We start from the raw sequence: 121,896 nt of genomic DNA, 5'->3' as shown, positions 1-121,896 counted from the left end.
AGAAATCGTCACATCACTGTGAGATTCTGTACTGTACAGATTCAGAATATAGCTACTTGAATGCACCTTATTTTTTGTGTGTAAGTTGTGCTACTGAAACTGAACATCCTCCAATCAAGGCTGAAAGTTACATTGCAATTCATACAATGAGCATCAGAACAGGTGTGTAATTGCAGGTGTGTGATATATAGCATGTTATGTAGACAGCACTAGAATTGCATTGTATGTAGTCATAGTACATATGTATAGCATAGTATAGTATATAGGTATAGTTTCATTATATAGACATTTTTGTTCTTGCTTAATGTAAATCACTCTGGATTAAGAGCGTCTGCTAAAATATGCCTAAATTGTATATATATACAGTATATATACAATTTAGGCATATTTTAGCAGAGGACAGGCATATATATATATAGTTAGTTAGTTTGTTTGAGGGGCGCTAGCCCCTTCTATGCCCAGCTTTCCGGGTTTGTGTGAACACAAACATTGGCTGATGATTGGTCATAGCGATGATTTGATTGGCTAAGCAAAGTACATATTGAAGATAAAAGTGAGGGCAGAAAAGTGAAGACGCCAAAAGTCATTGGCCGGAATGACTTTTGTGATGATTTGATTGGCTGAGCACGGAATGTGATGTATGGTGATAAGAGTGTCCCTCACTTCACACGAGTGTGATTTTTTTTTACTGTTGGCTGATGTTAAAATATAATTTGACCAGGCTAATACAACATTTTTTGGGAAGCTGTAAGCACATGCAGACTGCACCGGCTCCTCTGATTACAGCAAATTATCTTCACATCCATCCTTGTCCAACCTGTTACATGAGTGTTGTGTTGTCTATTATGGGCTGGCTGTATCTTACATAAAAGGTCCAATTATTGAAGTGGTGTGTGTGTGTGTGTGTGTGTGTGTGTGTGTGTGTGTGTGTGTGTGTGTGTGTGTGTGTGTGTGTGTGTGTGTGTGTGTGTGTGTGTGTGTGTGTGTGTGTGCATTCACTTGCAACATAACATTGATATATATCAAAATTCATCACATCACTATACTGTTCTAATGAACATCCTACAATCAAGGCTCAGTTACATTGCAGTTCATACAATGAGCATCAGAAAAGGTGAAACAATTCTTTTTTATTACTGTGGATGATTGTAGGCTATATATATACACACCGGTATTTATTTTTTAAGAATCAGAAAAGCACCACTTGGAGACAGCCTTCTTCTCAATCTTCAAAATGGAAAACCAAAAAAAGCAATAATATTCAACAGTAACAATAAACATAATAAGATGTAGCCTCCTTTATCGGGCTGCTTCTGATTCACTTACTGTAACTAGAATCACATAATATAAAACAGGCACACTTAGATTAACATTGTACAATGCGCTCGTTTCCGCTTTGTGAATCAAACATAAAACATAATGCACGTAATAACCTTAGAGTATATACTCCAAGGTAATAACCTGGAAATATTCATCAACATTTTAACACCACAAAGTAGTCAGTCATTAATATTGACTTGCAGTAATTAGACCCTTTTTACAAATGCCAACATTGATTCACTGTCTTTCAGACTAACACGTGTGTGAGTGTTTGTGTTCATGCGTCTAGTTACTAAAAGACCCATTTGCCAAGGGAACAAGTATGTAGTATGTACTGAGTCTAACTCTGAACTTGATCTCCAAAGTCATAATGGAGCATTGTCTACATAGATGTTGTCTCCACCGCAAGGGGGCTCCGTTATGTACAGTTCACTTACTGTGGGAGCAGCTCCATCCTCAAGCAGGACAGCTGCAATGTCCCCATGGCTGGAGCTTGACTTGTGGGACGAGCTAGGGGAGTTGGTGGCACTGATCTGCACCACGGTGGTATCCTGCAGCGTGTGCTCGCTTGTCTCCATTTCGAAGGTGGCCGCCCCCAACCGCATCAGCCCCCAGCTCTGTCCATCCTTAGCCGTGCCCCTGGCCATGTGTGCCCGGGGCCTTCGGCTGAACACGCAACACGTCGTGAAGAAGGCTATGGCTATGAGTAGGAGCATCGGACCAATGATGATCAACGGATTGCCAGAGGGGATGAAAGTGCCAAAGGCAAAGGCTCCCACCAGGGTGATGTTGATGCCTGCCAGCATGATGCAAAGCCCACAGGCACAGCATAGAGCTGGTGAGGGCAGGCTCTGAGGCTGCAGGACATGATGTTTCCTGCTGGGAGCCTTTGTAGTTCTACCATCCTTGTCAGTGACCATGTCTGAAAGATGGCTCTGTTCGATACAGAGACTGATGTAGGCTGGTCAACTAGTCTCCCATTACAAGTAAAGATGAGCAACTGAGAGAAAAACAGAATAGTAACTTCATGAATTTCTTTTAAGCTTTCATGTTTGTTAAGTTGTGCAGCTAACTGTGGTCTATCGAATTTGTCATTGCAGTTGCATTCAATGAAACACTTCCAAGTTTATTTCCTGTCAGCCAAGTATTCACAAACACTGCAACAGGAAATAATCTCGGACCCATTTGTAGGACAATGTTGAAAAGGTCTATTGCTTTTTCCTAAGTTCCTATGCAAACATTTAGGTTAATATATATTTTTTTCTTTTCTTCTGTGTAGACTAAATGTCCTAAAGTACACAAATCACAAACCCACATGACTTCACAAACATACCCAGTTATATATATATTTTTACTTACACCAGATGAGCTTCATATTGTTGTTTGGTGTGTTGCCGTGTACTGTGTAGTCCTTAGTTTCAGTTGGATCGATCCGTAGACTTCAGTTAACAGCCAGCTCAAAATGCACTACACAGTCAGGAACAGCACTGCTTCAAGCAGGTGAGACAATCAGACAAAGACCAGAGAGTACTGCTGCTCGGCTCCGCACTCACAGGCTCCACTAGTGCAGATATTCAACTTGATATATCGCTAGAGGGTGCTCTTTGCATCCCCATGTGGCTGTCTGGTGTGGCCAACCTTGATCCAAAGTTGATACATTAGATACTGGTATTAATTCAGTTAATCCAGTCATACTGTATGGGTGCTGTGGCTGAACGAAATTAATTGGTCCCCCTTTGAAAACATCACTGGTAATATTTCAGAGAATTTTGAATATTATGAGAGAATTATATTGTGTTGGAGCTTCTACGAAATGTGAGTGAGTATGCCATTTAGTCATAACTGCATGCTAATTGCTGTTTCAACCAATGTCATTAAAGACCAGACAGGCACTTTGATGATTCATAACAGTAGTGAGGGGGCTTTAATATAGCCAGACAGTGACTGTTCTCTAATGTGTCCACTCCACTCTCACTCCATTCCTGCCTTGCTTGTGTGAATCCCCTTTGTTGCTATAGGGATGGAGTGACCATGGCAACTGGGTGAAATCGGGGATGACTTGTTGACATTATCAGGCAACAAAGTTAATAGGATGAGGGAAATAAATGCTTACATCAGTGACACCATTAAAATATATATCCTCAAGGTGTAAGGCAGTCAAGCTGGCTCCAATAAAGTTACATAAATTCATAGCTCATGGTCATTCACAATGTGGTGGACATCAAAGAGTCTTGACATGTATCATCAATTATTTCATTTGCAAATTCAAAACCATTCACATAATAAAACCATCATACATGTTTTAGTATAAAAACAAATCCCTTTGACTCCAGAGTAGAATTGCCCTACCTTAAGCCTAATTTTCACTTTGTCATACCACTGTGTTGCCTGTTGAATAACGAATAACTGTTTGGCAAGTGACAGACATATTTCAAAGTGTTATAAATTAGGCTTTCGGCTCTAGAATATAAACTATATGCAGAAACCTTTAACATATATTTAAAAGCAACATATACTTGATCACATACAATCTAAAACATGTCAAAGTAAATGCCTAAAATAATTCTGACAAGTAATACACATCAAAACAAGACACACTAAACGCATGCAAATCTATCTGGATGGTTTTAAATTTGTACAAAATGTGCAAAGATGGTGTGCAATTGAGGAATCTGAGGTAATTATGGTAATGAGGATAACATGTTATAAATATCAAGAGGTTGAGTTCATATTTCTTGACCCATATTATTCACAGTATTGCTATATCTTTGCAAAGTAAATGGGTAACACAGTTCAAAGAAATAACAACAAGTCATCCATAACAAATCAGGATCAGATTGCAATAAAGATGTGAAGGCTAGACATTTCTAGTAAGTACTAAATAATTTGATCAAATCCTGAACTTCTCAAACTCACATTGCATTCATCCACTTTCCTCATTCCAGTACTTTTCAAGACCAAGGTTCTACATACAGTACACACTTTAGGAGAAATGCATGGTAATGCAACTAAAAATCAAAACATTAAGAACATGGAAGAGCTAGTTTCAGATTAAGGGAAAATCTAAGTCTGTGCAGAAGTAATGGACATTGACATCCCCCCCCCCCCCCCCCCAACCAGCATAGCCTATTTTCAGCCCCTGTGCACCAACTCAAATCAAATAAAGCTAAAGCTAGGCTAAAAAAATAAATAGAAAACACGTAAAAAAGAATCTCAAGTACCTAGAAAGCTTTGCCAACTATCCATTCAACACCGTTTAAAAACAGTTTTTCCCCCTCAGTAAACAGTAACCGCTACATAATGTAAGCTTAGTCAAATTTCTCATATTGATAATACGCTATTTGCCATCAAAACGGGATTATGCTGTCCTGTAATGGGCCATGTCCACAGTGTTTTGAGTGGAGGCACAATTCGGATATCATGTGCAGAGCAATTAAACGTACAGAGCATATTTTTCTGCCCACAACGATTCGAACTTAACAAAGTGACATTGATGAGCAGGGCTCCTCTCCAAAAGTTAAATTTTCTATTTGAAAGGTCCAGGACGCTCTTCCAAATAACGCTGGATGTTCGGCACTGGGAAGAGGAGTTCTCCAGCATATTTAATAGAAATAGAAATGCATGGCAGAAAGGTGTTGGCAGGTCAAAATAGAAGGACAAGGGCCAAAACGCACTGTTCCATTACAGTGCAATGCAAATGAATAATTATGAAAAAAATGCAGTATCCATCTTTTGTAACACTTATAAACTGGCAAAAAAGAAAAATCACAAAAAAGTGCTGAACTAAACTATACAGCTTAGTAGCCACAGATAAAATGTTCCCTTTGTTCGTGCTCATGCTCAATCACTCTGATGAGATTACTGGCAATAATACATTGGAAACAATGGAATCAAACAGGAGTTAGGCAGATGACTGGTGCATTTAGTCATCATTTCCAATACTGTGTGGCTAATCCTGATATGGATTAAAAATGTAAAATATATAAAATTTTAATAAATAGAAACTCACATTAGTCACTGCAGGGGTCAACCAGACCCCTGCAGTGTGTGTGTGCCTGGACTCCTTGACACAGTTCCACACCAACTTGCATCACCCTTTAGAGAAGAGGACATGCAGGAACTTGAAATCAATATAACTAGAAACAAGGGGGTTTACACACAAGCTGTTCGCAGGAGTACAGCTGGGGTTTCTCATGGTCCTGTATCGGGGTTTTTCACAATTATGCACTGTGTGTTATCAGGTTGCGAGGTCCTCTGAAGCGGGCATGAAGTCTGTGGTGCGCAGAGCGTTGGACTGTGCCCGCCTGCGTGCCAGTCTGGAATTGGATGGAGGGGAGAGCCTCATGGAGCATACGATGACCTCGACATCCCCCTGCTCCTTTTCCTGCTCCTCGTCATGCTGGGATAGCTGGCGGTTAAAGGCGATGGCATCAGCAGCAAACTGGGTCAGATCTTTGGTGCTGCTGTTCCTGTTAATTAGAGAGCAGGGAGAAGACAATTTGTGAGACAGTGGACAAAATGTTCGTTGTAAATACTCCTTCCTTCCTAGCCATTGTCATTTGCTATCCCTGTGATAGAACCCATATTTGTTCAAACAAATGTGTAAGTATGCACACACATGACCACCATGGATTTGTGATGTGCAATTGTGCATAGCTCTATTGTGCATACTGTAGCTCTATTGAGTTCTTAAAATTCTCGACGAACCCAACCCTAAAATATATGCCAATTAGTCGGGCCGGGCTGAGCCTTGTATGTATATTGATTTTTTTATATAATACTTTCGGTTCCGTTTGTGTATTTACATATTATGAAGTTGATGCTGACCGGTGTTTCACTGTTACAGAAACCTACCAGAGTCTAAAATGTATGCCAATTAGTCGGGCCAGGCCCAATTAGAGCCTAGTTAGGGCCGGGCCTTAATTTTCAGGCCTGTTGAGAACTTTTATACATATCTTATTATTATTTGTGGTGCCCTATAAAAGGAACTCTGTAAGGAATCTGTGTTTTATAAACATGTATGGTTATCAAAGTACATAAACATTGTTTACCTTTGTAGAAAATGAGGAGTTGGAAGACCTCTTTCTGGAGCATTCTGTGGAATTTAAATCAACAAGTGTCAATGGAAATCAGGTCTTTTGAAACAGTTCGTAACTATCACAAAATAAAACTTGCAATGGAAAACAAAAAAGGGAGGTACAGCACTGATACTGTGTATGCAAAAACAATGTAACAGGTTGAATGCCGACAATTTACGGCCGTCTTTCAGGCTAGACTGCCTATGTTTAAAGATACCTTTGAACAGCCACTGCACCGACCGCTGAGTTGCTGGTCATGAAAATCCACTTTAAAACGGTGTAATCGCTTGTTGTAGTGTTGAAAGATATTCCAAAGTGCCGATCACAACAACAGACCGGACGGAGCAGCCTTCCCATTGTAAACAATAGGGACAAAATTTCCCATAACCCTTTGCACGCCGGAGCGACGGACCTTTTTGCGATGACGTCGTCAAAACGAGTCTCATATCCAATTCTGTCCGGTGCATTGCACTTAAAAAACTGATTAAAAACGTGGATTAAACAATGAAAACATAACTCGGGCAACTCGCGAATCGCAGGTAAAGTGTTCTACAATTAATTAACTCGAGCAACTCGTGAATAATTAACTCTAGCAACTCGTGAATAAGTGTTAAGTACAAACATACAGTACATACATTCTCAAACAGTGGAAATGACACATACCCCCTGCACCCAAGGGTGCATCAAGACCTGAGCAGCACTGAGACGTAAAGTGGCATCACGGACCAATAGCTTGGATATGAGGTCCTTCGCCCAGTCCGAGATGTGGGCCCAGTCCTTCTCCGGAAACTCATACTTTCCCAACTGGATACTTTCAAACAAGTGGCTCTGTAAAGAAACAATATAGTGTTCAGATATCAGTTCAGATAACTTGAGATTGGCATTTCAATCATATAGATTCATAAAATAAAATAATTGACACATAAGTTGATAATGAAAAGAATCATTAGTTGCAGCCCAACTATAGAAGGCAATAAAATATGCGTTGACAGGAGGCTCTAATCTCTGAGCCGTAAACAGGGGTGTACTCGAGCGAGGTGGACTGCTGCTCCACTAGTTGTATGAGCTGAAAGCGTGCCTGCACATGTCATGAATGCATATGACAACACTAAAGTATCTCCATTATGCAAGTAAATAGAATTAAATAGGATATATATTGTGGGTTAATAAATAGGCCTACATATTTAAGCGGTTATCAATCGGCGTTCACTCGCATGTGCGTGTATGGGCTTGCGTGTGCACGTGACGTAGCAACACATTAATCAAACAAGATTTATATGAGTCCCGCCTGTATTAGACGCCGCCCGATTTATACATTATATTGGGATATACAATTTCATTTTAATGTGATGGCGTGACTGACATACTTCTACAAATTCTCATTCTACCTTACATCTTACATTCTGCAAATCTGTAGGCATTTTTGGACTCCGTCCGTCCGTGAACAGCTAATCTCCGGCACCGTTAAACATCACACAAATTGGTACAGTCTCTCTAGAGCAGGGGTGTCGAACTCAACTTGGGGCGAGGGCCGCATTGGTCAAAAGGTCACTTGATGGGGGCCACAACCAGTTGCGCACGCATGCTCGATGTCTCAGTCAGTCATTGCTATAATATCTATCTATCTATCTATCTATGTATGCTCAGACCCAGCCAGCCAGCAAGCCACACACACACACAGTGCTCAGACCCAGCCAGCCACACACATAGCTCCGTAAGGGCACCACTCAAAAAATCTTCAAAAAACTGGAGATTAATCAATACAGATACAACTTATAAGAATGTATATTATGCACATGCCATGGTCACATAACCATTATATGTTGAGTGCATGCTTTTATTTTTATTTTATTTTTTATGTTCTGTTTATTAATTTTTTGTTTTTTTACAAATATAGAAGTAAATTGAGAAATAAAAATATGTTGAGTGCATGCTTTGATGGTTACAGTTTTATAATCAGTTTTGATGAGTAAACCTTTGTGGAGATCTTCTCAGTTCTCATTGTATGCTAGTTACTGCCATTCAGGATGGAAAATGAAATCCATTTGGATTTGGGGAGAAGTAGTTTCATAAGGGGCTGGTATGAAGTAAAGAACATGTATTTTCATAAGGGGCTGGTATGAAGTACTTGATATAAAGAGAACATGTTCAGTTCACTAGTCTACAGTCTACACTCTACATTCATTTCATCTGATTGTCTGTCTGGCAGGCACTTAACAAGCGATTGTTAACTGTGTCTGTTAGAGAGAGGGGCAGAGAAGAGTGGCATTCAACGAAACAGGTCTTTCAGATCTCTCAGACTCCATCCTGATTGGCTAAGATTGGCTTCCAAAGTTCGCAGGAGTGCTCAGATTAAAACAAAATGCTGCAAATCATGAACACATTGTGTGATTTCCGTGAAATTGTGCACGCACAGTCCCACTAGGCCGAGGAAGAAATGCCACGTGAACATTTTCAACTCAGCCTCATGGTGGCGCTATAACTGGCCGAAAAGTGTTTTTTACCTCTAACCGATCTGTGGATAACTTTGTATGCCAAAGATTTGTGTCCCTAGAGGCCAAGGAAAAACCTTTGCCTGGAATTTTTCACATCTGCTCTTTATAGCGCCACCAGGAGGCCGAGATATGTAAAACACATTTTCTAATATTACTCCTTCAGATTTTATCCAAATTTCACACAAATCGGTACACATGCTCTCCATAGTCATGTGATCAAGACGGGTGTGTTTGATTTCTCATAATCAACCCTCATTGGCTACGATTGGCTTCTAACCTTTCCAGGAGTAGCCCGCTTTGTACAAATCACCACAACTACCCAACACAGCGTACGCTTGCGGTGAAACTGTGCATGCATATTCCCACTAGGCTGAGGAAGAAATGCCACTTGACAGTTTTCAAATCAGCCTAATGGTGGCGCTACAACAGGCCAAGCCACGACACACTAAACATTTTGCCAAACATCACACGCGCACTCCTATCCTCCTGGTGGAGACCTGTGCCCAGAAGGGCACTTTTTCTAGTTTACTTTAATATTACTTGTTTACCCAAGTAGATGGGCAATAGCATACCTGGCAGGTCCTGCAGGTCTCTCCGCGGTCCCATCCGCAGTCTGTGCCACAGTGACCTGTGAAGGGTGGACTGCCGCTCAGCAGAATATACAGGATGACCCCCATACTCCACAGGTCACAGCGTTTGTCATAAAATGACGCCTCATCGGTGAACACTTCCACCACCTCTGGAGCCATGTACTCTGCTGAACCACACTGAGATGAGAGGGCAAAACTAAATTAAACCACACAGTACCGTTGCCATACTAACAAAGCTGGTCAAGAATCACAGTTTAATTACATAGCCTAATTTATTAGGCCACTAACAGAGAAACATTGGACAATGTACATTCATGCACACAACTGTAGCATGGAATTAGCTGCAGACTTTAAGAGTAACACTTCCTATGTTTCTTTTAAATCTTCTATAAACCTTTTCATGTCAAGGACCCCCAAATTGATATATATATATATATATATATTTGAACATTACAAAATAAAAAAATAGAATAGAAGAATTCAAGTCTCCATGGGGTGAGTAATCAGTAGAAAATAAGTAATTTTTGGAGTGAACTATGGAGCAGAGTCTAGGTCTAGACTGTCTAAATAACTGGTTTGAAATACAGTTTCCTTGTCAAGCCTGGCATTTTATTTTCATTTTGTAATAGTTGTAAGTAGGCATTTATATTGTTTTGTACTACATAAAAATCATTCAAAATACAATTAATACACATCCTTTATCTTATAAAACACTGACGGGAAATTGAGACTACAGAACTGATTTATTGTAAAGGTACCATAGACTGTAAAAAATATGGACAAAGCGTTCGCCGGGTCTAACATGGACGTAAAATGAAGCCTGTTATTCCTGCACTGTAAGTCGCCATCTTTCTAGATCCGTTTGGTACCAGCTGGCCATTGGCTGGCTCCGTTTTGGACCAGCTGGCCATTGGCTGCCCAGACAACGAGGCGGGACTTCCCCCCTTCTTCTCCGTTGGTTTTTATTTTGACTCGAGTGGGAGGGGAATCCCGATCATAGACTGTAACGGTAGCCACGCCCCTCAGAACATACGCGATGGGTTTTTTTCTTTATGGTCATTTTTTTAATTAATGGGACCATAATTTTCCAAAAAGAATATTATGACATTAGAAATGAGACTTTAAACTAGTGACTGGAAGAAGAAAGTATTCATGACCATGTTTATTAAGGTAATACAGTCTAGGTGAAGTTGGGCCAAAATACATGGGCCTCTATGGAGCTATGGGGCTTTTTGGGTCCAGTCCAGCGCCACAACAGGCCATTATATGAACTACCGATTTCAAATGAGGCTTCACGAAATATCTGGCTGACTGCCCCCCTGAAAGGTACACAGTGCAACACAAGCGGTCTGCACAAGTGGTCTGCTTCCAAGTTGTTCTATGCGTGGAGCTGCTATGTTGAGATCATGGTTTTGGTACATTACCGGTGTGGTGAGCTCTGGAGTCGTTATGGGCGTATATGCACTGCTCAGCTTCACCCCACTTCCCAAGTCAAAATCACAGATCTTTACTGGGGACACCTGTGTAGGAGGATGTGAAGAGCACAATCACTATAAACTGATAAATTACTCATTTCCTGCAGATTCGTTTTTGTGCTATAATAACTACTTTAGCCACAATAATAAACTTCATTAACCATTTAACCAATTTTGACCTGAGATCAGATTCTAAAAATGTCTTCTACATCCTGACAGTTTTCTGAAAAAGCTATGTTTCTATGTCAGCGGTTCTTTGATTTTTCAAAAATAGCAGACCTACAAGCTCGTAGCGCGCCACAGAGGCGCGCTATGAGCTTGTAGATCTGCTATTTTTCAATAGCTAAAGCATAACATAATGCTAACACCAAAAGGGGTTCCTGCCTAGAATGGGTTAAGCCTAAACCCATCCTACAACGAAAATAGCTGATCTACAAACTCGCAGCAAATTACATCACAACCCGGTCTGAGCTTGTAGATCTGTTATTTTATAGAGCTGTATAAATTAAGCATTTATACTTATGTATTTTCACCTATAACAACATGCCCAAAACAGAGACCAGAGTTAATGTGGTTAATAACAATTACAAACACAATGGTCATATTCTTACCCGATCAGTGTATTCACAAAGGATATTCTCAGGTTTGAGGTCTCTGTGGGCAATGCCTGTTGAAAAGCACAATTCACAATGAGGAATTTTAAATCCACAAATGTTTGCAGGTCTGTCTCACAGGTGTAGAATATAAAATAAGCAACATACCTTTGTTATGGAGGAAGTCAAGAGCCTGGGCGATGTCTCTGACCACCTTGCTAGCCTCCAGCTCAGTAAAGTGCTTTTGATTTTGGATATGCGTTAGAATGGAGCCTGAGAGCCAAAGATCATTTTTAGAGAAAAATAAAAAGACACTAATGAGAGCATTCACATATTATTCACATATTCATATTCACATAATATTATTTATTTTGATAATGTATATTTATTTAACACATTATGAGCCGTACCTCCACACAATTTCTCAAACACCAAGTAAAAGCATGTGTCATCTTCAAAAAACTGGATCAGCTCCAAAATGTTCCTGGATTTGGGACATTTAGTATGAATTACAATGTGCTTTTCATAAACGAGGGACATTTACTATCAATTGCAATGAGCCGTTTGTGGAATATCACTGTTCATCCTCAGGCGATGAAGTCAAGAACACACCTGTTTCCTTGACATTGATAAAGTGTCTCAACTTCTCGGAAGACCCTGCCACGACTGTGGCCTGCACTCTTCTCTATGATCTATGCAAATAGAAATGTAGGTATTACAATTCATGCATTTAGCATACACTTTCCAAAACAGCTTTTAACCCTTTAGCAGTAAGGGGAAATACAGTGGACACATTGTCCATGAGATGGTTTGATCAAAGCCTTGAACTTCCACTGTTTTTTGAGTGGTGCAACCACTCCTACAACCAGGAATGTCCGTGTACCTGTGTGTGTTTGTGTACCTGTATAAGTGAGCACGAGTATGTGACTTAATAATAGCAGTAGGGGGCACCAGAAACAGTGAGAGGGGTAGTGCTGTGTCTCTAATGAGAGAGAGTGAGAGTGAGTGAGTGAGTGAGTGAGTGAGAGAGAGAGAGAGAGAGAGAGGGGGGGGGGGGGGGGGGGGGGAATTGCACCACTCAGTTCACACGTGTGATTTTTTATTTATCCTTCGCCAAATCATTGATAACTTTATTTGGGAGAACAGCGCATATTAATGAACACTGCACATACAATGCTGTGTAAATACAAGAATGCTAGTTCATCCGTACTCCAGAATTATTAAGCACACAAAGCTCATGTTAGCACTGTTCATAATATGTATTATTATGTAGCCCAATGTAAACTTATGAAGAAAAGCAATTCTCCCACTACACACTAGTACACAGCAAGACTGAAGAAATGCTTTTTAATTAACATTTTAAGATGGAGGCTCAAACTCACATTAGCACATCGCTACTGCTTCGTTCCTAAAAGTATCTTGCCATCATAAAGGTCCCAAAATGTGGTTAATTAAAAACTTACCAACCACAGACTAGATTTACCAGGATTGATTTGGTAATTTGAAATGGTAACTTTCAATGATTTGATTTGGTAATTTGAAATTCCCCACTGTGATTTTAAGATCTTTAATCTTTAAGTGCTTGAATAAATAAATCGGCATTGACATTTTTATGAATCCAAGTAAATATACAAAAGCTAAACTGATATTGCAACTTCTACTTGCCTTTACAGCATACTCTTTGCCATTCTGGAGGCTTATGCATCCTTGGACTTTGGCGTATGCACCCTGACCCAGCATCTCATCCGTCAGCTTGTATAGGTCTGGGGGGAGGGGGGGGGAATTACATCGCATAAGAATGCAGCAGGTGTCTTACATCATGCAAGCATGAGCAGATTATTCCATTTAGCTACGTTCCTAATCTGATCATTTGTGAGTTGTTACCATCAAAGGTGCCTGTAAAGCTGTCCGTCGCTCTTGTTCTCTTCTTCTTTCTTCTCTTTGCCGCATCTGGGATGTTCAGAGGCTGACTTTTCTCCATCTCTGTATCAAATAGAAAGCCCAGTGTGAACATGCATGCAAAATAAGTGAGTGTTAAAGATACATTTTGCAGAATTTTAACTTGAATGACATTGTTCTGATGTGTGTCATCGGCCCTACATAAGCCTGATGATGTGAAATGACTAATTTGATCAATGTCATTTTGTGACGTCAAAATGTTGCTGAGAAATACACAGAAAACAGGGTGTTTTGCCATATAGTATACCATTATCAATGCTCTCCTCAAAAACGAATGATTTGTGAAGTCTCCCTTTAACAAATCCACACATCATAATTTCATAAATAAACAACACCTGGCAAAAAAATACATTGATAACAGACGACTGCCCAAGGCTGACAGTACCTGCTTGGCCTTGAGAGAGCTGCTGTCTCTCCTCTTTGGCCGTGCCATTCTGCTGGATCCCCTCACAGCTCTCACCCACTTGGCCCACAGCCAGGGTGCTACTCTGTAACAGTGACGAAAAGGCAGAGCGAGGGACGGAGGGAAGGAAAGTACGAGAGGGGCCAGATATATCATGTGGCGTGTTTGGAAAGGGAGAGAACGGACGAGAGAGAGAGAAAGAACAAAGTTAAAATATCAGTGTAAAAGAAATCAAGTCAAAGCTTAGAGCTACCACTGAGTATAAGTTATAACAACTCTTAAATATTTGAAACTTTATTCTCATACATTGTTTTTAGCTTATTCTTATCTTTCTACCGTCTTAACTCTTTAAAAAATATTTTAACTGTATCCAAATGTCCTTTCATAATGAGTTTCCTTTTCAGTTTGTCCTAATCCTCTTAATGTTTTGTGTAAAGCACATTGAATTGCCTCATTTAATTGTGCAACTGTAAACAAATTACACCGATAAAAAATGCCCCACTGACCCATATAATTGTCCCACAGTTACTTTACTTTCCCTATGGCAACCTGCCAAAAACAGCAGTGTGGTACGAAATAAATACTTAAACTGACGCAGGCCTTATCTGACCTTGGCTATTCCCAACAGCAGAAATAAACACTGATAGTGCATGACTCATACAGATAAGCAACATCCGCATTTCAATGAAGATAAACTTGGTTACTGGCACCAGCGGCTACTCTACGTCATGATATTATCTGACACAACAGACAAGAGGAAAGTTTACAGGAAGTCACACATCTACTGCACAAAACCACAATGTTTAACAGTGTACAAACATTGAGACTACCTGGAGAGAGTGCTGGAAGGCTTGCAACTCGGCCATAGTCCTCACCATACCTGCGAACTGAAATTCCCACATTCAGTCATTGAAGTGTATATGTGGCTAATGTGGGCAGGGCAATGCTATGTGCGCTATACATCAGCACAGTGACAGAAAAGAATTTGAGCAATGAGACTCTACTAGGTGTAACAGCCACTTTTCAAGTTTCCACATGTAGTAATCATTACTTTACACACATTTGCTCTCACAAAGTGTGCACTTTACAAGTTAGTATTGTACTTTTTAAATGTTGACATTTGATCACTTTTGTACATTTTGTATTCTGTAGTCATTTATTTTATTGTGAACTATGAATTTTAAAATTAATATTTCACATCCTTGTATTTATTCTATTAATAATCTGTGGTGTAGGGTAATACGGAGTGGGGAGCAATGAAGGTTATGTAAATTAGATCCCCTGGAAAATTTCCTTTTTCACAGTCTAGTGTTGGCAGGGGTATCGTAATGTAACATCAGCTAAACGAATTCCACAAAGCTGCTTGAGTAAGGACTAACTCCATCTCTATTCTCTTCATCATTTTGGTTTCAGCTAGTGTTGCCAATTATCAGAAAATTCAAATAACCCAGGCTGTGTGTCCCTTTTTTAAAAACATAAATCTAACTGTACATACGTATGTAGAGCTTACCACTTCAACTGCAGCATCCATATTCTGGGGGGGGGGGGGACATTAGCCAACAATAGACTATCTAGTAAGTATCTACATGCTCACAACACCTTTTGAGCATCACCCAGTCACAGTGACAGTGTGACACACATTCATACACTGATGGCGGACGAAACTGTGGTGTGCAAGGAACCAACCTACACATTGGGAGCAATTAGGGGTTCAGAGGAGTCTTGCTCAAGGACACTTCGACACCAACTCGGGGAGCCCGGGATCGAACTGGGAACCTTGCAGTTCCCATCCGGCAGATCTACCGGCCAATCTACCCCTGAGCCACTGCCGTCTCTTTTTTATTATTTTGTTTGGGTTTGTGTACATATTTGAAATATGTAGGCACTGATTGAGGCAGTCTTACTTGTGAAACAGTTGTTTGCACATTGTATCATTGTTTGTATTCAGTTAATTGTACCCGTTTATCGTGAGTATGTCTGTCTGTTTAAAAAGGAGAAAAAAGGAACATAGGATTAGGGAAGCACTTCATAAGTGTTTGAACAATAAAAAAGGTATTTAAAGTACAGTACAGAAACAACTCAGATCCAGCTTTGGATTGAACTGAACTGAACTTTGAAAGATGAGTGTCATGTCCCTCGTCATCAAATCACTATAATGGCAAAACTAGCTCCAGCTGTGGTGGTGGTGAATCTGGTGATTAAATGATTCCAGTTTGAAATTCGAATTCAAGAAAAAATAAAGAAAACAGAAAAAGAAGAATGAAAGAAATATGAAAGAACCAAATGGACTTTTTACAGGTCTGAAACTCGGTAGTGTACAGATGTAACCAAATGGGGCCGTTAATTGTACAATCCAAGTTAAACTAACGTTTTGCTGTGCATCAGCAACAGCTCTGTGGAAGTCATTCATTCCTGAAGTTCAGTATGCTGTAGTCAGCACATCACATACCGTTTAGCTTCGCTAGAAAACAACACAGTACAACGTTTTCGGACAGATAACGTTGCTGACCCTGTGTGTTTATCGGTGATAACAATCAATCAAAGCCAACTGAGAGACCAATCTGTTATAGTGTCAGCAGGTCAGCACACCGCTAGCACAAACGTTAAGCTTGTATGCTAGCAAAACGAGGCTATCTTCTGTTAATCCGTCGCCAGCAATTCTGCCGTACACGTCTTTTTACGTCCATTTTAACTTCATCACAAGAAAAGGGCTAAAATAAACAAATACACTATATGATTAGCAAACGTCACTATATATGCTAGCCAGAATAATATCCATACACCCATATCAATGAATGGCTAACATAAACGCTTCAAGCTATTACAACGTTAATAAAGTTATTGCCCACTGAGTTTATCTATGCGGTTATTATTATTACTGGGCATTAAAAGATAATGAAGTCGTCTAACCTTGAATGTGTGTCCAAACTGGCCAAAATCCTCCGTCATTAAAGCCATCTGGTGGAGCAGCAGCTGATGAAAGGAACCATGAATAACAACAAAACTGAGAGGAGTCAGGAGGGAAAGTACATAAACACACCAATGCCACGCCCACCCGCTACACGCTCACCACTGCCATTGGCTAAAATGTCTCTTTCATCATACTATTTTGTCGCACGCGCGCCGAAAATAGCAGATGTACAAGCTCACAACACGTCGTGAACGCGACGCGTTGTGAGCTTGTACATCCGCTATTTTCGAGCTACAGACAAAAAAAACCTCAACGTCATGAGACTAGGCTCTCCACCACGCCCCCACTCTCCACACAAGGGGAATGTTTTTGACATGACCATGATAGATGATACCCATTATTAAATATTAATTAATTGACGCCAGCTAAAACATGTAATACAAACTCACCAAACCATATAGCACTGGTTCTCAACTTTTTTTTTAATTTCAAGAACCACCAATGTTTATCTCTGGTACGGTTACGGCACAATCACTGTAAAAATGACTGAGTTTGCCACCAAATAGACCCATTTGTTTCCATTTTGTGCACTCTGAATTACAGCCCAGAACCAGAAGGGTCCAAGTGGATTCTAATAATACTACTAACTTCCCCTGGGGCCTGGGGGTCTCTATGGACCCCTTTGAGTACCACTGACATGATTCACCAGACAAAATAGGCGGAACATCTGTGGTCCCTAGCTGTCTTAGTCTACTTTTAGTTTGTTCTGGAATGAGCTGGCTACAGCTGGCAGTCTCTTTCTTGCCTTGGAAGTTGGAACTGTCTCTTGATACTACCGTAGATAATAGGCTTACGGCCTAAAACATAAGCAGTTCTGTTTTCAAAAAAATAAAAAAATCATAACTATATCTTGTTGATATCTTGTCTTCAGTACTACTGTGAGGCAGTGTGGGAACTACAAGGTAATTTTTTAAGGCACCTCAAGGTGTATTATGACATTCTAGATTTTTATGCCTGAATTTCGGTCTATCAAAAGAACGTACTAAAACAAAGGTATCATGGAACAACAAAACAAAATAAGGCTCAATATAAAAAAGGAAGAAAAAAAACAAAAAAGACATGCACAATAAGACAAATCATCAATGTAAAAAAGTATGGTTAAAGTGTATGGTTAATACACAATAAAATGCTGAACATTATTATCAAAGCATCACACAATGATGCAAGACTCTAAAGCAGTGGTTCTCAACCAGTGGTCCCCAGCTAAATGATTAAAGAGTTTGTAACCAAATGGACCCTTATACATCGTTGACTCTTGAGCCTTACGGGTCCATTTGGTTTAATTTTACTCTCAAGAGTTACATTATTGTTAAACATCTGCATTAATTAATGTACAGTCTACACAAGAATTTATATTTTGATCAACGTTTGCCAACAGCATGGAATTGTGGACAACATCTTATCCAACGATAACAAAATATTCTTTAGTTTGGGGTCCGCAAGGCTACATCTCATCAAATGGTGGTCCGTGGCTCAAATGCAGAATAAATAATGGGCCTTGATATGAAAAGGTTTGAAAACCACTGCTCTAAAAAATATCTTAAGGGCCCACAGTCGGTCTGAACATGGCTGAAACTTCTGAAAGTAACACACGTGTGTTAAGATGAACATTTTGTAGCCACAGCAAACTTGTAAAAGCACCATCACGGGATTCACGGCTCAAATCCTTTAAATGTCCATTGCTTTGAGCAATTGGTGTCGAAGCTGATGATTTGTCAAGAGGCTCAGGGAATGTAGAAAAGTATAAACTCCATTGTCTAAGTGGTTCAGTTTAATTACATATCTTCTCTGTCATCGCTTTCTGTAGGAAATGAAGACAGAACAAAACAACAAAAACAAATCCAGTTAGTAGTGATTATAATGAAATTCTCCAACTTTGTTTTCAATGACGATGACAAGTAGCCACTTATTTGGTTATCATGAGAAATATAATTGAAGCTGTTCCCACAACTAAAAATAAGATTCTTGGATACCCAAAGTAGGAAAGCAAAATGTCATGTCGTGTTGTTGTGTCTACAAACAAGAGTTATCTTTCCCCAGACTATAGACGTAATATCCCATTAGGGTTCATTTTGCTTAGGGAATTGCATAACCTGTGGCTCATAATGATGATAGCCGAGGCTTTTTATTGACGCTTGAACCATTATCCAGCTGCGCCAACGTAGAAACACATTGGTTGTCAACGTGGGGTCCGGAGACCAGTGTTAATTTCGTCGACTAATACTATGACAAAAAATGTTCGTCGACTACCTTTTATCACTGACGAAAACTAAATGGAAAATAAGCTGATGTAAGACTAAATATATTGACAATTTTGTCAACAAATAAAAAGTAAAAAACTGAAACTAAAATATTAGGAAGGGACTAGTGGACAAGAGATCCAGTATACGTCATTTTACACTTGGTTTGCTTGTAGATCTGCTATTTTCAGCAAGTGTAAAATCAGTCATTACGATGGCATCAAGGCCAGCCAAAATAAATTTTAGTCAAATAAATCAACTGTAGATTTATTTGACTAAAATCTTAGCTAAATGATTGATAGGAACCAAATGGATGCTTATGGTTCTGTAACTAAAATAAATGTCCAGATTGGAGTCCCAGAAGACTGGTCTAGACATGTCAATTCAATTGAAATGTAATTAAAAAGTTTGTGAATCACTGCAATTACAGCCAGGCGCATTTTAGACCCTTTTAAGGGTTTGATGAGGTCAGATCGACGAGATTACTGGCCAGCTCCATATATGCAGATCTATGATCCAGTCTTCACCATATGGTTATCCAGGGTATAGGATGAGATCAGTGTCGTGATCTTCATATATGGAGATGGCCATACTTGGTGGCATGACGTGTCACAAGGCATGACCATATATGGAGGCGTTAAGGGTCTGTATTTAATATTTTTATTAAGTTAAGGGTCTCCATGATGTCACATGATGTCACGACTCAGATCCATATATGGAGATCTAAGGCTCTCCATTATGTCACGAGATGTCATGTGGATTGGCAACCATATACTGTATGGAGGTGTAACGGACGGACGCAACCATATATGGAGCTGTGACGGACGGACGCGAGATGCAGGATTTCATAGTAAATGCGACCTTCAGTCGCAACAATAATTCTGGAGTTTTGTTGAGCCGAAAGGATTATTAACCCATTAAAAGCGTAAAAGCATCTCCCCGTTTACATACGTACACATTTACACTCAAAGTAGCACAATGGAAAGCGTTGAGTTGGATGTATCCTTTTGACAGATCAATCAATCAATCAATTAATCAATCAATTAATCAAAGAAAGGTCTCACCAGGGGCTCCAGTTCGGAGTTCTCAATGAGGCTGAACTCGGAGATGAAGAAGTAGTAGTGCTTGTAACAGGTGTTGATGTGGGCTTCGGCTCCCATACTGCAGATGGAGTCAAAGTGATGGATGTACACATGGACGAAGACCCGGAAGAGACGGCTGAGGATCTTCTTGCACACTTGCTGGAAGTTCTTGGGGAAAGGAACACCTGTACAGCAGGGCAAAGGAAGGAAGGACTTGTCAGCAGTGGTTATTGTGAACAGTACATACTTGAGTACTGTACTTTAGTAGTAGTTAGTTGTATTTTCTGTACATAGACAAATACTGTACTTCTTTTACATTCTGTAACATATTTACACTTTGGGAGGAAATGTACAAATTTCAATTGATAGACAATGTGGGCCTACTTTATAATTTGTGCTTTTGAATATCTATATTTCTAAAGCATCTATTTTTGAATACAGTATTTTAACTTAGTACTTTAACTTGTACAAATTTGACAGAGCAACTTTCACTTTGAGTTGAGTGATATTTGATCAGGTGTATCTATACTTTGACTCAAGTACTTGAGATTGGAGTTGAGTGCTTTGTGGGTTCACCACTGGATCTGAGGCATAACCACAATGCCATTAAGGGCCATAATTACAATTCAAGTTATGAATATTTCATGCGATACGTCTTCTATCACACTTGCAGCACCAGTTGGCAAATGGCAATCAGTGCCCGATACAGAATCTGACTTGTGTGAATACAGTGTAGCTTATTGCATCACTCATAATACACACTATGTAATGTACAGAGATGGCATGATGTGAATAATACATTCTCTATAATAAAGGCTGTCATTTCCAGCGATACAATCGGCTCATTCATCCATTCAAACACTAAATGTCTCCCTACTTGTAATTAACCTTCATTTGAACTGCTGCTGCTTCACTTTGAGGCAGAATAGGACACACTTATTACGTATGTCAATATCGTATAACACATACTGTAGTACAGTACTGTACTGTACTGTACTGTACTCACAATGTAAAATACTCAATGTTAATTGAACTCTAATGTTCAAGTTAACTTCAGAGTTAACACTTTCTTTTGTACTGTGCATCAAATGTGCTAAATTTTTAAGGGATTCACACACACCTACTCTAGTGGGGAAGATGTCCTCATTGTTGATCAGTGACTCTATCCAGTCCATCATTAGGTTCATGTACTTGAGGGCAGGCAGTTTAGTGGGTTTCCTGTAGTCATCCCCATCCTGCCACCTGTACTCGTACCGCAGACCCCCGGACATGATGGGGCAGGTGCGCTCTGTGCAGAACTCGCTTACCGTGCCATAGATAAGGTTAATGCGGTTGAAGAAGTCCACCACATGCACAGCGATCCAGTCATTAATATTCTCGCCCTCTGGCAGCTGAACCACTTTCCTCAGGTCCAGACCGGACTTAAGCGAGGCCTGGGCCTTCTTGTACAATTCAAAGCGTTGGGTGCCGGGCTCGAACCTCTTCCGAGGCCTGAACGTTTTGTCTTTGCTGAAGACTTGTCCAAGACAGAGAGCCATTGACCTAATTGTGGCCCAGGAGATGAGGAGTATGTTTAGTTAAGAGTTTTGAGAACAGGCACGATTCCTGAGAAGGGTTCAAACCAGATCCAGCATTGAAGTCAGTTCACATGGGGTTGAATCTTTAAAAGGGGTCAGATTACAGAGAGCTCTTATTTTAAATTGCTGCATCCGTCTCTGTGGAAAAAACAAAACAAGGTCAGGTCAGGAGAGGTCACATGATTGTTTCTCTCTTATCAATTCATGGCTTTATCATGGCCAGCAGTAACGGATCAGGCTTCATGGATATAAAATGGCTGAATCATAGTTGCAATGCATAAACAACATTGTCAGATTGTATACATAGGGAAAGCTTGCCTGATTTGATAAGCAAAGGCTGTTGATATCTTGGACCATATCAGCCATTTTGACATGTGAGTCCTTTGTCACTCTTCCTTTGATAGGATTTCATTCCTCAAAACTGTTTTTTAAACATATTTATTTAGATCTATATCTTCTTATTGAAGTCTGATCAATATACACAGAACCTGGGTCCATTGACCCATATGAACTAATTTCACTGATTACTTTCTGTAAATAGCTTTTAAGTAGCTTGCTCTGCCATGCTCTGTAAAACCAAAGTCCCCTTGACCATCACAAGACTCTCAATTGCTGCACCTGGAGCTGGAAATAGCCAGTGTGATTTAATAGTCAAATCAGATCAGCAGAGATATTCAATTGTAATTGAGTTTGCTGCATCTCACTGTAAACAAAAACGTATCTAGTAGAAATATTTAAACGGGGTGAAAATGACATTTCTTTGTTAAAATAAGTGTTAATTAGCTCTAGTGTGTTTGTTCAGCAACTCTTATCTTCAGGTCTTTAGTAAACATTTTCAGGTCGGGATACCATTTTATGCAGTTAGGAGATAAACGTCATACAGGACAGGATATACAGGATAAACTAATTCAATTGGAACTGATGAAACAAAAAAATGAGCAGACATATTTGGAACTGGAACACTATAAAATTGATTGACTGATAAATCATTTTGCGGGGTTCATCCTCCTGATTTGACAGAATTACAAGTACTATCATGATCTGAAAATGTTTTTTCTGTTCTCTATAGAGCTGGAGAGATGGGAAGACCCCTGCTACTGAACAAATACTAATATAGCAGCAAATATTAATACCTGTACTATTGGAATATAGAGCTTTAACTTTTTTAACCAAAAATGTTTATTATTATTATTATTATAATACAAAAAACATTTCACTCAACCCCTTCAAGTGATTAAGTGGCCATATCATGTTATACTACAGTAGGTCCACTCAGACATGAAACATAACCAAGTTATATAATTCGGATCTATGAATTTACTAGGGATGAATCCCTTCTCAATGACATTTTGACATGAATCAAATATTAACAGTGGCCAAGAAGTTCTGAAATCAAACGTCTTGATTATCGTGAAGGTGAAATAAATTTATATTAGTACCTGAACAGTAGGCCTAATTGAACATATTTAAATGAGATCAAGAGATGTTCCTTGAAATTCACATTTGCCAAACTATGATAAATAGTGGGGCTGTATAATGGCAGGCGATACAATAGTTTGATACACTCTCATGTTAGTGATAGTGGTTTTGATGTGACAAATACAACTGTGTATCCGCATTTGTGACCTGTGTCCTGTTTCAAACAGCTGGACTGTACACTTCCTGTTTTGTTAAGGTTACAGACATTCAAATCACCACGAGTTTAGTGTATGTGCATTCTGTGGTTTAGGTTGGATTGAGTTGAGCATTTAGATAGGCCTACTGTAGACAGAATTTGATGTGTAATGGATATACTCCCTGTCAAAACGTTTCATAGTCAGCAAGATACCGGGGTTGTGGCTCTTTCAGAGCGGGGACTCTGGGGGGAGGGGAGGGGAGAAAAAAAAGGGGGGAAAAAAAGTTGTATAATATTTTCATGTGTGAAAATTAATAAAAATAAAAATAAAATAAAAAACGTTTCATAGTCTGCTGGAATATTCACCAGGATCTCTCACCAGTGGGGGAGCATGAGTAGCCTATGTGGTCACGAGACAGCTACAAATACGAGTGTATAGAAAGAGGGAATGAATAACACGTTCCGTTTCCACTCACCCTTGTGTAGTAAACTGAGGGTGTTCCATGGGGTTCCCAGCTAAATGATTGATCATTAGGAACAAAATGGACCACTGCAGATCTATAACTCTGACAGTGTTCATATGGAACAATATGGGCCCATTTTGTACACTCTCATAGCTAACTTAACACCCCGAATTTGACTGTGTACACTGTACACTTTGATTAATTATTGAAGACCCACAGATTACTGATCATGGAAGCTAGTTACTTTCACTTTGACTACTTGGCATGCATGCCTCAACAGCCCCAGACTGAAGCATGTCTGAGCACGTAGGAGGAGAGTTGGCAGTGGCACTTGGCAGCCCCTCTTTGCATACTTTCAATACTTCCCATAGAATTTGGTCATATCATGACACTAGAACACAACGATGGTGCTTTCAAGATCCTACACAAAAATGTGAGACAGAGTGAGAGAAGAAGAATAAGAAGGAGAGAGCGAGAGAGACAGAGGAGAAAGAGGGAGTGGGTGAGAGACAGAGAGTGAGACAGACAGACAGACAGACAGACAGACAAACAGACAGACAGACAGACAGACAGACAGACAGACAGAGTAAGAGAATAAAGACGCTTGCACAGCAAACACAGTGTGCAGATCCCAAAATGTGCAACAAAGGAAGAGTCTGAGAAAGTAAAAAGAGACTACAGAATGGGTGGAAAAGAAAATCTCTCCACTGTACCTGGCTGGAATCCCAGAGCGGGGGGCTCGGAATGTGGTGAGGGATTGTGAGGAAAGCCAGCGAGAATTCCGTTGTGAGACCCCTTGACTTTAAACTCCCTGCTCTGTCCCTTTCCAGTTCCTCAGTTGGATTACGCTGACTCCTTCCCCCGGCCACTAACAGCGACAGAGAGGCTCCAACAGTCCAACTTCTCTCAGCACAACACAGCAGAGACCAGAAAAAAGTGGAAAAGGGAGGGGGGGGGGGGGGAGGGGGGCGTGTGTGTGTGTGTGTGTGTGTGTGTGTATAGAGAAAGAAGTTGTTTGGCTTCTCTTCCTTTGGATGATGTCACATCCTTACTTTGTCTGCTTAGGCCCCTGTTGTCTATCTATCCCTGTGTGTGTGTGTGTGTGTGTGTGTGTGTGTGTGTGTGTGTGTGTGTGTGTGTGTGTGTGTGTGTGTGTGTGTGTGTGTGTGTGTGTGTGTGTGTGTGTGTGTGTGTGTGTGTGTGTGTGTGTGTGTGTGTGTGTGTGTCTTTATGTGGGTGTGTGTATGAAGGACCTATAAATCGACAGGGGAGGTTCCAGAAATATATAGGGGTGGGAGCAAGGCCTTTACAGACCCCTCTCTCCCTCCTCTCCTCTCTCTCTCTCTCTCTCTCTCTCTCTGCCCTCCCACCATGCTGATCCTTCCTTTCTTCTACTGTAGTTGTTCTTCCCCCTTTCTTCTTATCCTGTATACTATAGTCTGGAAGAGGAACCAGCCCTACTTGCACCACAAAACCCTGTCCCTCTGGGCGAAAGCCCTAAGCAAACAACCCAAATGCTGAGTACCAGTTTAATTCTGAGAGTGCAACGGTCTAATTTTTACACTCTCAGAGTTAAACCGATGCTCAGGATTTCGCAGTGTTCTTATACCACACAGCAGGACAGAATGAGCACTCTCTCTACCCACAACCATTTCTGGTTGTTTGGCAGTCCCTGTCTCCTCCCTCCATATGAATATACAAAAACATATCATTTAAATTCCATTGTCTTTGTAAAAGATATTGCTATAAAGGAAAAACTGTGGTACATGCCACAAGAACAAAACTAAACAATAATACATGAAAATCCTTACAATAATCTATCTAAACTTGACAAGTTAAGTAGTGGTTGTTCATCGGGCACTGTGGTGCCCACACAGAATCACAGAATAATGTTCTACTTGTTTAGCTACTTTATCAAGTTGCTAAATGCATTGCATGCCATCCAGATGGAGGATGTCTGTGTCTGTCCTCTGCTGTGTAATGACAATATAGGTACTGGTAGGCTGTAATAAGCAGTGGTGGAAAAAGTACCCACACATATTTTTTTACTCACACAAGGAAAAGTATCAATATTGCTATGAACAAATACTCTGTTACAAGTTAATGTCCAGTAATCAAAGTTTACTGGAGTAAAAGTACAAAAGTATTGTCCGTGGAGAACAGGCTTTCCCCCAAGGAGCCGTCACTGCACTTCAGTATCCCTCAACAGACAAGGAAACACACACACACACACACACACACACACACACACACACACACACACACACACACACACACACACACACACACACACACACACACACACACACACACACACACACACACACAAATGCACACACACTGTCACTGACAGATGAACTCAGAATTATATAGTATGTGCTGTTCCAGCGCATGCAGAATGACATGATGCAATATACTGTAGCACACAGGAGTTATGGAGGATTCCAAATAGGGCTGAAGTGGTTAATGTATGTTTTGTGATAATAATCCAAATATATAAAGTAACTACGGGTTTCAAATAATTGTAGTGGAGTGAAGTACAATATTTATCTCTGAGATGTAGTGGAGTATATAAGAATAGAAAATTTGAAAGTAAAAATAAAATAAAAACTCAAACTTGTACTTAAGTACAGTACTTAAGTTACTTAAATAGTTACTTAAGCAACAGGCTTACTGTGTGTGTGTGTGTTTGTGTGTGTGTGTGTGTGTGTGTGTGTGTGTGTGTGTGTGTGTGTGTGTGTGTGTGTGTGTGTGTGTGTGTGTGTGTGTGTGTGTGTGTGTGTGTGTGTGTGTGTGTTTTGAGGCTATGAATCCCTCCGGTACTGCAGTGGAGGCTGATACACTGCATGCTGCCTGCAGGCCTGCAGGAAGAGATAAACACATGCAGGGCAGGCTCAGAGTGAAAGCAGACGCCTCACGTTCACATTATGTTCTTCATGCTGCGGGGCTGCGTTATCTGAGTATGTTAATAGGATTTCAGAGAAGTCTAGCAGATCTGCAGGACATCGTCAATAATATAATTATCTTTGATGGAATGATGCATTGGCTACATGTTTACCAATACACAGGATGAGATGAGCTGTGAATATACTGTAGCTTTCAAAATTTTAAAAGTCAGCTATTTCTCACTTGGCTGACTTGAGCAGTTAATGAAATTGATTACATAAATGTAAATAATATTTTCACCTGTAATTTAATCATATTAAAAAGTGTATCATTGTGATTCAGATAATAATTATAAGAATTAAGCCAACGATCCTGACTTGCAATGATCAAATATATCCACTTGGTGTCACCATAATTATGTATTTTACTGTACAGTAGCCTACATAAACTTTACACTATGGTATCTGAACATTTTTGTCCATAGTTGCAGAATACATGCTGTTACCTGCTTAAAAATCCACTACATTAATTAAGTAGCCGACTTATACAGACATAATGATGTCAACCATTTTTGGCTTGTCACACGAATGTCACCTGTCACTCTCTAGTAGTCTCTACTCTCATAAATATTTCAGTTTTCACTTCTGACGCACGTGTGTGTGTGTGTGTGTGTGTGTGTGTGTGTGTGTGTGTGTGTGTGTGTGTGTGTGTGTGTGTGTGTGTGTGTGTGTGTGTGTGTGTGTGTGTGTGTGTACTATATGAGGGTTCATCTAGATTCTAGATCTAGAACAATGCACTAACCCTAGTTGTTCTTTGCAGCAAGGATATCAGTTCTAGTCTCTAAGCCTGAGAAACAAATGTTCACATGTATGCATGCTGCACCCCACACCCAGCACAACCAACCAGCCTTCTCTCTCTCTCTCTCTCTCTCTCTCTCTCTCGCTCGCGCGCGCTCACTCTCTCCTTTATCTCCATGAAAGTGGGTGAGCAATGCATGTGAGTGAAGGCCTCAATGTTGAAATCAGTGTCTTTTGCACTAGAACCTGGTCATAGTGATATGACCACTGTGTGGTAAACGTTACTCCAGCCTAACACAGGAGCTTTCTAGACAGGTCAACAGGGTTACATTTATCACCAAGCAAACAGACACTTGATAGCCTATCTTGTGCTTCAACTTTTACACCTCAGGTAAAAGAGTGTTAATGGAAAGTGCACATCTATGCTTCATTGGTACACATCTTTTTGTACGATTTTCCCTTTGCCCAAATACATAGGCCTATTTTTGTCCGTCATACAAGCTGACTAGCTGAGGGATTTGTATACTGATTGTGCAGGGTTGTAGCCTATGATGTATCAAGTACTCATGCTTTATTTAATATATAGCCCAAGATATATAGCCCAAGTACATCTGTTAACTTATTATGAAGAATAGACATATGGATCTGAGCTGTTGCATGGTTGCGAACGTGTCTGTCTGTCTGTCGGTGTGTCTGTGTGTCTGTCTGTCCCGCTGTGACACCACCCGCCTGCCACCAGAGGGCGCAGCTGTAGCACACACACACACACACACACACACACACACACACACACACACACACACACACACACACACACACACACACACACACACACACACACACACACACACACACACACACACACACACACACACACACACACACACACAAACAACCACACACACACACACACACACACACACACACACACACACACACACACACACACACACACACACAGTAGAAAACTTAAAATAATTACTAACTGAAAAGAAAAAAAAAGTACGTAATTTATTCTAATTGTTATTGCAATTTACGAGCTGCGTTCGCTTCCCGCATTTGCACGTCTTACTTGTTCATGTACTGTAGTTTAACTTTACAGTACAATAAGTTACATCTACAATGTAGGCTACACCTATACAGGTAGGTAGGTACAATATAGGCCCATATCTCTTCTAGGGATCCTTTTACTATAATGTATCTTAAAAGCCAGCACAGAACAGCTCTGGGAATTGCGTCAATGAATCCTATACTGCCTATTAGTGCCAAGGTGTACTGGCAAGCTGTTAAAGCTGGAACCTGGAATTAATTTGAATAAATACAACCTATTTTAACCTAATGTGTATCAGTGTATGGTATATTAATACAATAACTAGCACATCTGCAATAGTTGGAGATGGATTGGTCTCCCCGTGCTCTTCCATTGAGAAATGTGTAGACGGCTGATGTTGGATAGTACAAATAAGACAAGTGCTGCTTGAAGCTCAGACATGCAATAAATTATGCTAAAATTATCCATATATCATATGCATTCATTTATTTAAATAAATTATAATAACGTCCATCAATCGATCAATGAAACCCCAAGGCGAATACATGAGACTGAAAGAAATACCTGTAGTTCTGAAACATATGACGAGCGTCGACATGTCATGTGAAGTTGTGAACCATAGTAGGCTACCTACTCACCCTATACTGTAGTGTTTGCACTTCAGTGCTTTGCACAAGGACAGGTGTCAGTGTGCCAGAGGGAGCCAGACTGTCCCCCTCCAGTTGATCACGTTGGCGTCAGGCGAGCATGCCATGGTGCAGACGGTAGGCTCAGCAAAGAAGACTCCACCTTTTCTAGTTTCATCAAATAAAAGGGCTGAACCAGGAACACACTTCTTCAACCCCCGAGAGAGAGAAAGAGAGAGAGGAGGAGATTCGATTCACCATCCGGAGTTATATCCATCCCACACATAACTGTTCTTCTACTTTTACGATTCAACCGCCGCTGGCTCCAGTGATTGGTGACTCGGTGAGTAATTATGTTGTTAAAACAATAGAAGGACTAGACTACTGGTTCTTTATTTTATCGGCATTTTATTTGTCAATTATTTTTTTAGCATAATGAGGGACTTGGCAGGTGCGCGATTTGACATTTAGTGGAATTGGAATATGTGATGATGGCGAACTCGACAATAACAGGATGAAAATGTTATTGCGTTTGGTGTAGAATAAATAAATACCGGTACATAAACATTCACACAAATAGTGTAGGCTATAGTTTATTTGTGCAGCAAAAGTTTGGCTTTTGGGACCCCTTTTCAACAGTATTGAAGCCTAATTATTTTCTATTCTCTTGTCGAGTTGACTTTTTACTCAGACTCGATATGGGCCTATACTACATCTCGATCGAAGGCTAACGTGTAGTCTACGTACCACTGCTGTCCGCCCCTCCCTCATGAATGAATAAAATAAAATAATGTAACAACCATATAATGACTCTCTCTGCGAACAACAACGTTTGACGTAAGTACGACGTAATACTATACACAGAACAGTACATTAATAACGGAAGGGGCCCAGCCAGCTACTTTTTTATTTAGGCTAAGTGTGATGTACTTGTAGATAATAGTGTTAAGAGGAACGTGAATTGAGATCATGAGTAGAGATTATTGGTGTGCGTAGGTAGCCTACCACGTGCTATGTTCCAAGTCAAGATGATAACCTTGGAGACAAGACTATATACATTTGCAAATAGTTTCGCCCTTGTTTGCTGATAACTGTGATGGCTATCACATATTTCAAACAGGATCTACTATAAAGAGAACAGTTAGATCACAATTGTTCCTAATGGTGATCAGTTTGATTGATTGATTGAAATATTTATTAACAGTTTGTAGAATTACAGTACATTTCAAGCACAAACTCAATACAAAGACTGTTAACTGTGAGTGGACGACCCAATTAAGCATTACACTTGTTTACAACAGGGTCCACATTGTTCAATTCATCAAAACATTTAGAGACATACAAATATACACTTCTATGTAGTTAAAGAACAGAACAGGAATTCATCATATAGGAAGCAAAAAGGGAAAATATACATATACAGTGAGGGGAAGGGGGGGGGGATTCAGATTTTACAGAGGCCAGTTTCGAATTGCAGCCATCCATATAGGTGGCAGGTGCCCTTTGACGGTTTTGAAGGAGTCAAGGGAACTGCATGGTGTGCACTGCATATTATCGACTATATAGACAAGGCTACATCCTTAATTTCTAACTCAACTCCAACTGCCCTTTGTCAGTCAATAATATGAAAAATGGATTTAATGTCACAATTCTCAGGTATCTAATGGCAACTGCATGGTCTTAGCTGCCATTGTATTGTTCATGAGTCAATTGCATAAGACCATAATGACATGTCAACAATTATTGTAACTTGGAAACTATAGTTTGCAATTTGACACTTACATGAGCTTTAAGGTGATTGCCATATTCTCATGGTAGGCCTAATGCTTTGCAAACATTACAGTGGGCGAGTGACTTTTATTGGTTATTGCCAGATCATCAGTTCAAGTCTATTGAATTTCAAGGATATGCACTCAGTTTCAAGGCCAGAAAAACGATGTTAGCCAACAGAAACATATGGGTCTTTGCTTTCTATTCCTACTAACTTGCATTCATTCAGGGATGTTTTTGCTGAGCACACAATTTGGAAGTAACACACCCTGGCTTACAATCGGACACGTAACGGTTCACACTACAGTACAGGACTACAGGTGTAGCCTACCCATCATTAGGGCAAAAACGTTTTAACAGAATAGATGTAATTGTGTTCTTGTGAATTTTGGAAGTTTGATACTTTTATCAGGCTTGCTTTACTAGCATTGGAAAATTATGGGTACAGTTTCAGCTATTAAAACGCAAAACGTAGGCCTACAGAAAAAGATTTGATGACTGAAGCAATGTAATCTTCAGTCATCTTCAACCGCTTAGCTGTAGTCAGATCGTGGGGGCAACAGCTCCACCAGAGAGTGCAGACTCCATCTGGTCCTTGGTCTTCCCGGGGGTCTCCTTCCAGTGGGATGTGCATCGAGAACCTCTGTTCGAGAGGCATCCTAACCAGATGCACAAACCACCTAAGCTGGCTCCTTTCCAAGTGAAGAAGCACCGACTCTACTCCGAGTCTCTCTCACGTGACTGAACTTCTCACCCTATCTCTAAGGGAGATGCCAGCCACTCGTCTGAGATAACTCATTTCGGCCGCATGTATCCGCAACCTTATTCTTTAGTTTAGGTCATAACCCACACTTCATGACCATAGCCTATCCATAGATGAGAGTAGGAACGAAGATTGCTCCGTAGACAGAGAGCTTTTCCTTCTAGCTCAGCTCTCTTTTCGTCACAATGCAGGAGACTCCTGCAGGATCCAGGGGTGTTGACAGCCCTGGTTGGTCCCTAACTAGATTTCCTCAAGTCTAGGGATTCTAGGTCACAAGGCCAATCCATTTTGTATTGGGCTTCCCCAAATCACAATGCCAGTGTTTCCCTTTGAAGCAAGTTGACTGTCTCTAGAAAATTGTAAGAACAGAGGTCAGACAAGCACACTGACCTCCTTGTAGCCTAACCTTCTCTAGCTATGCTATGCTGTATTATAAAATGATTTGCTTTCTTTGTGGTTTGTGCTGCCTTGAATTTCAAAAGCCTGTTTGAGACAGACAACTGCAAGTGACAACTTGAAATTACGGAAACTAAGTGACCAAGTTAAATGACCGTCAAACATTTGTGTGAAAAATATTTGAATATTTGAAACATGAGCATCAAGTATTATTATTATATAAAAGTGTACAGTATTTGTTAAAATGTTGTTTTTATGTGGACATGCCCACCAGTTCATTAAGTATGACTAGTTTGCCTGGTGGGTATCAGGTGATCCACCTGAACTGAAGCCACACCCACAGCTGTTGTTGTATGATAAAGGGGGAGGGGTTAGGGGAAGGGATGATAATATTGTGATGTCACTCTATCACTGTTTTTTTCATTGGCACGTTTGACTGTCAATGATTCAGTATCCAGGAAGAAACCCTAAATACAAAGGGAAGACATCATTGCACGTACAGTAACAACCACACCAAGGGGTCTTATGAAGTACTGTCACCTCATAAACACATGAACATCTGGAAAAAATACAATACTAATAATATATACCTTTTTTATGATGATGATGGTTCCAGGCTAAAAATAATAATATAAATATTTCAGAAATCTCTATGGGAAAAATCAATAGGCTTTTTATTTGTGCAACCACAAAATGACCACCACTTCTATTCCCTATTCAAGATTACGATAGCTTTGGCAATTGGCCCATACCAAAAGATGTTGTCATGCTCATACTTTCATTTACATACTTTCCATACACATGTGAGAATGGAATGAAGTGGTCATTCCATTCACAGCATGCTTACACATGCATGTTGCAAAATCCCAGCTTCAGGCAGGATTACTTTACTACTTCAAAATACCACTTGTTTTTAGGTCAATTGGGGAAAAGCTGTTTAGACTAGAGCAGGGGTGTCAAAGCATGTTTTATTTATTTACGTTATTCATTTAATTATTTATTATACGATTTTTGGAGGTCCTTGGCACGAAAAAGTTTGAGAACTACTGGTGTAGAGAAGAGAATGTGTAGAGAGACAGGAAACCAAGGAAACCCTCACACTGCTACGTGCTGATAGTAAACCACACAAGTCAGCTCACACACTGCTGCTATGTGCAAAAGCAAGCCCTACAGCGAATAACACAGCCCAGCACAAGCGTCTACTACACCTATCACAGTTCAGCTCATGTAGAGGCACAACATGACTGCAGGGAAATTAATACGTTAAGTTGTGTGGGCTTTGGGGTTTGGACCATCATTATTCTCTCTTTGAAGCAGATTCACTGGCAAATTTGTCTTTCCAAATTGTTTTATGACCAAGGGCTGAAACAACAAACAGCTAAATTCAGTAACATATTTGCTTAGTGCATAGGTTCTTGTTCCTATTTCAGTTTAAGAAAACAGTTCCTCTTTCCACTCTGATGTTGGCTGCATGTCCTTTGCTGACCTTTGCCAGACATTACCATATTCACTATAGCATAGCACTCATTGTGTTTTATTATTAAATACTATTGTAAAGTGTGAAATGGAATACTATTTCTACTTTAAGAGTATGAATAATTCATATTTTTGTTCTTTTGTTTGATTAGCATTTTTATATGACAGATCAACTGTATGCACACGCCCATGTCGCTCAGACACGCCTATCCATCGTGGTAGGTTTCTCTTTCTTTTTTCCTGTCAAGGGTTTTTTTCTTGGAGTTTTTCCCCTTGAGCTTGGCGTAGTCGTAGACTGTTTGACAGACTGTCTATGGTATGCCAAGGTAAAATTCTTTCCATTGTTATATGTGAGCCCTTTGAGACTACCTTAACTGATTAAAGGCTAAATGGAATATTCTGCTGAACTTGCTGCTATGACACCTGGTTTTCTTATCTTATCTTATCACTGTGGTTGTAATTATAGTTTGGAGAAGGAGAAGTAGTCTGCACACTGTTTCGTAGCGCCCACAGGATATTTATTTAATAATATGGATGGAATATGAGGCGTTTCGACCCCCTTATGGGTCTTCTCCTTCTCCTGTACGCACCTTTTTGTTCAGCACCTGAACGTTTTTTAGAGATGTGCGTACTTTCCTTTGGATTCCGTTGCTAATTATAGTTTGAAATTGAGAGCAAAAAGCCTTGAGACCTATGGCCTAATTTATTAATCTGTGCGATCAATGTCAGCCACAAGTGGACAGTATCAAAATCAGTCTTAATTTGGGGTGGAGCCATGTGAATGGGTGGGCACTAGACTACTGGAGTGCCACCATAGTGCGACCCCCTCCACCATCACCAGATGATTGTGCACCTGTCGGTTTTACCTTCCCATGTCCAAGGTCCTCCACATATTTACAATGGAAAGTTCCAGAAATCTGAGGACTCTGTAGAGAGGTGGGGGAGGGGGATAGATGGTTGTGTGTCTAGAGAATGAAAAGAGTGTCAAATGTGCAGTGAGCATTTTGCTTTGTCTAGTGATTTCCAGGTAAGGGGGTTGGTTGTACTACACCTCCCCTACCAGCCCCACCCCCCTCCTTAACCCAGCTCAAACAGTACACACTTTGAGGAAAGGTGAAATAAACAGTGAGTTTTTGAAGCTTGTTTATCTATATTCCAACGTCGAAAATGGGGAATATTATCTTCTTTAATAATTACCACTAATGTGGTTTGCTTGCTCAGGTTTGGTTTCATAAATGTTTTTCTCATTCCTCATAATTCAGCCTATACCGAAATGTAATTTAATATTTTGGCGTAATCTCTCAGCGGTGTGGACGTGAAAATGGCCTGAAGCCATGTAAATTGTCTTTTCAAAGTAGTGACATAGACGTTCGCTCATGCTATAATTCTGTCATAGATCACTGACTTGACACTAACAGGCTGAAGGAGGATGCCAGGTAAGGTTATTTTGGATAATGGTGACTATGGTATGTAAACCCTCCCCAGATGATGCCGTCGCAAAATCACTTGCAATAAGATTGGCATGTTTATCGATGTGGAATGAGGAGGGATTGCTTGGAATGCGGAGGGATTGTGTCGGTGAATGTACTCTATCTCAGCTGTCATCTAGACACAGTTAAACTTAACAGAGACTTCGTAACATGCATGAATGCAAACACAATTTATTACAATGATTCACAAGAATGTTCAGTGTAACATGATAAACACGTTGTTGCGGCCGCGGCGGGTCCTATCGCAGATTCTGCCTGATAGAAGGGAGGGGGCTCTGGAGCCTGCCCGTCTGTAGATGAATGAAACCTAGTGGTATCATGCTGCGTGGACGCTATTGGGGAGGTGATGGGTGACCTGAACGGAGAAGCACTATTATTGAGACAGGGTAATAGAAGGGAGAGGAGTGGTAGGGCTGGGAAACTATATCGATGTGATGTGAGAATATTTGTCACTTAAAAACAGCAAAAATGGGCAATCTATGAGCTCACAACGAGTCATATCATTTTCTTTTTTCTTTCTTTCACCTTTATATATTCAGGGAAGTCAATTGAGAGCCAGCTCTCTTTTACAATGACGCCCTGATTACAGTAAACAATATAACATACAATTCAAACACAAATACATTACAAGATAATAAACAATTCACATTTAAGTACAGCTACATGTCAGAGCATTCCTTGCAAGACTTTTAAATCGATCAAGTGAAATCAAGTTCTTCAGTTTTAAAACTGATTGTAGACAGTTCCACATGTGAGGTAACCTGACTCCGCCAGATTGCGGCAGTACTGAGTTCACTGAGTTCCTCCTGCCTGCATCTGGGATCTCTCAGGCAGAAACGATGAACCCGGAAGCAGCGTGACAAAAATCTGATATCGGATCTAGCATACAACATTGTTGGATGCTAGATGTAAACAAAGGGTTTGTTTACATCTTGCCCCATTTCCAATGGAAGTCACATGGTTTGACACAACATTTTTGTTGTATGGCTTTCGGCTGTGTTTCGACTGCCTCCCTCCCCCTCATACAACAAAAATGTTGTGTCAAACCATGTGACTCCCATTGGAAATGCATTGCGAGCTTGCATCACTAAACAAGTGATGCATCAGCTATACATCAATCTGTTGTGAAGGTGTGAGTCAGGCCCTATACATCTAGCATACAACAATGTTGCATGGTAGATGTAAGCAGGTTTTAAGTGTCATGGCCGCCCCAATGCATTTCCAATGGAATGACACTTACATCTTGCATGCAAAATTGTTGTATAGGTGTAATTAGTGTCTGTTTTGTTTTTGTTTGTTTGTTTTTGTTTCACAAATTGGGCATCCAGGTAATATTCTCCTTCAATCGCTCATTGGTATTTTTGGTGACAGTCTCAGTATGGGTTAATGGGTTTCTTGGAAAATGAGTAGATTTCACTGGGTCATGTGTAAACTGTAAACAATCCTTGCCACACCACTCAGTCCTCACTTTTGCTCAAGGCTTTTTTGAGCGGTGTTCCCGCTCGGCGCTCTATTACGCAGCTATGTGTGTCCGTATGTATGTATGTCAGAGCACGAAAAGCTGCAACACGGTAACTGTCACTTCTCGATCATTTTGGGCACAGGGAGTCTCGCCCCCCCCCCCCCCCCCCCCCCCCCCTGGGCGCGTTCCTGGGGGTCTGGATGTTGCGGGACCCCCACACGGTAACTCTGTCATTTCTCAACCGTTTTGGACACGGGTGGCTCGCCGGAACCGGGCCCCCGACCCCCCAGTTGCACTGGGGGGTAGTTTCCATGGCATGTGATGGGGCATGACAGTTGTTTCCCTGAATGACGTGTGTGTGTGTGTGTGTGTGTGTGTGTGTGTGTGTGTGTGTGTGTGTGTGTGTGTGTGTGTGTGTGTGTGTGTGTGTGTGTGTGTGTGTGTGTGTGTGTGTGTGTGTGTGTGTGTGTGTGTGTGCGTGTGTGTGTGTTTGTGTGCGTTCGTGCGCAACTTACCCCTCCTCTTATTCAAAACAATCCCCACTACCCAGCTTCTGCACCAGAGTGACAAATACAACCATAGAGTATTAAAAGGATATAGACTGAACCGGAGCGATAGCCCCGCCCCCGCTATTCATTTCAGTGGAAGTTGCTCAGTGGCGTTTTGAAGCACCGGAAGAACGGTCTACTTCCACATTTGTTCGATTTGGACACCAACATTTGGTGCCGAAGTGCAAACGAGCACACAATGTTAAACCCCAGCTGCACAGGGTTTCCTCGTCATAACTCCACGGGCCCGCCTGCAGTCCCCGCTCTTACCAGGGCTGAGCGCCTCAATGTTGGAGAGCCTCACTGGGGGCTTGGGTACAACCAGCCGTGTCACAATACTGTAGATTGCAACAATGAATTGGCCATTTAAATGAACACAAAAATAACACTAATTAATTTGGTCAGCACCTATGTGTGGCCTATCTTGAAGAGATATTTAGGAGAAATTACAATCTGAAATTTAGCCAACTATATTTTGTATAATGGATCTTTGGCCATAATGGGTTAGATGGGTTCACCAAGGAGAATGCATTTGTTTTCGTCATGTCTTGTCATGACGAAAACATGTCAGAGCACACGGGACAAGTGAGTCAAGTGTACATTCTGGTAGTAAAATTCATTGAGCTAAAATATTGTTCATCATCGTGGATGTCTGTAGTAATTCTAATCAAATAGACTTGTAGGATAGCCGTTCTCCCTCTCTAGTAATCCTCAATGTTACAGTTAGACTTATCTATCTTCAATGTTTGTTCTTCTTTGAATAGCTGGGTGTGGAGACGAGTAACTGATTTCCATTTTAGGCAAAGAGGGAAGTCTACTTGCACATTGAGTACAACGGGGAACAATTTTAGTGTTATGGTATGAGTCACAGTTGTAGTAATAGTCTGTCATCACATTTGCCAGCCAGCCTTGAATATGGTGATTTGTTATTACAGTGCTTGCCAACATAACTCAAACTGTTTAATTCCCTTAAGTTGTTCTAGTTAATAGTAATTAGTATTTGTCTTCTGAATACTGTAAGCACACTTTGTTATATTTTGTCAGGTTGTGGTATCTATCTTATTCTTATTCGTAATAATCCCATGAAACCTAATGGTCGTCATTTCGTCAATCACAGTCTATTTGTATGTGATCATGATCAGGACACTGCACTTGGTGCCGAAACAAATGCAAGACAATAAAACATCTGTTTTGTCTGAACCTGTTTAACCCTTTTAGACCCGAGGGCGATTAAGAAAAAAATAATAATAATAAGGGAAAAAAACGCCTAGCAAATTACTTTTTCCCATGGAGATTTTGAAAAAAAAATTTGGGAATCTCTATGGGAAAAATTAATGGAGTCTGGAATGATGGAACCAGAAAATCGCCGCCACTGCTATGCCCTACACATAGCAACATCTAAAATGACACAGGTTGTTTTTATTTCCCGTTTCTTTTAAGTGTTAAAGAAATATTTTGTTATGTCTTCACACTTTGACATGGGTCTACTCTTAACACTTTAGTTCGGTCATGACACTGATGATTTTTTTTATGTTTGAGAGAAACGGATGCAGCTTTTGCTTTCTGGGTGGTGGTTGGAAGGGAGCTGGTTCCAGCATAACAATGCCCCCTTCATAATAACAGAGTCGCCACTGATTTCTCGCCCTCTGCCTGTGAATAATATTATCAGCCTGCCCCAAGAGAAACCCACAGGGCAATACCATGGCCGTGTGTGTCTGTTGGTGAGGTAGTTTCTGAGTATTTGAATGGGGGAGGGTAAGTAGGTGGCTGGTAGTAGTAGGCTATCATCTTTCCATTTGGGAGGAGATTTCACATTGTGGGTTGAAATAAAGGCTATAGCTCTCTTACTTGGATCACACTTTTGCATGCATGCACTCGTGGGTGCGTGATTATTACACACAACTCCTCTTGCGCTCTCTCTCTCGCTCAACCTCTTTCCCCTTGAATACTCTCTCTCTCTCTCTCTCTCTCTCTCTCTCTCTCTCTCTCTCTCTTTCTCTCTCTCTCTCTCTCTCTCTCTCTCTCTCTGAGGTACTTATTCATCCAGTGTATGAGTCAGGGAGGGTGGGGTCTTGGAGGGCTTCAGTACCAGTCACACTTTTTCAGTTTTCTCTCACTCTTATCCTCTCTTGTCTCTCTCTCTGTCTCTTTCTCTCTTGTTTCTGCTGCTCCTCTTGCTGCTACTGTTGTGCCGGCCTCTCTGCCCTGTAGTTTAGAGAGAGCCTTGTCCTGCTTGCTGTGAAACAGGAGTACAGTACACACTGGCACCGGTCTGTGAACAAACCCAGTCCCAGCAAGGTAAGGCAGTGAATGTAGGCTGGAGGCCAACCTAAAGAAACTAACTCTTGTCTCAGTTGGGTCCTACTGTACTTGTTGAGCTTGAAACATTTTACTGGTGAAGGTTTGGTTATTTCAAGTCGTCTCCCCGAGGGGGAAGGTTTCTTTCTTTTTATGAGGACTGGTGCTTCATGGACAGAATCCTGGGTTGTGTTGTGAAAGTATTCTCCCGGCACTCCTTTGTAAACAGATGCCTTACTGTGTGCTTGACTAATGCGCTCCGGGGCTGCTGCTCTCTCCCAGTGGATGTATTATTAATTTCTTCTGTCATCTCTCTCTTGCAGTTTGTTCTAGAGCCTGACCGATATATTAGTTTAGCCGATATATCTGCAATTATTTTAGTATCGGCATATGTCTGACGTGTCCTGATTTTTAACCACATTCAACCTTCTACAAGTTCACAAGGCGTAGCGATGTGACACGTTGTGAACTAGATCGGCTCTTTTTGACAATGATTGAATAGGCTTGGTCAAATGAAATGAAATAAGTGATCTAGGACATTCCAAAATCGGAATTGGCATCAGACCAAAAAATGTGGCATCGGTTGGGCTCTAGATTGTTCATCATTAACTCTGACCTTGTGAGTGCATGGAGCTCCCTTTTTCCATTATTGTGATTCATTGACAGGGCTCTCCTTCCTAGCCAATGTACTAGAAGTTGTAAACCAGCTACTCTGTTGTCATGGTTTCCTTGAGGCGTGGTGCAAAATGGTGGTCAAAAGATTAAAAATATCATCTGTTACAGTAGTGTACACAGTAAAAAAAAAAAAAAGATCACACCTGTGTGAACTGAGTGTGCAGGCTACTCAACTACACGGCTGACTGGCTGTAGTTATAGTTATAGAGCTTTAGGCTACTCAACAATGCCACTTTAGGTCACTTTAGGAACACTCAGACATACACACACGGCCATTGGAGCAGTTAGGCAGAATAGGCACCTCTCAAAAATAGTCTAATGCACAGCAACACAATAGATAGAAGAACAGTAATACTTTTCCACATGTTTCAGATAATTGTCCTCCATGACTTGGTGTAGCGTCTGCAGGAGTTGGATACATACCAAACCCCTGAACCTTCATGTAATTTCATTAGAAACATGCTATAGGAAACATATTAGTTGCATGTGGCTGAAGTTATGTACAGCCATAGTTCTTCATAGTGTGCCATGGAATTATAGAGAGCTGCACAGTGACTCTTTTGACTCTTGTCACAACAGTGCGAGGTTCCTTCCTTGTGCTCCAGTCGTAATAGTGCTGACTTTGCAAGTGACTTTGTAATGACAACAACCTCTCAAGGACATTATTATGCTACTACTCAGAAGTTACACTTCAGGAGCAGTTTGGTGATGTCACATGTTTGTGTTCTCAGGAGTAATGTGCAGGAAGACATTAACCACTTTCAACCTTGTATCCCTATTTTGGACAAACTTTCCATAATTTCAAAGACTATAAACAATAACAGCCCTAAGGGCGGTGTAGATACTTTTTTATTCAACTTATTCTGCCTCACCATGCTACTTTAGCATTAGAGTAGCTTAGCATCTCTAGCGAAGCAATCCCAATGATTGAATGGGCTTTATTTCATGTTCTTCCGCGGTGCCTTCCGGAGGTGGAAGTATGCTGTTTCCTCTCGTGGGGTAGGCTTGTCTTTGTCACAAGACTATCCTGCTGACCTGCACACTTTCTGTCACACTCACACTGTTGTAACGGTGGGTAGTTTTAGGAAACTGAGCTTGCATTGCTTTACAATTTCATCCATATTTGAACACGAACAATTATCTTTTGCGTTTTGGTGTAGAGCACATAAGCTTTCTACAATAACCTAGGTGTATGCAAAGAAGATTTTAAACTGGTAATGGAAACAACTGATGAGGTACTCAAAAACTGGCCATGACAATATTCCCTCCAAATTTCTCAGAGACTCAGCCGTCTCCATACAGTAGCTCCAATCATCACCCACATAATAAACCTCTCCATCAAACAGGGACAGGTCCCTCAAGACTTCAAACTGGCCAAAGTAACCCCCTGCACAAGAAAGGCAGCAAATTAGACCCCGGCAACTACTGCCCTATTTCTATTCTTAGCTCCATCTCGAAAGTGATGGAAAGAATTGTCTATGAACAGGTTGAAAAGTATCTTGCCAATAAAAAACTAATTTACGAATTCCAATCTGGCTTAAGAACATCCCACTCCACTGACACATGCCTCCTCTATTTGAGCGACCACATCAAACTCAAGGTGGATGCTGGCAAATACTGTGGTATGGTCATGAAGGACCTCCAAAAGGTTTTTGACTCCGGCGTAAACCAAATAATAATGATCAATAAGCTGAAAGCACTTGGTTTTGATAGCACATCAGTGAGCTGGATACAATCCTACCTGGAGGGGAGAGAACAGATGGTGGAGGTGTTACGGAACACTGCCGCCCCCCAGGAAGCATACTAGGGACTTTACTGTTTCTAATATATGTAAACGACATGACATCAGCTTGTGACTGCAACTTGTTCTGGTTCGTGGATAACTCGGCACTGCATGCTGGTCTCAGACAGGAATAAACTGCAGGTTGAAAAGGCCCTCAGCTCTGAACTCGGTAGAATCTGCACCTGGCTAATCTAAATACTACCTTAATGTCAATGAAGTCCACACTCACAAAACCAGAGGGAGTTCAACAAACCACGTGCAACCCAGATTCGCCACAAACAAGGGATTCACAGCCATTAAGATACTGTGAATCTCTTGACTCCTTCAAAACCGCTCTCAAAGAGCACCTACGGATGGCTGCAATTCGAAACTGGCCCCCGTAATAAAAATCTGAGTTCCCTCTCAACCCATGTACATGTTATTCCCTTTTTTAACTTTCTTTATATGATGATTTCCTGTTTTTTCATATACCGTAAGTGTATATTTGTATGTCTTATGATTAATTGAAAATGGTGGACACCACAACCTACCTCAAACCCTAACCTAACCATAACCGCAAGCACGGGAGCAGCGCATGTTCGAGCGGTTCCCGCATGTCGGACTAATTCTCTGTCTCAATGGTCTCATGGTCATGTCTCAAGGATGACACAAATTTGACCTAATGGTCAAGATTCAATTTATCCCTCGAGAAAGCAGCCTGGCTCTATTAGTTCAATGGGGGGGGGAAATCAGCACTTAAGCAGGAAACTAGGTTCAAGTCTGGGGTAAAAAAGGAAAGTCAATACTGCTGCTTTAACTACAGTATTTGAGTAAATGTACATAGTTACTTTCCACCACTGGTTTGTTAGGGAAATTAACTATTTCAAACTAATGCTCATCCACACCTGCAGATGCAACCAAAGGACAATATAATGAACTCTGCCCTATATTACCAGTAGGAAGCTATGATGCAAATGTGCTTTTTAAATTGATAGGAGTAGGCGTGGACTGTGGTAGATATTTACACACAGTGTAATGCTTGCCTAAGTAAACGGAATCTAAAGGATTACAGTTTGACGTTTGGGTGACGTTTGTAAGGTTGTCTTGTGGGTGAGATCTAATCTACTATTGTCTGTCTGTACTTGTATGCTGACTGCCTTGAGAGATCTTTTTATGTTAAATATATTGGAGAGGTTCCCTAAATGTCCTGATTGTCGCAGGATGATTTGATTGTTTTAAACTCTTTTCGACTCAATATATGAAATTGTCAAAGTAGAGTTGAAGAAATGAAATACTGAACCATGTTGACATTTTCACCCTTTTATGAAAGAACAGGTGCCACATTATACAGTACCACGTTCCTTTCCTATTATTTGTCATAGAATAGAGCACAGTCTTTATGTCTGTACAATTACTGCCAGTATTAAAACCCTGCTGCCATATCAGGTTTCCCCAAGGTCCCTAGGAAACAAGTGCCGTTTAACAGCATCTGATGATCATGATAATAAATAGACCTTCAGCATTATTTGTAGAAATGTCAACATCCCTCTGGCAAGAGCATATTCGCAATGTTATTTCTCTATAATGACTACATACTAGGCGTAGCTTTGCATTGCCTTGTTTGTAGAAAACACTCCTTTTTTACCATTTTCGCAACAGCCTCCCATCCTTACCTCTGCTCTCCTAGTCCTACATCACATTCCTCTACATGATATTATTAGCTTTTAATCGTGTTGACTTAGGGTGGGTTGTTCTTCAGTTCTAGGGCAAACTCCAGGATTGCATATTGTACGGGATAATGCCTGATCCCCTCTTGCTCCATAGTGTGGGGAGAGGCGACCACACCCTCTACTCTACCTCGTATAATGTTTTGGTTACTGGTTACACTCTGAACAGTTGATATTTGATATGGTGAGGCTTTTGTCAAGCCTGAAAATGCCCAAATCCTGAAAACCATAGCAGTGTTCATGTGTACTGCAATGTCGTTACATACAGTATTAGTCCTAGACAGAAAGTAACATTTCAGACTACCGTATATTTAATTTTGAACCCATTAATTTCCCGCTGTGGATTAATAATGTTTTATCTATGCTATCTTATAAAGGTTGAAGCATTTAATTCACAAAGTTATAAAAAAGTAACTTGGAACGAGTGCAACTGCACAACAACAAATGTGTCAACATTGTCACTATTGTCATTATTAAGGATTGTACAGTCTTAGCAGGTGCCTGGTGGCTTGGCCAGTTAGTGCACAGACGGTAGACCCCATAGTCTTTGTGAGTCCAGACTGAGGCCTCTGTTGTGTCTCGACTTTCGCATGGCTCCCTTTCCTCTGACCTTGGTTTCCTGTCTCTCTACTACACTCTACTACTAGTTAAAACAATAATAATCTGGCTCCGTAGCTTTTGTTTACTGTATAAACGCACAACTTCTATTTCTTGTTCGGTCAGGTATGCTCTCTGTTGGGGCTGTTTGTGTGTTGCTGCGGGTCTTGAGTGGGAGCCAGCCACCCGTGCTTGGCAGTCCCAAACGGAGGCTGCAGACTGCAGAGCACTGGCTGTCATCTGTGGAACAAGGGATGCCCAGCCTGTTTCACTGTAGCACCTCCCCCTCCGGTATCAGGCCATGTCTGACGAGTGTCTGTAGCAGAGGCAAAGCCTCCTGGGATATCTGTTGGGACTGGAGTCAGTGCGCTTTGGGCTGGGGATGAGCTGCCCTGCCCCTGTCTGTCCCCTACCCATTGCAGTCCTTTATTACCTGTAATTACATTGCACTGCTGCTGAATCAGGCAACAGCAGAAAACATAGGCTACCTCCTTGAAGACATTCATTGGTCCTGGTGAAGACACCAGCTGCCAATTGAAGATATGCCATTATTTGGTTTCAAAGGAATCTGATTGATTACAGTTATAACTTTTGAGTTAATTTAAAATTACGTCAGTGCCCTCTGCCCTGAGATTGGTTTAGTGTGTGTGTTTTGGTGAATGTTCCCAAAACGGCTCTATGCACACAGAAATACACGTCCTACCCTACGTCCAGGCCCCTTCCCTACTTTACAGGTGTTACCGATGATACCAATTAAGGCTCTGTTCCATTTAGTGTACAGTGATTCTCAAACATTTTAATTTCAAGGACCCCCGGCCATAACTCTGAGAGTGTACAAATGGAACCGAATCGGCCCTTACGGGTTCATTTGGTTCCATTTGTACACTCTCAGAGTTACACACCCGTATGGAGCCATTTGGAACTCAGACACTTTGAGACCCACTGGTGTAGCAGTGTTTCCAGTGAGGCAACCTGCACAATAGCAGCACCCTGACTCTGTTTTACCAGAGTGGATCAATAGAGTATGCACAGGCATGATTTTCCCATCAGGACACGCCCCCCTCATCTAGACTGAGTGGCAAAACATTGAGCAGCATGGAGTGTTGGAAATCCCTCAATCGTCCTGCGTACCACCTGTTTCTAAATGTCACATAATGCAGGAGGCAGCAAAATGTTGTGTTATTGAAAACAAGCACTTCCAAACTCTAAACGTTAGAAAAATAATCAAATGCAGGACATTTCTTGACAGAAAGTAGCTCATAACGTTTCTATGGTGGATTTTTATTAAACAAAAACTTTGCAGATAGAAAGAGGATAATTCAAGCTTTTCGTACAGCTGCAATGTTGGTGAGTTTAACATTGTTTAATGCAATTTTCTTTTTGGATGAATGGGCTGGCAAGGCCAGAAAGTAGTTTTTTGCCACTCAGTGGGCGTTCCCACATAACTTCAAGGTATGATGATGTGCATACCTTCATTAGTATAATTGCTGAGACCTGTCAAGGAAGTAGGGAAGGGGCCCGCCCGGCCCGGAAGTAGGAAGAGTTGTTCTGTGTGCATAGAGCCTATTGCTTTGCCAAAGCATGTACTGTAGGTTTTCCCCTGCGCTGTAGGGAGAAATAATGTGAAACATTTACTGATGTCATTTTTTAACCTGGCTTCACTATTTTGGGCATGTCATTATAGGTGAAAAGTTTCCACGCTCACAAATTGCCACGTGCTGTGAGATTATACAGTATATAGGCTATTTATTTTCACTATTCCTCATATGATGAAGTTTATAAGGCTGGTTCAAATTGGCAGGGAAATATGTTTCAAGACTAAATAAAGCAGTGATTGCACCTTTGCGAGATAAACCCTAGGCCAGGAGTTTTCAACAGGTGGTCCACTGGACCACTGGTGGTCATTAGTTGAAGGTATTGCATGTGGTCCCTGACCATGCATTTAGTAATGTAGCAAAGTGAAGATTTTGTATTTTCTTGTGCGTCAATGTTAAGCAATTCCACAGAAAGGGGAGTTAGGGCCGATTCATACTCCTATTTTAGAGCCGAATAAAAGTCGGTTCGGCGCTGTAGAGCCTACAATTTGACGTCATTTGAGGTTCGGGGGGCGGGTACCATCCTAAAGTCGGCTCTTCGGTGCAACTGAAAATTTCTGACGAGCCGAAATCATTTCGGCACTACAGCGCCGAAACAGCGGTAAAATAGGAGTATGAATCGGCCCTTAGAATCTCAAGAAGGCTAAAGTGTACCAGCTTGTCTGATTGAGTCATCATGTGTCTGCTCTATCAGTATCAGTTAACCTGAGTTTAATGGAAGGTTGGATAAAATAAATGGAATAAGGGTAACCGTGGGATAGGAATAGATCAGTGCATCTCAAAAAAAATAAAATATATAATAATAATAATCTTTTGCTCTGGACCACTCTCATTTTCATATAATGCCAGGGCTTGGTATAATTTGTTGCACATAGTATCATGCAATGAATGAAATCGAGCCTTTAACAGCCATGATTTCAATCTTTTTATTAGCTATTAATTAAAATATTTTCTTACATTTGATAGACTTTTGAAATACTGTATTATTTAAACATATTTGAATACATTTTACAAAGGAAATGTATTTATATTTTAAAACATTTTCCCATGGACCATCTACAGGCCTATTAAGCCATGAACCACTAGTAGTCCGTGGACCATCAGTTGAGGACCAGTGGTATGTATAGACATGGGATGCATTGCATAGCAAGTGTTACGAAAGCACTAATCTTACAATTTAGGCATTTAGCAGACGCTCTTAATCTAGAGTGATTTACAGTAAGCAAGAACAACATGGTACTACATCAAATACATAAAAATAGTCGGTGGGTTGGCAGAAGAAGAACTGCAGTTCTGATTGCAATGGGTGCATTCCATAGTTTTGGAGCCAGAAGGGAGAAGAGTTTGGGACGTGTGGAGTGTTGTCCTAGCGTTTTTGTGAATGTTCTTCAAGCTTCCCTGCGTTGGCTGATCTGAGCGAGCGGGAGGGTTTATAATAGGGTCCGATCAGACTTTGAAGATATGGAGGTGCCATAGCTTTGGTTGCTTTGAAGGCCAGAATCTGAGTTTTGTACCGGGAGCCAATGGAGGGAGCGGAGAAGGGGGAAGACATGTGAGAATTTTGTCTGGTTGAAGACCAAGCGAGCATCCTGGATCAATTGGAGAGGCTTATGTGCCATATCCCATCCCAACACAACAGTGGTCCCCAGGTTGATTCTTAGTCAGGGTGGTGGTCCACAATCAGTTGAAAGAAAACCCCTGTCCTAGGCTATGGAATTCTCTCTTGGCCTGTGTGGACATCTTCAAAAGACTGTTAAAGACAGTTCGTTTTTTAACATAGCTCCTTGTGATTACAGTCTGTCAATGTCTGTGAAAGGTGCTCTACAATTTATTTTTACTTAATTACTTACATTTGAACCTTTGCTTTGTTCTTCCATAGATTATTGGGTGGCCAAACTAGGTCAAAATGCTGCAGGAGATGGGCTCACAAGTCATGGAGATCTATGACTTTGTCGTGTCGGGAATCGGTAGGTACCGTATTACTATATACATCTACTTCACTAAAAATGCTTATTTGTCTCTGAGCAATATAATGTTGTCTCTCTAAATTTAGACCCACGGTTGAAGCCCTATCCACTGATGGAGAAGCCGGGTCCCATGTCTGCAATATTGCTGTTCTACCTGTTCTTTGTACTGTACCTTGGGCCTCGCTTCATGGCAAATCGCAAGCCCTTCCAGCTGAAGGAAGCCATGATATTCTACAATTTCTTTCTTGTGGGATTGTCAATATTCATTGTCTATGAGGTAGGAAACCACCCCCTTATATTTAACAAAATATAAGACCTTTAGAGTAGACAATATGATGTACTTTTATCCTTGACTTTCCTATCGCTGATTCTTTTGTTATTTAGTTCCTGATGTCTGGCTGGCTTACAACATATACATGGAGATGTGATCCTGTTGATACCTCTGATAGCCCAGAAGCTCTACGAGTAAGTCTTTTTCCTCATTACTACAGATCAACTCCTGACATACTGTTTGAAATGATACTTCATATGGACCTGCAATTGGAGGGTTGCATAGTCTGTAGTATTAGTACAGGTCTTGTTCAGATATCAATGTCTGTATTCCTCTCACTAGATGGTTCGAGTGGCTTGGCTTTTCTGGTTCTCTAAAATTATTGAACTTATGGATACGGTAAGCCCACTGTACTATTTCAATTGTAATCTCAATGCAAATATATTAATTGAAGTTTGTTAGATTCTTTGGTTGGGCATGATATGAGTAATGATTCCATTCACTCTCATTTTATGGCAATCAAAGCTTATTCTGCCAAATAAAACTAATCTTGTTTATACTGATATTTGTGACTTGATTTTTTTGTTGCACATCACAAGTAAAATTATATGAATTGAATACCTCCATTTTCAGATTTCTCGCGTAAAGAACTTAGAAGCAACAGATAATGATTATGTACTATATCATGTTCAACATCAATTTAACTTAAATTAAGTTTAAGTCAATTGGGCTCAACATCAATTTAACTTAAGTTTAAGGGCTATATCTTGCACCACCCCTTATTCCCAAACGTATTTGCCATTTTTTACTATTTTGAAAAACATTTTAAAATAGTTCAAATAGCCGATTGTGTCGATGTAGATCAGCTGACTTATTTTAAAATGTTTTTCTAAATATTTGCTAAAAGAATGTCAAAAAAATGGGCCCCAACAAGTCTCTTCTTCACTAATGCCACCAACACTTGTACTTTACAGCATGTTTAATATTAGATATTTGAAAATGTCTTCCTTGGGATAGATCTTTTTTGTGTTGAGAAAGAAGAGTGGACAGATCACCTTCCTTCACATCTTTCACCACTCCTTCATGCCCTGGACCTGGTGGTGGGGGGTCGGCTATGCTCCTGGTGAGTTACAGACTGCTGTTGAATCAACCTTTGGTCAACCTTTCTGTTTGTACACACATGTTTACTGGAGATCCACTTGAGATAGTTTGCGCAAAAGAATTGTTGTGAACTTTATATTTTACACTACAACAAAGTCTGTTGTAGTGAGGTCTAGAGATGACCACTATTATCTGGTGCCCCATTAACCCATTAACATCCTTTAATCTAAACATTCTTGACTCTTTGTGACGGTCATTTGGTTGGTCTGGTATGTGCTGTAACTTTGTTCTTATCACAGGTGGAATGGGATCTTTCCATGCTATGGTGAACTGCTCTGTCCACGTTGTCATGTACTTCTACTATGGCCTCTCTGCTTCTGGGCCGCGCTTCCAGAAGTTCCTCTGGTGGAAGAAATACATGACTGCCATTCAGCTGGTATGTGCTATATTTTGCTACTTGAGGACTTAATACTGCATGCTGGCAGTATCAGTATCAAAAGTACATTATGAATTAACCACTTAACCCCTCCTACAGGACGGGAACCCCTTTTGTGGTTCTTGTTGCTATGTACAGTAAATTAGCAGCATACGTTTTTGGGAATTTTGGAATTAATATTTGAACATTTTCAGAAAACTTAGTTCAGGATTTAGAAGGACTAGTCCTAAATGGGTTTCAAATATCGTGAAAATAGCAGATCGAAAAGCTCAGCCCGCCACGATTCCACATCTTTTTTTAAATCTTTGCATTTTGGGGGTAAATGTCTTAACATTTTAATACAGCAAAGCATTGAAAAAAGTTACTAAAAAAGAAAGCGGTCCAGTACTTTAACTCAAGTACAAATTTGACAGAGCAACTTCCACTCATATTTGAGTAATATCTATACTCATGTACTGAGGTTGAGTACTTTGTCCACCACTGGATACACGTACTGTATGTGTATAGTCTACTGACCTTCTGATCCTCTGTTAAATGGCCAGTGCTTGTCTCTGAACCAGTGAGAACTTCCTGAAGTACGTGTGATTATAGCCATGGCAATTAAAGGTTCTAAATTGACTCTCCCAACAGGGCCAGTTTGTACTGGTATCTCTTCACGCCACCCAGTACTATTTCCTGGACAGCTGCGACTACCAGTTCCCCATCATCATCAACCTCATCTGGATATACGGAACCTTCTTCTTCGTGCTCTTCTCCAACTTCTGGATGCAGGCCTACGTGAAGGGTAAACGGCTGCCCAAGCAGGACGTTAAGGCGAGCCTAAACGGTGCCGCAGCACACGCCAATGGCAAACACCACGAGAGCGGGACAACCGGCAAGGCCGTGTGCAACGGTACCAGTAACGGCTCTGCCCACCACGAGAACGGCGGCGCCCACATGAGCAAAATGAAGAAGGCCTAGGTTCTCTGGAAGGAAACACCCAAGATGTATGACGATGTGAACTATTATTTTGGATTCCAAAGAATATTTTGGCTGTTTCTTTACTGTACCCTTTACCCACTTCAAACATGGGGAAATGACGTGCTCAATAACCTCCACAGTAGGGGTCCCACATTTTGATTGTGATTTTTGGTTTCTTGTTTGTATGGGAAACCACCTTTGGACCACATTCACGTGGCGACAACTTTGCTCTTACGTCATACTTGGGGGTGGGGGGGACCTCTACGTCATATCCGTTGCTCTTACGTCATACTTGGGGGTGGGGGGGACCCTACGTCATATCCGAGTAGTGAGAGTACCACGAGTATGACATAAGAGAGAAATGGTCGCCATGTGAATATGATTAACGTAACATGGTGTATGAAGAGAAGATGTTATACTGTATGACCTAATGTATGACAATGATGTTGCAAACAGCCTCATTGTTAATTACACAGTGGTTACATGTCCATAGGAATGCATAGCCCACTTCCTTCACTACTTATCTGACCCCCACGCTCTCTCTCTCTCTCTCCCTCTGACCACCCTCCCTGGTGGACAGATAACACTGTACAGTTTCTATCATCAATAGCCTCATTTATGCCTCTGCGGAAAATGCAGAGTGACATGCGTTAGGGCTAAACTTGAATATGTCTTTTGTAAATAGTTTTACAACCAAAAAAGAATAAACTAATGGTATTAGTATGCTTTAGACTTTCTAAATTTTGTTACATTGTCTATTTAAAAATTAAAATGCCAATAAATTGAATTTTAAATGTCTCACTTTTGCATTCGGTCATTTTCATTAACCCCCATCTTAAATGGTGTTCTTGTTTGCATAATGCATACAGCATGTGCACACAGATTGGTTCTGGTCTGATGGATGATGAATTTAGTGAAAGTTGTATCGATTTCTATTCGTCGAGCTGCCAGAGTATTGAGACAAAGCCCTAGGTTTACAGAAGCGCTCTGTTCCTACTAAGTATGAATGCATTTGCACTGCTTGCCTGTGCTGTGCAGCCATCTGAGGTATGTGGAGCATGTAGGAGTAAAACAAGGGAACCCATTCTGCTTTGTTTGAGGAGATGCATCGGAAGAGCTGCGGATTGAGCGTCCCTTCAGAGCGAATCATCGCCCACCCGACACAGCCATCGGCCTGGGTGAAAGGAGGGGAGGGGGAGCATGGCTCAGGGTTGGTTAGGGTCAAAGTTACGTTTATTGAACCTCACAGTCATATCAATCATAACATTGCTAGGTGAAATAGTATACTTCATATCCATGTAGATAATGCATGATTTATAGTCAGTGATTTAAAGTGTAATAGTGACATTTCCTGAGAAATTGTACAATTTGTACAACCGTCTATTCAGAGCAATATTGCAACCATAAACTTTTATGGTATACTGTACCTGTATGGAATTGCTGCTGAACATTGAGGCTGTAAGACAGGACATGCTGTCATTCTTTTGAACAGTAAATTGTTTCTTTAAGACTGTTCAAAATGGAAAATGACTTGAATGGATGGATAGGCCTGAATATTTAGAGTCCGTAACTCAGATTCATACGTTTAATCTTTCAGGGTGACGATTATATATCATAAGCAATCAAGGAATTCAAATGCATCCAATATGAAAACATTCTTAGGCATTCATTCAGTGTGCATCAAATAGCTACATTTCTACGTCTAGTAGTATGGTACTTCATCAAGTCATTCTCTTTTCTCATTGTTTTTAAGGTTTGCGTGGGCTGAATCCAGCTCCCAGCTTTAAAGGCATTCTCAAAATATGGGTATTTGTATTGAAAACAGTTGTGACGTGAATGATATCAAGCTACATGAAACTGCCACTACAGTGCAGCGCTGAACCTCAATCTGATGGCTCATCATGGGCTATAGCATCTGCACAGATTGTCTGCTGCTGGGTGGGAGCCATGGCAGGGTGACGTGAGAGAACTTTAGATGAGTTTAGATCCGTTTCTTCTGTTTCTCAACCAGAGATGTGGATAAGATGAACACATTCACCTGGAAGCAGTATGGTCTGCCCTTTGAATGAGTGCTTTTTCTTTCTGCTACCAGAAATCTGCTGTAGCACTGATGAGGAAGTGCTGGAGGAAGTGGCTGAGAAGATGAGTTTTGAGTAATGTGTTTTAGGTAATGTTCTCCAGGATGTAGAAGATGAATTCCATGACTATGGGCTCCTCGTTTCTCTTGCGCCCCCTGCTGTGGATGACAGGGATCAACACGCTATCCAGGGCATTGAGGTACTGAGCTGGGAGGGTCTGGCCATTGCTGCCGGCCACATATCCCACCTGAAATGAGAAATTCAACATCACAAACAGAATGATCAGCATCTTCATCATCTCGCTGGAGATTTCAACCTACATCATCTAGCTCAGCGATTCCCAACAAGTGGGCCCCCAAATAATTAGCAACTTCAGATTTAAATGATATAACATCAATGAAAACAAATATCATGGTCAAGTGTTTTCATTGTGATATCAATAAACAGCAACTTAAAGTATACAGTATTGGTTCCATCGACCATAACATCTTCAATGGATTGATCATTATAATAAATATGTCCTGAAAATGCACATGGCCTACCCAGGCCAGATGGGTGGGCCATGAACACTTTCAAGATTTTCAAGTGGGCCCTGATCCAAAGAAATAATAATAAGCTAATCAAACGTATCGTTTGAATCAACATCTTGCACCGTGCTGACCTCTTGGGTGTCAAAAGTGACCCGCAGGCCCAGTTTAGCCATGCCGTCCTCCTTCAGGAGCTTGAGATGTGGGCACAGTGCCAGGCAAAAAGCCCGGGCTATCCGCTCTGTCAAACGATTGTGTTCAGCCGAGCCAGCTGCAACTCCCTTGGCGTGATCCAGCCTCTGTAGAAAGAAGACCTGGACAACACACGCTAATGTGCATGTGTGCACACAAATGAAGGCACAAATGCAAAGTAAGGAAACCGTTTTGGATTCACTTCCAGTATTAGTGTTCTTCCAAAGCCCTGTTGGACTGTCATCCGTGAAACCTACTGGATCCTCCCTGTCTGAAGAAATGCTGTGGTTGAATACTGAATGTATACATGTATACTAGTGTAGATAGTACTGTAAAGACCCCTGAGGGCAAGAACGCATCCGCCTGGGTGACAGCAGACTGCTGGACGAGCTCTGGCGCTTTGGAATGGGGGGTCAGATCAACACAGACATGCAAAAGTGTAGCTTTTCGGCGAAAATCGCCGTTTTTATCCCAAATATAGGACCTGTGTGATTCATGCAAATCCGTTAAAAAAATGTTGGGGGGGGGGTCTGTCTGTGGTGTGGACACGCCGGCGTCAGTTTCTCTCGCTGTGTGTGTGTGTCTGTGTGCTCGCGTGTGTGCATGCATGCGTGCGAGTAAATAAATAAAGCATGTGCACACGTGTGTGTGTGTGTGTGTGTGTGTGTGCGTGCGTGTGAGTAAATGAATAAAACACTTGATACATACAACTGGTAGTCCTACATCCCCCCCCCCCCCAGGGCTTATACTAAATGGATATAGTGAATATAATTTTCTATTTTACATGATGTGAAGAGTGTAACTGTAAGGGATTTTTAGATGGGAGTGCGAGTGCTGGACCTGTTTTCTTTTTAAATCACACCCGTGTGAAGTGTCACTCTTATCATCATACATCATCCATGCATTGTCATTTTTGTGACAATGAATGTGTGGGGTTGTGTAGGACAAAAATATCCGATATATGACAATTATTCTCCATTCATTGTCAATGGCATTTAGGACACAAATCTACTGAATATAGGAGGGGCTAGTGCTCCTGTTGGAGTAAATTAATTGTTCTATGACTATCAGGACATGAACGTTAACATCTTGCTCAATACTGACTAGATTTGTACTGATTTAGTAAATAATCATCTGTCATTTTTGAGTGGTGCAGCCACTCAACCACACTATAGACAGCTACAGTATGTGTGTGTGGCTGTGTCCCTGGGTCTGTCCCTGGCTGGGTCCCTGTGTCCCTGGCGGTGTCCCTGTGTCACTGGGTCTGTTCCTGGCTGTGTCCCTGTGTCACTGGGTCTGTCCCTGGCTGTCCCTGTGTCACTGGGTCTGTTCCTGGCTGTCCCTGTGTCATTGGGTCTGTCCCTGGCTGTGTCACTGTGTCATTGGGTCTGTCCCTGGCTGTGTCACTGGGTCTGTCCCTGTGTCACTGGGTCTGTCCCTGGCTGTCCCTGTGTCACTGGGTCTGTCCCTGTGTCATTGGGTCTGTCCCTGGCTGTCCCTGTGTCACTGGGTCTGTCCCTGGCTGTTCCTGTGTCATTGGGTCTGTCCCTGGCTGTCCCTGTGTCATTGGGTCTGTCCCTGTGTCATTGGGTCTGTCCCTGGCTGTCCCTGTGTCATTGGGTCTGTCCCTGGCTGTGTCACTGGGTCTGTCCCTGTGTCACTGGGTCTGTCCCTGGCTGTGTCACTGGGTCTGTCCCTGTGTCACTGGGTCTGTCCCTGGCTGTGTCCCTGTGTCATTGGGTCTGTCCCTGGCTGTCCCTGTGTCACTGGGTCTGTCCCTGGCTGTCCCTGTGTCATTGGGTCTGTCCCTGGCTGTGTCCCTGTGTCACTGGGTCTGTCCCTGGCTGTCCCTGTGTCACTGGGTCTGTCCCTGGCTGTGTCACTGGGTCTGTCCCTGGCTGTCCCTGTGTCACTGGGTCTGTCCCTGGCTGTCCCTGTGTCACTGGGTCTGTCCCTGGCTGTGTCCCTGTGTCACTGGGTCTGTCCCTGGCTGGGTCCCTGTGTCCCTGGCTGTGTCCTTGTGTCATTGGGTCTGTCCCTGGCTGTGTCCCTGGGTCCCTGGCTGTGTCCCTGGCTGTGTCCGAGCACGAACATAGCGTTATAGCATTTGTTCACCACCAAGTGTCACTGTTGCACAGCCTAACACACAGACACACAGGCCGGGGAGGAGGGCTAGTACAGTACAGTGTAGTATATACTGTCCCCCATGACCCCCCCCCCCCCCCCCATCCAAAGTGGGTTTAGTACCGATAAACGCTTAAAAGATTTGCGCCGCGGCTTTCCCCGCGGCACAGCGTTGGCCCCGCACACTGTCACCTTTTTCACCTTTGGCCTGTTTGCATGCCTGTCAACAACTTTGGGGCAGGCCCGTCTAGAGTTTAAATGGACAGGTATCAGTCAAAAGGGAAACTTCGAAGAGGAAGGATGGATGGGGAAGGATCAACATATGGAATGTCATAACAGGTCAGCTCCATATATGGAGATCTGTGGGTTTGAGGCCAATATTGATTAGTGTACATTGTACACAGTGTACATTGTATGCTCAGTACTGTCCCCTTGTGAGGTCTTTCTGTCCCCTGCATCAATTACTTATTGCACATTATGTGAATGGCAATACCTGCTTGCGCCAGATTCATTCATGCATAACTTCTCTGTCGAAAAAGAACAATTCTGACGTTAAATATAATTGTTAGTGGATGTTTAATCTACCTCAGTCCATCGTATGAGCTTCCCATTTTCTTTGTATTCAGACTTCTGGAACATCTTGGTACTGCTGATGGACTCCATGGATTTTCCATCGATTGGGCTGATAACTCTGGGAGACATAAACCTGGTGTTAGATTTGGTGCGATGCAACTGTCATTTTACCTGCTTTTCTCCAGCTTTATCAGTTAGTTACCACTAGGACTTTATTCAGGACCTTCCTTAGGTCTCAGATCCTTTGTGGGTTGAATCAAAGTCCACTAAATAAAGTCCTGGTGGTAAAGCTCTAGACTAGACAATGTGCCACATCCCTCTGCTTTGTTTCGGAATGGATCATTTCTGTTTCTGTCAAAACATTCTCTCCTGCTGGTGGCAGATGTAGTATTATCTTTTTGATAGCCCAACTGTGTGCCTGCCACCAGCAGTCATAAAGTCAAATCCTTATGCAAAATTAATAGGCTATGCCACTTCCGGGTTATATTCTCTTCTTTCGTTTGGTCTCAGTGCTCTGGCTTCTATTAAAGATCAGTGTTTTGACATTTAAGGCTACATCCTAGTTAATGGTGGGGTCCCAGGGAGTCCCCAGCTAAATGATTGATAGTATGGATTTTACAGTTGTAGACTGGAAGTCCCAGAGATAATAAATCAGATCAAATCTGTGGTGTAATGCCTATAAAACTAAACAAACCGTGAAACGTATTTAACAGGTTCTGGTTTTGTTTCCATATTATGCAACAGCTCGGTTTCAGATAAGGTTCTCAGAACCTAATTTGGGCCCTGCTCATAATACTTAACAGTAACCCCTGAACCTGAACTTGAACCTGAACTACTTTCGAAATGTTTCCCTTCAGGGGTTTTGGTTATAACAGAAACGTAAACAAAAAAACCATCACAGAACTCCACAGGTTCTGGAAAGTTTCGGAAGGTTCTGGGTTACAGAGCCATCTGGTTCTTCTCACCCTCTGTTCACAGTGCATTTTTCCTCCACCCACTGAATGAAGACCTGCTCCTGGCTGTCTGACTGGTCCAGCCGTCCACAGGTCACGGTGAAGTCCTTCATTTCACGTAGCGCCCGCCTGAGCTCCGCCATGGTTTCCACCGTGATCTGCACCATCAGCCCATCTGAGGAGAGGGACATCGATACAGGAGGAACACACACACAGACAGCAACGTGGACGCACACACTCTCATGCGCATAAACACGGACACGCTCCTACACAGGCAGTCCTTTTAATTGTACATTGACACACACACACACACACGCGCGCACACACACACACACACACACACACACACACACACAAATACAAAGATCGACACTCTAAATAAAGTGTTATTCAGGAGGGTGTTTACTTGCTTCACATAACGTACTTATGTAAACTACAGAATTCCTGGAGGTGAGTAAAATGTGTGGGGATATTGGTTGCCTTTTGAATGACTTAGACTTGTATGTCCTACCTTCCACAATGCTGGACTTGGCGAGGTATCCTGCAGATGCTTTCAGGGCACTACTGAATACAAAAAAGCAAGAGCCGGTAACTGAAAACAAAAACAAAACAAAAAAACAGTTGAGACAGTTGAGTCCACCAATCATTGCAGTAAATCATTATTGTGATATCTATTAAAGGGATTGTGACATAAAAAAAAAGGTTTTGGAATTGTTCTTGTTTTTTTAGGTTTTCTAATCTCAATTGCACCCAAAAAACATGAACTTTTAACATTCAGCAGATTTTCTGTGATCTGGGGTTTTCTGGCTCAAACAGGTGCTCTGATTTGCCGGCAGTAAGTGACATCACTTACTGCAAATCCCATATATGTCAATGGGATTTGCCAGCAGATGTCACTGTGTTGCCTGTTTTCATTGTAGCTCAAAAGGCCCAAAAAACCCAAAGAAAACTTCAGACCACAGAAAATCCACTGAATGTTCAAAGTTCAGGTTTTTTGGGTGTAATTGAGGTCATAAAACCTAAAAGAAAAAAGAAAAAGAAAAATAAATGAAAATGAATGTCATAAAACCTTTAAATGATAACACAAAGTGCCACCCTGTGGTATGAAAGGGATATTACAGCATCTTATCCGACTTGTATTTCACCTCATTCCAGGGCTTGTATTCAAACAAATATAAAAATAATTGCGACGGGCAAGGAGGTGAATTACACATACGTCAGGATTTGGGACTAGCTTTTCGCAGAGCATGGGATGTGCGCTGATGTGGCCGTCATTGTGGTTCCAGTGGGGTGCCTTCCGCTGTGTTCATTTAGACCACATGCAAGTGTGACCTCACAAAAATAAAAATAAAAATCAGACCATCAGCATCCACTAATGGGTGTGGATGTTGCTTAATCCCCTCAAAGGCAATCACGCCTTAAACATTTGACCTCCAGTAACATCAGAGGTTACTAGATTGAGACTAGAAACCTTTTAGTAATTATAGTAAAAGGTATTTTAACAACTTTTACTTTTAGTAGCAAATTCTGATTTAAACTCAGTCTTTGAACACACCATTGAACTTTTGGACCTGCATAGGCTATTTAAACTATTTAGCTTTAGTCAGGTCTTAGCCAACTAAAAATTTACACTGGCATAAATGGAACTAAAACATAATTGCCCAGACTCTTCTTCAACAAAGATGGCGAAAGCAAACATTCTTTGTTCTGTATGTGTATGTATACAATTGTATGGTACAAAACACTGAAGTCCTTAAACCAGAAACAAACACTATGCCTAAACCTAACCTTAACCCTAAAGTACTTTATCGTCCAAAAAGATGGTCTGCGGTTGTTGGAAAAATAGTGGGATTCAATACCAGGAGGTGTGGGTTGGGAGTCAAATGACTAACGACTCTAACAAGGCTGGCTGCCAGAATGGGGTTTTCTGGCTGTTTTAGAATGTGAGAAAGCCCCGCCTTGCGGATGCCCCACTACTTATTACTACTGCCCTACTAGTAGTAGCCGGCAGGGTAAAACCGCCCCATCAGGTTCCACGCTCTGCGAAAAAGATAGTCCTGTCAGGATTTCCCCTCTTGTTTCTAATTCCATTCATTGATTGCAAGAAGTTCACACGTTTTTATACTTAAAGAAAGAACTTCCTCTACCACTAGCTTGATTACAGTATGTGACGGGAAGCCCAAACTGCTGTGTCACTGAATCAGTTTAATGAGGTGCTCGTCCACCGGTGCAGACCTTTGCGTGGCTGATTGTGAATGCTGATAGCCTGGGTCTGATACTGGCCGTCCTCTCCCTGAACACAGATGAGGTGGGAGTCTGCTGCCTCATTGAAGCACGCTCCCAACGCCAGCACGTGCTCGTTGGACTTGTTCAAGGCCTTCATCAGCTAAGGACAGGTGGACAGACAGAGGACAACAATGACCGATGAAAATGAGAGCATCCTCTGACGACAGAATGACGGTGCCAGCTCCTCTCAAGGTTGAGTGTTTTTTATTCAACCTTCAGTTGACCATCTCTCTCAGCAGCATCAAGACAAACATAAAGTTAATGGCATTACATTGCACCATACCTGCAAAATGAATTTAGTCCCTTGTTCGGCACAAACAAGGGACTAAATTCATTTCGCTCCTATGCCACCAAAATGTGGAACACCCTACCAACAGTCATTAAGACATGCGAATCCCTTGACTCTTTCAAAACCGCTCTCAAAGGGCACCTACGGACGGCTGCAATTCAAAACTGGCCCCCGTAAAATCTGAATCCCCCACCCACCCCTTTTCCCCCTCACTGCATATGTTTTTATGATTTCCTGTTTTTGGCTATATAGAAGTGAATTGAACAAAGTGGACCCTCTCGTAAACAAGTGTAATGCTTTATTGGGTCATCCACTCACAGTTGACAGTTTTTGTATTCAGTTGTGCTTGAAATGTAATTCTGCAAACTGTTAATAAATACATCAATCAATCAATCAATCAAACCTTGTTAATGGCATTGTACCATTAAAGCATACCTCGTTATAGCCATTTGTTGGAATCTTTATGCATGTCCTCTGAGCTTCCAGGTCCACAGTGAGTCCTGGCACCATTGGTAGACTGTAACGGTAATTTCTAAAGTCCTGCAATCAGAATGAGAGGAGAGGAACATCTCATAGCTGATGACAGTTTGTTAATGTTGTTGCCATCTCTCTTAAACAGATTCAACTTTCAACTACTGTACTGTATATTATCCCTCAGATGGGAATTCTACTGGAACAGAAACATCTGTTAAAAATGCATGTAATAATAGATAGTCAAAGAAATGGTATCTTCACTAACACTGAAAACAGAAGAACATAAAACCACTCAGAAGATAATCATTGTAGGATCAGAGGTTATCCTATAAACTTCTATTCCTAACTATTGGTTTTCTCATAATGTTGGCAACCTCGACATTGAAGCTCATTTTACAGTTGCACTTGCTGTAGGTTTCTCTGGATAAGATGTTTTAAATGTTAATGATTATGGATGAGAACAATTAGAACTATAAGGACAGCTGCATTCCTCACCACCAGCAGTCTCATTATGGTGTGTCCTGTCTCTCCAAACAGCGCCTTCCTAAAGCGTACGCTATACAGTGGACACGGGTAGACTGTAGAGAGATAGGAACAAGGCAAGTAGATAACATTCAATACTGAACGCACGCACGCACGCACACACACACACACACACACACACACACACTCACATCGGTACTCAGCCCCCAGTCGTAGCATGAGGCGCAGGGGGAAGGCTTTGGCCCAGGCGATCTCTGCCCGATGGACCAGCAGGCCAAAGAGACAGGGCTGGCTGGGCAGAGGAAGGCCATGCACGGACTGGAGAGTGGAGCACACATAGAGGAAGCCTGCATGTTCATCACTGCCCAGGAAGGAACCGCCAAAGCGGGACAGGGTCAGGTGGCTCACAATCTTCCCTAGAGAAACATAGTGGATGTCAGGCCTATTAAGGACTGTATACTATTACTTACAGGACATAGTAGTTTAAGTATTTTGAACCAAAATAGTGGCTCACACAAAATATTCTACGCTTCCCAAAAATGCAAATATCCAAAGTAAAAAGATGAGGTAACCGGTGTACAATTTGCAAGAAAAAAGGTTTAATACTTTTAATTGTGCATAATTTACACAGCATTTGTCTAAGCTCACAAACACACTGTAGACTACTTGACAACACAACTCTTCCTCATGTACCAACCCGTAACAACAGCCTATTCAACACTGTAAAGGATGCTAATTTGAAACTATTAAATGTTTTTTTGCATTGGTCTATCTCATCTTCATTATAACAACAATGATGTTATGTTTTGTAGAATCCCGAACCCTGATTCAGAACATTTGCAAAAACTTTACTACAGCACTGTATCAGTATCTATGTGCATCCTGTCTAATACTGTAGTATTGTACATACTGTACATGGTTAGCCTGGTCCTTTAAACCATTGTATTTCAATTTGACTATATTCTTAGTTCTATATTCCTGTCTGCCCCAGCTGTCGCTCATTTGTAATCACGCCCCTGTGAATAGTCTTGTTCCCCAGTCAGTCCTCATTATCTTGTGTATTATGTTTGATAGCTCCTGTCTTTGTTCACCTGTGTGATTGTGTCATCTGCATTAAAACACAGTCTTGGGGTATTATGTGTATCACCTCTTGCCTTGCTGTCCTTCATTTCCGTCCTCAACAGCATGAAACACTAACATGTAACAATTAATGTTCTGGCAATCCGAGTTACAATATGTTATTTGATCAATTGAGTATATAGTACCTCATGGCCTAAGAGTGAAATCCCAACAGCGAGCTAAACCTAAGTGTTGTGTATTAATCATCCGGACTTTCACAATCAGATGCGCACAAAGCAAGAGGAGATAAATGGATGCCAGCAGTAGTAGAGGAGGTCACAGGGCCATTGTCATACACTGTTCAGACTCCAGACGGACAAAGGCACAGACGACATGTGGATCAGCTGCGTGGACGAACACAGAGGGAGGCTGGAGCAGCCGTCCCGGAAGGCCCTCAACAAGCTCCAGAGTGTGAAGAGGATGGTCCATGTCAACATCCGGAGACAGGGAGTCCAGTTGGGGAGTTGGCCATCGGAGCTGCAGCATCAGCTGCTGAACCTCCACCAGGAACTGTTGGCAGTACCCCAGTAGCGTCAGTGCCACAGCGCCCTAAACGAGTTACTATGCGTCCTAAACGTTTTGAGTACTGACTTTTGGGGTCTAACTGGGGGAAAGGGGTATTGTGTATTTTCTACACATGATTGCTGTTTTTTGACTATTGACTTTTGGGGTCTAACTGGGGTAAAGGGGTGTTGTGTATTAATCATGCATAGTTGCTGTTGTTGGCTAATTGTGTAAGTATAGTCTCTGTTCCTTTAAGTGCTGGGCTGGGGGTGTGTGTCCAAATCCAGTGTTGCTCTCCACTCAGTATGTTTTGAGGTCCCGTTTGGTGAAGTTGAACAGTAAAGACAAACTTACCCTAATTAAGACTCTCAGATATTATACTAAGAACCACACTCTACAAGTTTAGCATGTTGGTGTGCAGTGTGCAATGGCTGACCTGTGAGAGCGTCCCTGTACAGCTGAATGAAGTGGTTGAAGATGTCTTTGGGGAAGCTCTTCTCTTCGGGCAAACACTGCAGCAGTATCACTACCTCCACCTGGCCTACCGCATGCATGCCCTTCGAGGTCACACACCAGCACTTCCTGTTGACGTCTACACAGAAGCCGACATACAACTTCATGAATCAGTGTAGTCTACATTTAATGTATTGCTAGAACAGTGGCCGGAGCAGCCCCTAACAAACCTACAAACCTGCTTTGGAAACAATTCTAAAGTTTTCGAATTGTTTCTGCCAGTTTCGGACAGTTTTAGCAACCACATTGAATTTAGATTCCACCAGATGTATTGGTAGCGGAGATCTCAGATTGTCTGGCTACGCGAGACTACGCAACAATGACGTGCAAGCTGTTTTACCCACACAAAATAGTTACTGACTGCTGAGATAAAGAAGATGCACATACAGTTAACCAGTTTGACCATGGCAAGCAGGTTAGCATTGAGGACAAAGACCAGAGGTTTGGGCCTGCCGCTCTCCAGCTCTTGAATGAGGAACACCTCAGACGGTCTTTCCTCCACAGTATAATCTGAGGAAAACACACAGTTACACAGATACTAGTATATATAGCCTGGAGAGCCTCTGTTTCAAACACAGGCACTTCCCTACATCTCCTCTCACTTTCACCACTATCTGCTCCAGCAAGCTTCATTAACATTTTATGTAAGAAATCTGGCTCAAGGACGCATCATTTATTGAATATTTGTTGGATGAGCCGGATTTTAAACATCAGAATCTAACATCAGTTAGCATTCATTGCTGTTGTTAATTAACCTTAATTGAACTGCCCACAGTAGCACAATTTTGTTTTGAACTATAATGGCCAATGGAGATCAGTGGCAGCTAGGTGTGAGAGGGAACACATACTTGTGCACGCACTAGCGCACACACACACACACACACACACACACACACACACACACACACACACACACACACACACACACACACACACACACCACTGACTCACATATGCCTTGTTCAAGAGGCACACTATTGTCCAGGATGGGCAGAGTTAAGTGTGTCCAGGTAATGAGTGGTGATATGACCTTTAAGTCGCAAGATAACATTGTGCTGCAGAGTCTCTGAGCTCACTTCAATGGGAAACCATTAGCCCAGACTGTACAGTACGTTGTGTTGTGATAACATTATGAACAGAGCCTGTACCTCCTTTCACTCCGGTTGAAGTGAGGATTGGAGGTAGGCCATCCAGGGGGATAAGGTTGGCAGAGCTACTGATGTAGCTGCTCACTATAGGTGCAGTCCCCCAACCATAGGGACCACATGCCTCCTATATGACAAAGGAGAGAGGAGGCAGGGGCACAAGGGAGAGAGAATGGCCATGAATTTAGGTATTATAACTGGTATAGTCAGTGTCGGGTGGAAACCTCACCGTCCAAAACGGTTTAGGTCCTTTCAGACGGGGAGCGGGTGACGCAGCCTGGATCAACGACAGGTCTGCTCCAGGTCTGATCATGAGGGGCGTGGGACTCCCGGGACACGTAGGTGTAGGGGGGGAAAAAGCTCACCACAATCCAGGTCTAGTCTCCCACAGGCATGTGCACGAAACGAAACGAACACGAGTGTGACAATTTCACGGGACCACGCAAATGAAAATATGCTTGCGCAATCGCCCCTCAACTTCTCTGCCCGTCCAAAATAAATGCACGCCTCTCATTTAAAATGAATTACTAGGCACACGCCTAGTAATTCATTTCCAGGCGTGCAAGAGGCGTCTGAAAAGGCCATTACTCTTCAGGAATCAAATTAAAAATATATGGAAAATAGATGCTCTAGCTCAAAATGTGAAGATCAGCTATTTTTGCTACCTTTGTGTGACACTGACAGTAGTATAACAAAGTTGGGCATTCATGAAAGAAAACAAAAAGTTTAAATATGGAGATAACCATGTTCTCTCCACAGTCCACAGTCAAATGGATGCTAGAATCATTATCTCACATTGATGTTGGTTTCCCCTGGCCGTACGGCTCTCCTCATCTGCGGTGAGCCGACAGGGCTTCTCAATGGTCCTCCCAGGCAGGGTCTTCTCATGAGTGGTGACAAAGTGGGCTCTCTGACTGGTGTAGTCGGTGCAGACTCGGACTGCTTATTGGACAGAATGTCGTCAGCAAACCACACCCTCCTCCTCCCTCTGGGAGGTGTCCCTGAAGTGAACAAAGTGTCACCGTCAAGCAAAGTCATATAAATGTTGTATACAATGCAGATTTTCAAAGTGCCGGGCTGGCTGTCAAGTTCACCGAGGGGGCATTTGGCATTTGGCAAACAAAAAAGATCAAATAAATTATAAATAAATAAATAAAATGCAGTATATGATTTAAATTTAAATTAAATTCGTAATATTGTGCTAGTTTAACAATTCACAACCTGGTGTACCTATTTTGGGCATGTCATTAATTAGGACTATTTGTGGGTCTTTTGCATGAAATGTTTTCGGAACACCTGATAATCAATGGCCATTAGTTCTGTATATAAGAAATGACTCCTATCTCACTTTTAACAAGGGTTTAATTCTCACTTTTAAGAAGGCTTGAGTGACAGGAGACACAAACACGTCCCTCCTTGCCATCCATGTGCGTGAGTCGGAACTTCAGATTAGAGCAAACTGCACAGAAAACCTGGGCAACACATGGGCACACATCAATTCACCCAGTTAGTCACACAGTTAAATATAATTTGAGATTGAATGAATATCATAAAAAAGTAAAGAAGCAGTTATTATATAAATCAGAATCCAGAATTCTAAACTTAATACAATTTACTTTCTAATGTGTCATCCATTTTCTCACCTTCCCGCAAGCACGGCAATGGTGTCTCCTCTTTGTGAAAGTAAACTTGACCTCACACTTCATGCAAACTTGTGCTTGAGCATCAGGCACCCACTCTGGGGCCACCTCCCCAAGGACACTTGCTCGCTCCTTTGCCAGAATACCAACCGGACAGTCATTGTCAGGATCTACTGAAGGTAGCTCATCAGAGGCTGTGGTGTGAGCCCCCATTACTCCACTGGCTGCTTCTCCGTTAGCCTCATGGTGTCCATTAGGCTCAGGGATACATTTGTCCTGGCCATGGAGCTCATTGTCCCCCAAGCTCCCATACGTCTCCTCCAGGTGCTCCTGCTGATGATCAAGCCCGCTTTCCTCCACCTCCTTCTCCTCAATCACGGAGTCCTCCTTGGACGGGAGTGACTTTGGCATTTTATTCTCCTCCTCCTCCTCCTCCTCTTCTGGCCATGCAGCTTCAGCAGGGCTCAGCACCAGGGGACTGCCGTCCTCCCCGAAACACCTCTCTCCCCACGTGGAGAGGGTGGTCACAGTGCAATGGCCCTCCTCGAGGTGTTTGAGGAGCTTCTGAGATTGGATCTGCAGCTGCGGGGCTGCAGGGCTCTTTTTGACAGGCTGCCACGACTGAGCAGGTTCCAATGTCTTCTGGTCCACGGGGCCCGCTTCGGGACATTGGACAGTTCCATCTGTGGGGGCTTTGGATGGGGACTCTGGTTTGATGTGAGCACAGCTGCCCAGACCTGGTTTAGTGACGTCCCCATCTTTGAGCACCAGGAGGCAGGGTCTGTTCAACCACTGGTGCTTGGTGTCCATAAGAGACGGAGTGTCCCCTTCATCTGGTGATATGGGAGTGTGTTATGATTATAAAATATCAGGCGCAGGCAATCGCATGCGAAAGGACACACTTGAGTGCACATTCCCTCTCTACACACAGACAAAAGCCACATAACATACCAGTGCCACTCACTCACACGCATTGCACACATGTACGCATGTAGTACACACACAAATAAATTATAACACATTCGTTAGAGAAACATGGGTTCCCTAGAGTAATAATGGGCACTTAACAGCTTGGGCCCTTTTATATCACTATGGTAATAGATTTCAATCATCATGAAGCTCCATTACCTCACTCTTCTTGTCCCTGAAAGGTGCATGTGAGCTGAGTCACACTATATAGTGGAATATCGTCATTGCTAAAGGGTGCCAGCTACTCTCTGAAAAAAGATAGTTCTGCTACAGATTGGTTTGGTGTGGACCGAACAGTACTTTATCGAACCATCAATGTTCAAATGATTTAGCAAATTAATGGTATACATTACTGCTATGCAGAGAACTGTTAATGGTTCTGTATCAATATTTTCATTGAAATCTGTAATATTCAGCAATCAAGTCCATAAGCTCCACCGCCATGAGGCTTCCCTCAGGAGAAAATACTCGAATGATTCTGTGTTCAATACAGAAGCACAAATCGATTTCTGTTCGCAATGGCTGTGTGCTGTGTATAATGGTCATCTTCGGTTGTATATTTATGTAGAAGCATACAACTGATTGTATTGTACTGTTTATCATAGGCATATTTGCTTATATGACATATTGATGAGGTATATTGGGGTACAGTATAGCTACATAGCGACGTAGGGTTTATTGCCTGGCAATACTATTAAACCATTGATTTTCTGTATAGGGCTATGTATATATTACTGTGCACCTTCATGGTGTATGAATTGACATAGGGCTATATAAAAGCCTATATGTGCCTGTTTATTCAGAATGATTCAGAAAAGCTCTAACCAAATAGGGTTTGTTTTGATTGCAGCCAAGTTATCTCAGTCAGCACCTTCTGAAAAGCATAGGCTTAAAAAACGGAAAATAACCGACAGTGAGCAGCATTGAGACAATAGCTAGTCCATTTCAATTTCATTCGCCCAGTAGCCCACAGTGATTCATGAATCATGATCAATGTCATGGCACAGGATCTAACTAATTGCCCCCCCACCCCACCCCACAAAAAAGACAAACGTGCAGCTGCCTACTGCTACTGTACGTCATATAGTTCACTGTCACAGTTCAACACACCACGACATATAGGCTAATGATGTATACAACTCAACTGACTCGTTAAAACAGAAATAGAGAAGAATGTGGCAACAGCAACAACTCCGATAAAGTATCCGGGATAAACTGCATTGCAGGTCCTTTGCAAAAAAAAACAAAAAAAAAAACATCGTCTCTGGCTCTGCCAATCATGCTGGCGGGCTACCGCTACCGAGCACACATGTCACGGCAGTGAAGCTCGCTCATACAGCTGACTGGGCGCTTGTTTCGCGGGACAGTGACGCATCTAGCCTGCTATCATCACACGTGGAAATGTTTAATCCGCTTGCGACCATTGAACACAGCAATGCGACATTTGCTCCCCATATCCCGCTAGGCGAATTCAAGCAGAATGTTTTCCCAAATATAACATTCGCTATATAATAAAAAATGCAATACCGAGCGTTGAAAACACACAGGTTTCGGTGTAGGGCTATCGAGCGCCACCAAAAAAATGCTAAATCAGCGGGTTTTTTTCTGACAAACACAGGCGGTATAGAACATTAATCCGACAATAACACCAATAACGACTGAATGAAAATTCCTTGATAGAAAAAAATTACAGTCTTACCCTCCGTTATTGCACCCAAAAGACTCTCGTTCTCGCCATCCCGGGCAGTGAAGAACTTGAGCATTTTAATCTACAACATTTGCGGGCTGCTGAGGGAAACAGAATTAAGCAGCGGTCTCTGGCTCACAAACGGGGGATTGGATGATTTTGCTTCTCTGCCCCCCCTCTATATGACCCCCCTCGCCCCCTCACTGCAGTTCTTTGAAGAAACAGTCAAGGTGTGCATAAATGTATTTCCCCAGTGTGCAGTATATGAAAACATAGGCAGAAGACACCAAGACAGTGTAAAAAGCATTTTCTAAGACATGCATGACCCTTTTTGTTTTGATAAAAGCATTAATTATATTCACATTTGGTTGATGTTGAACACACATGCTGTTGAATGAAACTGTAGTATTGTTTGAAGTATTTAACAGATTGGAGAATTACAGTACATTTTCAAGACAACTCAATACTAGCTATACAACTCAGTACAAGTTGCTTGTCAGCATCATTAAATGGAGAAGCATGCAGTGGGCTACTCGTCAGCACTGCACTGCATCATCAATTGGGGTCTATGCCATTACTGTAGCATTCTGCTTGGAAGCCATCCATGGAGCCAACTAGATGCACCTAGATGTCTGACTGTGGTGAAAAATCACACCTGTGTGAAGTGAGTGGTGCAACTCCGTGTGGGGGTCTCCGGAAGTTCCAGACCCTCAGGATCGTGCCCAGGGTTCCAGCGAGCCGCCCTGTGTCCGAAAAGGTTGAGAACTGCAGACAGTTACCGTGTGGAGGTCGCCAGGGGGTCCCTCTACTGTCACACCCGAAATCATCATATATACAGTTAAAATGTGTGTGTTAGGCGGCACAACAGTGACACTGTGAAAACCAACAAACACAGACAGACCCAGCCAGGGACACAGCCAGCCAGCCAGGGACAGACAGACACACATAGCATAATGGAGTGGTTGCACCACTCAAAAATAAATAAAAACGAGGTGCACAATTTAGCAAATATCATTTTCAAAACCAGGAGCAATAAACCACAGCACCATCTAGAAAACGTTTATCGGTTTTATTACGTTTCATAAACAAAACAAAAAATCTTAAGACTAGCTTTTATGACCACTGCCAACCTGCTGACATTGTGGTGACAGGTATTTTAACTATTGACCAAAGAGAGGGATTTTGTGCCCCATTTTTTATGCAATAGCCAGTCCGACAAAGACATTCTTGGGGCATTTGGGAAATAGAAAAGTCTCTGGTTGACGGGGGTTAGGATTTGATATGTCTGATAGCTAGAGTTAAAACACCGGGGGAAAGTTTGCTTTGCTTCACTGCAGTCCGATCTGTGTACAGTAAGGAACCATGGGGTTGGGGGACATCAGTTGGCTTCATTTTTTGATGCTTCATCAAAGTTCTCCACAAGATCTGCAGGGGGGAGAAAACAATGTAGGCAGAAAAGTTTTGACTGTGAAATTACACAATGCCCTCTAAACCAGTAGTTCTTTCAAATCAATATTTTTCTAAATGGTTCGAAAATAGGAAGATGTAGATTGTACAAGCTCACAGCGTGTCACAAAGTGACATGCTGTGAGCTTGTAAATCTGCCATTTTTGAATAGCCAACACAAAAAAAATAAAAGAAATCCTGGTTTTAATGGGTTAAAAAAAAAGAACTATGCAAACTCACAAAATAATCTATTAGGCCTACAACAATATTGAATATAAGAGCACACTTTGTGCGCACGCAGTTTGGGTGAAAGCCACAAAAAAAACATTTAAAAAAAAAAGAAGAAAGAGAAGAAAAGTCACCGCAACCGCGAGTTGAATTCTCCGTTGTATTCGATCAATGCCGAGAAACGCAATTAACACTCTGACTGTGTGTATTATGGGCCGGCATGTCATGATGACAATGTCTCGCTGACTGGCTCACTAGCAGTGACACATTCACACATTCAGTTGAATGAACAAAATTGGATTTTTGGAGGTGTGAATAATGAATATTTGTTAAAGTGAAAAAATATATTTTCATACTCTGCCACCCCAGTGTTGGTTGGGATGGGACCCGGTTTGTATAGCTTGGTTTGACTGTACTAAACAGGCATAGTTGTTTCTAGGGGTGGGGGGCGAGGGGTGCAGCCCCACACCGTGGGGCCTACGTGGCCCGCGGGCCGCGACCCGCAACTTTATTTGCGTGCGCATGAGACTGGACCATATTTGTGGACCTTCAACATTTCTAGTTGAGGACCCCTGTCATAGACAGTGATGTATGCAGAAGTGCCGTTTACGCCTGTGCTTTGTGGCCGTGATACGTCACTGACTTTACCGATGACTTTTCAATCGTGCACAGCTTTGTGGCTGTTTTGTGGCAGTTTCCCTTTCCATAATGTGATGGAACGATTGCGGTGAGCACGGACAAAACACGGTCAGTGGCCAAAGACACATCACTGCCTGCCTTCATTCAAATGTACCCTTTGTGCGCACGTGTCTCACTCGGACACACAATATTCACGGAGAAACAACAACATGGACACGTGGTGTTAGAAGTAAGCGTGCCGCAGCTTCTAGTTGATATACAATTTTCGAAAGTTACAGAAATAAAAGAAAGTAAAAAATTCTTTAGTTTGTAACCTGATAATATTTCCTCAGATTTGATCTATTTGAGATATTGAATTGAAAGACTTCCTAATTCATCGTATGACAAAACTGTGTTGAATACAGATAGTCTTACCGGGAACGTCATCATCCTCCTCCTCAATGTCTTCTGCCTTTGGAGCTTTGTTGTCAAGAGCTGGAATAAGGAACAAGGGAAATGTCTTACTGCTTAGCTCAGGGATTCTCAACCCATTTCATTTCAAGGACCCCTAGTTTGATAGGCCCACAGACCCCTGATTGATTGTATGTCTGGGACCCCAATCCACACTTTAAAACCCTCAGTGTTTATTTAATCGTAGTATACACCCTTGGACTTGCAGACCATGAATGGTCCAATTGGTTAGTCATGCATGATGTCACATCAGTAATCTATGGCATATCTATGACATGACTTCACATTTGGGCAAGGTTTCAGCCTGATCAGAGCCATTGACTTCCATCATTAAAGTTATTATTTCAAAATATATCAAATATGTGAAGAAAATATAAGTAGAGGTACATCTGTGGCCTTACTGGCAGTGTGCGGAAGAAATGTGGCACCGATTGGTCCAACGGTGTACAAGATTAGTTCTGGACAAATAGATCTTATACTGTAGATGGCTAGACTCCAGCAGAGCCATGCCGTACAAATGTCCCTAAATAACATAATATAAGTCCTACCACAAAAAAACTAAATCATCTGACATATGGGCTTTCATTTTCGGTGAAAATACGCCACTTAATAAATCCCTACATAAACAAACAGCATCCCTGTAGAACGTCATTAAAGATACGAGTACAGTATCCAATTACGTAGGTACTGTAGGTAATGAGTGTTGACAAAATAATATTTTATAATTTGAGTCTTCTTAGAATATTCTATACAGAGTCCAATGGTTGTCAAACTGTGTAATCACTTTTAACTTGGTGCACCAATGTGGACAATAATTAAGCATAGTCACGACGTGATGCTGTGTGTGTAGATTGGCTTAAAACATAATTGTGAAATAGGGTTTAAATAAAAATAAACACACAGTGATAAGACTGTTCTAGAGGCTATTTTTCACGGACATGAATACAGGTGTGCCTTGAGATTTTGCCTTGCCCTTGTGTGCTAGTCTCTCTAGAGTTGTCAACTTGGCACATAATTTTCAAATGCTTCTGCCGGAAGCACTGAAAATAAAGCAGATTTCCCTACTTGTGTCAATTCAACAGAGCAAAACCTTAAAGTGAGGAAGGCACTTGCATGGAGGGCCCTGACCGGCATGGCCAGTATATGGAACTCCATGCAAGGGTAGTCTATTCTCCTATACGGCAGTGAATGCTGGACCCTGGCCTGAAGCCAACCCTGCAGAAGTCTCTAGATGGGTGCTACACCAGAATTCTGCGTGCAGTATGTAACATCAGCAAGAGTCCACATGTTACCAACAAGAATCTGTATGATGGAATTCCAAAAGGTGAACCCGAAAATAGCAGCCAGGAGAATGAGACTAGCAGGAGACACCAAGAGCTGCCAGCCAGTAGGAACCAACACACAGGCACCGGTCACAAGGACATCCCACATTAACATATGCGGATGTACTCAAGAGCGACGCAGGAGCGCAAAGCACCAACAAGCTGGCCAGATGTATGGAGAACCGGAATGACTGGAAGAGACGATGGAAGGCTCGTCCGAGGACGACCTAGAGAGATAAGACTACAGGACAGACAGACTCACCTTGCCTGGGAAATTGTTCTGCCAGTTTACGCAGGCTGGTGAGACTGTCAGCTCCCAGCTGACTGAGGATGCCCGGAAGCATCTCTGTTAGCTGCTTGGTCTCAGCGTGGCCGGTGATGGCGAAAGTGTTGGCAGAGAGAGAAGCCTGCACTTTGGGGTTGTTGAAATGGATCACAGTGCCATCATCTTTGATCATGTTCACCTAAGAAAGGTCAAACAGGTAAGGTTATGTATACAAATGTGGCCTTCAAATGATTTTCAACATTTAGTAGTAAATGTGATGTCTCTGACTCCTTCAGCGCCACCTGGTGGTCACCAGTTTAGGCTCTGAGTGCCAATTCTCCCATTAGAAAGAAATAAATAATTTGTAATTCTATTATGCATGTAATGTGCATGTCATCACCTGTACACCAGATTAGAGGGGGAAAAATATGGTTGAAAAAAAATTATATATATATATATATATATATATATATATATATATATTTTTTTTTAGGGGACGTCTTGTCGTCTGTGGCACCCATTGCAAAGACGTCCATAAGACGTCTTGTCGTCCCTGGCACTTATTTAAGTAGGACATCATGATGAAACACTATTTAATCAAGGGTGGTTTTAAGAAGCATATGGGTTGTCGGGCAGCTCAGCAATCAAGTTTATTGTCATATCATCACAGGTTTACAGGTATAAAGAAGTAGGTGAAATTATTTTTTGTTCAAGCTCCATTGTTTTGAGAAGAAATGAGGGGGGGGTCGTGGGAGCAAGGATAAGAAATGTGGTAGCACTTTGGTAGGTCCACTTAGCAGCAGGTATGTACCGGTACATGCGATTAGACATTAGGTACAAAAGAGCGCGAGTGCATTGTACATGAGATAAAGTGCAAATAGACTATCAATGTATCCATATAAGCAGGTTCAACCACATCTCTCTCTTTCTTTAGTGTCCTGCATCTATACTTTCCTATGTATAAAGCACAGAAAAGAAAAAGTACATTATGACTATGTCATACTGGATGTGTGTGTGTGTGTGTGTGTGTATTTAAGTGTCTCAGTGTCTCAATTTTTTTTTATTTTTTTTTGTTTACATTGGTAATATTTGTAAACACTGGAGTAAAATAGACCCATATTCTGAGTGGCTAAATATGCAATTTTTTACTACATTTTACTGCGATTTCTTTATTATTATTTACTATAGTCCAACTACACCCCAGGAAATTACATCTGGCCACAAAAGATTGAATGTGAAAGAGGAAATGACAAAACTGACATATTGAGCCTACGACACAGTATAGCAGCCCCCTAAAACAAAGAAAGCGGCAAAGGGAAAAAAAAAGAAAAAAGAATAAGAGTAATCTTATACTTTCTCTAATAATAACCTAAAACAAGAACCTTGATTGAAACCAAAGTTGTCCTTTTAGAATGTATGTAAATAGAACCCTAATTTATTATGTTAAAAGCAATCGGCTGGTGTAGCAATCTGGGCACCTTGGCTGGTAATCCAGTCTGGCAGTGTGCTGCGGGTTCAACTCCCGATCCCGACGGCCTTTACTGCATGTCACCCCCCCCCCCCCCCCATCTGTCTCCTCCATTTCCTGTCGCCTACTGTCACTCTGTCAGCCACAAAAATATATCTTAAAAATAAACAATCACTGTTTGGACATGTCCAAACACTGATTAAGCGCACAGGGACAATATTTAAAAACAATGATTTTAAAATATCTTTTAGCAATCAGCCAGAATGTAATTTAGCCTCTTACACTACAGCTAAAGGCTATATCAGTGAAACCCAACTAATTATTCCAGGCTGCGGTGCAGTTGTGTGTTCAATTACCTCCTCAATTCCAGCAATATTGTTAACAGCCAATTTCTTTAATGAACTCTGTAGTTTTTTGTCATCAGCTGTCGCTGTTCTGTGTACCACCTTCTTCTTCCTACGAGCTGAGCCCTGAAACCAAAGCAGACATAATAAGCCCAGAACATATTTACATTTGTAACTTGGGGCTGAGCATAGCTCACAAGAACAACTTGGGACAATAGGCAGAATATCAGGACTCATGCATGAGTCTTTGAGGCTGTTCCAGCCTCCAGGGGGTCCCCAAATATATCATTGCTAGTTAATGGGAACCAAATGCAGCCTTACAAATTGAAGCATTATTTATGAATGGTTCCATTTGTAAATTCTTAAAGTTAAATTGACAGGTTACAGCGGGGGTCCCATATCAAACTATGTCCTTGAAATTAAGAGGTTGAGAATCACTTAACAGGCTTTTTGTTGCGTCCTTAACTCAAACTTAATTGTCTGTCTGACAACACCGACGTTGTGTCTTATCTGATCCATGACAGTTGATATATGGTTATTGTGCAATAACTGTGATCGCCACCTTGCAATATCAAGCCAAACAATGCAATTTCCTGGATGTCAACATACCTTTCCTCCTATCCGCACCTGGGCTTGAAGTTTGGCCAATTTTTCTTGATTCATGTTGTTACTATAAAACAGGTGTACATTGTGAATGTGACAAGGTTGTGGAAATGTCAAGATAACATCTGATCGACAACTATATATGTGTTATTATTATAGCGATTAGCTCCAGCATGCTACTGCTTCCATCATGATTACTGGCCTTGCTGCGATATTAGCTAGAGTAGCTAGCAAATGAGCTAGCAATGGAGCAGAGTCGATTTAAAAGCCCATCCCAATGAAAACAGACAGACATAACAAAAAACGATCGTGTAGCTTTCCATATAAATCCACAAATATGCCATACATCCACAGAATGGATGCTGATGCAATCGCACAACGCATAACAAGCAAGCCACACAAACCAGACACTGATATGTCAAACTGTTATGATGATACTGGTACAAAATAAAAACACAGAGCATTTTCAGCACTCATCAGAACTGGCTGTCAATATAAATATTAAATAAGTGTGCCGCCCTGAATCGTCTACGTCGACCAAACTTATCAGTCCGTACACACTTTAACTTGTGATAATAGCTTCCACATTACACGCGTACATTTATATATTGCTGTATCAATCCAAACCTGATGAAATATCCACAGAAGCATGCGGCGGAGCGAAAGATGGAGGGGAGGAGGACGGTATGACGTCACACACACCATATGGTCGGGGTTTCTTCTTCTCGCAGAGAGCTACAGTATAGGCTACTACCGCCACCTATAGGGATTTCTTTGGGTGAATTAAGCCTGGTTATTCTCAAACCTTTTAACAGTGGTGGAAATTTAGTCACTATGTAGATTGATGTAGTATGTACATTTAATTATTAAAGTACAATTTGGAGTTATTTGTACTTATTAGTAGTATTTTCCAATTGTCAATACTTTTACTTCTACTCCACTCTATCTCTGAGGCAAATAGGCCTATTGTATTTTACTCCACTACAAATATTGTAAAACTTTAGTTACTAGTTATTTTGTAGATTTGGATTATTATTACCACTTATTACCACTTATTACTTATTATTATTATTACCACTTCAGCACTATATACATTTTGGCCCTTTGAAAATAGCCAAGCTCCCAATGTGAGCTTGTAGATCGGCTATTTTCCAAAAGACTTTTAGCCTATACGTTTGAAAACTTGAAATGAGACTATGAATTCTGCATAATGACATTAATGAGTACTTTAAGTACGTTTCGATGCCAATACCTTTGTACTTTCACTCAAGTACATTTTTAATTCCGGACTTTTACTTGTAACTGAGTATTTCTACATTGCAGTATTGATACTTTTACTTAAGTAAAAACCTTTAGTACTTTTACACCACTGATTATAAGACACATAAACCATCATTTACAGACCTGTAAGGGTCCATTTGGAAACCCCTCAAGGCACTCTGTAAGAATTAAGTTTACAGTCCCGTCATTCTCTGGTTAGGTTATACAAACTATAAGACCCACACACATTCAGCAGAAATTAACGAAATAAACATTTTATTTTGTGTGTGAGGCATTGCATTTATACAGTGCCAGATTTTGTTTTCAAGACAGATCGAATCATAATATGCTGATGCTTCAATCACACTATGCTGATGGTCGTCACAATGTAAAAGATGCACTTTAGTGGTTGAAACAGCTGAATGTGACAGCTGAGCTGAACAGCTATAAATAAAATACAATACATTACAAATGTCATACAGAACATCAGAAGTCAGGTCAAAAGTATCTCTAAAGATATAACATCAACATCACAGTTCATCTTCACAAACTTCAGGAAAGATACATGGAGATGCAATTTACAACTTCCTTAGAACGTCTTAGAAACAGCAGTCTTAAATACCACCAGCAGATCACAGATAGAATCTATGAAACAGCTACAATACAGTATAATTATCCATGTTTTCTGACATTTATAATAAGAAGTTATAGTGGAAACATTTTCTTCATAGGTTCTGACTCGTAAACAAGAGACAAACATCTTAGTTATAAACTTGTTAAAATTGAACAGATTGCCTTCCAGTTTCATCAGGAATCACTAAAAATGAGTGACAAAGCACTGGAGTCTGGATTTTGGGCATGTGCTGTAATGCAACATATTTGAAATACCGGTAATTCACACATCTTATAAATATATCTTACAAAAATAGGTAAGCCTAGAATAGCCAATCTACAATCTCACAATGCATCGTCGTGATGAAATGTGGTGTGAGTTTGTAGATTTACTATTTTTGCTGTGCAATACCGTTGTGAAGTGGAAAATAGGGTTTAAGAATTAAGTGGTTAAAAATAAACTATGATGACTCAGATTATCGTATTTATTTATTTTCTTTTTTTCTTAATTTGTTTAGTGAGAGAAGTATTAGGCATTTTATCAAAGCAATTAAAAGGTTCTCTGAAAAAAGTGACAATAGACATGTTTATTACATAATGCAATGAGAGTCCATTTCTCTCCTTTCTCATTTATCTCAGTAGTAAGGTCCTTTCAGATTATACTGTGCTGATTGCTTTTTTTATTTTTTATTCTTATCCCACAATTTTGTAACCCATTTTTTCACCCAGTGTCAATTATCTAATGTAATCCTGGGCACTACACTTCCTCTGCCAAACTGGTGGTTGGGGGGGGATGGGGGGGGGGGGGGGGAGACAGTGGACTGACTTCATGCTTCCTTCTATGCATGAGGAGTCCCAGCTGCTTCTTTTCACCTGACAGGGGAGAGTTTCCCCGGCCTGACGTAGCGCTTGGAAGGAACACGTTATTCTGACCAGTTCCTTTCCCCTCCATCAGGCGCCCCGGCTGGCCAGGGGAGGTAAATTAGAGACCAGGATTACTGCATGTTTTTGTGAGGGTACCTACCCTAGGGGACACGGGGAGAACATGCAAACTCCACACAGAAAGGCCCTTTCGCCAACCCCGCCTCGGGTATGGGCACTGATGACGCGGAGGAGGGAACACACCCCCCAGCGTCCCCAGCGGGAATCGAACCCAGGACCTTATAGCTGTGAAGCGACAGCACTACCGTGATCCCTGTGCTGATTGTTTTGATCTCAGTGTCCGGCCGTTGTATCATACCCTGGCAATTGTTCGGTCGGAGACGCATGCTGACTTCCACCACTGAGCAGAGGGGTATGTTGCACCTCCAGCGCTGTGGAAGCAACAGGAGAACATTCCTCAGTACAGCCTTCCTCAGCAGGATGTAGGTCCAGGGGTCCAGGATCTGGTTCCAGGTGGCCATGCGCACCGCCGGTAGCAGACTGAAAAGTGCAGGCTTGTCCTTGGTTTGTATACTCAATATGAAGGTACAGATCTAGACAGGACACAGAACAATGGGAAGAGAAGTGGTAGATATATACGTATATGCATGATATATATATATATATCACAAAAAACAAACATCTCAGGAACGACAATGTTCATCCGTTAAGATAGCTGAATAAAATCAGAGTGAATTGAAGAAAGCACACACCCAAAACACAAATATATATTATTCAATTTACTTCTGTCAAGACACAAGTTTTGAGTGTGCAACCTTGGGATTGCAAATGAAAAGCAGGACTATGAAACTCTTCAAGCAAGTTGCTTGTGATCTTTGTGGTTCGCCAGCATTGTAGATAATGGAGTTGTAGTTACGTTACAATCTGCTCTGGTCTTTGTCAGGTCTGTATATAATTTTCTCTATAGGCCTATACTCTCTCCTTAGAAGACATTTATATCAGTGATGTCCTTTTCGTTTAACTATCTTTAGCTAGTCTATTACACTATTTGTTTTATTAAATCGTTAGATAATGAATCCTGTCAAGTCGAGTTTTGTAACAAAATGAGTACTGAAACTATTTGAAATAAAAGTGTTTTACTGAAAAGTTGGATGCATGAAATTTAGAACAAATTATTCTACTTTCTAAATAAAGGATCCTGGGTTACTTAAATATTTGGTTGTCTTTGGCCTGTTGACCTAGCCTGATTATCAGACTGTAGTCCACTAAGGAGTGGGCGGGGTCTTTTGCTGGATGCTACTGTTGACCGCCATTAATGAGGGATATTACCTACAGTATAGTTAACTTCACATCAACATCAAAGGATTTACCTCACTTTAAACTATAAAGGCAGAAGTCATGTCATAGAAGTCTTATAATCCTATACAGTAACTCTGTGGACAGAGGACTTCTTGAGCCACATAGCAGAGATGAGGCTCTACCTGGGTACCAGCATGCATGTCTTACCAACAAGGGTCCCCAGCACACACAGGATAACAGCATTATAGCCAGGAGCTGGCAAATCATCTCTAAGTCATAGGAGGTGCCTCCTGTGCTGTGCTGCTTGCGGCGCAACCTCGACTGCAGCAGGGTGAGGCTGGTCAGAGTATTGCTCACAATGGAGAGCATCATGGCTAGTAGACCCAACGTGGAGAAGAGCAGAGGGAGGAAGACATCCAGCCTGTCCCTCTTGCCCTCCATGCGAAAGAAACACCAGCTCCTCTGCCACTGTATCTGGTAGGGCTTCCGCAGCAGAACAGGCAATATGGCCACTAGAGCCGCCAGCAGCCAGGAGAGACCCAGCAGTTTCTTTGTGTGGTGGGCATCCAACGCGGTATGGAAGAGGGGCCTGGTGATTGCCATGCAGCGCTCCACAGCCATGGCGCTTCCTAAGAACAAGGGGCTCAGGCCAAAGAACACCATGCTCACCCCAAAGAGATCACACAATCTGTTGTGGGGGTCAAAGCTCTCCCAATCCTTGTCAGAGCTGTAGACGTAAACTACTAGAGAGCCAGTGATGAGGTGACCCAGGAGGTTTGTGATGACTAGGCTACTGGCAAATACAAAGAATGTGGCTTTGGACTTCAGATGGATGCGGCGCCGGCGGTAACCCTTGAGCAGGATGAAGCAGGCCAGGCTGTTGGTTAGGATGCCCATCGTCATGGAGATAACAGACGTTGTGACCTGCAGTTCCTTCTGGATGGTCGTATTGGCAGCTCTGAGCTGTAAGCTGCAGATTGAGTCTGAGGTCCAATTAGCCAACATAGTCAATGTGTGAAGTCTGATAGGGGAAAAATTTAAAGGGTGAGTCAACGTAATATGTTCATTTCACACACAATTTTTACAGTAGCCTAAATGCCCTAATTTCACGAACAACGTCTGATGTAATACAGTAGGTTGTAATACACAATTTTTACAGTAGCCTAAATGCCTTAATTTCACTAACAACATCTGATGTAATACAGTAGGTTGTAATACACCATTTTTACAGTAGCCTAAATGGCTTAATTTCACTAACAACGTCTGATGTAATACAGTATGAGTAGGTTGAAAATGAATGATAACAGCCTAATGATAACCTAATTTGGTCATAATGTTGTCATAATATTATAGCCTATTAGTAATACATTATGTAATTATTAATGTGGTTGCCGATTGGCAAACAGACTGTATTCTTTTTGGTCTTTGTTCTCAGATACTTTTAGATTATTTTACTCGGCAGTCATCAGAGTTCCTGTTCCCTTACAGAGCCATTACAGAGCAATGGTGGCATGGAACTCATTACCTATGTTTTGAATCTCTGAAAGTAACTATACCGTATGAGTTTTAAGTAAAAGTTCAATTAGTTTTTCTTCACTCAAGAGATGTAAAGGAGATATGAGCTGAGCTATATATATAACAATAATATATATTTTTCATATAGAAATGTTGAAGATTAAATAGTACTGTAGAGCTATATCAAATTAGACAGGCTATGCAGCAGTGTTCTGTGTTGTATAATTGTAGCCTAATTGTAAATTGTTATATTAATAAATATAGGCATCAAAGTGAATAGGATGATAATTGATAAATAAAACAAATGCTCCATGTAAGAAAGTTAATTACATTTTAACACTGTTATGCAGAAATCATGTATAGATTTTTGGAAAACTACAACCATAAATCAAATCATTTCCAAATTCTGCTCACCCTGGTTTAACAAAACAGTCTTACAATAAAGTTAAGGAAATGAATTATTTCCTTACCACAGGCAGGGTAGATCATCTTCAAATTCGCCATCATTTACAATAATCCCTCTCCCTGGCTTTCGATCATCCATGAATAAAGCAAAGCTATCAAGATTCTTCCACTGGTGGCTAGACAAATGTCTCTAAGAGCGATACGGTTCAATATAATTTCATCATAGTTACATTGTGCTGCTCAGCTGCTGTCTGCGCCGAGCGCGTTATTGTATAGCCGGGCGGACTAGATAGTGGCAGTTGGTCATTAAATAACTGCTGAATTTGCTGAAGTGCATGGCATGGGTAGATGTCGAGATGTTGTACTTCAAAAGACCAATGCGTAATCAGAATTGTGTGTCGGTTTGTAGTGTAGCCTGCATGAGTCTTAACATTTATGACAGTTGGCAAAGAAAGAAAGAAATCCATTAAATCCATTATCTCCATTCTCCATTATCTCCATTAAATCCATAATCCATTTACGACTGTAAAATAACTGATATTCGATCATACCTACACATTGAAACAAGCACGACAAGCGAATTCTGAAGGACACAAAATAGGAAACAGATTAATTGCCATGAATATGCAGTCGCGACATGCATGCTGGCGAAGCGTTCAAAATCAGCACCACCGGCGATGGACAGCGACAGATGCGCGCTGTGACCCAGTCTATGGCTGGCTGTGACCCAGCAGCGCCCGGCCACAGAGCCGCCACCTGCAGTCCTCAAGACCGATTCAGAGCTCCTTCACAGGTGTTACAGATGATACTAATTACTAATTAAGGCTCTGTACCATTTAGTGTGCAGTGGTTCTCAAACTTAATACTTAAATTTCAAGGACCAAACTCTGAGAGTGTGCAAATGGAAGTGGAACCGAATGGACCCAGGCTGTAACCATTGGGTTCCATTTGTACACTCAGTTACGCACCCGTACGGGGCCATTTGGAACCGACTCAAGGACATTTTGAGACCTTAGAGTATATACTTTAAGTTTGAGACCCACTGAGTGTTTATAGATGTCTATGGTTTCCATGCAGTGCCAATAGCATACATACATACACACACACACACACACACACACACACACACACACACACACACACACACACACACACACACACACACACACACACACACACACACACACACACACACACACACACACACATATAGGCTACATATACATACACACAGCTGGATGTGCAAAGAGTGATGAACTGACGGCGAGAAGGGGAGCTGGTTGTATAGGGAAGGCGGTGGCACTACGCACTTTATAGTAAGAAACTCTGGATGGATCCGTTGTGAGGAGCCAGAGGTGACCGTTCCAGTTTGACCAGAGGCGAGGCGGCGCTGCGGCAGAGAGGTTGCGATACTGCAAGCCAAAGACAGATGGGCCCAGGTGAAATCCTGTGTCGCCTTGACTACAAGAGGCGTAGAAGAGTATACCCCTTCCCTGATTGTCTGCACAACCTCCCCTTTGCTGTATTGCACTTTGCTCTAATTTGCACATTGCTTTCGGACATTTTAATTGTGATTGATTGTTTTGTTTTGTTTTGTTTTGTTTTGTTGTTTTGGTTAAGATTTTAGTTAGTTTTATAGGATTCGTTAGGGGTTTAGGCTTAGGGCGTTTTAAAGTAGGCTATCATTGTATTTTCTATTGGCCATTTTAGCGTGTCCCCCTGTATAAGGCAATAAAATTACTTTTGTAATCCCCCACCTTAATCCTGTTTGAGTATCAGTCTTTCCATGGTTTTCCTTAATTTATTGCTATTTTTAACAGGTTTTAATATCGAACCTGAGTGTCCTTGTATTGTTTAATCTAAAAGTCAGAGTTCCCTTGACTCTTTTAATCCAAGGGTGGCGTAGTTGGCTACACTTTTAAATGATTCTCACAGTACAAATTACAATGCACCCTGCACTTTAATTACTGCACTTTAAATATACTACTGTGCTTCTTGTGATTTAACGGCCACACGTCACACACACACACATACATACATACATACATACGTATACATACATACATACATACATACATTATATCCATTTTACCATTGGGTTTTAGAATATGGTTTAGGTATGCGGTCTAGCTTAAACTTGGACTCAGGGGGGTGGACGCCTCTGCCTTGCATAGTCCCCAGTGAATAGGCAGTTGGCCCTTCACTGGTAACCCTATTTTGGACTCATTTTAAATATATGAAGGTATTGCGGGCAGGGATTTTTACCAAAAAGGCCCCCCCCCCTTTTAAAATACACACACACATACATACCTACATACATACATTTCAGACGTTTTAGCAGTTTTTAAGGACCCACTTTTAGGCCAGTGCACCAGAGCAAATTCTTGCCTTTTTTTAAACCCTACCCATTCTAACCAAATACATACATACATACATACATACATACATACATACATACATACATACATACATATGCGGTCTAGCTTAAACTTGGACTCAGGGGGGTGGACGCCTCTGCCTTGCATAGTCCCCAGTGAATAGGCAGTTGGCCCTTCACTGGTAACCCTATTTTGGACTCATTTTAAATATATGAAGATATTGCGGGCAGGGATTTTTACCAAAAAGGCCCCCCCCCTTTTAAAATACCTACACACATACAGTACATACCTACATACATACATGTCAGACGTTTTAGCAGTTTTTAAGGACCCACTTTTAGGCCAGTGCACCAGAGCAAATTCTTGCCTTTTTTTAAACCCTACCCATTCTAACCAAATACATACATACATACATACATACATACATACATACATACATACATACATACATACATACATACATACATACATACATACATACATACATACATACATACATACATACATACATACATACATACATACATACATACATCAACAACCCCCATAGTCACACTTCCTCCCCCATCACGGACCCCCTGTCTCTGACCACACCCAATATAGTCTACATCATCACCTGCACACAATGTCACAAACACTACATAGGAAAAACCGGACACACACTAGAAACACGCCTCAAACAACACTTATATCACATCCAACGAGCAGACATACACACAACTCTGTACACACACTTTCAATCCCATCCTATCGCTAACCTCATCATTTCAGGTCTGGAATGTGGAGTCCGTTGGACCAGTGGACAGCGGAAACTCATTGAACACAGATGGATAAAAAAATTACAAACTGTAACACCCACTGGTCTTAATGAAAGAAGTTGATTTTTATCCCCTTCCTGTTCATTTTTCTGTAAAATAAATAAATGGTATCCAGGCCTTGCTGTGAACTTTTACTCCTGTTTGGTTTTAGGTTGTTTTATTAATGTCCTTTTTTATATCCATTTTACCATTGGGTTTTAGAGTATGGTTTAGGTATGCGGTCTAGCTTAAACTTGGACTCAGGGGGGTGGACGCCTCTGCCTTGCATAGTCCCCAGTGAATAGGCAGTTGGCCCTTCACTGGTAACCCTATTTTGGACTCATTTTAAATATATGAAGGTATTGCGGGCAGGGATTTTTTACAAAAAAGCCTCCCCTTTTAAAATACATACACACATACATACCTACATACATACTTTTAAATACATACACACATACATACATACATACCTACATACATACATTTCAGAAGTTTTAGCAGTTTTTAAGGACCCACTTTTAGGCCAGTGCACCAGAGCAAGCTCTTGCCTTTTTTTTAAACCCTACCCATTTTAACCAAATACATACATACATACATACATACATACATACATATACATACATACATACGTTATCAAGACGGTGGTCCCTTATTGGCCGGTGGAAAACAACGACATACATACGTCGCAGTACTTGTGCACTCTGCTTGCTGCTTGCAAGTAATAAAGCTGATGTCTCCGACAAAACTTTGATAATATGATGTGGTGTAATGTAGTTTATTTGCTTAATTTATACTCATACAACGGTGTTGCATGCCAATGCTTGTAGGTCAGCTACAGTATGCAACACCATCGGACAAGGGAATAAGAAAGGATTAAATACCCAGAATTATGAGCCATGTGTGTGTCATGGCTTGTTTCATAGTCCACAATATACAGTAAATTAGGCTTAAGAGGCGCATACAGGTGACAAAGACATTGTGCCATTGCAATGTCAGAGCCATGATGACCTGGAACTGGAATTGTGTAATTGCTACTGGAAAGAAATCAGAGCAGTGTGAGACAAGAAAAAAATTGTGGAGCGACCTTTTCCTCAATGACATATTGCTTTAATAACTGTTCGTCTGAATGATGGGCTTGTGCGATCGTGCCTGTAGAAAACTTCAAAATCTCTTTCTGCCACTCTCTCCTACAACACCATGGAGTCCTTAATTATCTCACCATTCACTTCTGTCTATTTTTCTCTCTTTTCTACTTCTCATATCTCTCTTCTCTTCTTTTATGCTCATGAAATCCTTGCTGGCTATAGCTACTATTTATTTTATTTTCAAAAAACCTATGGTGAAAGGAGAAGGTGTCAAAGGTCTAAGTGGGAGGGTGTGGGGTTGTTTCGTCTTGTTTTGTTTTGTTTTGTTTTGTTTTGTTTTGTTTTGTTTTGTTTTGTTTTGTTTTGTTTTGTTTCAGTTTTGTAATCATTCAAATCAACTAAAAAACAACTCTGTTCATGTAGTAGCAGAACCGTCCTGTTTCCTGTTTGTTTTCTGTCTATGTAATTGTATGTACAAAAATAGAAAAAGAAGCATAACATATATGTACTGCATGTTTTCCCTTCTATGCTGCTTAATAAAAACTTTCAAATTGAAAAAAGAAAACTTCAAAATAGGTGAAATTAGTATAGTATAGTATTGAGCCCTCATCTCTTTCACCATCATCTGTCTGCCAGCATCATTCTCTGTCCTGTCTGGCAGAGGAGGGGAGGAGGGCGTAAAAGCATCATCTGTGTAAGTGTAATCACACCATTTTATGTGTGGGCCTTGCTGTGATAACCTGACTGTATCCACGACTTCTGATGGGAGCCTGAAGAACATTGAATAAGATGGGGAAATAACCCTTAATAGGCCGTATTGTGAGGTCCCTTTTCGTTCAGTTCCGTTCCCACGGAAGGGGGACTACACAATTTTTTCTCCATAAAAGAGATTTATAGGTAGAAAGTCCAAATAAAAAAGTTCTACTCGTGCCACCCTGCAGTTTTTTTGTGGTCAGTGGTCAAAGACGGGACTATTTCTTACAAGGCGTACTAATATGTGCAAGGGGAGTGGTGTGGTTTTGGTCACGTGGACCAATCGCGTAGCAGCTTTATTCCCTTGAGTATGCGCGTGACGTCATCGTATGCGGAAGTTTTTGTTGTCCATAGCAACTCACTGACAGTCACTGTTGCGGCGCTGTTTGTTTTCAATCACTCTAAACACCGTGCAAAAAAATGGGAAAGAGCTGTTGTGCGATTGACTGTACAAACAGATTAAAAAATAACTCAGAGCTATCCTTTTACAGACTGCCGAAATGTAAAGAAAAAATAAGTAAATGGATCGCTGCACTTCTGGCTACTCCAGACACCACATGGATTTGCCACTTTCACTTTGTTGCTTTTTTGTAAAACCATACGTTCAATGTAAAAGGGCCTTTTCACACAATGTCCCGTTTTAAACGAACCTAACGGAGTTCTCTTCTTGTGGACCAAAAGGTGGATTAACATAGTCCGTTCCCCTGAAAGAGATCTGGTCAAGAGTAATCACTCATCAGCATGTTGTTACGTGTTTCTACACACACAGACTCCGTGGAAAGACTTGTCCTTGATGTTAATGTTCTTATTTTGATCAACACACCCAGTTACTGAATGTTAAGTCTCCATGGTTTTCCTCAGAATATCGTATGACACTGATTTATATGACACATTAAGAGTCCACTGACTAGTACAGTGGTTATCAAACTTTTTTTTTGTTTTTGTTTTTCAAGGACCCACATAACTTTTGATTGTTATTGCACAAATGGATCCTAAGGTCTGTAACTTACTCTGAGAGTGTACGAATGGAACCAAATGGACCCATAGTGTCAGAGTTACAGACCTGCATGTGTCCATTTGTACACTCAGGCTGTAAGGGTCCATTTTGTTCCATCTCTCAGAGTTACAGACCTGTAAGGTCCATTTGGTTCCACTCTCACAGACCTGTAGGCTTAAGGCCTAAGAAGGGTCCATTTGGGGTCCATTGGTTCCATTTGTACACTCAGTTACAGACATGCAGGCTAATCCTCTCTCACTCTAATGCCAGACTGGCATTAGACTACATCCTGACTACGTGCCAAGGTTATTTGGTTTCACCTCCATCACTGATCGAAGTACAGCAGAGGTACAGACTGTTGTTGAAGTCCCAGGCATTGGGGTCCAGACAGAGGAAACACAAAATGACATTGCCTCATTACATGAACAGATTCAATCTTTAAATGCTGAATGTCAATCACTTAGGGATAAAGTCAACAAATTAGAAAGTGAGTTGAAACATCGTACTCTTGATCCTTCAGAATTTGATGACAGCAAAATGAAATTCTTCACATGACTTTCATGTTGTTGTTCAATTTTGTGTCACCAAGTTTACCACCTCCTGCAAAACAGTCACTTAGTGATACTCAGAGACTTCTGCTTACACTGATGAAGCTGCGCCTCAATCTGTCTGAGGAACTTTTAGGTTACCTCTTTGGCATTCATTGAGTCAACCGAGGTAAGCCAAGCAGGTTCATCTTGGCAGCAGTTTTAACCTTGACCAGTCAACTTTCAACCCACTGAGCAAATATGTGTGCCACCTGTATGGCCAATCATCTGCCAAAAACGTGAATGATGCAAGGTACAAATCATTCTGTACGGCATCATCAGCTTTGCCAGAACTGTCCATTCCCCCAACAAGTGATGCTCTCCACCAACATTGCAAAAGGGCAAACTACCAAGCAGCAGTGATGAGACGTTCTCTGACTAGTAGGATGTGTGCTCCTTCACCCATTGGCAGTGGATGGGACATGGAGGATGGGGAGTTAACAGTAACATGGATGACTAGAAATCCTGCCCCTGATAGTGTGTTGCAGGTAGTCCACTGTAATTGTAAAAAAAAGAGCAAATGTGAGACTGAAAGATGGTCATGTATGTCTGCAAAACTGTCTTGCACTGATTTATGTCACTGCCAGGACTGTGAAAATGTGTCAAAAGAAACAGAAGAAAGAGGTACATGGGATGATGACCCTGATGAAAGTGATAGGGATGAGTAACCCAACATGTTACCATGTAGGCCTACTACTTGTTTTGTTCAAAAATTATTAAGATGTTAAAGAATTGACACACTACCTACATCCATTTAAATGCAATGCATAAATGCAAACAGCACAGACTACTTACACAGCCAACAGAAGGTTTTATTGTGATGCATTTGTATGCTATTTTGTATTTTCATATATTTCCTTGGCAGGGGGGGGGGGGGGGGTGGATGTACAAATGACAGATGCTGTGACACTTTGCGGTACTTAATAAATAAATGTTTCATACAATTATGTTGTAATCATTCTGACCTCTAGTACTTAAATTTTTAGTCTTGTGCATTTTTTTGCATTATTGCAATTTAGGGGGCGTGGTAACGTTTGGATAGATTTTCTGCCATTTTGGTCCAAGGTGCCCTGATTTTCTTTTCTACCTTTCATTACACAGTAGGTTGAGACATTTTCTATGTATGAAACATAAGCTCTTGGCACAATTTACTGTGTAGGTTTCATTGTACTGTGTGGCAAACACTTAAGTTCAGTCAGACAACTCAAGGAGGATGTAATATATATATTTATTGAATATGAGATAATCAATGCAATATGTTTATTATGGTTTGGCGATGTATTGGATCTGCTTTTTTAGGTACTCAGGTCAAGCGCATCAGTCCCAACCATAGGGACTCTGAATCCCCCGTACCTAAACAGCAGATCCAAAACGACAGGTGGTAGCTGGGGTGGAGGTGGGAGCGCACTTGTATACAGCAGCACGAGTATACAGTATAGCAGCAGCAGCAGCAGAATTGAGCGCAGGTTGTATGACAGCAGCACGCTGATACAACAGCAGTGTAAGCAAGCAAGAAGGCAGAGGAATGCAAACCTCTGGTTCAAGTAGCCGGTATGAGATGGGGTGAGCGTGTGATTGGCTGAGTGAATCATGTGGATGAGAGCTTGATGCTGCGGTGGCCCAATTAACGGCCGGCGCGCTGACTGAGGTTCCCTGACTGAACTTGCTCTGCGCATGTCTACAGGCGCAAATGCTCATTTGAAGCATATTCTTTAAGAAATATGCTACATTACATGATCTGAATTCACATATGAGTAAACTAAAGGCACCAATACTTGTTTCAGATGTTAAGTATATGCATTTGACATTTGAGAAAGATTTTGTGTTGCCAAAAACACATTTTACAAGCAAAAACAGCAGCACAAGATTTTCGTTTTTTGGTTATACACTGTTTATACATTTATGGCTTGTGACAAAATACTGCAGGATATTATGAGTAGAACTTTTAACCCAAAGTCTAGAAGGGTATTATCTATGAAAAAATGCATTGAATGAGTAGTTCGCATGACATGGGAACGAAACTCATTTTCTAAGCACTTTTTCATGGGTCCCAACATGGCCTATAATGCTTGAAAGTTGAAAACATGTGACTCCCATTGGAAATGCATTGAGGCGGCCATAACACACAGAAGACACAGGACACAAGTGTGTCCTATATGTGAGTGAGGCAAAAACCTTTCATTGTTCGTGATAAAAAAAATCACGAAAGTCCCTGGAGGTAGAACTATGTCTTTTGTGAATGAATTAGGTCAGTGTGTCACTCAAATATACAGCAAAGTCCTCTATGCAAATGTAACACTGAGGATTTAGCTTTATAGGGAAGACCAGGAGAATATGAAAGCACAAGGTGGTAGAGCACTACGTATTAACCAAAACTTACCTGTGGTAGTACCTGTAGTATTAACCACTTATTGTAAGCCCTTAATTGTGACTGTAGGTCGCAGATTACTATGAAAACCTGCAAAACCTGTCAGTCTGTCTGTTTGTCGATCCGTCACGCCTCCAATATATGGTTGTCAGTGCATCACGTCTCGTGACACGTCATGCCACCATATATGGTCATCAGTCCGTCACGCCTTGTGACATGCTCCATATATGGCTGTTATATAGGCCTACTGTATGAAGATCACGGCACTGACCTCATCAAACCCTGGATAGCCATACATGGAGAGGACTGGATCATCACCTAGATCTGCATATATGGAGCTGGCCAGCAACTCTACATCTGACCTCAAACCTCAAACCCTTAGATCTCCATATATGGAGCTGACCTGTTCTGACATTCCATAATATGTTGATCCTACCCCACCCTTCCTCTTCGATGTCTCCCTTTTGACTGACACCTGTCCATTCAAACTCTAGATGGGCCCGCCCCAAAGTTATTAGTGCAGCCGGCGAAAACTAGAGTTTTCAGCAGGCCCAAACATTAAGGCCTGGCCCTACCCTGTACACTCAAGACACTGCCCCCGCTGCCACTCCATATATGGCCAGCACATAATTCATTCCATACTGTATGTTGGGCGTCTTACTGGTATTTTAAGTATAGTCTAGGTGTCCAGGAATGCATTTTTATAAGATTGTTACAGTACATAGTTACATATTGGTGATGCTAAATGCTAATGGTGCATGGCACAAGGTGCATGAGAGTTGTTTTCTCATCGACTCATCGTCGACTGAAACAACACGCTTCAACATCCGTTTAACCGAGGCTGGGCACACCAGCACGGAGATAACCTCTCGCTTTAGGCTGCAATGAGGGCCATTCGAGAGAGTAATGAGGACATTTCACAGCAAATCAATACCACTGACAAATCTAATCTGCTCTTTCAACTCTCATTATGGAAATGTAAGGTTGTTTATCTGCTAATGAACTAAATGAAGATAATCCAAGAGAAACTGCGACTGATTGAAAAAGTGGACAAAGAATTTCAGGCATTGAAATACAAAAAGGATGACTTGAAGAACAGGAGCAGACAAAATAACATTAGGATAGTTTACCGGAAAGGCTGAGGGCCGCGACGCAGCCAGCTTCTTGGAACAACTGCCAGAATGAAAACTTCCCAACATTCATCATCACCTGCAAGAGAGACCATTGATCGCCTGGGAAGATTGGCTGGTGGTGGTACCAGTGCTGAAGCAGACAGAGAGGCAGGGAACTGTGATCGCAAAACCTCTTAACTTCAAGTCAAAGATCTTGTGCCACCCCTTACCTTACCTTACCTATACCTTACCTCCCTGGAAATAAAAACGTCTGGGTTTTCCGAGGCTACACCTTTCCCCTTATATATTTGTTATTTTTTACTATTTTGAAAATCATTTTAAAATAATTCAACTAGCCGATCTACATCGACACGTTGTGAGCTTGTAGATCAGTTGTTTTTTCTCTGGGGCCCATAGCTGCTGCTGAGGAGGGGGCTGCTGCAGGGGGGCTGGGGCCCATAGCTGTTGCTGAGGAGGGGGCTGCTGAGGTGCCCAGGTGGTGGTGCCGGTTGGAGGTGAGGCCCGGATGGTGGCACCGGCTGGGGAGGGGGCCCAGGTGGTGGTGCCGGCTGAAGGTATGGCCCGGGTGGGAGCCATGACTGACAGAGAGCCATAACGGACATAGAGGAGAAATAGCCATATTGCTATCCCTCGCTCTAAACATGAATCTGGATTCCCCCCCCCAATTGACAATCTCCACAAAGAGACAGCGTAAGAAAAATATCCTCTGCCCCCCCCCCCCCCCCACCTCAACCCCCACCCTCCCTGACACCTGTTGTGCATGTCTTCGTCTGGGCCGTGTTTGTCTCCACTGAACCCGCCATGAACGCAGGACAATGAGGCAACGTGACATGACCTTGGGGAGATATGCCAGGAACACCCTTACACAAACACATGGGAAATGAACTTTCCACCGAACTGTTCTCATGGACACACATGTCTTTACACACAGCCGCCTTCTACCCCCCACACCACTCCCCCTGCAGCTAGGTATCTTTTTTTCCTCCCCCAGCGCAGCTCATCCCTTCGATGACTTGCGTAGGAAGAGAGCTTTTTTATGCCTGGCCCAAGCCCCCGCCACCCCCACCCAGAAACGTGCCTGCACAGCTGAGTATTATCATCTTACTTGAAATGTGATGTGATGTCTTCTTACCGCCCCCCCTCTCCACCCCCCCTATCCTTCTTCTTCCTCTTTTCTTTTTTTCTGATGCAAGAAAGCTGAGGGCAGCGCCGAAATATGGCTGCAGCTGTGTAGCTCTGATTGTTGTCTCTATCCCCGTAACTGCAATGAGTGCCTACACAATGACAAATTCCTATCAACTTGTTGACATGGCAAATTAAATATTGAATCTTGAATCTTGATATCATATAAACAAATGAAACTATAAACAAACGTAGGCATAAACAAATTAAGCTAATCAAATACTCAAAGGAGCATTTTGGCAAATAGAAAGAAAACTTATGAGTAATGCATCAATATATATAGGCACTCATTAGGCACAATGTAGTTGTGTTGCTGCCAGCACCTCTCCAGAAATCAGGTACAAATGTTTGTCTGTGGCTTCTAGTTAGGCCTATAGCAGTATAGCCTATAGTTCCCAGGTGTGCCAATGGCCCCACCCACCACCAACAAGGCAACCTGCTACTACTCCACCCCACTCTCAGCTATAGAGTGGTGTGGTTTTCTACAGTGCCGGAGATTAACTGTACACAGACGGACGGACACACGGACTCACACACATGACTCACTCAGTCTCACACACACACACACACACACACGGACGGAGTGCAAAACATACTCTCTCCCCATGCCTTCGGCCTGGTGGAGACAATTATCTACGGTTTTATCTACGCAATAGGAATGTAGAATATTCTGCACGGAACCATCAAACCATCAAGTGGTTTATCAACCCATCTGCATGGATTTCTTGAAAGAAATTGATAATGACATAAATGCATAAACACCTGCACTGCACACCTTTTTAAATATGTCTGTTTTAGTGGTTTGGCCTGTGGTTTTGATTTATTGATTTATTAACGGTTTGCAGAATTACAGTACATTTCAAGTACAACTCAATACAAAAACTGTTAACAATGAGTGGACGACACCATAAAGCATTACAACAAACCAAAAGTGCAACAAACCATGTACAACCCAGATTCGGCACAAACAAGGGACTAAATTATTTTCGCTCCTATGCCACCAAAATGTGGAACGCCCTACCAACAGTCATTAAGACATGTGAATCCCTTGACTCCTTCAAAACCGCTCTCAAAGGGCACCTACGGATGGCTGCAATTCGAAACTGGCCTCTGTAAAATCTGAATCCCCCCACCGCCCCCCCCCCCCCCCCCCCCCCCTTCCCCTCACTGTATCTTTTCCCTTTTTGCTTCCTATATGATGAATTCCTGTTCTGTTCTTTAACTACATAGAAGTGTCTATTTGTATGTCTCTAAATGTTTTGATGAATTGAACAATGTGGACCCTGTTGTAAACAAGTGTAATGCTTAATTGGGTCGTCCACTCACAGTTAACAGTCTTTGTATTGAGTTTGTGCTTGAAATCAGGGACAAATTAGCCATTGGGCCAGTGGGGCTGTGGCCCAGGGGCCCTTGGCTCTCAGGGGCCCTTCTGGGAAATTGGACCACGCAGCACTAGGTTTGACGCCCTGAAAAGGGCTCCTGGGGCCCTTCATTGGCCATTGATTTAGTTAAATTTAGGTCAAAAACATGATAAAAACACGGAAAAACACAAAATGTTGCGCTATGGGGGCCCTGCAAAAATGACCGGCACAGGGGCCCTCATGGGGGTTAATCCGTCCCTGCTTGAAATGTACTGTAATTCTACAAACTGTTAATAAATATTTCAATCAATCAATCAAAACACTTGTTTACAATAGGGCCCACCATTTTCAATTCATCAAAACATTTAGAGACGTACGATGTGTTGCATTGCCGGAGTCAGGTAAGTGTAACAACAGAGAATGGCAAACAGTGAAAAGCAAACAAGCTCAGCTGGATGCAAATGTATGAAAATATGTTGAGAATAGCAGATCTACATTTTGATGCTTTGAAATGGTAAAGTCGACAACTAATTTGACACACAGAAAAATCTACCCACTCCTGTCCCCTGTAGGCTACTAGTGTGCAGAGTGACCATCTTAAAGGTTCACATAAATTGTCTGTCCAATTTAGAAACTCTGTTACACATTCTGAATGCTTCTGAAGATCTTACCAAGATTAATATAATTTAATGTTCTTATCTCTCTCTGGCAGAGAGTCTCTACAGATAAGATTGTAGAGAGAAAGGAAGCATGGGCATGATGGGGGATAAGGGGGACATGCAACACAGCGTAGAGGAATGGAATGTGCAGTCTAGGCCTACCTTACAGTAAGTGGTTGACAGACTATACGATCCACGCCACAGCCCACAAATTGAAGTTTTCCAATTCAGTTGGCAGGTCATCTTTGAAGAAATATTCCTGAATTTCATAGCTTCATACAATTGTACTGTAGTTGCCATTTTGCTTTAATGGCTAACAGTGCTTGGACAATAAGTTCGTTGAGTAGACTCCAATCAGGCTATAGGCCTATACAATCTGCTTTCTGCTGGTTGATGAAAATGTCTTTCATAGTCAGCCTTTCACGTAGAAGCTAGTAGGCCTATGACCATTATTACCAGAATGTTATTGACATCATTATGTGAATCAAGAAATTGTAATGTAACATAATATGGCCTTTGGTTGAACATATGCATGCAATGAATATAAAGTAATGTAACATTTCATTGTTGATGGAATAGCAGCTTAAATAGCAAACTCACACACTAACACTAAATCAGAACAATTTTCAACCTGGAAAGAACATCAGTTTCTACCTCTCTGAAAATGTATAATTTGGCAGATTTCATTAATTTTAAACATAATTTTACTTAGTCCTAACCGTGACTTTACAATAAGGCTTGTAAATAACAACAACCAAAACTTGAAAACCATGCTTGATGACACAAACGATGGCCACAAGGTGTCAGGCTAACAGCAAATTTTGCAGTCTCCTTATCTTGTTAAAAAAAAAGGAAAACATAAAAGAGAGAATTACCTAATAACAAATGTAAGCCAGTATCTGCTTTTTTCAGAAATGGGATTATGGCTGTGTAATCATCTGACTTTGTAGAGATTATGATAGCTGTCAACACCTTGCATGAGATAGTGTTGGTCCATTCATTCTTATCGGAAAAACATTTTGGTCTCGTGATGGGAAGATGGCATTTGATTTATTAATTAATTTTTAAACCATTGGTTTGGCAGAGCTGTAATTTCACAGCATTTGCTGTGGCAAGTGCATACTTATCAATGGCTGGGGGACTCGAGTCATGGGGGATAAGAATCGGAATGCAAATGAATGCTGAGGAAATGAACATCAGGGTTTCATCTGCAGGCCCTATATTGTAGAATAGGTATTGGCAATAAATATAATAATATTCACAATCTTATTTTAGAAAAATGTGAAACATCTTCATCATAAAATATCTTATTGTTGATGATAACCAACGGGAGAGCGTGAAACTGGAAGACTAAACACCCTCCATCTACAAACTGCAAGCATTTTCAATATCAGAAAGATTAAAAAATGTGCAATTTCATCACCATTCATAACCATTATATTCAAAATGTATTATGTTCTGCATATTCATTACTCTTTTTCTAACTTGAAAAGGTGATGCACAAGGTGATGCACAGCAATCATCATTCTGCCCCAGAGCATTTATATGATTATAAGGTACTGGTGGCAGGCTCATTTGCAGCCAGCTCGTCCTTTGAAGCCTTTAGAATCCAACCCTTACAGCTCGAAGAGCAGCCATTAGTGCTGAACACACAATCTACAACTCCAGGGGGAGTCAAGTCTCTCTGCATGACATCCCACACAGCAACATCCTGAGAGCAAAGAGTACCAAAAATGGACCGTTATGATTTTTCCACCACTGATATTGTTGCCATATATGGGTAAAGTTTAAGGAGGCTGTTCAGTATACTTTGCTTTGATTATTAAGCATCACTAGTACATCATCTGATTTATTTTGTGGTTACTTACTATATGCATGATGTTCAGGGATTGTGTTTATAGGCTACACATTTAGCTTTTAAAAAACAGGGCAAATTACAGCCTAGAAGAATATCAACCACATGGGCTCAGTTGGCCTCATTTATCACCCCATCTGTTCTGGGACAGTGGAATTCAATTGTATTTATGCATTTTCATTCATAAAAAGACATTCAGTCACACTGAAGAAACTTCTATTGCTGCACAGTTCCAGGAGTAGTGTATCCCTGGGGAGAGTACATTACTTTGAATGCTTCACCAGCAGATGAATGCAATGATCACACAAGGGGGAGCCGGTTTAGCATTTTGCTCAGGGACACTTTGACTGGGTTAGTCGAGCCGGCGATTTTCCACGTTCTCTATCCACTCAGCTATGGCCGCTTATTTATTGTCTGTCCCATCTCTTGGAGGTATCAACACTGTAGCTCTTTGTAGAGCCACAGATAATACATTATTAATCTATAACTCTGGCTCTAATCTGTTTTCTAATTTATTACGTTTCCAAAAATACTGTTGCTGCACGTATCGCCATTATGCTTATGCACTGTTCCAGATCTGTCACTCTTCTTATGCTGTAAGCAGCGTGCCGTAGTAGTAGCAGATTGTACCATGTTGCCACTCTATTGTGCATTCACAATGGCAAGAATGGAATCTGTACACTGAATGCCTCTCTCTCTGTGTGTGTGTCTGTACTCTGTATGTATCTCTCTCCGTCTCTCCCTCACACATACAAGCCTACCCTGCACAAATGCATTCTTGCACGCATTCTCGCACGCACGCACGCACACACGCACGCACGCACGCACGCACGCACGCACGCACGCACGCACGCGCGCACGCACGCACGCGCGCACGCACGCGCACACACACACACACACACACACACACACACACACACACACACACAGTTACAGTAGTATTTCCATATTCGTGAACATCTCTCAGGCCTCAGGTGCCAGCCGGGTCTGGAGTATACGAGACATTCAAGTGAATAGCAGAGGATGGTTTCCAGTTGGGTTGGTAGAAGTGGATGTTGAAAGTTCGAGCCCAGTTGGAGAACACCGCCTTCTCTGTGATGAAGCGGTGGTGGCTTCCCTTTCGGCTGTGTTCATGAGAGAGATACATGGAGCACTCGTCAGGCCCTGTGGGCTCGTAGTAATGGTACGGCACCAAGGGATGGGAAGATGATCTGCAAAGAAGGAGAATAAGGAACAGAGAGAATATAGATGAGATAATGAAGGGAAGTGGGGGTACAACAAGAACATAGTATAACGAAAGAGAAACAGCGGCAGAGAGAGTAGCACACAACACAACATACTGTAAGAGCCTAGAACCCACCGATGTGTTCATCAAAGTCAACAGCATTGATCTCATGCTGACAGTCCGTGATCCAGAGAGTTAAGTGAAGAGCCACTCCAATCCAGCTTACATTCCCTCATGAGCATTATGTCACTACCTGTCTTCTTTTTGAGGATGCATGTGAGAGTATACTGTATAGGCCAGCATTACAATGTTGTTTCCTGTGATGTTCCGTTGGAGGGGGTGGGTCGTGGAAGGGCATGCGTGCCTTGGGAATTGTTATATTTTGCACTTCCACTGGTTTCAGTTCTAGTGATTGAGTTTACTAGATTTTGTGTATTGCAAATGTCAAAGTAATTTTTCATCTGTGCCTGCCTCTTTGTGTGGCAATGACAGAAACCTGAATGTAGCACTGCAGGGAGTACTCACGCTGTTCATTCTTTTCTCATTTTTGCACATGAATGTCACTCAGGATAAGAGTGGTCGTACAGTACATGCAATACATGAAAATATGAGAGCACAAGACCCCACCTGCAGAAGTCAGGAGGCACCATTCCATATACATTGATCCTATCACACAGCTCCAGTACTATAGCCATGGTGAACCAGCCTGTACTCAACCAGGAGTTGGACCTCTTCCTAGAAGACAACATGTACAGTATATTAAACATATTTATGTATTTATTTACACACACACACACACACACACACACACACACACACACACACACACACACACACACACACACACACACACACACACACACACACACACACACACACACACACACACACACACACACACACACACATTTCACAAGAAGTATGAAGTGAAAAGCTATTATTAAAAAAAACCTTTTATCAAACCTTAAGTCTCATATCTAGTAGTCATACATGTCTGAACGCTAGGTTATACTGCTTAAAATGAGCAATCGATAGATGTTCTTGTTCAGGTGTCAGCTTCTTGTGACAGTGTCAAAACAACTGATCTTCAATCGAGAAAATGTGACACAAAATGTTTCTTGATCGAAAAGCAGTCATTTCCCATCATGGGTAAAAGTATAAATTGGCCTTCAACATCTCATTCAGTCCTTGCTTGTACCCAGGGGATAGTCATGCATCCGGAGAGATTTAATCTGACTTCAAAGTAGAACGAATCGTCTATTTCTGATGACAACTCAAAGCTGTAAATGCTTCACTGGGCATTGCTACAGTACACGAGAAAAGACTGAATCCCCCTGTAGAAATGTCATTCTGGATTCAGTGAGGGACAATCGTGACCTCATAATGTTAACCAAATCCCCTCAAATCCTTCACCATATATTGGCATTAGCTTTGATGTAAATCCCATTAATGGTACTGTGAGTGGTTTCGCAGCTCGGATCTCCCACTTGTTCTTTTGTTGAATGAGCATGTAAAAAAATACAGCAGGGCTTTCATAAGAGTGTAATCTGTATAGTTCTGAAAATAAAGCGCTCTGCCTTCACTGCACGTTCTGTGTCTAGTACATCAAGCTCGAAAGCAGAAGTGATTAATTTAGTTATTTATTTATTTGATCAAATTTTCACTCTTTTTTCACTCAGCACACAGCATGTGTTGAAATGAAATGCTTCTTCTTCCTCGCCACCCACACACATGCACACATGCACCCACATATATACCACACACACACACACACACACACACACACACACACACACACACACACACACACACACACACACACACACACACACACACTTCAAAAACGAAATACACCCAATGTAAGTATCTGCAGAAAACTAGTATTGCACTAGCTGGCCTAACAGCATTAATCAAGCAATGTAATAATACAACACTAGAATAATAATTTATCACCAGTGACATTCCCCTCGATGGCTTGATAGGTTCCAGTCTTCCCAGCTCCAATCGTTGATTTGTTTTCTTATTTTTTCCTCGCCCAGTGTACAACACTGCTGCTTTTCACACTGAACACACTGTGTCTCTCCTGATCAGTGATGGATCCCAGCTTCTGACTTCTGGGTCTTTACTTCTAAAGTGATGCTAAATTTGGCTCTAGGCTCTCTCAGTCTTGCTTTCAAAATATAGGTTTCTTGCTTATTGGGGGATTTGACAACTAGTGTACATCATGATTAGGGTGTGACCAGCAGTGCAAACTAATTAAATGTTTCCTGTAGAGGCCAGTGCAACCTTAGTTTACCACCAGGGTGTAGTTCCTCTAATTAACACCCTGCTGCTTGGCTAACATTTATTTTTTTATCTTTATCGTTTTTTTTGTTGGCAGCAATTAAGAATGCTGTCCTCAATCTAAACACCAGTTTTCATGTGGTTAGGACGACAGAACTCTTTCGTCTTGAAAGCTCACCTGTCTATTCCCGTTTCGTTTTTGAAGAGTTCGTCGAACCTCAGCATCTTTCCCCGGGAGATGACGTACACCTTGAGCGCGGGCTGCTGCTGCTTCAGCAGTCTGAGTTGGTTGTAGACCAGCCCCCTCCCGTCCCGCCTCATGCTCATGCTCGGCCCCCAGAAGATCAGCGCGGCGTCCTGGCTGGCGTTGAGCAGCTCCCGGCTGTTCCGCAGCACTCTCTGCAGGCTGGAGTGGGCCACCACGCGGAGATGGGTGCGGCGGCCAACGTCGCCGTGGTAGCCGGCACTGGGGGCGTCGTTCATGCGGATGACGCACTCTGCACGGTCGATCTCGTCGCCCCGCTTGCTTCCTGTCAGCTGACCGGAGCTGGTGACCAGGGAGCAGGAGGTGCAGTGCATCTTCAGAGGCTGTTGGGAGGGCAAGGGTCAAAGGTCATTCTGAAAGCTGTACTCTGTAAAATGCTCAGTGTTAATTCAACTCTGAGAGTGTGCGGTAATGTAACCAAATGGATCCGGATGAAGATTTTATGTGGCTTTCAGTAAATGAGATGTAGCGTGCATCTCATTTGTGTGATTATTATGTTGATTATTCAAATGGAATGAGACCCATTTGACTGCCATTAGTTCCACCAAAGTACCAATGATTACAGTTAAATGCGTCCTCAAAGATGAAATGACTGGATGTTATTCATGCATGTTTAGTTTGCTACTAAGTACAAAGTTAGTTCTTCGGCTCAAGTTCAAAGTTTTTCCCATGCGCTTGGGAAACCACCACCACGAAGGTTGTGTGTTCAAATCCACGTGGTGGGGCTCTTCACTGGAAGGTGAGTCAGTACTCAGTAGGATACAATAGTAGTGACAAAGGAATCAATTGGCATAACAACTAAATTGTTCAGAAATGGTGTGCCTTACAGTTACAGGGCACTTACACTAGCACGACACTACAAAGAAGCATTGTAGAAAATGGAGAACATCATACGGGCTTGTCGGATAGGTTGCCATGTAGTTACGTGATACTAGGGCCGACCATGTCACTGAATGCTTGATTTGCCGCCCTCTCCAGCCCTTGTGAACTGGATGGGATGGCCTGGAGCAGAAGGTCTGCTGTTGCCTCCTTTCTGCATGACTCTGCCACCTCTGCCAGATTTTTCAGCACTTGATTGTGTCGCCATCTGGGTGGCCTTTGGACAGCAGTGTCCTGCAGCCCGTCAGGATGTGCTGGACTGGCTCGCATTGATGGTGTCACAAAGGGCACAGGTGTAGCTGAGCCTAGCTTGGGGATCTTCCACAGGTCAGACCATGACATGGACCTGTCTGTGAATCATTCCATTCCTTGCTGGCCTTGGGACACCACTTTGATGTTAAGGCGTTCCTGCTCAGTTCTAGCCACTTCTGCCACCACTGCTCTTCGGTCTTCTTTGGAAGCCTTGGACCAGAACAAGTATCTCCCCTCCCAAGGCCTGCTCGACCCTCCTGGACTCTGCCGACCACCAATACAATGTCGACCTCTTCATGGGCTTTCCACTTTCTTCCTGTTATCTGGGTGCCCGCTGCTCTCACCAGCTGGTCAGTGGATTCCCTCAGCTCTAGCAACAGCCGAGCCTTCTCTTGCTTGTATCCCACGCTGATGGATCACAGTTGTAGCGTGTTCCCACCAAAGAGGCCTACCTACGTCAAGAAAGCTTAGAGAAGGAAAAGACGCCAACGTCATTGTGTCACGTGACTGGACGCCGGGGCTGCGCCATGACACCCCACCACACCCCCATGTGCCAAAACTCACACTGGAAGTTCGATGAATACATTGCAGTGGATGGGAGCCCGCTGGACATCTTGTAAACAAACATTATTTATGAACGATAGCGACCTTTGTCATATAATCGGTCCAGGAATATAATAGAAGACATTAGGCTTAACCTGACTCCGCCAGCTGGTGGCAGTATTGAGTTCACAATCCTGCCTTCAAAAGCCCATAGGCCTATATTGTTTTTAATTCATCAACATTACAAACTAAATAACGCTTTAAAAATGTTGAGAATAAAGGATTTTGCAATATTACAAGTCAGTGGTGTTTGATGAAATACTTTTTTTCACTAAAGTAAAAGTTGCCTAGCAGTAGCCTATCACAATGTAATATGCTCTACAAGTGGTTAAGTTTCAGAATAAATATGCAAATTAACAGTAGCCTTAGGACCAACCCGCCTAGTATAATACAACAGTAGTTTTAAGTAGTACAATACAACGTAATAGTAGTCTAGTAATAACTAATAATTGTAGTGAAAGTATAATATTTGCATGTGAAATGTAGAGGTAATATTAAACGATTTAAGTGTCATGTGTCCCTCAAAATATAGTAGGCATAGGCATACCTTAAAGAAGTTAATGCTTGCTCTATCAACTCCAGACATTGCCTTATTCAGTTTCAAGTTAAATATGAATGAATGACTGGCTAAATGAAATTGTACTGGTACCACGGAACGTGACTCACGCGCACGCACGCACGCATCGCGGCATGCACACAGAACAGCTGTATAGCCTAAGCCTAAAACACAAAAGTAGACTTAAAATGGTCAGACAAACATCCTTACTGGACACTAGCGAAACTAAAAGGACGAATATATCTGTAACTGTTCTTTGATGGAGGAGAACACCACACAGCAGCAGTAGCCTACTGGAGCCATAGCAGTCCACACTCCTGTAAGTCAAGTGTGCATGGCATGCTTACGGGCTACGTGCGCTCACAGTCACCGCTCAGGTATAAACAGTTAAAGCTAGGGGGGAGGTGGGCGCCAGTAAACCTAGACCACTGGGTACTTAGTGGTGACTTCAAGACAGTAGAAAGTAATGTGTGATGTTATGTTACAGAAGCGTTTATTTTACAATGGTCTCAATCATTCAGAAAGTGTTTATTTATATGTCTATACTTTGCTCCATTCACTCCAATGCATTCCCAGCAGTTTTGGCAGCAGATTCGTCACTGTGTAGCCTACTACTTAAAACTACTGTTGTATACTAGGCGGGTTGGTCCTAAGGCTACTGTTAATTTGAAAAAAAGTATTTCATCAAACACCACTGACTTGTAATATTGCAAAATCCTTTATTGTCAACATTTTTTAAGCGTTATTTAGTTTGTAATGTTGATGAATTAAAAACAATAGGCCTATGGGCTTTTGAAGGCAGGATTGTGAACCCAATACTGCCACCAGCTGGCGGAGTCAGGTTAAGCCCATTCAGCCCAGAGCCGTACTCTGTGCTCTTTAAATTCCTGAATAAAATTAAACAGTTAGCAAATCGAAAAACACCCAGTCGGAAAACAATCTGTGATATGTCTTCTATTATATTCCTGGACTGATTATATGACAAAGGTCGCTATCGTTCATAAATAATGTTTGTTTACAAGATGTCCAGCGGGCTCCCATCCACTGCAATGTATTCATCAAACTTCCAGTGTGAGTTTTGGCACATGGGGGCGTGGTGGGGTGTCATGGCGCAGCCCCGGCGTCCAGTCACGTGACACCATGACGTTGGCGTCTTTTCCTTCTCTAAGCTTTCTTGACCTACGTGTGGTAGTCCCATGCCAGCCCCTCCATCTTGCTTACCACTGAAGAGGGGATTTCACTCATATGACATCATAGACTCCATCCTTGGGCGATGGAGATGAGTCTCTGATTGTACTGTAGTACAATCAGATGGGATGACATTCTCACATTCTCAGACAGCAAGGTGAACCAGACATTTTAGTGTATATTCAAATTTCACTGAGGCCTGTTTTATAAACGTAGTTACACATTATGGTGCAAAAACTAAAGAGAGCAACACTGTGATTCTACAGACTAGAACACATAAGAATGTCAAGAGCCCACCTGTTATGAATTATTCCAAGCCTTAATGGAGAATCCCTTTGGCATTCTGAACCGTGCTTTAAGCTCCATACTATGTGTTTGCACTCACGCACGCACACACATGCACGCAAGCACACACAACACACACACACACACACACACACACACACACACACACACACACACACACACACACACACACACACACACACACACACACACACACACACACAAGCTATTTACCCTCCCCCAGGGCCAGAAAATACTCTCTTTCCCTTTTAAGCCAATGATAACACTGAAAATGCTTTAACAAAACTCTAAAACAGAATATACCGGTACTCTTTTCAATAGTGCAGGTATGGAGCAAGGTAAGCAATTTCAGGTTGCATATTGCCCAGTGGTATTACAGCATAGAGCAGTGGTTCCCAAACCTTTTCATGTCAAGCACCCTCAAATTGACACTTATTAGCCCGCAGACCCCCATTTGAAGATATATGCCAGGGACCCCCATAAGAGAAGATAGTTACAGCTCTAGCAGTGATTCTCAACCCGTTTAATTTCAAAGACCGCCAGTTTGACATGCATTAGTCTACGGACCCCCATTTAATGGCATTTCTCTGAGACCCCAATTTATATTGTAAAATCAATGTTAATTTTAACATTTTCCGCTGCCCCCCCAGGTTGGCAGAGGAAATGTAGCGCCCAGGATTACATTAGCTAATTGGCACTGGGTGAAAAAATAAATAACTGGGGATAAAAATAAAAAATAAATTAACTCTCAGAGTTACAGACCCATAAGGGTCCATTTGGTTCCAAACTATCATTTAGCTGGGGACTCCCTGGAACTCCCTCAAGGACCCCTAGGGGTCCCCGGACCCCACTTTGGGAACCACTGGCATAGAGAGCCTGGGAAATGTTCCCTAACAGTAATAAATGTGTCCTTTATGAAAGTTCTCACTGACAAATCCCAGAACTTGACCAAATGGCTGCATTTAAACCGTGCCACATACACATTACCATGAATACGCAAAGGAAAGAGGGAACAAAAAAAGAATGAAGTTGAGGAAGGAAGGAAGGAAAGTTTTCCTCCACAACAATTGAGATCACGATTATCACACGATTCTAAAATTTTCCATGAAAATATCCATAAAAAAAAAACATAAACAAAAACATAAGAGTAACTAAATGAATTGGACAGCCAACTAGCGCTGCACGATTCTTCACAAACGCTGGGCAAAACCTAAGCTGTAGAGGCTATCATTTGTTTCGGGAGGAAGTTGCAGGATTTTGGCAGAAATACCGCTCAAGGAAATGACGTTGATGCTTTACAAATCAGTTTACATTCTCCGTGAATAAAACAAGTGTTGTGATTGGTCGGAATAATATCGTATCCGGGGGAAATACATTTGCCGGATGTTCCGAACCGCGACACTTCCGGCGATAGCGTCTCTGCCGTAGGTTGAGATCAGGCTTTTCTCTTCGCAGATGAGTAAGCCTGGGACCGAGGCTAGGTTGCATAGGTGTTTGAATCAGATTAACATTTTTTTCGATTAATTGTGCCACACTAAACTAAATATATATAATACATCAATCCCATTAACACACACATGCACACATGCACTTTAGTCAGTCAGTCACTCAGGTTCTCTGTACTTTGTGTAATGGGACCAGATCTATGATCAATGATTCATAACCTTGATGAAAACACTCTCCTTGATTAACGTGATCTAAAATAACGACAGGCTCAGCATGAAGTGGCTTCACCATCAGTGTTGATTTAATTATCTGAAGCCATTACAAACAGGCCCATGGAGTCAGGCAAGACAGGAAGTGGCAGTTCAATGGCTCCCGTTCCAGTCCCAGTCAATTACCGCCCACACATTGACTCCAGACTCATCAGTATCTTCCTGTTTATATACTTCCCAGGGGAACGTCACAATCATAATTACTTTCCCAGTGAACTCCATCAGTCAGCCTCTAAATATCAGACCGGAGCCTCCCTCCTCTCCCGCTCTCTCCAATCATCTAACCTCTCCGTTTTCGCTCCTGGGCAGGCACCAAAGGATGAACACATCCCATCCAATTTATGATCGAGATAGATAGCATACATTTTGTGAACAATTGTGTCCATGTGGCATGTTTGAAGACACAGGGGACTCATGAGGCAAGTTATGATGGATTTGGTTTCATAAATCCTAGGCGAGGAACAATAATGAGTAAAACGCTAAAATTAGTGGCTTAAGCTTGTTTCATACACAACATAGTTGCGCCCCGAAAATGATGATGTACAGCTGAATATAAAGGCCTCCTTATTTACAGTAAAATAACACCAGTCCACCACTTTTTATACAATACAAAAATACACTGACAGAAATCACCGGAGAACCAGGGGAGATCAGTCGCACCACCGTGGAGGGAAGTCTTAATGATCAGAGCTATGGTATATGTTCACAGAGACCAATTAATTACACTGGAATGCTCCTGACAGTTGAAATCTCATTAATCTCCTCCCGGTGACACATTCGTGAAGGAAACTCTGTTCGCAAATTGTGTGCATGTGTGCGCAACTGCGCACGTGTGTGTGAGGCTCCATTCAGCCTCACTGCAATATCCTGCGTGTCAATTTAACCTTGAGTGCATGGAAATGGGGGGGTTGGGGGCATGCCTCTGAGGATGCACCCTCGGAAACAGTGAAATGAAGGGGAGAATAAAATGGTGTGCTGCTCTGTGGTATATGTGAGGGTACTAGTGTAGCAGAGTGCCTCAGAGCCTCAGCCTGATGGCCTCAAAAGTCTAATATCTCCACCAGTCCATAGGGATATCCCTTTGGTTTAGTGGTTAAGATGTTGGACTTTCACGTGGGAGACCCGAGTTTGAATCCCATGCGTTACACTAGATCCCACAGCGGTCGCAGGGCTGCTAAATGGATCTGGAAAGCATCGGTGTCATTTTAGATTTTAGCTACCGTATATGTATTGTCTCTGCCGGGTGGAAACCTCATATATCCAAAACATTTCAGGATTAAAATTCAGAAGCACCAAAAGTAACAGGTCTACAAGATTAAAATGTGTCCCTTTGTGCCACGTTTCGAGCTTGTGGATCTGCTACTTTTGGTGCTTTTCTATGACGCTGTAGTATGATCAAGTAAGTGTGGGGTAAGTGTAATTGATTATTTGGGTTTTGGGTCATGTTGCAGATTGCAAAATGATGCGTCGTGACTGTGAGCAGCTTGCAGATCGGCCATTTTCACCAATTCCCTAGAATAGGGTAGCTATAGGTTTCAAGTCGTTAAACACTTTTAAACCGAGCTTGTAGATCGGGATTTTCTAACCCTATGCCCAAAATAGGAACCCCAAGTTTAAAGTGTTTAAGAAGTGGCAAGTGATCAGCCTGAAACACACAGCTGCATCATGTTTGTTAATTGCTTCCTGCCCTACTGCTCCAGAATAATTTTCACCCCCTAGCACAAGTAATCCAATTCAGTAACACATGTATTATGTTATTATGCACTGCTTTTATATATGTGGTTGAAGACTAACTCTGAGAATGCATTCAAAGAGAGACCTGTGGTCAGGGTGAGCTTGTTCCTCTTGCGGTGATTATGAGGCTCCGCCGACAGAGTATGGAAAAGTGCACGCTCACACCCAGGCTTGCAAGCAAACACACAACGCACACACACACAGCACAGGTTATGCAGGTTTTGGTTATGCAGGTTTTGTAATTTTGTGTTAAAGGCCAATGTAGATTGATTCTACTGACAGTTTCTGAAAGGTCAACATGGCAGAAAGAGAGAGAGGGAGGTGAGGGGCAGAATTAGACAATTGAGAGAGGCTGTCTCTCAACTGTGTGCATGAATGTATGCACTATCCCCAGTGTTAATTTAACCATTTCACAGTTGAATTAACATTGAGTATGTGCGTGTGTGCGTGCATACGACGTACGCGAGCATGTGTGTGTGTGTGTGTATTAGCTAAGGACATAAGTTCATATGTTTCATCATCTGCCAAAATGTATAAGCACTCACGTGTTTCAACTGCCATGTTCATGCACAATAATGAAAATTATGCCTTTTCAGATGTCACAGCTAATACACCAGATATTGTTGTTGTTGATGAGGACAGTAAAGAAGTGACCATTTTGGAAGTGTGCATGTGTGTGTGTGTGTGTGTGTGTGTGTGTGTGTGTGTGTGTGTGTGATGTGGTGATGTGATGTGATGATGATTTGCAGTAATATTTAGTTGTGGATATAGTACATGCAGGTTTGTTTGTTTGTTCTTTCGGTGCATTGTGTGTGTGTGTGTATGTGTGTGTGTGTGTGTCTGTGTGTGTGTGTGTGTGTGTGTGTGTGTGTGTGTGTGTGTGTGTGTGTGTGTGTGTGTGTGTGTGTGTGTGTGTGTGTGTGTGTGTGTGTGTGTGCGCGTGCGTGCGTCACAGTGTGTGTGTGCGTGCGTCATAGTGCGTGTGTGTGTGCGGGTGCGTGCGTGCGTGCTTATAGCCAGGTCTGCCAGTGTTCATACACGTCTCAGTGTTGTGTGTGTTTGTGCGCTGCTGCGCGTGATACTGTATGTGTACTGTACAGGGGGGGCAGTCAGACAGATATTTTGTGAAGCCTGAAACTCCTGAAAGTTCATATAATGGCCTGTTGTGGCGCTGTCATTGGACCCAGAAAAACCCATAGCCCCATAGAAGTCCATGTATTTGGGCCCAACTTCACCTAGACTGTATTACCTTAATAAACATGGTCATGAATACTTTCTGCTTCCAGTCACTAGTTTAAAGTCTCATTTCTAATGTCATAATATTCTTTTTGGAAAATGATGGTCCCATTTATAAAAGAAATTACCATAAAGTCGCGCATGTTCTGAGGGGCGTGGCTACCGTTACAGTCTATGATCGGGATTCCCCTCCCACTCGAGTCAAAATAAAAACCAACGGAGAAGAAGGGGGGAAGTCCCGCCTCGTGTCTGGGCCAGCCAATGGCCAGCTGGGCCAAAACGGAGCCAGCCAATGGCCAGCTGGGCCCAAACGGATCTAGAAAGATGGCGACTTACAGTGCAGGAATAACAGGCTTCATTTTACGTCCATGTTAGACCTGGGGAACACTTTGTCCATATTTTTTTTACAGTCTATGGTACTGTATGTGTTTATGTCCGTGTGTGTACTGTATGTGAGGGTGTATGTCTGGTGGCCGTGCACTATCATCATGCTATTCCCTTCAGCAACAGTATAGACCTCAGCTGACCCTGCGGGCAGACTGTGGGTCTGCTCCTGCTACTGCAGTCATACTACCGTATGCTGCTGCAAGCAGAGTGACACTGAGCAGTGGGAAAAATGATGCAGTTCTGCATCAAGAATCCCTGTCAGCTGTCAGCTGACAGTGCCGGATGGTCCTGAAGGGGACGAGTCGGGGGCGGGGGTGACTGTTAATGACTCACACTGAAATATCTCACACAGCAGAACCGTGGACCCATGTGGCACTCAACCAAGAAGTGGCTTCCTCCAATTTCTCTGGAAAGGTTGTGAGATTGTCTGCAATAACTGGAAACTGCGCAAACACGGTGAATATAGCACGGATTGGCAATTCCGTACATATTACACTACTACTGTTTTGACCGCGATGGAGGCGTGGCTTTCACTAGTATTGTACGTATGGAATTGCCAATCTGTGCTATTTCACCGTGTTTGGGTGAGATCGGGTTTGACATTATTTACGATTCTGTGCTATTGGGTTACAACTCAGACAGGGCTGATTCAGCTCTACCGAACTTTGACACAGAAACTTTCGCGCTTTAGCGTGCTCGGTGGTGTCTCTCGTGGCTCAAGTTCGGTAGAGACGGCACCCCAACATCACAGTCTATGGGGAGGATGTCAGTGTAATATGTATGGATTTTTTAGTTTTCTAGGCGTGTATGTACGGAATTGCCAATCCGTGCTATTTCATCGTGTTTGGGCATGAGACCAGGTTGGTTAAGCAATGCGCATGTCTTTAAGTTACACAACAATACTGTTTCAATATATAGATTATTCTTTTGACAGAGATCTTCCCAAATTCATGTGTACTGTATCTCAAAACACAACTTATGCAATTGCTTTGGCTGAAAGATTATTATTTTTTGTGATTTAAAGGGATGTGACTAGGGTTTTTCATTAGTATTCCTTTTTCAGAGGCCCTTTAGCCTTCCTTTATCGTATTGAGACTCAATGTCCTGAGTCAGGAAAGAAATGCAGAAATTACACTTCACTCCACTTCCACACTTCATTCTAATCTTCTGCAATCTTTTGCAGTGCAAAGGAGTGAACTGCCCAAACCACAATGTGTTAAAATTGAATTCTTCACCTGTCTGGTCCAATACTAGGCTACTACTTGAACAATACAATGTCCATTTCACTTCACAGTGCCTTTGTGCTTTTCCTATATATCCCACTGACAGACAGAGAGAGCAGCAGCTTTGCTTCTCCACCCAGATAACTTGCTGCTAACAACAAATCCACTAACAACATCAATGAAACAGTTTGGAAACTGAGTTGTTCTATTGCCTTATAATAGTAATACTAATACTAGGCTAATACTACTACGGGCGCAGACGTTGGTCTGACGTGCAACAGTCCGACACATGCATGGCTGCAAAGACTCAGTTTCAGTTCCGACATGTGCTGCCGAATCCCGACATGCAGTGTCAGACTAATGCCTGTTGGACTCTTAGGGCCGATTCATACTCCTATTTTAGAGCCGAATAAAAGTCGGTTCAGCGCTGTAGAGCCTACAATTTGACGTAATTTGAGGTTGGGGGGGTGGGTACCGTCCTAAAGTCGGCTCTTCGGTGCTACTGAAAATCTCTGACGAGCTGAAATCATTTCGGCACTACAGTGCCGAAACAGGGGTCAAATAGGAGTATGAATCGGCCATTAGTACGTCAGAACAAACACATGCACCCACTACTGCTACTACTATTACTATTCAATATTTATTTATCGAGTGCTTTTACTCTACTAATGAGTTGAGCTGGCTACATACTTCAACCGACGTCCGAGGTTTGTAGGGACAGGGTAGGCAATAACAATACTTATGTATTCTGCCCAATACTTTTTCATTCTGCCAACAATGAAAAAGCAGCATTAATTTTGAAGATGATGAGGGCCAAACCCAAACTCCAGCATAAAACACAAACTGTCACAAGACATGGCAAAACTTCCATACTGTACCTTTGTGGCAAATTTCCCACAGCGCGTCAGAGGGAGGTCAAGCACCAGTTCCAGGGCTGGCTGTACACTTCAGTGGCTCAGGCGACAGATGGAGTGAGCCATGGTATTGCTAGCCAGATCCATTGAGCCTTATGGGCAGATTACTGAGAGGGTGGGGTCTGGCCAGAACTGACTGAGGTCTGGTTCAGTCTCAGAACTGATTTCTGAGGTAGTATAAATAGACATACAGTATGGACATGAGAGTGTTCTGCTATTGATTAATAATTCCTGAATATACTTGTATTTTACTCGTATATTTGTATTATTCTAGTATGATATTATTTCCAATACCCAGTTGTGAGGCTCCTCAAGAGTGTAATGATCATTGAATTGAAATAGGTTCTGTATCATTTGTCCAATCCAATCGATTTAGTGTCATTCTAAATTGACTGAAACTTTTAATTAAAAGGTTTTTTGTAAACCACAATTATACCCCCAAAACACTGATTATGCTAATTGTCACATGATGGAGTATATTGGGATTTACTCATGCTTCAAGCAGGGACTGTGTATACTGTAGGTACATGCCATAGAGGACACAGCACTGATGTCTTTAATTGCCATTGCGGTCGATACCAGACCTGTTTTAAATAGTTTCCTCATTAAATATTTCATGGCAGACACGTTAATCATTTATTTGGTGACCTAAGTAAAGTCCAAGAAAAAGGTGGCATGTCCGATTGTCCGTGCACTTGAGCTCAATGCTTAGTTAGGAGATTATTTTAACCATAAGAGATGACCTATATTGTACACATTAACTCATCGACTACCAATGCTTTAAAAAGAAATCCAAGCCAGTTTAGTATAGTATTATACTAAATTTATCTGCTTTTTGTTAGCGTTTTTGTGAAAACAACCACGGAAAAAGAACCCCCCCCCCCCCCCCCCCCCCCCGATAAAAGTAGAGATTCTCTTTGTTCTTTTGAGATATTTGGTGTTTACATACACCAAATACATACACCAAATACAAAATATATTCTGTGGTTCTTGAAAGATTAGTAGGCTACAAACTCTGGCATGCATGCTGCAGACTGTGCTAGAGAAACAATCCGGCATGGTGCATTATGACAGACAATTATAACTGGCTCAGAACAGCAGTGAAATGCCACCAGTGAAACGAGCCAGGAATTGATATAATAACTGCACCGATTGAACTTATTGATACACGATATGGTCATACCCAAAAAATAAACAAGCTGTTACTGCAGAATCCAAGCCTGAATCTCAAGTTCAGACTATTTCCTAGGGAGTTTTGTAACATGACTCATCCACACTTCACATAGGAGAAGCTTTTTTCTAATGCCTATTCAATCTGGCACTGAGGAATTGCCCAACGCCTCAGCAAGCTGTTTTAGTGAAAAACCTGAAATTTCAATTTACATGCCAGCCTGCCTGCTTTACACGGATGACAGCCGAATACAGATCAGGAGCTCTTCACATTACACATGCACAGCATCACCATAGTAATCAATGTGCTTGTGAAGCGCCTGATGCTTGACACATATACACCCAAAGGATCTAAATTATGTTCAAAGACACTCAGCTGTTGAATTGTTGCTCCACATAGAAAATTGAAATGCAGGGAAAGCCAATGCATACCCTTGTGTTAAGGAGCAGTTAGCCACACACAAACACACGCACGCACGCACACACACACACACACACACACACACACACACACACACACACACACACACACACACACACACACACACACACACACACACACACACACACACACACACACACACTATAATGATATCTACTCTACATTGTCTGAAGTGTCTGGCAAGTTGCAACATTTATGTAATGCATGCACACACATGCACAAGTGATTGAATATTACAAAGGCAAACGCACTCAAGTGAGTGAAACATTTTAAGACAAAATATAATAATGTCTGTGCTGTTGCTCTTGGAAAACTGAGAATGAATACATATCCAAACAAGAAATGTAGGTTATAGGCACTCATTTAGACAACAATTCCTCTACAATTTTGAAATCAAAGTAAATATGACATACAAAAATGTACTGTTGCCATCTGGGGGGCAGGCATGGTGACAGAGGAAGGCTAATAATATGTATTATTTAGCATACCGTCTGCCTCCACTTGTATTTGCTTTGTGACTGTCAACTGGGTCAGTTTTTCAATCAACATTTAAATGATGACCTGCTGTGAATCGGTATGATAGCCTAGTTTGAATCACGCAACTAAAGCAGATTCGTTCATATATTTATTATATTAGACAATTAGCAAACATGACATAACATAGGCCTACCATAACATAGGCTACTATGAGCACAAACATACAACAACATATTTATGCATGCAGTCTGGCATATTTACCTTATGATCAATTACAGCTGTGTATCCTGCCAGAGTTGATGTCAATGGCCTTTTCTTTGGCTGCTTCTGTGGTGGGCCATGGTTGTCCGAGTGGTAGGCTGATGAAGATGATGATGAAGAGGTGTCACCAGAGCTGCTGTGATACACCACCATAAGACTGGTAACCATGGTAATGGTGATAATTCCAACAACCCCATGACACTATGGAAACAGACAATTATACATTATACATTTTGAGAACCATGTTCAACCCAGATTCGGCAATCGGCACAAACAAGGGACTGAATAATTTTCGCTCCTACTGTATGCCACCAAAATGTGGAACGCCCTACCAACAGCCATTAAGACATGCAAATCCCTTGACTCCTTCAAAACCGCTCTCAAAGGGCACCTACGGACGGCTGCAATTTGAAACTGGCCCCCGTAAAATCTGAATCCCACCCCCCTGCCCCCTTTCCCCCTTAATCTGTGTATGTTTCCTTTCCCTTGTTACCTCCTTAGGCCTATATGATTTTCTGTTTTTGAGCCCCTCCTATAAACAGGTTTAATGTTTGTCTTTAGTTCAATGTTTGTTTTGTAAACGCATTGATGACAATGAAGGGAAATTTTACATCATAATGTGTCATTTACATCATATTGTCTCTTTATTGTTGGTCATTGGTTATTAAATTACTACAGAAGATGAGTTAGACTTAGTTAGATATTAGCGCCCCTCACTTCACACGGGTGTGATTCTTTATATAAAGTGTATATTTGTACATGTTGTAAACAAGTGTAATGCTTTATCAGTGTGTCGTCCACAGTAACAGTCTTTGTATTGAGTTGTGCTTTCATGTTAAATGTATACCCATTCTGCAAACTGTTAATAAATATATTTCAATCAATCAATCGAAAAACACAAACTTACACTCAAAACAAAAGTTATAATATATATCTGTTACATTTGACTATATGTACACACGCACACTCGCACACGCACACAAACTGCAGAATAATAAGAAAAAACTTCTTTCTTAACGTCACAAATAAAATTACATCTGTGTCAATGTTGCCAGTAAGAGACTATGAGAGAGAGGGTAAAATGCTGTATTCTTGTCCTGCTAAATTCCGAAATAGTTTGCTCATAATTACCATTCGCGTCCTCATTCTGCGACTGTTCAATTATTTCCCCGGTTTGCCAAACGTTTGTCCACTTATTGTCATCATTACAAGCGTAACAATTAAGCCAGAGCGCGCACACAATGAAATGCACTATTGTGTGGAAACACGAGTTTGTAGCCTGGACGCAACACCTGGACCACGGCAGCATGCCAGCATCACAGAGCAGCATGCAGACAGATCACTATGTGGTGTGCCGCGTGTGCGTCCTACTATAGTACTCTCTATTCTACAGTCTACAAACGCACGCACGCACACACACACACACACACACACACACACACACACACACACACACACACACACACACACACACACACACACACACACACACACACACGCACACGCGCGCGCGCTGTACAGGGACGATCTGCCGATCGACCCACATCCATGCCCACAGCACATGGTCCTAATGGCCACCGGTTTCACTCAGTGGTGAGTGCATGCATTTTTGTAGGCTATACTTATATATATACTTATATATTTCTTTTCTTTTCTTTTCTTTTCTTTTCTTTTCTTTTCTTTTCTTTTCTTTTCTTTTCTTTTCTTTTCTTTTCTTTTCTTTTCTTTTCTTTTCTTTTCTTTTCTTTTCTTTTCTTTTCTTTTCTTTTCTTTTCTTTTCTTTTCTTTTCTTTTCTTTTCTTTTCTTTTCTTTTCTTTTCTTTTCTCCCCCCCCCCCTCTCTCTCTCTCTCTCTCTCTCTCTCTCATATAGGCTATACTGTATGTGTAATATCACGTCAAGATATGTTATGTATAACTATAATAAGTCTATCAATATGTTTTAATAATAATGTTTTAATATGAAAATCCATAATGTTGTATACAGACATACACAGATTCTTTGGAAGAGCCTATAACAGCAACCAGAGCAGCCAAAAGCTTCTTGCGAGAGAACAGATTTGCTGGAAGCAGGGAGCTGCTGGGAAATGGGAAAGTTCTTTTTATAGATGCCCTCAGAGCCCAGCACCACTCATGTTCTTGAGTAGCTTTTCATATCATTATCACTTCAGAAGTGTATCTGATCGCTGTGTGGGGTAAACAAACTGTATTGATCCCAAAGGAAATTCCAGATCCAGAACCAGGTTTCTGCCATGATGATGGATGTTTACAGCGGACTCTGCTACTCAGCTGCTTTCAGTAAGATCAGGTGTATACTGTGCAGTATGTATACACGCACACGCGCGCACGCACGCACGCACACACACGCACACGTCTGTCTGTCTGTCTGTCTGTCTGTCTGTCTGTCTGTCTGTCTGTCTGTCTGTCTGTCTGTCTGTCTGTCTGTCTGTCATCTCTTTGTGTTGTCTCCGTCTGGCTTGCAGTCTCCATCTTTTCCTTTTCTCTGCTTCTCTGGGAGAGGCTGAGGCAGTGGGAGTGGGTCAGGCCCCCCGCCCCCTCATCCAGCATTACATGAGTAGAAACAGGTCTTTAATACCAGAGGAAGTTGGAAGGACTGTGCAGGAAATAACCTCAAGTACACAAATTAATTCAGTGCCTTCTGTGACATGAAAATGCAAATTGATCAATTCTGTAATACTGATAAATCTTGTTTGAGAACAATATCTAGCATCAGTTTTACAGCATGTTTGTTGTGATTTGCTCCTTTTTTCTTCAGACAGCAGACTACTGTGGAGTGTGGACACAGAGTCCTTAATCATCAAGGACTCTATTCATGCCTCACGGCCCCATATAAGCACAGGCATGAAAATCAGCTAACTTTAATTAGACAAGGTGGCGGGTTTAAGGAAGGGGTCAATGAGAGTCTTAAATGGATTGGCTTTAGTTCCACGAGACAGAGTTATATAGGCCTACCTAGTTTAAGGCATACAGTATCCGTCACTAACACAATAACTGAAACCACATTACATGGCCTTTCCTGCAATATTTTCTCTATCCGATGTATTTCTTCCAGATCGCAAAAGGTTTACATTTTTAGTGCTACCGTATTTTGTATTTGGATTTTTAAGGGACCAAGCCAGTCTGAAGGGACTTGGTCCCTTATTGTTTTTGTTTTTGTCTGTATCACTGATGGAATGTGAAATATGGTGCAGTAGTAAACAGGTGGTAAACAGGTGTAGTTTCACCCACCATTTGAGACACTGACAATGACACAGCGAAGGTCCGACTCATATGTGGCCGCACTGAGAAAACAAACATGTTTAATGAACAGGAGTTTTCATGTCTGTAAGCTAGTGTCTCACAATAAAGTTGACTTGTCCCTCCAAAAGGTGGCACCAAGTACAAACAAAATGGTGAACTAAGTAGGCTTTACAGTAATTAATACATGGTTACCTTAATTGGTTACTTATACTAAACTATTGCTTTGAATTAAAAAATGTCCCAGTGGGGAAAGCAGAAAGCAGTGCTCCGTGAAGCACATTATCTCCACCAGGCTAGGTTGCCTATCCAGGGCTGTGTAAGAGTAAGTCAGTATTTCTTAACATGGGGTCTGTGCCCCACTAAGGGGTGCCAAAGATCGCAGGGGATCTTTGGGAGTTGAGGTGTTGCAACATTTTAAGCAGAAAAGTCTAAACTTAATTTGACATGTTTGTATCCATGTCAAACCGCACCATGTAATAAACATTGTAACGATCAGGACAATACTGCAGGTCCTTGTGAAAATCTCCTTGCTGCATTCCTTGTCGCTGCTTAAAACACACACACTCTCTCTCTCTCTCTCTCTCTCTCTCTATATATATATATATATATATATATATATCAAAAAGAGAAAAACCTTCCAAGGAAAAGACTGCACACTCCAGGGAACAGAGACGGACAACTTATTGCATCAACTTATTTATTAGCATGACGCGTTTCGCAGTGAGCTTCGTCAGGTGCTCATAGCACCTTTACCATAATGTAAAGTTTCATAAAAATGTGACTCTGTATGTATTGTATTAAAGGCAGGAGAAGAAACTGCAATTTTCATTGGCTCATACTGTAAAAGCATCATTTTGAAACAAACAAACAAAAAATCCCGGGAGTAGATAGAAGTAGTAGAATAGACAAAATAGTGGGTGATCTAAAGGTCAGAGGTCAAAGTCCACGAAAGTTGTTCGGCATGAGGATACGCATATGTTTATCAAAGCTTTATTGCAGACGGTCAAACAGTTCATGAGCTATGCCTGTTCAAAGATTTAATTTTGAATTGAGTGCTTTGGCCAATGGTGGTGGGCTTTGCGTCCTAAGCATTGGACTCAGTGTGTAAGTTTGTGCATAATTATCTTTATCTGATGATGGATACAAAAACGCAAATAAAAGATTCAGTAGGCCTACAAACTAGAAAAAGTGCCCTTCTGAGCACAGGTCTCCACCAGGAGGATAGGAGTGTGTGTGATGTTTGGCACAATGTTTAGGAGTAATATAAACATGTTTTTTTGTTTGTTTGTTTCAGACAGACAGACAGACAGACAGACAGACAGACACAGACACAGACACAGACACAGACACAGACACAGACACAGACACAGACAGAGACAGAGACAGAGACAGAGACAGAGACAGACAGACAGACAGACAGACAGACAGACAGACAGACAGACAGACAGACAGACAGACAGACAGACAGACAGACAGACTGACTGACTGGTCCAGTCAGCTTCAATGTTGCGGGGTCCACTGAACAACATCTCAGAGACCCTAACACCAGAAAACAAGAGAACATGGGTCAAAAGTCTTAAATTATATCTCCAGTCCTCCCGAAATGTTAGGGACACCATGGGACAACAAAACACGTGGGTGATAGCTGACTGCTGGGCGAGCGCTGGCGCTTTGACATAGGGGATCAGATCAACATATGGAATGAATTCTGTACTGGCCATATATGGAGCATGTCTTGAGTGTCCAGGGTTTGATGAGGTCAGATCAATGGAATGTCAGAACAGGTCAGCTCCAGTCCATATATGGTTTGAGGTTTGAGGTCAGATGTAGAGTTGCCAATATTGATGACATCGGCGATCTCCATATGTATTCCCATATATTGGCCTAATTTTTATGCAGGAAATGTATTCATAATGTGCCTCATTACTCATATTGTCTCTTTATTGATAATGGCGTTTAATGTTTGTGTTCGCACCCTTTGTTTTACATCACCTAATCAAGACTTTAATATATTAGCGCACTCACTTCACACGGGTGTGATTTTTGTGTCCTTGGCTGGCCTCATCAAATAAAATTTCTTTATTTTCTCTTTGCCTACTTTTACCCATTCATTTTCAAACCACCCCTCAACACAGCTCTTCTGGCGCAATTGGTCGTGTTGTATTCCTGCCGGTAGTGTGGGGCCTGGCAGACTGCTGACCACATAATCACCTCCTGCCTCTGTACAGACCTCCGTTAGAGGCTGGCCTCTTCCACGTGGGACCAGAGACAAGAGCGTGGCTTTGTGACACTGAGCTGGACATATGACGACGATACACGAAAGAAGAAAGAAGGTAGTGTTGAAGAGATTGAGAGCTCAGCCTCAAGTGGTAATGTGAAGATTTGACTGATATGCAATGCTGGCGCCTATATGCATTGTTAAAGTTTGCACAATTAATTATCAATTGACCATAATATCGATAAAAACTTCTCACTCATAGTTGTGCTCTCCAAAACATGTTATTTAGACATCACATGCAGAACAGTCCATTCAACTGTAAAAAAGAATGTCAAACTCAAAACAATGGTGAGCATGTGAGCTCATCAGGGAATGGTTTGCTGCCACTGCAGGAAGCATTTCCTTCTACCAACTTTTACATTCCTTAATTGATTGATCATTGAGGAATTATTTTCTGCACGAGGTGGAGGGTGTATGAGCATCGGGGTGCCAAGTAGTCCAGACCGTCCAGGCGCATGCCACATATAGACTTTGGCCTGACAGCGTGTCGTGTGTTCGAGTCCTGTTCATGATGACCTTTGCAGGCTTTGCTGCATGTCTCTCCCCTTCTCTCTCTCCCTCTTTCCTGCATGTCCATCTTCACTTGATACTGTCAATAAACGCAGAAAAGCCAATTATTAAAAATAATAACAATTAATTATATATACACACACACACACACACACACACACACACACACACACACACACACACACACACACACACACACACACACACACACACACACACACACACACACACACACACACACACACACACACACACACACAGTACACGGTATATATATCAGGCAAACAGCTTTGGGAATGAGTCTGTTCAAGTGTCAGGTGTATCATAATTGATCTATAGCGCCTCCCAGAGGGGAGTAGCTGGATGTTCATGCCTTGTAGCATACTTTGAAATGTTTAAGAAATATACATTCTGCATCCGTCTTTAGAGATTTCTGCACACTAACAGTAGGCCTATATAGCTCTAGCACCAATACAATGCTCATGTTTTTGTACACAGTGTGATTCTTTAGTATTTGATAAGTTTATAACTGTATATCTGTTCACTTTATGATGTGATGAGCATTTACATAGTCTTGCACATCAAGTCTTAGGCCTACTGTGTACTCAAAATAATTCACCATGCACATACTGTAAATCACATTTATTGCCATTAGCAAATGTTGTGTATACAGTTCTCTTCCATCATGCTCTGTTGGCAGTGAACTTGCTACTTTTCACTGCAACATTGCCTTAATTATAATATTCCCTTTTAATTAATGACCTGTATTTGGCAATCTGAGCAGTCATTACATTGTACACAGTGGTTCTACAATAAAAAAATATGAAAATCATGAAAAATGACAAACAGCAGGTATGTCAACATTTCCAAAGGCATATTAAGGTCTAATTCCTCATGGGGGCCGACCATGGCAATCCAGTCTGTCTGTAGTTTGGCGATAGGTTGTTTAGGATCAAAACGTTGGACAGACAGACAGACAGACAGACAGACAGACAGACAGACACATAAAATGATTACACTTATAATAGCTTTTGTTTTTCTGTTTTTAAGAAATACTCAATCTCCACGCACTCAGTTGTAGGCCTACATATTTCCAGGACGTTTATATTGCAAGGGAATATCATTTTGGTTTATCAAATTTCATATTGGTTAGTGACAGACCATTAAATTGAAATCTTATATTGACTGCAACACAATTGGTGGAGACTGGAGACTTAATTAATTGGACAGTGAGCCTGATTCGCCACAGTATTATAGTATTAGGGGGGACTGCTTCTTCTACTGAGCACTATTAGTCCGAGGCAGATTTTGGTACCACCTATGTGACCGTATTTTAATTTAATTTAATTTTGTATTCCTACATCTCTCTAGTTTATATTTTGGTATGATAACTCTTCCAATTCAGTAGCTTAATGCCAGTTATCGCCAGTAATATGTGACACTATATAGACAACCTATAGCCTAGGTAAGGCAAAGATTCCCAAATTTCATTATGCTTTAAGTAGCCTGTGACTTTCATGATTCTGAATCCATTCCAAGCATTAGTAAATTCGGCCATAGTGCACTTGCCCAAATGTGCCTAATGTCCACCATCCACCTCATCATAGTGATAACGGCCGTTTTTAGCCCAAGGAGTGTTTTTTGTTTGGAATGGATTCAGAATCACGAAAGCCCCCTAGCTTGACTGTGAAAATTATGCTTAATTAAAGCATAATGAAATTTGGATAATTTTGCCTTATAGGCCTATAGTTTGTCTATGGTGTAGTCACATAACTGGCGATAACTGGTATTAAGCTACTGATTTGGAAGAGTTATCATACCAAAATATAAACTAGAGACATGTAGGAATACAAATATATACATTTGCACCAGTTATCTGGTGCAGTGACGTAGAGTCTGTGGGGGCCGGGGGCGGGGGGCCCTGGCCCCCATGAGAAATTGGACCAGAATATATATATATATATATATATATATATATTCATGGCTATATTCATATATATTAGGCTACTTGTTCACAATTATGAAACCACCACCAGCAAGAACACCCTGGCTGGCAACAGCGATGCCAGCCGTTGAAACCTTCCGCCGTCCGAGGCGGACAGGACTAGCCTGCAATCATGGCATTTAAACATGCTCTTCTGTTTATAATCTAAACAATGTGACACGTTTAAAAAGTGTTACAAAAAAGTGTTTAGAACCTAAATGGTGGATAGTTCCTTTTATTTGCACCACCACGGTACTACCCGCAGGGGGCAACGATTGTCCGTATGTCACGTAGCCTTTTAAAGGTCCCAGAATGAATCTACCTGTTTCTAAAGCTAATGGTATTAAAAGGTCCCAGAATGAATCAACCTGTTTCTAAAGCTAATGGTATTAAAGGTCCCAGAATGAATCTACCTGTTTCTATAGCTAATGGTATTAAAGGTCCCAGAATGAATCTACCTGTTTCTAAAGCTAATGGTATTAAAGGTCCCAGAATGAATCTACCTGTTTCTAAAGCTAATGGTATTAAAGGTCCCAGAATGAATCTACCTGTTTCTAAAGCTAATGGTATTAAATAATCTACCTGTTTCTAAAGCTAATGGTATTAAAGGTCCCAGAATGAATCTACCTGTTTCTAAAGCTAATTGTATTAAAGGTCCCAGAATTAATCTACCTGTTTCTAAAGCTAATGGTATTAAAGGTCCCAGAATGAATCTACCTGTTTCTAAAGCTAATGGTATTAAAGGTCCCAGAATGAATCTACCTGTTTGCTAATGGTATTAAAG

The 121,896-nt window shown here is 41.8% G+C and overlaps 8 protein-coding genes across 10 annotated transcripts; 1 reads left to right on the top strand and 7 right to left on the bottom strand.

Moving 5' to 3' along the window:
• Window positions 1-1,585: 1,585 nt before the first annotated feature.
• LOC310859883 (transmembrane protein 275-like) lies at window positions 1,586-2,240 on the bottom strand (the record flags this gene model as incomplete). Its single annotated transcript, XM_083766649.1, has 1 exon — window positions 1,586-2,240. One exon carries the CDS (start codon window positions 2,238-2,240, stop codon window positions 1,686-1,688), a length of 555 nt encoding a protein of 184 aa, XP_083622775.1. The 3' UTR covers window positions 1,586-1,685.
• Window positions 2,241-3,165: 925 nt separating this feature from the next.
• mknk1 (MAPK interacting serine/threonine kinase 1) lies at window positions 3,166-16,900 on the bottom strand. Its single transcript, XM_083767856.1, has 14 exons — window positions 16,824-16,900; window positions 14,744-14,800; window positions 13,896-13,998; window positions 13,436-13,534; window positions 13,217-13,314; window positions 12,164-12,243; window positions 11,962-12,035; window positions 11,720-11,824; window positions 11,570-11,625; window positions 10,908-11,003; window positions 9,466-9,660; window positions 7,062-7,226; window positions 6,372-6,415; window positions 3,166-5,789 (listed from the first exon to the last, which is right to left on the bottom strand). Exons 1-14 carry the CDS (start codon window positions 16,869-16,871, stop codon window positions 5,558-5,560), a joined length of 1,452 nt encoding a protein of 483 aa, XP_083623982.1. The 5' UTR covers window positions 16,872-16,900; the 3' UTR covers window positions 3,166-5,557.
• Window positions 16,901-17,306: 406 nt separating this feature from the next.
• On the bottom strand, window positions 17,307-24,793 carry mob3c (MOB kinase activator 3C). The gene is made up of 4 exons (XM_083766970.1): window positions 24,576-24,793; window positions 21,327-21,921; window positions 20,189-20,391; window positions 17,307-18,685 (listed from the first exon to the last, which is right to left on the bottom strand). The coding sequence occupies exons 2-4, from the start codon at window positions 21,742-21,744 to the stop codon at window positions 18,656-18,658; spliced, it is 651 nt and encodes a 216-aa protein (XP_083623096.1). The 5' UTR covers window positions 21,745-21,921; window positions 24,576-24,793; the 3' UTR covers window positions 17,307-18,655.
• Window positions 24,794-29,442: 4,649 nt separating this feature from the next.
• elovl1b (ELOVL fatty acid elongase 1b) lies at window positions 29,443-51,314 on the top strand. Of its 2 annotated transcripts, none has more exons than XM_083766589.1 (8): window positions 29,443-29,565; window positions 47,661-47,748; window positions 47,835-48,025; window positions 48,133-48,213; window positions 48,362-48,418; window positions 49,037-49,142; window positions 49,420-49,556; window positions 50,187-51,314. In XM_083766589.1, the coding sequence occupies exons 2-8, from the start codon at window positions 47,688-47,690 to the stop codon at window positions 50,514-50,516; spliced, it is 963 nt and encodes a 320-aa protein (XP_083622715.1). In that variant the 5' UTR covers window positions 29,443-29,565; window positions 47,661-47,687; the 3' UTR covers window positions 50,517-51,314. The 2 variants fall into 2 exon arrangements, with proteins under 2 accessions (XP_083622715.1, XP_083622716.1); XM_083766590.1 differs by lacking the exon at window positions 29,443-29,565 and adding an exon at window positions 39,204-39,425.
• A 520-nt stretch (window positions 51,315-51,834) lies between these two features.
• zfyve9b (zinc finger, FYVE domain containing 9b) lies at window positions 51,835-68,148 on the bottom strand (the record flags this gene model as incomplete). Its single annotated transcript, XM_083766648.1, has 16 exons — window positions 51,835-52,841; window positions 53,256-53,435; window positions 56,023-56,128; window positions 56,976-57,138; window positions 57,475-57,555; window positions 59,199-59,349; window positions 59,974-60,078; window positions 60,508-60,590; window positions 60,687-60,911; window positions 62,555-62,710; window positions 63,019-63,141; window positions 63,780-63,903; window positions 64,572-64,777; window positions 65,149-65,248; window positions 65,420-66,249; window positions 68,085-68,148. The coding sequence occupies 16 exons, from the start codon at window positions 68,146-68,148 to the stop codon at window positions 52,680-52,682; spliced, it is 2,859 nt and encodes a 952-aa protein (XP_083622774.1). The 3' UTR covers window positions 51,835-52,679.
• Window positions 68,149-69,127: 979 nt separating this feature from the next.
• Window positions 69,128-75,558, bottom strand: btf3l4 (basic transcription factor 3-like 4). 2 transcript variants are annotated; one of them, XM_083767798.1, is made up of 6 exons: window positions 75,465-75,558; window positions 74,844-74,904; window positions 74,247-74,360; window positions 72,420-72,621; window positions 70,800-70,859; window positions 69,128-69,497 (listed from the first exon to the last, which is right to left on the bottom strand). In XM_083767798.1, exons 2-6 carry the CDS (start codon window positions 74,895-74,897, stop codon window positions 69,451-69,453), a joined length of 477 nt encoding a protein of 158 aa, XP_083623924.1. In that variant the 5' UTR covers window positions 74,898-74,904; window positions 75,465-75,558; the 3' UTR covers window positions 69,128-69,450. The 2 variants fall into 2 exon arrangements, with proteins under 2 accessions (XP_083623924.1, XP_083623925.1); XM_083767799.1 differs by having other exon boundaries at window positions 75,437-75,513.
• A 1,264-nt stretch (window positions 75,559-76,822) lies between these two features.
• ptgfr (prostaglandin F receptor (FP)) lies at window positions 76,823-91,484 on the bottom strand (the record flags this gene model as incomplete). Its single annotated transcript, XM_083766647.1, has 4 exons — window positions 76,823-76,831; window positions 77,897-78,184; window positions 79,098-79,911; window positions 91,261-91,484. 4 exons carry the CDS (start codon window positions 91,482-91,484, stop codon window positions 76,823-76,825), a joined length of 1,335 nt encoding a protein of 444 aa, XP_083622773.1.
• Window positions 91,485-96,935: 5,451 nt separating this feature from the next.
• Window positions 96,936-114,277, bottom strand: st6galnac5b (ST6 (alpha-N-acetyl-neuraminyl-2,3-beta-galactosyl-1,3)-N-acetylgalactosaminide alpha-2,6-sialyltransferase 5b; the record flags this gene model as incomplete). Its single annotated transcript, XM_083766646.1, has 5 exons — window positions 114,213-114,277; window positions 113,082-113,282; window positions 99,652-100,061; window positions 97,818-97,925; window positions 96,936-97,176 (listed from the first exon to the last, which is right to left on the bottom strand). Exons 1-5 carry the CDS (start codon window positions 114,225-114,227, stop codon window positions 96,936-96,938), a joined length of 975 nt encoding a protein of 324 aa, XP_083622772.1. The 5' UTR covers window positions 114,228-114,277.
• Between the last annotated feature and the right edge of the window lie 7,619 nt (window positions 114,278-121,896).

The sequence above is a fragment of the Protomyctophum parallelum genome, assembly GCF_964188405.1.
Source record: "Protomyctophum parallelum genome assembly, chromosome: 6".
NCBI classification, from domain to species: domain Eukaryota; kingdom Metazoa; phylum Chordata; class Actinopteri; order Myctophiformes; family Myctophidae; genus Protomyctophum; species Protomyctophum parallelum.
The sequence above is the reverse complement of the archived record's forward strand: the minus strand, read 5'-3'. Positions and strand labels throughout refer to the sequence as shown.

Bases quoted from the DNA above. Each gene is read 5' to 3' on its own strand.
- elovl1b (XM_083766589.1), top strand. From the start codon at position 47,688: ATGCTGCAGGAGATGGGCTCACAAGTCATGGAGATCTATGACTTTGTC. The intron at 48,214-48,361 runs GTAAGTCTTTTT...TCCTCTCACTAG, and splicing joins ATAGCCCAGAAGCTCTACGA to ATGGTTCGAGTGGCTTGGCT. The intron at 49,557-50,186 runs GTATGTGCTATA...CTCTCCCAACAG, and splicing joins ACATGACTGCCATTCAGCTG to GGCCAGTTTGTACTGGTATC.
- mknk1 (XM_083767856.1), bottom strand. From the start codon at position 16,871: ATGGCTTTAATGACGGAGGATTTTGGCCAGTTTGGACACACATTCAAG. The intron at 14,801-16,823 runs GTTAGACGACTT...TGGGAATTTCAG, and splicing joins AGTTTGGACACACATTCAAG to TTCGCAGGTATGGTGAGGAC. The intron at 11,004-11,569 runs GTAAGAATATGA...CCTCCTACACAG, and splicing joins TTTGTGAATACACTGATCGG to GTGTCCCCAGTAAAGATCTG.
- btf3l4 (XM_083767798.1), bottom strand. From the start codon at position 74,897: ATGAATCAAGAAAAATTGGCCAAACTTCAAGCCCAGGTGCGGATAGGA. The intron at 74,361-74,843 runs GTATGTTGACAT...CTTTGGTTTCAG, and splicing joins AGGTGCGGATAGGAGGAAAG to GGCTCAGCTCGTAGGAAGAA. The intron at 69,498-70,799 runs GTAAGACTATCT...TCCCCCCTGCAG, and splicing joins GGAGGATGATGACGTTCCCG to ATCTTGTGGAGAACTTTGAT.
- mob3c (XM_083766970.1), bottom strand. From the start codon at position 21,744: ATGGCTCTCTGTCTTGGACAAGTCTTCAGCAAAGACAAAACGTTCAGG. The intron at 20,392-21,326 runs GTGTGTGTGAAT...CCTGCTGTACAG, and splicing joins CATCTTCCCCACTAGAGTAG to GTGTTCCTTTCCCCAAGAAC. The intron at 18,686-20,188 runs GTGAGACCTTTC...CATTTCCTACAG, and splicing joins ACTCCGAACTGGAGCCCCTG to AAAGCGATGACAGAGAAGAT.